This window comes from Phodopus roborovskii, unplaced genomic scaffold (genome assembly GCF_943737965.1).
Source record: "Phodopus roborovskii unplaced genomic scaffold, PHOROB, whole genome shotgun sequence".
NCBI lineage: Eukaryota > Metazoa > Chordata > Mammalia > Rodentia > Cricetidae > Phodopus > Phodopus roborovskii.
Genome location: NW_026125397.1, coordinates 26,285,545 through 26,429,723, shown reverse-complemented (window position 1 = coordinate 26,429,723; position 144,179 = coordinate 26,285,545). Strand labels below are relative to the sequence as shown.

The 144,179-nt window shown below is 41.8% G+C and overlaps 1 protein-coding gene and 1 pseudogene across 1 annotated transcript; one reads left to right on the top strand and one right to left on the bottom strand.

Moving 5' to 3' along the window:
* Window positions 1-13,215: 13,215 nt before the first annotated feature.
* Window positions 13,216-13,554, top strand: LOC127215236 (60S ribosomal protein L37-like; annotated as a pseudogene).
* Window positions 13,555-44,772: 31,218 nt separating this feature from the next.
* Window positions 44,773-125,352, bottom strand: Atg5 (autophagy related 5). Its single transcript, XM_051175594.1, has 7 exons — window positions 125,186-125,352; window positions 121,460-121,587; window positions 116,398-116,476; window positions 109,100-109,262; window positions 83,349-83,443; window positions 60,266-60,383; window positions 44,773-45,510 (listed from the first exon to the last, which is right to left on the bottom strand). The coding sequence occupies exons 1-7, from the start codon at window positions 125,291-125,293 to the stop codon at window positions 45,374-45,376; spliced, it is 828 nt and encodes a 275-aa protein (XP_051031551.1). The 5' UTR covers window positions 125,294-125,352; the 3' UTR covers window positions 44,773-45,373.
* Window positions 125,353-144,179: the final 18,827 nt, after the last annotated feature.

The window sequence follows — 144,179 nt, the reverse complement described above, 5'->3', positions numbered from 1 at the left end:
GAAACATATTTACCCTACATGCTCTCTCTCTCTTTTTAAATTAATTTTTTTTATTTAAATTAAAAACTATCTTATTTTACATACCGATGCTAGTTCCCCTCCCTCAGGAACCCTACTCCCCCCACCATCTCCCCATACCACCTCCCATCCACTCCTCCGAGAGGGTGAGGCCTCCCATCGGGGATCATCAACGTTTGTCACATCATTTGGGGCAGGGCCAAGGCCTTCCCCCATGTATCTGGGCTGAGAGTGTCCCTCCATAGGGAATGGGCTCCAAAAAGCCAGTTCGTGCACTAGAGATAAAAATCCTGGTTCCACTGCCAGAGGCCCCATAGACTGCCGAAGCGACCCCCAACTGACACCCACATCCAGGGGGCCTGGTTCGGTCCTATGCTGGTTCCCCAGCTGTCAGTCTGGTGTTCTTGATCTCCCACATGCTCTGCTCAGCTGTCTCTGCCTTTCCCCAGCCTGGTCTTGACCCCTTTGCTCATCACTCCTCCCTCTCTACACCTGGATTCCAAGAGTTCTGCTCAGTGCTTAGCTGTGAATCTCTGCTTCTGCTCCCATCAGCTACTGGATGAAGGCTCTAGGATGGCATTTAAGGTAGTCGTCAATCTCATTATAGGGGAAGGGAATTTAAGGCAGCCTCTCCACTATTGCTTAGATTCTTAGTTGGGGTCATCCTTGTGGGTTCCTGGGACTTTCCCTAGTGCCAGAGTTCTCGTTAAGCCCATGGTGGCTCCCTCTGTAAAGGTATCTCTTTCCTTGCTCTCCTCTGATCTCCCTGCAACCCTCCTGCTCCCTCTTGTTCTTCTCCCCCCTCTCCTCCCCTCCTCCTCTTTCTCCTACCTCCTCCCTCCCCCCATGCTCCCAATTTACCCAGTGGGGTCCACTACATGCTTCTCTTAAAAAGAATGAAGTGTTGGGTGTAGAGGAACAAGAAGAGGGTGGGAAGTCTTTATCCAGAGGTTCTGCAAACCTATGTCATACAGTTAGCATTGTGGACAGTCAAGGAGGAAAAAAAAAACAACAACAGGCCCAGGCAGAGCCAGAGAGGAAGAAGGTGTGAGGGGATTTGCTGCCCCAGATCTGGCAGGAGGATTACTGACTGCATAGCTTCCTTACTGATGATCCTGTGTACCTTTGTCTCACAGGGTTTGCCAAGGAAGGAAGAGGTAGGTAGCAACTGCTCCAGCCCTCTGAGGAGAAAACGAATGCAAACCACCCAGGGGGCAGGGCAGGCTGGGGGCTTCAGATGCATGAAACCACAGTGTAAAGCCAACAGACCATGGGCAAAGCTTCCAGTGGCCTGCCCCCAACAGCCAGGCCTCAGGGAGGACCTAGGCTGCCTTCCAGCCTTCATAAATGAAATTTAGAATAGCACCTTGTAAGACAATCCGAATCACGCCAGGTGATTCCAAGTGATTAAATGTGACAACAAGATGCGTAAAGGGGGTGGCTCCCAGTTCCCCGTATCACTGAAATGAATCATTTGGAGACTCTGAGTAATTCAGGGCAGGGCCCACACACTCAGGCTGCAGTTTCCTAAAGAGAACTTGGGATCCTTCCCAAATTTCACCAGGCAGTCCTGTAGCTTGGCACAGGTAGAAGTGCTGCTTCACGCCCAGTGGCCACAGGATCTGCCTGCCTTGGCTCAGGAGGCATGTCCCTGTTAAAGGACACAAGAGCCAAATGATGCTTTACAATTATGCCTCTTAAAATGAAAGTAGACTCCCAGGGTTGTAAGGTAGCGATCAAAGGGACAAAAAGACCGTGGGTCAAGTGTCAGGCCATAAACTGCCAAGATGACACATGGTCGGGGCCTGTAGGGCCCCAATGCCAGTGGGACTATTAGCACATTCAGACAGCTGGCACATTCAGGTAGTTGTTTTCAGGCTGGATTTCAAGGAAACCACACAAGGCTGGTCTTTAGGGTAGCATATGCCCTGGTGAATGGCTGCTGGAGATCCATCTAGAAGCTCTCAAATCTTGCAGCGTTGGGGGTCTTGCACAGAGGCCCACCCAGGCAGCATTAGTGACTTCCCATCAAGGGCCAGATTGCTTGGAAGCCACACATATGGTAAACAAACAGGAGAGACATGTGTTCCTCCTGGATCTCCCTACGCACTTCTCTCCCACAGAGGAAATGGTCCATTCCTGAAGTTCAAAGCTTCCCCACAGCTCAGAACCCGGAAGCCAGAAGCTGGGACAACGTGTATCTGCTTACTGCACTCCCAGCTCAGATCAGCCAGCCAGGCACTCCCCAGTCACAGTGAGAAGGAAGTCTGTAGCTGGTAAAGCAGATGCAAGGCCAAAGAGGGCTTCTCCGGAGAGCCTGGCCAAGCTGGCAATTATCGTCTATGACATAGCATACTTTATGGTGATGGTTTCAGTTCTGGTTATTGTCCTCATGATTATGGGGCATCCCCACCCCACAGGATCTACTCTAAAATTTTCAGAGAACTGTTGTTTTTCCTGGACATGCCATTGTTATTATTGCCTTTGTAATGGTTGTGATTACTGAAACTGCTGGTTTTCAAATAGCTCTTTTTATTAGCCATGAGGGGATGCCCATGTGGGACACCAAGGGGTCATGAACACATAAAAGGTCTTGACGACAGGGCCTGGGATACCAGGGTAATGTTCTCCATGCTTTCTAGTAACTTGCCTGGACCAGCTTGGGCACTGTGGACAGTGAGAGCCCAGCCAGCTCAGGTCCAGCTCTGGTCCCAGACTCCAGGCTGGTTGTTCCCATGGGACCTTGCTGCCTTTAGCTTTAGGGTCCTGACTCATGATAGACAGCATGGCCTAGATTGACTATATCCCAAAACGAAGAGTCAACACTGTTAACTGTGACGAGTTCTGATTGGAAGTAAAACCCAGTGAGTCGAGGCAACACAGCCCACCCACCACTGCCTGGCTCTGCAAATCTAAAACCAAATGTACTAAATTTACAGCAGTGCTGAAACTTGGTACTAACGGAACTCTCACGTCACGTGGTAATTGTTTAGCCATAAAAATAAAAACTTTACATTACTTTTAAATTGTAAAAGGTAAGTTTCCTGGTGTGTGTGCTGGGTGTGTGTGGGGGGGGGGAGATGAAGAATCCAACAACGAATAACTTTGCCCCACTCCTCAGAAATAAGTGCAGTTAACAACGTGGTGCCAACCATCCAAGATTGTTCTCTACATGTAAGCTAAGATTTATTTGCTTTTGCTGTTCTTTTGATTTTTTTTTCCCTCTACCTTGCCTTCTTTCTAGTATCCAATCAGTCATCAACTCCCATGAGTATTTCCTTTATGACCATGTCCTTTATGTCCAATCTGACCATGCCCACTTCAGATTCTTAACTGCTTTACACTTAGAATATCAATAGTAAACACTGATGTGAGCCATGGCTGTGGAATACAATGTCTTAGATTCCTAATCTCCTTTTCCCCTTACTTGGGAAGTCACATCAACTTTGAAGTTTAGTTCCTTTATGTGCTCCAAGGGAATTACATTCACTTTTTGAAGTTAATGAAAATCAACACAGAACCAGTCACAGTATGCTCTGAATCATTGCCCATATAAATAGTCTCCTCCAGGTAGCCTTCAAGAACACTTACTTCAGTACTGTCATCTTGTGTCTTTGTCTGTCTTTTTTGTTTTTTAGAGTCAGGGTTTCTCTGTGTAGCCCTGGATATCCTGGAACTCACTCTGTAGACCAGGCTGGCCTTGAACTCCCAGAGATCCACCTGTCTCTGTGCCGGGTGTTATCTTGGGTGTCTTATCCTTACTCTTTCTTAGAACAGAGCTTTTATTCTGATATGTTCTTTCTCAAATTCTCAGAAAGCTCCCTACTTGCTAGTAGGTGCTAAGTCCGCAGTTCTCAGATGAATTCCACCTGACTGGCAGTACTGCCCCCTGTGGGGGAGGATGCTCCCTTAGCTTAGCCATATCTTCTGGAAGCACGCTAACTGGCATCGTTGCTGACCTACGTTCTAAAGCCCAGCATCGCTCTTCTTGTCCACCTTTTATGGGTGTCTCCCTTGGTATGTCTTTTTCTCCTCTGCGCAGGTTTCCTTCTGATCTGTCTGAGTGACCGTGTGTGTTAATTGCCTGTCTTTCCCACTGATACTATCTGAAGATGAGAGCTTTCTCTTGTTCACCAGAGCATCCCTGGAGCTATGACACAACACCCATAAGAGCTCTGTGTCTTGCTCTTGGAGTCGTCTCACACAATGAATGCTTCTTTGGTGATTAAATCCTGACTTTTCAAGTAGGCATTGGCTGGGTGCTCATGGCTCATGTCTTTAATTCCAGCAGTCTCAAGGCAGAGGCAGACAGATTTCTTTGAGTTCGAGGCCAACTTGGCCTCCGGAGTGAGTTTCATGGCAGCTAGGACTACACACAGAGAAACATGTTTTGAAAAACCAACCAGCCAACCAACCAACCAACCAACCAACCAACCAAAGAGTTCAAGCAGGCATTAATTGACAGCTAGGAATTGGGTCTGATCTCAAGTGCTCATCATGCATGACCCTGTCCAACATATAAAATGTGCTCAATAAAATTGGAGCTGTCTAATTACTGCGGCCTTCACTGTAGTATCAGGATGTGGGCAACACCCTGCCTGCAGAGCTGAAAGGCTGTAGGCCACACTTGCACCTGAACAACAGCCTTATTAGAGGCCACTTGCCCTTCCTGCTGACAGTTTCCCTCTGGACACGCCCCACAAGCATTTTCATCCAATCACATGCTGCTTGGTAGTTTGTATAAAATCACAGGTTCTAGAGCCATGATGCACTAGTTATCTGCAGCAATTACATACTGGGTACCACAGCTTCTGAGTTTGGGCCTCAGCATGGAACAAAGGGAATCGGAAGGAGCCTGAGGAAAAGCAGCATGGACCCCAGGATTCTGCAGAACAGAAGCGACAGAGGGAGCTAAGCTGCTTTCCCCAACAGTAACGGGTTTCCAAGGGAGAAGTGACTAAAGAGTGTATCACCTTTTGTGTGTTCAAGTCTTCTCTCTGGCCACTTTCCATTCCCAGATATGGTGTTCTTCTTGAAGGGGTCTGCTGTTAGGTTTTTGTTTTTAGTACTGTGGGGATACGAATTGAACTTAGGGCTTCATGCGTGTTACACAATTGCTCAGTGGCATGTATTCCCAGCCCTGGTGTTGTTTCTTAAGTCCGATTATGTCTGAGATCATATGACATCTATACTGGAGATCATACTATAAAAATATATATCCCTATTCTGTCACCCCAACAAATGTTTTCATTCTGTCATGTTTCTTTCTAATATTTTTGTGTAAATATTTTTCTTTTTTTCCATAATTTTCTATTGATTATTTGTGAATTTCACATCATGTACCCCAATTCCTCTCATTTCACAGTACTTCCATATATATACCCTCCTCAAAAGAAAGTAGAAAAAAAAAATTAAGGTCTTGGTGCGGAAGCTGCAATGTGTCACACAGTGACACATTGCCCAAACAGCTTTTCTTACAAATGTTCCTTGCAGTGAGTAATTGGTTTGGTTCAAGGCCCCTGGCTTCTGCTACACCTTCAATACTGGATCCTCACTGGGACTGAGTCATGGAGATCCTGCAGCTATCATTCGGCAGGACCAGCCCCTTCATGTGCTCTAGCAGCTCATAGATGGGGTAGGTGTTGTGGTGGGCCAGCTCAAAGCCCTGGATCTGGGCCTGGGTGGTACCTGAGTCATCAGCCTGTTAGCTGTACCCATGCCACCAGGGCTACCTCTCACACCCTGCCCAGGCCAAGGGCTGGCTTGCATTCTCCAGCACTGCAGCCAGCAAGGGGCAGAGCCGTCTCTCCTGCATCCACCCCAGCGCAACCCTGTGGTGGCCTGTGGTGGTCTAGCTTTGCCCAGTACTCAGGCACCAACATGGCCTCAGCCAGCGGCCCAGATCAAGGAAGACCACATGGTCTCCGTTGGTGACATGGGTGCTACATAAGGGCCATGGACCCAGACATGGCCCTCGGCAGTAGCACAATCCAGATATCACCATGGCCTCAGGCGGCAGTGCAGGTCTCTCACATCAGGCTGTTCCTCATTGCCTTCACTCCAGTTCGGCCTCTTTCTCTCAAATCTCTTCACCATCCTAGTGGCAGGCCTCTGCACCTTTTGGCTTCCACACCAGCCTGCACCTGAATATTTTTGCAATAATCGTATTTGTTCAAGAAAGGTAAGTTTGCTCCTAAAAATAAAAAATAATAAATATAACTGGGCAGTGGTGCCATATACCTTTAACTCCAGCATTCCAGAGGCAGAGATAGATAGATCTCTGTGAGTTCAAGGCCAGCCTGGTCTACAGCGCTAATTGCAGGATAGCTAGGGCTACACACACACACACACACACACACACACACAAACCCTATCTTGAAAAACAAAAACAAATAACAAATAAATGGCATATAAAATATGCATTTTATAATATGTTCATTTCTTTCAATGCCTGTTATAACTAGATCTTAAAGCAAAACCCAGAGGGATAAAATGTCAAGGCAAAAATGAACTATCTTGATAAAAGATGCCCATTTGGGTGGCATGATGGCACCTGACTGTATCCTAACACTTGAGAGGTGAAGGTAAGAGGGTCCTAAGTTCAAGACCATCTTCAGCTAGCTAGTGAGTTCAAGGCCAGACTGGGATATGAGACCATGTTTCAAAAGAAACAAAAGAAAAGACTGTAGTCATTTCTTTCTTTCTTTCTTTCTTTCTTTCTTTCTTTCTTTCTTTCTTTCTTACAGAAAGATAAAGATGTTTTGTTTATTCCTATTTTTGGAGGATTATTGTCATGGTCCAAGGATTAACTTCCATGGGCTCTCAATCCCAGGATACATAAAGTTATTGCCATTACTTACAGATTCCACATGTGAAAATGTATTTCCTCATTTAAATTGACTTATAATCAATACTTAGGTGTTTGTAGTTGATTACGAGCTCCAAACACATCAAGTACCTCATCTCCATGGACATGAAGGAGGCAGTGTCTGCATTGCTGGCTTAGTTCCCACACTATTTTCCCTGTGAGATGGGTTTTTGCCTCTGTGTGCCTTTCATTAGCGATGTAACTGTTTACAGTGACTCCAAGCACACTGCTGAAGTGTCACCAATGCTCCTCAGAGCAGCAAGGCTGGGGTGTGACCCAGGGAGAAAATGTGTGTCAGAAAGTTTATTCAGGTATGAGTTATAGGGCTCTCGTGTGTGTGTGTGTGTGTGTGTGTGTGTGTGTGTGTGTGTGTGTGTGTGTGTGTGTTTGCTTGTTGGGGGAGGGGTGACTTTCAATCACCTGGAGGCCAGAAGAGGACAATCTCATTTTCCATGTTATTCCCTTGAGATAGGGTGTCTCAACGAACCTGAAGTTTGCCCTCTTGTCCTTTTGGCTACTTTGGCTGGCTAGTGGACTCTCAAATCAGCCTCTCCATCCCCTAGCACTGTGGTTACAGGAATGTGCAGCTATGTTCATCTTTTTTACATTGGTTCCAAGGATCCAGGAAATTTTGTTTGTGTAGCAAGTGCTCTCACCCACTCCACTGAGCCAGTAGGCCCCATCACTGGTTCCTTGCTAAAAAAAATTATCAATATGTATAAAGAAGGAATCTCTACACAAAAATCATACAGGAACATGTTGATGTGTTGATCAGTTGACAAAATGTTATGACGGCAGGTTCCCAGAAACCCACGTTTCCCCTGGTTGGAATGGCTCATTACATACAAACTCAGGCCCCTGACTCTTTACATATAGAACTACTGCGCTGTGGATAATGTGGGACACTGATATAAATACAGTGCCCAAGTTCGTTATTCTAAAGAGAGGACTCCAAGGGTTGTCAGAGTCTCATGGTTTATGGAAAATGCTTGTCGTTGCTTCAAACTCTCCGTCATGAAAAACTGAGACCGGGCTCTAAGATGGACTGTGTCAGCAGGGCCACGACACCAATGGCCATTTTCATCCGTATTGTCCCAGGAGAAGTGAGAAACAAAGCAAGCAAAACCTCCAAGACTAGAGCAGGACTTGGATTCACAGGGCACTCTCCAGCAGCCCAGAGGAGAGGGGTACGGCTCAGAGCCCTGAGTCTAATAGCCTGATTGTCTTCATGGCCACCTTTAATTTAGAAAGTGTAAATGTTAACAACACAACAGCTGCTGCTCATGAATGCTTATTAGGAGTGAGTATATACTCTTACAACCATGGCAAAGGGGAGGGGCACGGCAAGCTCTGATTAGCAGATGAGGAAAACGAGGTGGTGGCTGGGCTCAAATCTACACGATTTCCAGATCCACACAGCTAACCACTAGGCTGACCTTGTGCCTCACAGGTAGGGTAATGACTGGCTGCTACACCCTCCACTCGAGTCCTTTGACTGCCAGAAGCCCCAGTGTGATTCACCGTGAACATCTGCCCTGTACAATGCTCAGAGGCTCATCAGCTAAAGCTCGGCACTGCCTATCTGAGAGACAAACTGTAGTTCTTTGGCTCTTCTCGTAGCTGGGTGAGGTGACAAATTCGAGGAGTTTCTAAAAATAGTTGGCAAATTCTAGGAGTTGCTAAAAATAGTGTTAGGGACCTTAGCTCTGCTAGAGAGGGGTTATTCTGACCTTTTGCCTTGAGGCCCAACCTCCTAAGGGTGACAATTTCACTACTTCACATGACATTTGGTTTCCCTCGCATGTGGCTGGTTAGGATCACACTTACAGGAAGCCAGAGAGAGCCCCTGACCTCCTTCTGGGCTATTTATTGCTTCATACCCTCTTTCTTTTCTCTTCCTCTTTTGACTTCTTGACTTTGTGGGAGTCTCCTTGAGACACCCTGTCTAGTGGCAAGCTTCCTACTTTCTTGGGGAGGTGTGAGAGGGGTTGGCAAAGACAGGTGACAGGGCTTGAGTTTTGCCCACTGTTCTGGCCTCTGCCCTCTGTTTCAGTTCAGAAACAGACAAATTCCAGGTCTTAGTGGTATATGCTGGCTGAAGGGACCATTTAATAACCCTTGTCTCCTTGGTTGTAATCCATAAACACGAGGCAACACACTTACCTTCTTAGGAAGCATCCCAAGCAGTAAACACTCACTCATAGGTGCTTTGAGCCAGCTAGATGAAAGGTTTTCTCTAGAGAAGTGCTCGGTACAAGTGGCATCTCCTCTGCTCTCAGCCTCCCTGCTTGCCACCCGCCACCAAGTCACCCTTCCAGGAGAGGATCGTGTTCACCCTGATGGAGCAGATACAAGACAGGACCAGCTTCCAGGGCTGAGTCCACAGGGCCTACTGTGGACTACCCAGTGCTGTGCTTTCAGCCCATAGAACTTGTAGGTAAGTGTGGCTCTGAGGAGTCAGGAGGTAGAGGCAAAGTCAGTTGAGGATATACAAAGGTACGACAGCCTACAGAGGACTCACACGTGTGTAGGACGCCCTTTTCTCCCAGTGCCTGTACCCATCCTTCCTTCCTTCCTTCCTTCCTTCCTTTCCTTTCCTTTCCTTTCTTCTTCCTTTCTTTTTCTTTTTTTCTTTTTGGTTTTTCAAGACAGGGTTTCTCTGTGTAGCTTTGGAGCCTGTCCTGGAACTTGCTCTGTAGGCCAGGCTGGCCTCGAACTCTCAGAGATCTGCCTGCCTCTGCCTCCCAAGTGCTAGGGCTCCTGCTGGGTTTTCTTCTCTGCATCTAGGATAACCTCCAGCAAGGTATTTCCAGTTAGGTGACATAAAATGTGAGGCAGGGTTACAAGCACCCCAACACCTGTACCTTCCTAGTAGGCTTACCAGAGGTCCCAGGACACTTCACTTCAGTTTGGCTTTCAGACTGCGAGGGCCAATGAGATTAGGGGGAGATGGGGAACACGAGCTTTGGAGCCAAGATGACACCATCTGAACCTGGGCTCTACCGCCTCCTAGCTGTGTGTCCTCAGGCAAGCCTCTTATCCTCTCTGGGTGGGATGAGCAGAGACAGAACCCAAGGCTGTACCTGAGCCCATTTGCCTCGGGTGCCACCCCAACCTAGGCACCATTGCGGACACACACTGAACTCTGGTGTATTCTGAAGCTGCAATTTTTAAACCTGTGGCCACATCACAAACTTACTAATTGAAATAAGGAACACCACAGCTTCTCAGGCCGTGGCAGTAGGCCCAAGTTTGGGTCACGGGAGTACACAGCATGCACCAGAGGCAGGAACACTACCAGGTCTCTTGACTGTGGAGATCTTGGAATGGTTCTGAGGCAGAATCTTGTCACCCATGCCTCCCACTCCCGTGGGAGCCACCCATGCCAGCCACCTCCAAGCTTGCCACCCCACCTTTGGGAGATAGATTAAGTGGAGAGAATCTAAACCTTTAAAGATTATCTTTCAACCTAAGAGGGTTATGTGTTTAGGGAAGAAAAATTCAATACTCAAAGGACATATGTGTATGAGAATGCCCATAGTGAAACCCACTACTTTATGTTATCCTCAAAAACTCAAAGAAAAAAAAGGTTAAGAGAGAGAGAGAGAGAGAGAGAGAGAGAGAGAGAGAGAGAGATGCAATCCTCCATGATTGCAGGCGTGCATTGCATTTAGACGAAGAACAAAGCAGGACATATGTGAAAGAAATCCTCATCCACTGAGCTGATCCATCCACTGGGGGGGGGGGGGGGGCGGAGCTCCATTCTGTCCTGAGATGGGCAGCTGCATGACCATGGCAAGCAAACACTCCATCAGCGAGTGTGTGTGAAGTAATGTAGTTTTCTGATTACTCCTAAGCTGCATTTCAGCTTTTGCAGATTCCAGTTTTGGAAAAGTAGGAAAACACAAAGAATGTAAAACCACCCGGGCCCTCACTAATTACAATTAAAAAAACAAAACAAAACAGTGGGTGGATTGTGGATGGCTGTGAGAAAGATGCCAGGGTAGGGCTGGGGAGCCCATGGCAGTCTCACCGTGTGCTCTGCCTGCCATTCCAGGTGAGCAGTGTGGCCTCTCTGGACTTTGATTTATCGTTTGTGAAGGGGTGAGTCCCAAGAGTAAGTTCTAGAGTTTCTCTGTGTCTCACGTACTATGGAGTGTCAGATTCTGGGATGCCAAGCCCCAAACAAACAAAGTACACTTCTGCATGCCATGCGTTATCCAAGGCTGTGGGTCAGACGGTCCCCAGAGACATGGCATCTCCTAAAAAGTGTCTCCTCTGCTCCCACCTGTGCAGGATGTTTACTAAGTCCTCACACATCCTCTAGAGTTGGCTGCGGACACCAGAGATGTCAGAGAATACTACTTAGCCTGCGTTCACAAGAGCTGAGGTGAACCCTGGCCCTCTTACCACACTGAAAATGCCTTGGAGGCCGTATACAGGCTCATAATGTCCCGGGCCTCAGATTTCCAATCTGTAAAATAGGGGAAAACGATACCTGCTTAGCCAAGTCACTGTGTCAAAGGGACAGACGCCCATGGAAGAAAACAAAACAGCACAGCACGTGAAAGAAAGGCCAACTGAGTGGAAAGTGGGGCTTCACCTCAAGCTCCATCCTGTCCTCAGATGGGCCAGCGGCATAATCACCAAAATCAAGAGCTCACGTAAACACCAGCTAGCTTACTAACCCAGGTGAATGGGAAACAGAGGCAGTTTCAGACCCCGCTTTCGGTAAATGCTGGCCTGACAGCCACAAAGCCGGCAATGCTGTGAGAGCAGGTGGGAGATGAGGAGGGGAGGTTTCCTGGCCCCTGCCCTTCACCTTGGTCACTGACTCAGTGTGAAACAGCGCCTGCAAGGAGGAGGAGAGTTCTCATCCTAGTTCACAAATGAGCCTGTGGCCACAGTGGGGGCAACGAGCTGAGTTCAGGGCAAAGGGTGACTAAACAGCCTCCTCGTCGCTAATAACAATAACACTTGGCATTTATCTAGTTCTTTGTGTTTTCAAAGTGCTTTACAATCATTAATTACTTAACTAGCACTCGCCACCACAACTCTGCCTACAGTGCTGAGCAGACAAAAGAGGCAGGCAGAGCCTGCCTGCTTTGGGGACTCACATAGCTAGAGAAAGTAAGGGCTGGGACTACTTCAGGGACTGCCTCGTCCAAGACAGTTACAGGGTAATGCCCGCAGAAGTGACCATGGGTGCAGACAGGTACACTAAACACATAAGCAGGGACATGATCTGCCCTTGGACAACAGGCTTCCATCTATTGAGAAAGTGTGTGGTGCTTCGTGGGAGACTGAAGATTTCCCTAGAACCGAGTGCGCCAAATCTTACCTAGGACATCGGTACCTAGCACTAATACAGTGGTGGGATGCTTGCCTGCTGTGTACAAAGCCCCAGGTTCAATCCCCAGGGAAGGAAGGAGCTCACAAGGACCTTAGATGAAACCGGACATCCTGACCGTCACAGCCTGGGTAACGTGCAATCTCCTAACTGTCATACTTAGACAGTAGAAAGCAAAGTCATAAGCCCAAAGAGTGACCAGAAGAAAGCACGCATTATCTTTCTTCATGAGCGAGCACAACCTGTCTGAGAGCTCCTCCTCTGTAACTTGTAATTTGGGGCTCGTGTAATGACAGGGTGAACTCCTCTTATTGATCTGCAGACTTCTTAGTAGATTAAATGACAGGCACACAAAGGGGTGATGGACAGAAGTGTGGCAACAGCTTCAGAAAGCTTGCCCTGTAGGAAAGAGGTTCTAATGCAGCCTGTGTTCCAGAACCTCAGAGCCAAGAGCTTTCTTTGGCTGGCTGAAACTTTTCAGCCAGGAGAGGCAGGCGTTACCTTCCATGAGCCTTTGATTTGTCACCCTCCTTGTGGCCTTGGGCTGTTTCTTGTCAGATCTCAGGAACTAAAAGCAAGGTGAAGGTTGGCTTGAGTTTGGCTGGAAGAGTCAGGAATGATAATAATAATTAACACAACCCAACTTCCACTTGCAGTATAAACAGTAATTAATGTACAGCAGCAGCCCAGTGAGGCACCCAAGTTTGGATTATGAGCCTTATTTTGCAGACAGGGAAACTGAGGCCAAGAGGTGAAGAGGCCTTTTTCAAGGCCACACAAGGACTCACTATCACACCTGAAGTTTAAATGAAGGTAGGCTTCTTTGTCTCCTCATCAGAGGCTTCAGTTAAACTTACCCGGTATCAAAGACTTGAATACAACAAAATTATACACATACACATCAAAAAAGATTAAAAAATTATAGTCAAAGTGTGAAATTGTCTCTTCCGGTCTCTTTGGCCTCAGCGGCAGAAACAAGATGAGGAAAGGAACGTCATCCTTTGGAAAGCGTCACAATAAGACAATTGTGCCGCAGCCGCCGCTGTGGCTCCAAGGCCTACCCCCTTCAGAAGTCCCCCTGTGGCAAATGTGGCTGCCCTGCCAAGCGCAAGAGAGAGTATAACTGGAGTGCCAAGGCTAAGAGGCAAAACACTACCGGGACTGGGCGTATGAGGCACCTAAAGATTGTCTATCGAAGATTCAGACATGGATTGTGTGAAGGGACAACACCTAAACCCAAGAGGGCAGCTGTTGCAGCATCCAGCTCATCTTAAGGATTTCAGTCAGTCATAAAATAAATGTTCTGGTTTCTGAAAAAAAAAAAAAAGTGTGAAATTGATCTTCCAATCAGGACCCAGCCACTGCACAGCTTCTAACCCAGGCACAAGTCATAGGCTCGAAGTGTGTTCTCTTTTTCTTTTTAAAGTTTTTTTTTTTTTTTTTTTTCAAGACAGGGCCTCACTGTACAGCTCTGGCTGTCCTGGAACTTGCTCTGTAGAGCAGGCTAGCCTGGAACTTACAGAGATCCTCCTGCCAAGGCAGTTCAGGCATCACCAAGTCCTTGAAAACAGACACATCAGCGTGTCTTTGACATCGAGTCTCTCCATCTCATTGTTCTTGTCAGGGCTCCTGGGAAGCGAGAGCATGACAGCCACCAAGGCTTACTGGACCTTCTCTGGTGGACAGCCCTTCCCTACCTCCATGTAGGGGTGACGCCTCTTCTGCATAGTTTGAAGGTCCACAAGTGACTATGCTTGCCCTGGACCCTACAGACCTCTGAGATCATTTCAATAGGGAAGCTTGCCATGTTTCTCTAGGCACAGGTTGTCAGGCATGGGTGTGGTCCTGACAGACCACCACGTCTCCCAAATCAGGGTGATATTTGCAAAAGAGGAGGGAAAAGATGCAAGGCAGGTGAAAGACCTGGCTGTCCACACCGTAGACAGGGATAGAAAAGTCGCTATTTTACCATATACACTGAAGAATACTCTTCCAAATGCTTTCCGTGTAAGGCTCTGGTTCAGCTCTGAATATTACCAGCAGCTCCAATTTTAAGAACGGAGAAGCAAATGTGGCTCCTCCAGTAGCCCGTGTGTCTCAGATTCCTCAGAATGTTTATGTTGATGACCATGAGGGCCTCATAAGCCACAGACAGGCAAGAGAATGCCAAGCCAGCAGGGCCTCATTGTCAAAGAAAACTGAGAGATGATACACATCTGACTCAGCTCGACTTTACCATCACATTTGTCAAATGCCTTTCAGTATACTTCTGCTCCATTTGGAAGCTTACAAGGAGTACAGAGTTAAAAATAGTGTCCAAGTCCACAATGAAGAGATAGATGAGTGAGCGGGTGAGCACAGTATAGGTAGAAGGATGCTGAGCAGGTGAGTAGCCCAGGTTTGACACCAGTTGGTAAATTAATTTGTCTGAAGGAAGTCCTCTGGGAGCTCAGATTCTCTGTCCCTGCTTGTTCACTGTTAGCAGTGTTCTATGCCACCTGGACATTTGCTCTCCAGTTGTCGAAGGCCAACCTGTCCCCAGTAACCAACCACGAGATAACATCCATCTCTCCCTTTTCCCTCTTTACTTCCAGGAAATCCTCAGAGGGAGGTCTTTGTTTCCCAAAACCATACTCTAGCCTCTCCTAGTTATCATTCCATGAGCAATCTGAACGTGGCTGTCTCCGAGGCCCCTTAAAGCAGGGTAGACATAGGCAGTGATTTGGGAGTATCTCCCCAAGGCTCCAGCACAACATAAGGGGACTGCAGAGCATAAAGAGAAAGTTCAAGCAGATGCCATCTCCCTCACAGGCTGCTGGTCTTTTCCTGGCTACCCCTCACCAGAGCACTGTTTACCACTATGTGGTCAGAATAGACCATCATTGCTGAATGGTTATCTCAGAAATCTGGCCTTATGCATGATGACAAGAAGGAGGCAGTAAGAGAAGGAGGGAGGGAAGGAAGGAAGGAGGTAGGGAAGGAAGGAGGTAGGGAAGGAAGGAGGTAGGGAAAGATGTAGGGAGGAAGAAAAAATAAACTATATCAAAGAGGTTCCTTTATGAACAAAATCATAAATTAACTACCATGGCTAATTTCCCAAGAAACTACCATGGTTTCTTCCCAAGAATTCAAAAATCCAAAGCAGAAACTCAATCACATCAGGATACAGAATCAACTTTTGTAGTAGTAGTAGTAATAATAATAATAATAATAATAATAATAATAATAATAATAATATCTGCTGGCGATCTTGAAAATAGAATTTTTGCCCTACCACTCCAGGATGAAGACAATACAAGCATGCCTGTCAAATTGGAAGGTGACCAAGCATGGGAAGGAAAGCCTCTGTCCTGGAAGACAGAATAAAGACCTCACCATGACCTCAAGGAACCAGCTCAGAGAGAACAAGCTGTGTCTGCTGGAAATAGAGTTAAAACCATTAGCAGCTTGACCCTAGAGAGAGATTGGCTTAGCCTCAGTTTGGGATGGAAAAAAGAGCTCACAGGTTTAACTGACCAGTCAGTATTGAGAACTAAGTGATCCGCCAGTAACAAGTGGCACTCGTCAAGCGATAAGAACCGTGGTCAGGCCAGGCATTGGTGGTGCACCCCTTTAATCCCAGCACTTGGGAGACAGAGCTCTGTGAGTTCAAGGCCAGTCTGGTCTATCTACAGACGGAGCTCCAGGACAGGCTCCAAAGCAATACAGAGAAACCCTGTCAAAAAAAAAAAAGACTCGATAGTGGTACACACCTGAAATTCTAATGCTTGGGACCTGGGACCTGGAGGCTGGTGATCAGGAGTTCAAGGTCTTCTTTGGCTATAGCAAATTCAAAGCTAGTCTGGATTACATGAGACCTTTTCTCAAAAAACATAAAACAACAATAATGAATGTTCTTGACAGAGAACATCCAGGGAAACACTGGAAGGTTGAAGGATATGCAATTGATATCACAAGATCTCGAGGTGTTCAATATGGAACACAGCACCAATAACAGTGGTCTTCAAAAAGTCCAAAAGTCCAGAGTCTGCAAAGCTGGTCAGTGTTACCGGAATGCACAAATATGTAGACTTAGTTCATGATTCCATGTTAAAAACTGGCTTGGCTGAGCTAGTGGTGGTGGCCCATGCTTTTAATCCCAGCACTTGGGAGGCAGAGGCAGGTGGATCGTTGTGAGTTTGAGGCCAACCTGGTCTATAGAGTAAGTTCCAGGACAGCCAGGGCTACACAAAGACACCTTGTCTGGGGGTGGGGGGTAGGGGTGGGGCAAAAACAAAAACGAAAAACCCACAGGACTGGCTTTCACAATGAAAGTGACTACAATTACAAGGAGCTGTTCCTATATCCCACAAGATGTCAAGGATGTCTTGGCCAGAAACCTACTGGCCTGAGAAGTGAAAGGGGGCCCAAAGCCATGTCGATGCCAAGTCCTTTCCTACCACAAGAGAATGAGCCACGGTGGGTGAGCTGGGAGGGGGCACATATCCCAGTCTCTTGTGGGGAAAGCAGGGAACACCACAATAGCCTGGGAATAATGCACCCACATAGCACATACAGGCACAGTGTTTATACCCATGGTATTTAGAGGAGTCTATGAATTGTTTTAAATTACAGAAAGAAATTAGGGTCTATTAAAGTTAATTGAATTTTGATTGAAGAAATAAAGATTCTTGTCCAAGGGCATACTAAACTAATCTTTCTATTGATATTACTACTATGTGTGTGTGGTGGGGGTGGGGGGGGTCTCATACAGACAATATTCCCCAGGGCCTTTGATGTGGTCTTTAACCTCAGCCTGCCTTCTTGCCCTTGGCACCTACAGAGTCCTTTCTGGCTTAGTCTAGCCTCAACTATGTGCTGTGATCTACAGCACCCATTTGATAGACCAGGGGATGATCATTGCCTATTTCAATGGAGAAGCCAGGCCTTTAAATCAGAACTGAGGAAGGAGGCTCAGAAGTGCAAAGCCTGCACAGACCATGAGTGAGTTCAAGGCTAGCCCCAGCAACTTAACAAGGCCCTGTCTCAGAATAAATAATTGAGAGGGGTAGGGGTACAATTTGGGTAAAATACTTGCACAATATGAACAAGGCTTGGTGTGTAACTTCCAGAACCATGAAACAAACAAACAAACAAACAAATCACATTCTTCCTATAGAACAACTAGTGTCAGCAAACAAAAATGAATGAGAACAACAAAAACCAGAAGATATATTTGACCAAATGCATTGCCACGATGTCCTTGTCACCACTGGCAAAGAGGTGTATGATTGCTGGCACTCCTGTGAAGTGTGATCTCAACCAGTGTCTTTCTGGGCTTCACCCCACCCAGAAGCCCACTGTGGACCCTGGCTGGTCTATGTCAGTGGCATTTAGCCCTGATCCACAGACTGCTGTCACTACAGTCAGGAGCCACAATACCATACTCCATGAGCTCAAGATGTTTTCGTTTTGTTGTGTTGAAAACATACAAATATCATGTCTCATCTACAGTGTTGCCCTGAGAATAAACTGATGTGGAGATGACCTTCGGGGAACTAACTGCTGATGATCTTTGGGTGATTAGCAAGGAAAACCAAGAAAGGGACAGGATGCTATGCAAGGGTCTGCTTTCCTACGACCATTTCTTTCATTCAGATATGTAGCCTTCATGGGCTCCTTAATTGTGGTGAAGACTACATTATATTTATCATTTTAACCATGTGTAAGTGTGTAATTGAACGGTATCAAATATACTCACTTTATTGTAGAACTGTAACACTATGCCAGAGTTCCTGCCCCTTAAATAATAACTTCCCTTCTCTTCTACCTACACTATTTTTTCATCAATGTTAATTTGCCTAATCTACATATCTGATGAAAATGGGATCAGACAATATCTGTCTTTTGGTGTATGACTTATTTCACTTAGCATAATGTTTCTAAGAAGGTCTGTCCATGTTGTTATAAGTATTAGAATGTCATTTCTTTTTATACTGGCAACAGCCCATGGGTTATGGCTACCCTACATTTTATTCATCTGTTCATGTACTGGCAGCCATGCTTCTATCTTTTGTCTAGTGCCATAAACCACTGAATACAAATAAGTCCTCTAGGGATAGAATTCCTGGGTCACATGGTGCCTCCATGCCCAGCTTTTGAAGAAAGTGTCAAAAAGTTTGTAATCATGCTTTGATGGAAATGCTGATCTACTGCTGGGATGGTTGACCTGGGAGCAGAGACAAGTAGCTTCCTGATGTTAGGTGAAAGGACATAGAAAACAGAAAATGCTATGCCCCAGGCACTCTCTCCTCACAGTCTGGCAGGGTGCCCCAAACACTCTCCTTGTTGGGTGGTTATCACATGGACAGAAGACAGAAAACCACCTGACAAATAACAGAGCTGCTCACTGCTCTCTGCAGCACCCCAGCACACTGAGCACAGCACAGGCAGCTGGTGTTGTCTACGGTTCATGAGGCAGAATGCTTGCCTGACAGCCTTTGCTTTGTGTTTGGTATAAAATATACAAACAAGTAAAGTGCACATAGATTAAACAATAGTAAAACGAACACCAAAGCCATTGTTCAGCTTAACAGAACCAAGGCAGAATGTTAGCCCTCTCAAAGTTAATTTCTGATCATGTTACCATACAATGTGACTACTCTTCTGGATTTGGCCAATCATTTTTTTTTTCATAGTCGTGTTATAATAGACATGTGTTCCTGTGCATATTATCCACTTTCACATGCTTTGAAAGTTGTCTGGAATGTGTTTTTTTCATGACTTGTTTTTGTTCACACACCACTGTAATTTTGTGACATCTGTAAGTGCAATTCATTTTCATTGCCGTGGGTTGATTTTTTATATGCCTTTAATATGTTTCCTATTCTTCTGAAACCCGGGACACTCTGGTTATTTCCTAAGAGTTCATTCTAATCCTGTGTCCATTCCCCCTCCTCTATAGCAACTGGCCCTAAACTATTTTAATGGTCATTTTTGCAACACAAGAGATTTAGCTTTCAGGTTGTGAGCAAGAGAAGGGCAGGTGCCCTGTTGTCCTGGGATAATAAACACTCTTCTGAGTGTTTCTCCATGCTTAGCAGCCAAGTGTAGACTCCTGATCCTATGCCACTCTGGCAGGAGCCAAGGTACTCTTGTTAAAGACTGTTAAATAGACCCCAAAGGATTAAAATGTCAGCAGGAATCCCATGGGGGAGGGAGGGAAGGGATGAAGGCAGATGCCAGGCTCCCAGTAAGAGACTTCACACAGTTCTGACAACTTGTAAGACCACCTTGCTGAAGAGATTCCAGCCAAAACAATGATGGGTCATTGATGGGTGGGGACCTCACCTTACCAGTACTGCTTAATTATGCACACCTCTAGCCCTCCCATGTGTGTGAGACCTCACAGGCAGCATGGAGCCAAGGATATCTACGAATGTATCCTAACACAAAATTGTAAGCTTATTTAAAACTTTAATGAGTTGGTCTTTTGGTTTTTGTTGTTTTTTTTTTTTTTTTTTTGACAAATGTCAATGTTGTGTCTCAATTTCAAAAGGTTAGACATATCTGATTCATGTCAGTTCCCCAAAGATAGCCTTGAGAGTCACTGGACCCTTTATTTTGCCCTTCTTCCCAATGTTCCTGCCTTTCCCGGGTTTGTCCATATAATAGGTATACTGAGGGCAAGCAGGACTTGTGTCTGCCAGAGTCCAGACTTTCACCCCAATAACTCCAGCAACAATTCCACTCTCTGATCAGAGCTGGCGGGATGGCAGCCCATCTAATTGATGCCAATCAGATTGCTTCTGGTATTTCTTGTCCTACTTGGTCCCACAGCCACCTTGCCCCAAATAAACACACAAAGACTTATATTTATTAACTATTAGCCAATGGCTAGGGCTTCTTATTGGCTAGCTTTGTCTTAATTATTAACCCATTTCTATTAATCTAAGTATTCCCACATGGTCTTACCTTATTGGAGAAGGTTACTCCTTCCTGTTACTCCTTCCATAGCTACCTGGCAACTCTTCTCGGTCTCCCTCTCTCTACCTTTCTCAGAATTCTCATCTCCTAGTCCTGCCTATATTCCTGCCTAGCCTCTATTGGCTAATGGCCAAACAGTGTTTTATTCATCAACCAATAAGAGAAACATATATACAGATGAACACCCCCATCATCAGATACTTTCTCTAAAAATTTAAAACCCTACCCAAAGAGCAGTCTCCTTTTGTTTGTCATTTTATGTCAACTTGACACAAGGTAGAGAGAGTCATTTTCAGACAGGAAACGTCAGTTGAGAAAACGTTCCACCAGATTAGCATGCCTATGGTGCATTGATTACTTTGAAGGTTAAAACCCTTCTTTTTATTTAGACAGAAAAGAGGACATAATGGGAGATGTCATTCTGTAAATATGTTTCTCATATTGGTTAATGAATAAAGCACTGTTGGCCAATAGGAAAGGAAGATAGGAAGACAAGGAGGAAAGAGGAAGTAGTAGGGAGGGTCCAGGTCACTGTTAGCAGCAACCAACCTGGGCTCATGGTCCTAGGTGCTGTAAGAAAGCAGGCTCAGCACGCCATGGGGAAAAGGCCAGTAAGCAGCATTCCTCCATGGTCTTTGCATCGGCTCCTACCTCCAGGTTTGTGACTTGAGGAGCTGCAGTAAGGTAAAATGAGCCCATTTTCCCCTAAATTTTGATCATGGTGTTTATTGCAGCAATAGAAACCATAACTAAGATAACCCTGCCAACATGGGAACCTGGAACCGTGAGTCTGGCATGCCCTCTGCCCTATATCTAGAGGGAAAAATGAGGTCAGGAGAGCTGGTACATGCATGAAGCAGGAGAGTCCAGGCCTTCTGACTGGTCCCTGCAAGCTGACTTCGGAGCTGGTTTCAGCTGTGAGCAGAGCTTCGCTCGTTTGAACTGCTACACTGGTTTAATGTCATCAAGACAAGATGTAGCTCCATTAGTTTTATTTCCTGAATTATTTTGGTCAGTTCTTAGAGATGACAAGTCTTTTAGCCTTTCTGAAAAACAAAACAAAACATTGCAGGACAGTCAGCTTAGCTCCATTATTCTCAGGTGACTGGGAGGGCAACAGTGAATGAATGAATTTTATAAGTGATCTGTGGATCTTGTCTCAGCTCTGATCTTGGGCAATAGCTTCCTCTTCTGTCTTTTACCAGGGCTGTGGTAAGTTGCAAAGGACCTGTTACAAGTGGAGGTGGTTTTTGTTTTTGTTTTAATTTCCTTTTGTTTCCTCTACACTCCTGAATTCCTCTACATTATCCTGAATGAAAAGCTAAAAGTGAAATAAAACAAAATAAATTAAAGAAGGGCAGGTGGCTGGAGGGTGAAGAGTACGAGCTAAAGAATTCCAAGAGTAGCAGAGACACTGTCAATCATGGATAGACACAATGGTAAGCTGCCTTTCTGGAGGCGCTCACAGCGAGCTCAGAGCTTGTAACCACAGCACACAGAGGGAGCCTTCTTAAAAGGAAGCATGCCATGCTTTTTTAAAACATGATTTTGTTAAAATGCATTGTCAATCTGTGTTGCTCCAAAAGGCGTGGGATTTTTTTTTTTTTTTTTTTTTTTTTCCCTAGCCTCTGCCGAAACCAATGACAAATACTCCGTTTTAGAGAGTAGCCATTCTGTTCTGAGGTGTACTTTGAGGTGAGCTGCTCTCTGCCTTCTCTTTCCTTTTCTGCAATGAAAACCACAGTATGGTCACGAAGATGGTGCAGCTCCAGCTTAGAAGCAGGCATGTGCTCTTCTGGCTCAAACCTCAGCACGGCCTCAGACCATCTTTTGTCACGACCCTTTCACATGTAACATTGCACATTTGCTCTTGGAAACCTGTAGGTGGTCACGCCTGAGACCTTGAACTTGGATAACACCAGAGAGATGCTTGGAAGTAGAGAAGACTATGGTGTCTCATTATTCCCGGAACACACTGCTGGTGTGTGTGCTTTGGTTCAAGCTTTTGATGAACAGAAAATGTGGTCTCAACTCAGTTTTATTTCCATGAAACCCTGACACAGCATTCTGGTTTCAAAGGAAGCTGTATAAAGGGACCAAGGGAAACTCCACAACATGGGACCACCTTAAAATCAAGTTTACTGCGTAAATGGGATTAAGCTAGAGTTGTGTTTTAAGAAGAATAAACCAGAAAAAACAAGTCTTTTCTGCATGGTACCCACTTCTATCTGCTCAGCTCTGAAGTCCAGATGCAAGCTGTCACTGAACATCTCTGGAGAGAGCGTGGGAAGTTAAAAGTCAGTGTTTTTGATTAATTACTAATCATCCTCAGCTGTGTTGGCAAATGATAAAAACGAATCATCTGCCTTTAAAGTACCGGGTGGAGGACGTGTGCTCGCCCAGAGCTGAGTGGGGAGGAAGAGCAGCCTGTTGGCCTGGTCTGGCGGTGAACAATAGGTGACATTGTGTGTCTTTTAGCCTATAAAGTCATGACTAGGAAGTGCCAACCATCACTTAGACAGTCAGGCAGGGAGGGAGGCAACAGGAGCCAGTGCCGAAGGAAGAGCCCAAAGGACTGTTCCATGGCAACCAAGGTGGCTACAAGAACCACCCAACTAAGAAACACAGGCTGTATAACGTCTTCTCTGTCCATAGCTGGAAAAGTTGTCTGAACTGAAGACAATGGGCTGTAGTTGAGTGTGTGTTTGTGAAAATACAGGATGAGGCAAAGTCTTATTGGTAAAGAGAGAATAACTGATAAAGAGAGAATAAATAATAAACTCATTTATTATTAATAATAACATTTATTTATTTTTCACTACTCTGGATCAAACCCAGTGTTCAGTCCCAAGCACTTGAAATTAAAACAACAACAAAATCAGGAAATAAGACAAGTGATCCCATGCCATTCTTCCCTGAAGGTCAGCTGGCTGACATTTCTCTCTACCGGAGGCTGTGGAGTTTTTATTTTGTTTTGATTTTTGATACAGGGTTTCTTTATGCAGCCCTGGCTGGCTTGAATCTTGCTCTGTAGACCAGGCTGGCCTTGAATTCACTGAGATCTGCCTGCCTCTGCCTCCTGAGTGCTGGGATGCGCCACCACCACCACCACCACCACCACCACCACCTGGCAGAGGTTGTCTGCACTGAGGTTGACTTAACACCCATTACCTAACGTTAGCCATTCTCAGCTCCGTCAATACCGTGACTCGTCTTTTGGGCACAACAGCACTGAGATGAATGCAGGAAGACTGGACTGAGGTATAGAATGGTGCTGGAAGCTATGGTTTTATGTTTTCATTTTTTGTCCTCTCAGCAAAAGCTACTGTGACAGTTCCCATTCCATCCTCTGTCTACAAAGAAGTCTCCTGAAGTATTTATCTATTCTTTATCAGGAAAAAGTCAGGAGTCAGATATCAATCGGATGAGAACCCGATTGATCAGAGAAGTGGAGAAGCCAACAGTCAATGCCTCTCTCTTCTGTTCCTCAAGCCTAAGGCTGAGATCCTGCTTCTGCCTTACTACTTCCTGTCTCCTATCTGTCTTCAGTCCTCTAAAACCTCTATAGTCAATTTTGGTCAGCTAATGGCTAGCTCCACCCTCTGACTCCAAACAAGCTTGTTGTCAGAATGCGATCAAAACATCGGACAATGGGTTCCTCCTGCTGCCTTCGCTCAATTCACCATGGTTATTCTGTCCACTTTGAGTCTATTCTCCTAGCTCCCAATGTGCCATGGCCCCTCAATGCTTACCAAATCACTCCAAACTTCATGTTGCCTCTCATTCAGGAGACTTCATGCTGTGGACCCAGAATGTATTCCTATGCTAACTCATGCTACCCCTGATACTGTCAGACCCAAAGTCCCTCTAGATCACCCCTCATTCTCTAACTTCTTCCCTGAAGCCAGCCTTTGCCAGCCTTCCAGGAGCACGGGAGCCATCCCTGAAGGATCTGGCTCCATCGCAAAGTGTGGTTTCCTTTCTCTTCATCTTCACCGACATTCTGTTCAAGGTCATCTCCTCTTCCTCCTTTGTGCCTCTGTGAGGTCCTTTATGTTTTGCTCTAACTGCAGGAGAGGAGAAAGCAACAGGTCCAGAAAGGCCAAGGTCATCTCTGTCTCCGTTCAACCCCTGTGCGCTGCTGAGTGACGCCCACATTTAACCAGGAGGACAAGTTCCTCCAATTTGCTAGAAATCTGCAGCCAACCAAGGCCATAGCCTATCACCTGGGAGTCAGGGGCCATGGCAAATATTTTAAACATCAGCTGGATATGGTGATACACGCCTGCAGTCTCGGTACTCAGAAGGCTGAAGTGATAGAATTCCAAGATGGAAGTCACCTGGGCTATACAGTGAGACTCTGTCCAAAGGAAAACTCTGCATGGTTAAATATGTGCCAACATTACCAACAACCCAGTGGCTTAAAACAACACTTTTTATGACTTCTTAGTCCTATGAAGTCCAAACAGCATGGCTTGGCTCTCTCCTCTCTTCGATAAAGCTGTCCAGACTATTTGTCTGGAGGCGTTGGAGAGGAAACCCATTGGTGGGATCCAGGTCTCTGCCTTCCCAGGTCTGAGGTCCTCAGTGTTACCAGGTCAGTCCTATCAGAACAGTATCTGTTTCTTATAGTTATGGTTGCTCAGCTGTCCTATAAAACACAAACCATCACATGGTATGTCCATGGGGGAGACACGGGCTTCGTCTTTGAATTCCGCCTGCCATATGAATTCACTTATCAACTGCAGGCACTGAGCAAGAGTAGCAGATAAGCCGGTCCTGCCCAGGACTAGTGGAAAGGCTACTGCATCCCTCCAGGAGACAGAGACTGCGACTAGAGAAAGCTTGGCGATTCTTATGAAATCAGGAGAGGCCTAGAATTCCTGAAGATGTGTCAATAAGGAGAGGTAGGGAGACAATGAAGACTTGGGGAGTAACTAAAGGAACCAAAGATGAGTGTGGGTGGCAGACTCTCTAGGGAAGATAGGTACCCACAACCCTTGGTTGTGCTGTGTTTCTGATCCCCAGTGTGTGTGTGTGTAAATGTGGCATGGCCAATACCTAGGGGCAGAGGGACCCACCTGTGTGTGGGCATGCTGGGGTGAATGCAGAATGTTCCGGGAGGAATACACAGGCTTTACAGCCCCCAGGAAGGCAGACACTGCTGTGCAGGAAGACTGACACAGGCTAGGATCTTGGCTGTTGAGCAGATGGGGTTAAGACTAATAAGAATGGCAGCTTACAAAGAGTTGCCAGGGATAAAGCAGGATTTATTTGCCCTCAGAGCCCAGAGTCCAGCGCAGCCGTGACCTAGGGGACATCACGTTTGCATTTTGAGCCCAGAGTATTTATGACTGGTCATGTGACTGCCAGCACCCGAGAGAATTAAATTCATGCTCTTCTTTATAATGAATAACTATTTTATTTGTTTTTCAGTACTTTGGATCAAACCCAGTGTTCTGTTCTAAATACTTAAAACAAAAGAAAACAACAAAACGAAACAAAACAAGCAAATAACACAGTGACTCTATGCCACCCTTTCCTGGTTTATGGATCAGAGACCCCCACAGCAGGCTGGACAGCTCAGCCCAGGCAGTGCACAGGAAGTCCCCTTTGCTGCCTGTAACGGCCCTTCTCCCTCCACACTGAGGCTTCTGCTCAGTGGTGACTTGCTGTTGCCGGGATGGGGGGTGGGGGCAAACACCAACGGAATACAGCCTGTTGAGCCCAATCCTGGGTGTCAAGTTTGTCCAAAGACCTCTTCCCAAGCTGGGTTCTGAGCCTGAGGAGATTCAACCAACACTGGGTAGGATTCAAAGAACAATTCTAACTCTTTAAGCTGTAGGGTCTCTTGCTTGACTATTCCTAGCGGATCCAGAAGCTGCTATAGTCACGTTTAAATCACTATTTGTTTCAGACTTTGTTGATTTTTTTGTGAGGCAAAGCCCAACTGTCCACTGTGAAAAATACAAACTGAAACAGCAGCAACACATGAAACTTTATCCCTAAGCCCCGCACACCTGTGCTGTGGTCACCATGGCACGAATCTGCTCCTTACTCCAGACAGGATAGAATGAGTCTATCAAGACTGACACGTCTTAGAAGCTTTGCATTCTTAACAACGGTTCAGAAAGAACCGGGCCGCCTTTTGAGGAGTTGGCAATAGTTTGAATCTAGAAAAACAAACAAACCCCAAAGGTAAAGATTTGATGACAGCTCCCACTACCCAGCGAACACTGGGACGAACCACTTCCAGAAGTGATGGAGCTGGGACTGCTTGACTGTGAACCAGGTCTCAGAGAGCAGTCCCAATGGATCTGCAGATTTTGCTTTAAACTCACGGAAATACACTGCCAGGGACTTTTCCATCATGAGGAGGCAGGTCTTTCTGAGCCATAGCACATCTTATGGTCTGAGGGTGCTCCATGTCTGACAAGTAAGCAGCCCTGGGCTTCTCTATGTGGACCTCCAAAGGCAGCCCACCAAGCGTTAAGACAGTGGGTAGAGCTGCCACATGCACTTACTTCTCATATGATCCCACCCTTCCCAGCTTTCAGAATGACCCTACCATCCATAGGGCTGTGCTGGGAACAATAATTGGCCAAGGACAGGCCTTTAAGTCTACAATCACTCTTTTAAGGTTTCTAGGAGAGGCTTGCCTTGATCTAGAGTCCAGAGTCTCCTTCAAAGCATCCAGGGATCTCTGGGCTCATTTCAGAGATGACTTCCTTATGGTTCTGCACTCAGCCTACAAGTTCCTTCAACGTCTTTCTGGAACTGAGCAGTGGCCGGCCATCCCTTCAACCCTAGGTGGCTGGGACAGTCAGCTTTCCATCAAATAACATATGCCTGAAGTAACTGATTTGCAAAGAGAAAGGTTTATTTTAGCTCACAGTTTTCAAGTTTCAGTCTGTACCCCACTGGCTTTGCTGTTTTTGTGGAAAGAAAGCACATCATGGCATGGCATGCCCAGCAAAGCCGTTCACTCACAGCAGGGAAGTGAGAAGGCAGAAGGAATTGCATCCCAGCATCCTCTTCGAGGACGTGCTCCCAATGAAGCCTTCCCACAAGGCCCTGCTTCTCAGATGCATTCCAGACACTACCACCCAAAAGCACAACTCGGGGACCAATTCTTCAGCACCCCAGGTCTAACGATGGCTAATAGTGGCCCTGTCCACAGTAATCCCTAGCACCTGTCTTTGCCCCTGAATACACTGCCTTTAACCTCTCTTGTGCTCCATCATACCCCTGCTCTGCTAACAGTGCAATCAGACTCCCAAACAAAGGTGCTGTGCAGCCTGAGGCTCTGCCTTGCTCACCTCTTGAGTACTGGTTTAGAGAGAAGAAAATGTCCACTAATTATTAACCACTGAGGGGCTGTGTAGCTTTGGCAAGCTTGGCCATGCCCCATCATCTGTGCAATGAGGCAACAGACTACATAACCTATGGTGCATATAGCTCCAACATCCCATCAGTTCTGATCTTGCCATGCTGCACCCCAGGAGAGCCTCAGGCATGTATCCAGTGAATGTCTATTTGGCAACTAACACATGGCAATTGCACTGTAGACCAGCGGAATGTTGTCCAGGAGAGGCAGCCTCTGCTCCCAAAGACTTTACAGTCTAGTTAGAAAAAATGATGCTACACTTTAAAAAGTAAACACATACACTCCTTATTAAGCAATGTGAGCACCGCGTAACAAGTGAAGGCAAGCACAGGGCCCCTCATCTGTTTCCTGGTTCTCAGGGAACACAGCTCTTTACTGCCTTAAGTCTAGTGTTGTGAAAACAGGTATTTTGTGTGTCCTGTCTGCCTTTCTTGTGAAGACTGTTGCAGGAAGGAAGACAAATTTGGTCTACTACCCCATACTGATTAGAAGAAGCCCCACCAAACACTTTTGGTCATATAATCTAATAAAAAATTTGAGCCTGCATTCACAGCATGCTTCTACTCATTTATAAGCTGCATACATGTGTAATTGTGGCCATATGTAGTAAATATTAGTCACATTTATCAATACTCCTACTACCGATAAAGCTCAGCTTATTTTCTCATAAAATATAGATATAAAGGGCAGTTAAAAGACTTTTTTCTTGCTTTTCAGTGTGTACCCATAGGTCCAGGACAAAGGCCCTAGGAAGTTGAGCTCAGAAAACTTTTGGAACCAGTTAAATGGAACCCGGGATAAATACTCAGTCCAGGCTACATTACACATTCGGTTTTGACATAACACAGCCTCAAGTGGCACACTGGTGAATACCAGTGAAAGTTATGGTTTTATGGAAATAGCTCCTCAAGAATTGGGTTTCTTTTTTAAAACTGCGTTATTCCACAGCAAGGTTTCCATTGTCCTTTCCTTTTTCTTCAGCTCTCATTTACATGTGCACGGAGTCCATAGGCATTAATTACTTTCTCAGCACCAGGACTGAGCTTCATGGGCAACTGCAAGGTATCTGCAGACCTGCAGCCTCTGTCTGTGGCTGCTTTCCTGCAGGTGTCATGGGAGGGTACACCCAAGACAGGTGGCTCTGTTTCCTTACACTGCTGTCACAGAATACCAGATCCGGTACTTGACAGTGAACAGAATGTCTCAGCTCATGGCTCTCGGGACTGGCAAGTTTGAGACTGAGTGAGTGGCAGCTGCAGAGGGCCTTTGTGTCCGGCATCCTAAAGCAGAACAACAAGAACACCCTCTTTTCTGAGAATCCACTCTGCTCTCACAGTCCAACTGCTGTTAATCAGGCTCCACTCCCAACACTGGTACTTAGAGAATGAAGCTTCCCAACACAGTGGGCTGTAACGGCCTGCACCTGAACAAAAAGGGAGAGGATGCTAGATTAGGTGCAGCTCCTCTCTGGGACTTGGACAGATGCCAAGAGACCTGGCTGACTTTTTCCCCTCTGCCAGCCTCTAGCATCTCTGATAGCCCCTGAAAGCAGGCCAGGACAGAGGATGCCTGCAGAGGCTTGTAGGCAGCCGGAGCAATGATCACTTTCACTGTGTTGGCTGGGTGCTGGCTAGAGCAGGCGCCCCAGGCTGCTGCCAAGGGCCAAGGTAGCAAACCAGCAGGAAACAGAGTGCTTGGGCAGAAACTCATCCTCCAAGGCAGGGAGAGGCTTTATTTCCATCCTTGGCCAGAGTTGCAAAGGGACACTGCCACTGGAGTCACCAAATCTGGTTTACATGTAAGATACGCCTTGTGAAACTGAGTCTAAGACAGTTTGGCATGCCTCCCCTCCCCTACTCGAATATTCAGGTTGCTCTAGCTGCTGTGGGTGACTGCTGACCTTTGAAAGGGAGATAGAATGCCTCCATGAAAACTAGCTCTTGTAGACCAGGCTGGCCTTGAACTCACAGAGATCAGCCTGTCTCTGCCTCCCGAGTGCTGGGAGTGAAGGTGTGCGCTACCACCGCCCAAACTCCTAAGAATAGATTTCACAAGCCTGCATTTGTGGGGCTGAGGGAAGAAACAGGAAGAGTTCCTTGCGTGTGACCGGGACTCTGCCACTCATTTGACTTGGGTTTCAGCTGAGTTTTGTAGATTATAAAGATAGGCATATATGTCAGGGCTAGAGAGAAGTCTGCTCTCAGTTGTCAAAGCAGCTCCACATCTTCCCCAAAGGCCATGCTATTCCTTCCAGATCTCCCAGGCCCAACAACTGTGCTTTCACGGGAAGCTGACCTGAGGGTCGTCTGGGGTCGTGCCTGTTTCACACTGCCCAATAGTCCTGCCAGGCACTGTGGGTAATTTCTTTGGCTTCCATCTTCTGCTCTAGCCTTGCCCCTTGGAGTGGGCAGGAAGCAGGATTTAGAGTTGGCAGCTGGTAGTGGTGGAACACTGATTTTGCCCCAGCAGCTCAGGGAAGGAATTCTGGTCACATGGAATCCAGAGTTGGGTGTGTAATGTGGGAGGCGATGAGTTCCAAGTTCCCACACTGTAAGTCATGGTGACACTGTTCAAAATGACTGGTGGGCGGGGGGAAAGTGAAAGAAAAAGAGAGGGAACAGAAACCGATGTGATACACAAGAGGGTCAAGCAAGAGTAAGAGGGAAGGCGTGAAGACAGGCTGAGGGAGGGTGGCCTGGAAGTGAATCAGGGACAGCAGGCAAAAGAGACTGGGTAGGAGGAAGAAGCCAGACTAAAGGGAACATGATGAGGTAGTTATAGGGAGAAGACTTCTGACTGAGAAATGTCCTACTCTAGAGAGGGAGGAGGACAGGTTCACTCTTCAATACATCGCCTTCAGCCTCTGGCTCCAGGGCCCAAAGTCCCTTACCTTAAAGTCTGTCTCTGATTAATGAAGGCTTGATTAAATTCAGAGAGATGATGTAGGGAAGAGTACAGACCCATGTGCTCGGAAAAGCCTTCACAGGGATCCTCTAACAGACTGTGTTCTGCCCATAACCTCAGGAGTGCTGCCAAGCACTGGCTTTTGGTATCAAGAAATTGGCAATCTGTGAGGGAATAAAGGTCCACACAGAGAGTACTGAACAGCCATACTGTTATTTGGACTCCCCAGACAGTGAACACTGTTAAGAAAATATTGATGGAAGATGAAGAGAAAAAAAAAATTAAATGAAGAATGTCTTTCTTCACAATATCACAGAATTTTCTTAAATATGGAGATTAAGGTAAAAAATTTAGTTTTCAAGACAGGGTTGTTACAAGGATGACTCTGAACTTCTGATCCCTCCACATCCCAAAACAGGACTACAGGCATGAGCCACAGCACCCTGTGTTATGTGGCGCTGGGGATGGAACCTAGGGCTTCATGAATGCCAGACAAGCACAACCAACTGAGTTACATCACCAGCCAAGGACAACTGACATTTAAGGAGTACAAACTCTGTGCCAGGTGCTTTCTTAAGTATGTTATATGCATTAATTTGTTCACATAAGCTCTTCTATTATCCTATTAGGCATTTCCTATTAGTTGTATTTTATAGACAAGGGAACCTGAGCACAGAAAGAAATTATATGGGAGTTAGTTCAGGGTTCTATGTTCTGTAATTCTTAAATTTAAAGCATGCTGGGCAGTGGTGGTGGTGGTGGTGGTATCTGTGATGGTGGCCCATGGGTTTAATCGCAGAACTTGGGAGGCAGAAGCAGGCAGATCTCTGTGAGTTCCGGGCTACCTGGGCTATAGAGCAAGTTTCAGGACAGACAGAATACACACAAAGAAACCCTGTTTCGAGAAAGAAAGAAAAGAATCAATGTTTATGGTTGTGCGTGTGTGTGTTTAAAGAGGATCTCATGTAGTAGATGCTGGCCTCAAACTCAGTATGTAGTCAACTTCTTCTGACCTTCTCAAACCAATTGCTAGGATGACAGGGTTTTGTCACCAAGCTTGATTTATGCACTGCTGGGTAATTTAGCTGCAGTCTAAGCCCACTTCTGCTTCTTTGTAAACATTCACTTTTAAACCTGATTACAGAAACACTGCCAGAGATAGGATTCTGCGAGGAGACGGTGATTTACAATGAGAATCTTCACATTGTTATGAAGATGATGCTTTCCCCAGAGAACTAAAGACGTTCTCTTATTCTAGTTCAGCACGCTGAGGCCTTCATATTAAAGAGGGCCATCAAACAAAGAACCCTTCTGACTGCTCATAATAGTCAACGACATTGCTCTCTGATACTCCCTTCCAAACTGAGAAAGCAGTTTGGGGGGGAGGGGAACGGCAAGATTTCTCTTTAAATAAAAAAAGAAAACAACAACAAAAACAAAGGAAGGAAGGAAATAAAAGAAAGAAAAGGTGCCCCCAGCCCTGGCAAGGGCACCCAGGTTCTTGTTCTCAAGGTAGCTTCTTCTACAAAGCTGAGGAGCAAGCTATGGCAGAGATGGGCTGTGAGTCTGGGAGGCAGCAGATGAAGAAATAGATAGCAAATACATCTGTTTTCACATGAGCCTGTTGTTCTCTGTACTAACTGCTATAAAAACAACATGAAACCAGCCACACTTCAGTTTTGGTTCTAGTGACTAAATCAAGGAATGGCATGATGGTGCTGTGTCATTAGAAATGAAACCGGTTCTTAACCAAGAGAACAGGGTCACCATTTTAATAACCCAGGCAACTTCATAGAAAAATCAAAGCTGAAACTCTACCACCCCAGCCCTGAACACCTGCTGCCTAAGGTTGGTTATGAACCAGTGAGCCCTCTTTCTTGTCATGAAGACACCAGATGTGCCCTGACTTGCCTGACGCTGCCAGGGCCAGCCTCCTTATGCTCGTTGTACTGTTGGGTGGAAATGAACCTCACTGCTGGCCTCGACAACTGTATGTGACACTCTAAAAAGAAGCAAAAGTACTTCATACCTGATTTTTATCTTTTCAAATACATAAACTTCATACTTTCACCTTCCATATGTAAGTTTGTTTGTAAACAGGATCTCACAATGTAGCTCTGGTTGAGCTGGAACTCTCTATATAGACCAGGCTGGCCTTGAAACTAAGAGGTTTGGCCTGCTTCTGCCACACAAGTGCTGGGCCAAACATTAATTTTGATACATGAATTTGATCTCCACTGAAGGGTTGCCTTTTCAGATAAGGACTCAATTTGTAGTCCAGGCTGGCCTGGAACTCATGCCAATCCTCCTGCCTCAATCTTCCAAGTGTTAGAATTACAGGCATGAGCCACATTTTTTTTTAGCTAAAAAAAAAAAAACCAAAACAATGGAGATTGAGAAGGTGACTTAGTCAGAAGCAGGCAAAGTTGGGGTTCTGAACAGATTATCTACAACCAGGAGGGTTGGCCAGCAGTATTTGGGAGAGAGAGAGATCTTAAGGTCAAGGCCAGTGTGGTCTACACAGGGAGAACCCAAGAGAAGGAAAGACATCTCAATGATGCCTGTATTGCCTTGTTAACTTGGCCTCTGCCACAGTAATGAAGGTGGTGCTGTAAGCATTCGTAGGTTGCCTCCTCAACTTCTCCCCCCCCCCAGTTGCCACGGAAGCACCCCCCTACTTCCTTTCTTGGGGACCTGTACTGATGCTCAGTCCTGGCCAATGAGGTTTGAGAAAACATTTGCTAGCCCTTCTGAGATAAAGCATCCTCAGTTCTCAGTTGTATTACGAGAAGAGGCAATCTCTCTTTCCTTGATGGCCTAGCAGAGAACTCAAAATCTGTATTCCTTAAACTATTTGTGCCAAGAATGCCGGCCTGTGGACCAAGCTAGCACCCAAAATTGGCAGTGCTCATGAATGGAACAGATGTGGTGCCCAAATCACCTGGGGACTCAAGCAGTAGAGCAATATCAAGTTTTCCGAATACAAGTAAAAGCAATCCCTTAATTTGCTCAGTTTTGAGTAACATCTGCTTGCTGCTTTGGCTTCTCAGTCAGCCTGAAAGCATCCTTCAAAATCTATCATTAGTATGGGGGCACATGCACTCCTACCCTGATCTGGCCTCTTCAGTTTTCTGCCCCACCTCAGCCCTGCTCAGACAAAGGCAATGCTCTTCTGAATCCCACCACAGTGACAAACAGATAACTGCCCTCTGCAAAAGAAACCAGCAAGAGAATGGACAGCCAGCTGCGGGCACTGGGCATCACAGTGACAAGAAAGGACTCTGCCACAGCCCTTTCTTCATGGAAGTCAGGCAGCAGGCCACGTGGAACAAAGATTATCTATCTCCTTACCGGATTCCAGATGCAGCCTTGAATCCCAAGGAGTTTAGGACTCTAATTTATGGGTGGAGAACTCTCCTGGAAGCTCAGACATTTGAGATCATAGTTCATAAGTAATATAGGTCTGAAAAGCTGTGAAGAGAACTGGTTTTTGAGATTTTACTCAATCTCAGTTTCTCTTGAAGATTCTGTTATTTCCACTTCTGGGCAATATGACTGACACAGCAGTTAAAGGAAGCCACCCTCAGCTCCACTGCAAGAAAGCATAAATGAGCGTGAGGAGCTGCATGTGCAGAGCAAGCATCCTTCCCTCAATCTCTGCACAGTCTATCAGCAAGACTTGCTGTCTTCCGAGTATGACTTGATTTCTCTCCCTTTTTACTGGAGCTGTGTAACCTTTTGGGCTGGACATTCAGCTCAGAGGTCAGAGCCTGTGTACGTGCAGCACACAGGCTGGTCCTGCTCCAGACGTGTTCCACCACCGGGTGAGTCCTCACATGACCACCTACTCTGCCTTTTGCTCTCTCCTTCCCTTTTCACACAATACCTAAAATTATCTAAGACATCCATACTTCCCTAGTCAAAACCACCTCATTGGGGCTGGTGAGATGGTTCAGAGGGTAAAGGCTCCAGCCATCAAGTCCAAGAAGAATTTAGTTCCTTGGTTCTACATGGTGACCCAACACACGCGCGCGCACGCGCTCGCACACACACACACACACACACACACACACATACACACACACACACACACACACGTAGTTTGAAAAGAAATAAACCTTCCTTTAAAATGGCTGGATCTCTGTGAGTTCAAGGAAAGCCAAGTCTACATTGACCCAGGACAGCCAGGGCTGACTACAAAACAGAAAGACCCTGTCTCAGAACAGCAATATCAACAAACAACAACTATAAAGACAGTCCAAAGGCTTTCCTTTATTTTTCAACTTAAACACTGTTGTGACCTCCTGGGTCCTTGTGGCCATTGCCTCCCTCCATCTTTGACTTTTCCCTATCCATGTTCCTTTCTTAGAAGCATACAGGCATTTTTTTTTTTTTCAGACCCTCAAGCTGTCAACCCTTTTTATCCTTTCAGAACATTCTATTTAGTCTGACTGCTGCTTAAATGGTAGCTTTCAAACTTCTTTTTGGGCATAATCTCCATTAAAAACAAAACAAAAATGAACTTTATCATCTTTAACTGTAATATATCTGTACATAGAGAGAACAGGCTTTTTATAAGATAATACTTTGGGTATATTTATTCCTTTTGAAAACTTAATTTTTAAAAAAAAATGTTTATATTTTAAATAGTGGTATAAACACAAAATGGAACACAATTTGTCTCTAAAGCAAAAATGAAACTTGCAGGAAAAGTGGATGGACTTAGAATGCGTAACATTAAGTGAGGTCGCCCAGACGAAGAAAAAATGGCGCATTCTTCTTTATATGTGACCCAGGCTATACTGTATTGATGTAAAGAGCTGTGTGGGTAGAGTGGGACATTTAGAAAGGACACCAAAGAAAGGGCAATGCCAGGTGACAAGGGAGGCTGGGATGCGGGTAACAGGACACGTGAGCCTCACAGGAGTGAGACTACTTGTTTTGCTAGTTCCAACTGTTCTAGATTTTTCTTCAGGGTGTTTAAGCCCATAAAAATGTAATTTATAGTGAAAGTGTAAAATCCTAGTGAAACTCCATGCCTTCAGAATGGACATCGTTTAACAGTTTAGAATTCACTGAGGTGCAGACTGGAACTGAGCAAGTGTTTGGTTGGCTATCTTAGCCTAGCTGTGTGATGCTTCCATTTGTGAATTCATTATAATAACGTGACTAAAAATAAACTGTACTGTTTGTGTGTGTATCTGGGCATACTCCAATGTGTGTGTATGTAGGTGGGCGTGGGCAGCTAAGAGGAAAACTGGTGGGGACTCGTTCTCTCTTTCCAACACACAGGTCTCAGGGATCAAACACAACTGGCAGCAAGTCCCTTACCTACTGAGCTACCTTGACAGCCTCAAAAAACAAAACCAAACAACCAACCAAACAAAAATAACCAACAAAACAAAAATAAGCAAGCCTTTTCAATAAAAGGAATCAGGGTTCTTTGGAGAAATACTAGATTTTAGGGCTGAAGCAAACAATACACTTAAATACCATCAAGTAAAACAAACAAACCCCAAACCAAACCCCAAAACAAAACTGTCCACAAACAAAAGTATGGGCCCACCTGGAAAGCTCCCAGTTGCCAACACGAGCAGCAAGACACACAAACCTATCAGACCCCTAGACAAAGCACTAAATATCTGAGTTCAGAGTCATATAAATAAACGGTCTTCTTAATAAATGAATGCAGAAGCCAGATTTTCCTTACAAATGAATTTCAAATGATTTATCTTGATACTGCCCTCAAGGAGGTGGAGTAAATTCTGCCCACCCCACCCTGTCTCCTTGAAAGGAGGAAGTGCTGGCCTGGAGCAGGCTTCTGAGCAACAGAGGTAGTGGAGGCAGAGATAGTACAAAAGTTAACTACCCAGTGGGGACAGCTGGCAGACAGAAGAACCCTGATGCATATGGCAGGTGAGAATGGCACTGCGCTGTAGTGGTCTTTCTTCTAGAACCTCACTGTAACAAGAAAGTAGTGGCAGCCACACTCAAACAGAGAGGCAGTTCACAAGCCTAGTACTGCTCCGTCAGTGAAAACACCAAAAACTAGATACTGTCACACAACAGGAGGATGAAGGAGACAAGAAAAACCTATGCAGACGGGGGAGGGGTCCTCGCTGAGGAGCTACTGGCAGTTGAGGGCTGCTGAAGGAGGGTCACTGTTTGAGGACATGGACACACTCCAGTGCATGGCTCCATACCCAAGTGCACGTGGTCAGCTGGACAATACCAACAACAACAACAATAATAATAAGGAGGACACTAAGTCAGGAGGGAAGTGGGTTAAGTGATCCAGGAGGCCTGGGGGAAGGTGGTAGGGGTGGATATGATTAAAAGATATTGTATATATTTATGAAATTTCCAAAGAATAAAAAATATTAAGGAAAAACAACCACTCCCATGTAATGTGGTGTCTTAGTATTGTAGATCTAAATAAATTAGAATAAAATAATGTGTAAAATACTCGTTAGTTATAGTAAATATATAGCAGTAATTTGTGATGTTGAGAGGTATGGGAACTCCACATACTCATTGTAGTTTTTTTTTTTTTTTTTCCTTCCAAGTTAGGGTTTCTCTGTGTAACAGCTCTGGCTGTTCTGAAACTCGCTCTGTAGACCAGGCTGGCCTTGAACTCACAGACATCCACCTCCCTCTAGAGTGCTGGCATTAAATGCTTGCACCAACACTGTCCTGCCTCAGCGTAGTTTTTAAGTTCTACTTTAGTAAATACTTTTTAAAATAAGTCATAGATTTGGAAATAGCACAGAGTCATTTTTTGTTAAAAAGTATTTCTTCCTAGGCATGGTAGTATATACCTGTACCAGCACTCAAACTGAGGCGAAAAAGTTGCCATGGGTTCAAGATTACTCAGAGTTATATATCCAAGCCAGCCAGGGCTATATAGTGAGACCCTGTCAACAAAACAAGTATTTCCTTGTCAGATGCACATACCTTAAAAACATCCCTTACCTTTACTAATGCATAAGGCAATATGAAGTGTTTTAAGACAATGTCTCAAGAATCTTTGAATCAACTAACAGGAACTCCCACAACCAGTAAGTATTTCACTTGAGGTAAATACTTCATTAAGATCACAAGCTGCTCTTAGGCAGTTTCCTATCCTCTCTTACTCCAGAGCAATATAGATTCACATGCCAAAGACAGTGCTTTGCTTAGTGCTGGGTGGGAAGCTGGAGGAACACAGAAATTCTGAATTACTTAAAGCAAGAGTACCCTGCAACCACAATCCACCTCACTTGAGAGAAAGGGGTACTCAACTTTTCTTACACAGATCTCTCTGTAAGGTGAAGCCAAGTGTGAAATGTATCTTGACGATATTTTAAGGAGGGGGGTGCCTCGCTGGAACCAGGAGGGTGAGATCTAAGGCCAGCATTTGGGTGCATTCAAATGCATAGTCATGCTTCCGTCTGGTTCCCACTGAGGTCATGCTTCCTGGTGAAGACTGCGTGTCATCTTCAGTGACAAAGGCCAATGTGCCTTTTTCTTTTTTTGGTTTTTCAAGACAAGGTTTCTCTGTGTAGTCCTGGCTGTCCTGGAACCAACTCTGAAGACCAGGCTGGCCTCGAACTCTCTCAGAGATCTTCTTGCCTCTGCCTCCGAGTGCTGGGACTAAAGGCATGTGCCACCACTACACGATCCCAATGTGACTTTTTTATACCTTGGGTCTCACTAGTTACAAATGACTGCAGGAATCATTGTTTACATCTTCAATGTGAAACCTGTCCATTCCTTCCTCTCCCCAGACAACTCACTACGCTGTGGGGGTGGTCATTCCTCTTGTTTCCCACTGGTTCTCAAACCTGTGCATATTGTGCTGGGTATCCTGGACACACAAAACTCAGCTCTCTCTCCCATGTGAGACTCAGCTGTAGTCTAAACTCTTTTTTCATCACTAAATCTTATTTCATTTCCTAAATCTGCATAACCTGACAATTTCCAACTCAAAACAGCTCTTAGGAGGGTCCCAAGTATTTATTTGCCAAATCCCAAAGTATGGTCCATTATCACCCTGGGTCCCTGAGAAGTCTGTGATCTTTCCATCCCGCTCCCCGCTTTGCTATACTGCTACCTCAACTTCAATGCAGAAAACTCAGTACCATTCAGTACTGGCCTCCCTTAAGTAAGTATTTATTCATTTAATGAATTTAATGAATATTCTCTCTCTCTCTCTCTCTCTCTCTCTCTCTCTGAGACAGGATTTCTCTGTGTAACTCTACTGCCCTCAAACTTAAGAGCTCTGCCTCCTGAGTGCCACGTAATGAATGTTTCACAGCATCGTTAGGCATTGGTGGACAATACACACAGCTCTAGTCCTCACAGAGCTTTACAGCCCACCAAGGAACAGCTGTGGGGAAACTAACGCAAGTGGGAATGTGCTAGGGGAGGGCAGAAAACCAACTCTAGTTCAGGAAGGCTTCATATAAAGAGCAGAAACGCCTAGGTAACTTCAGATAAACAACATTATGCTGTTTCATAATCACGTGTCTTGAATACCTCACGGACCGCAATAGCACAGGGCGCGTACACTTGAGAGTATGAAACGGTTTCCAACTCACCTCAAGTGGATTCGGCTGTCACCGAGTGAGGAGGGAAGTAGGGGGATCTTGCGAAAGGCTACTGCGGTGGACTGGAGATGCTGCCTGGCTGCTGAGCCTTATGGGACCGGTAGCAGTGAGGGTGCCATAGCTGTGTTGTATTTTCAGGTAGACAGACTCTCCCAGACTTACTGATGGACACAGGGTGGCACAGAAGGGCAAGTGCGGTGCTAACGTTGACTCACACATTTTAGGACCAGAGTGAGGGAGTAGCATTTAAGATGGGGAAGAATGGGACAGGGGGTGGTTTGAGGCAGGGGGAGTCACGAATTCTGCTCCGACACTCCAAGTGGAATTGCTATAATTTGACACAGAGGCCAAGTAGGTGCTGAGTGTTATTTGGAGCTTAGAGGTCAGTGTTGGTGGTAACGATGGCGTAAAATGTTCCAAGATGTGGGTCTGCAAACACAGCTCGGCGGTTAAGAACCTCGGCTGCTCTTATAGAGGCCCCGGATTCAGTTCCTAGCACCCACAGGGTGGCTCCCAGCCACCTCTAACAACAGGGCCTGGGGGGGGGGATCTGACACCATCTGGTGACTGTGGGTTCCCGCATCTTCACAAAAGCCTACACACATACACTTTCTGTTTTATTTTTTGAGGCGGGGGGGGGGTCTCTCTACATCTCCCTGGCTCTCTTGGAACTAACTCACTATGTAGTCCAGGCTATCCTTGAACTTACGGAGCTCTGTTAGCCTCTGCCTCCAGAGTACTGGGATTAAAGGCGTGCATCACCTCACAGAGATCTCCTTGCCCCTGTCTTCCAGGGATTAAACATATAAGCTCCCGTGTCCACACATAGACATAAGAAGAAAAAGTCTTGGGATGACTCCAAGTACCATAAAGGAAGAGGCCCCAAGCTGAATGCTGGGACACCACAATCAAGGTGAGAAGGGAAGGGAAGGAAACTGAGAAGGGGCTAAGAAAAGAAAACCAGCAGGGTGTGGTGACCAGTGAAGAAAGTGAAGAATGACACAAGGCGTGGTCAATCGACAACTGTGCTGAAGTCAGAGTCATCTACCACAGCCCAAAGCTAGTCTGGGCCACTGCCTCTTCTTGCATTTCCTCGCAGTTAAATTCTGTCCGCTGTCTTCTCACAGACACCTGTTCATCCTAGAACATTTGCTACCATTTTTTTCTTCTGCATGTCTAAGTATGTTACACGGATGGCTATAAAATCCAGATTATGCCTAACACATAAGAGCAATTAACATACCACTGCAGCAATGCAATGGCCTTACTTCATATGTGGCTGTTGAGTGTGCTGCCTCTCAGGCCAGGGCAGGAAGAGTTATGATTTCAAGCACCATCTCATGAGACCCTCACTAAGAAAGAAAGAAGATAATACAATTAACCTGTGGGTTTTGCAGGTGCCCGAGGTGGCCTGCTGTTAATTACAGTTACCTGGCATTTTCTGTCTCATTTTTAACTTCTCATGTGTTGCCCTGCCCCCAAGTCATTTGTTTATCTCAAGCTGATTGGTTCTAAATTTCAAAACAGTGTTGGGGAGTTAGAGAAAGGCTCTAGGAAGTCATTTTAAAGGGAAATGTGGTTAAGGGAAATCGGAAAAAGGCTGGTAGCTACCAGACAAAGCTTCCCTAAATCTTCACAACATGAGAGGGAGTAGACATAGATATACAAATCAGTTATCTCTGTAGAAGGGTTAGTTATCAACAGATTAACAGAATGAACACCAGAGCCTGGTACAGACAAAAGCCTCCAGTGCCACAGAACACAGGACAGCCACTGGTACCTCGGGCCAGTCCAGAATTAGAGGTCAAAGGTACCTGCTGCACATGCCAGGGCCTGACAGCCAGTGCTCACACATCTGATGCTTACAATTCCCACTCTCATGCTTACAATTAAGGGGTTTTCTCTATATTATTGAGTACTTGGCAGATACCAGCTATTCAGAATGGGACATACCCAATGAAAGTACGAGCAACTAGAAATAGCTTGAGTTCTCTTTAAGCAGCTAGAGTTGCCTCAAAATTGGAAGGGCTTGGGGGATGGAGGGGTGGGAGGGTGGTAAAAGTCATGCTCCGAACCCTGAGTCAGCTGAACCAATGACTTACTATAGCTTTAACTATAGCTAAACTATAGTTTAACGGCTGCTGGGAGACTGGGGGGGGGGGGCGAAGGTTTTTATTCAAGAGTTAAGGAAATGCCGGATTCAACAACTCTCATTTTCAGAAGGAGAGTCGCAAGCACAGACCAACTGTCTACGAAAAGGTCAGGACTAATGAAGACTTCCAGATGCTGGCTCAGAATAGCAACCTAGGGGCTGCTCAGGGTGAGGTTGAAACAGGTCTGTGCTGTGGTCGACACTGCAGCTGAAATGAATGCAGGCTGACGCAAGGACCTGGTCCATGGTGGTTCCTACTGAGAGCTGATTTGAGTAAGCGTGTCTTCACTGGTGATGCCAACCCCAAATAACTGAATTTTGTACACCGATTTCTAAATGACAAGGTCTGTCCTATTTTTATAGCTGGTAACTCTGACAGGAATACAAGACCTACTTAAAAATGCCGTTAATCATCAATTCTGCTGTTTTGTAGACTGATTTTTTTTTTTTTTTTTTTTTTTTGGCCTTGTGATTAGAGGTAGGAGAAAGCTATGTGCCAAACATTTTTAGGGGTCAGATGATGTTTCATTTCAGAGAACACTGAATATTCCTAAATTCCCAGAATTACTTTTATCTGTATCAGTCTAACATTTCTAAATTTAAATGTTTCAGTATTAAAACCCAAGTATCTAGGATCTAAGCACAGATGGTTTGACTCTGTGATTACAGGGTTAGGCCTATAATACTAGACATTGGTACAATTGCTAGTACTTGAGAAGGATCCTTTTGTCATATGAAGGTACACAGTGAGGAGCTTCCTATAGCTGCTCCCTCATTCAGATGGACAAGTTGAAAATATCCAATAGAAAAAAAAAATGCGTCTGACAAATAGATGGGGTGATATACATACCCATAATCCCAGAGTTGGGAGGTAGAGGCAGGGAAGTTCAAGGGTTCCCTCAGCTACAGTGAGTCAAGGCCAGCCTAGGATATATGAGAACTTGACTCAACACTAAAACACTTGATTCACATACTTGTGAACCTGGTAGCTTTACAATACAGCATACTCAAGAATGTTGCTTTCAGGACTACCTGGCCTGGGGATTCCCACTGCTGCCCAGCTTCAGAGAGCATCCTTACCACATGTGCCAGCCTAAAGACATCAAAGCTCTGACTTTCAGTTTAGTTTATGCTGCCTGCCTGTCACTTCTGCATCAAAAAAGACAACTAGCAATTACAGAGTGCCATCCGATCTCCAATAACGTGAACGAGATGCATGTCTTCCCTCCTTCCTCCCCTGGAGTATTCTCAGGCCAGATGAGTATGTTTAGAAAACACAAAGAGGAACTGAACTCAGAGACAGGTATTGTACACATGGTGATTGTGTACAAGTGAGCCCAAATTGTTCTGACTTTTCTCCAATCACACCCAAGGATTTTACCCTGTTATTTGAATTATGCTGGCCGGGTAACAGGCACCCTAACTTCTCTCAGACCTAAGCATCAACCGTAGGACAAAAAGTGGTCTGCATTCTCTGGCATGAGCCGCATGCACCGGATTTTTAAAAACTGTAAGACAGGTTATCTGAAAGTATACTTTTAAACAAACACGCCACAGAAAATAACCATTAAAAGTTGATGGGCCAGCAAGACGGCTCAGTGGTTAAGGGCACTTGCTGCCAAGACTAACAATGTGAGTTCAATCCCTAAAACCCATAAAGTGGAAGGAGAGATTCAACTCCCGTAAGTTCTCTTCTGACCGCCACACTCATGCTGTGGCATGCATTTGTGCTCCCCTCCTAAATAAAAGAAATTAAAAATAAGAAGAAGATCAACCTAGTCACTCAATGTTAAATCGACATTCTTTTCCACTCAGCTTTACTGATGGGAAAATCATAACATGGCCCAGGGCTACTCCTCCCTCACACTTAGATAGGAACATGTTTTGTGCACCATCACTTATGCTAAATCCCAATAGGTTACTAGGGGTATCTAGATACCACAAGAAATCATAGTTGACTATTAAACCTCATCTATGCTCACAGCTGAGGCCATCTAAGCACAGAGTAACATGATAAAGGGTAAGTGATAACTCACTATGGTCTGGATTCTCTCCCCCCACTCTCAGCCCCCAGAGCAAGTCACTAGTGAGACTTGTGACCCTATTCTCCACTAGCCCTCATTCTTTTCCTGAGAAACTTACAGTCTGAAGATGAGGGAAGTCCTGATATTGCTCAATAAATGATGACAGACATTCCTCTGGCCACTGGACCCTTGGGCCCCTGGTTTTACAGGTGTTTGTCTATGGGGTTCCTGTGGCTTGGTGGTATTTACTTTGTTAATCTGGAAGTGAAGGCCAGGAGCTCTAAAATACCCCGGGAATCTATTCCCCCCCAAGTGTCACCTGTAAAATCACCATGGTTACCTTCTGACTATGCCTCACACAGAGGGCTCTCTGGCATATGACCCTTCTGCTCAGTGATGATCTTGTCAGTCTGTCAAAACACCAAGGGGAAAATCCCCAAACTCAGCAGACGAATAAACACTCGTAATTCGAACAATCATATTTAGACCAATGTCTTGTAAAAATACAAGTCAGTGGATTTTTCCTTATGTAACTCAACCATCACTATTTTTTCCTGCCTTTACTAAAAGGGCACTTTGCTCTGTCAGCCAATTTTCTTCTACTTTTCTGTGACTGGTACCCAATGTTACTTCTTTTACTATTATAATTTCCATTCTGGGATATTCGCTCTTTGATCCACTTTAACTCATTTTGTGGATAAATCTGGTTAATTAGTGAGAAATGGCAAAGGCTGCAGTGGGGGAGGGGAGGTAAAGAGCACTAACAGGGTCTCACTTGAGTCATCACATAATTTCATAAGAAAACATCCATTTTTATTATAGAATCTAAAACCATTATTTTATGATACTGTTTTTTTGCATACTCAGATGGGTTGACATTAAATGTAGACATAGAAGCTAGCTCACAAATCAACTGTAGGAGTCTCCAAGCAGCTGGCCACAGAGTACAGCAAGTTTCCCTTAGAGTGGGAGGGGTTCCAGTAACTTCTGGAGGTTTTGGTAATGATAAGGAAAAGCTACTGCAGTCTAGAGACGGGTCACCTTCAGGAATTAAAGACTGGTTGCCAGGGGACAATGACACAGTAGCCCTAGAGCCAAAAACCAACCAACCAACCCACCCACCCACCCACCAAACAACCCACCAACCAACCAACCAACCAACCAACCCACCCACCCACCAATCCACCCACCAACCAACCAACCAACCCACCAAACAAAAAACAAACCCAAACCAACCAACCAACCCAAAGGAATGGGAGTTTTGTAATATGTAAAATTACCTTAGATGAGTACTTGGCATACTATGATTCAACAGATTTACAATTACCAACAAAACAGCAAAGACGGTTAATATGATTTCTACCTTTAGTGTAGAAGATAGATTTTCAAGTTGCAGTAATAAATTCCATGATAGCTCCTGAGACAAATCACCCTATGCCCTGCCATACCAGTGAGAAATGGAACACAGAATAAAAAAGTATGGGATTCAGGGTGTTCTTGAAAAGTGACAACTGTATGTTATTAAATGGCAAAACATAGTTAGAGGCTTTATTTAAAAATCTCTCACTGTTCATTATCAAAGTTACAAGATTGTTTGCATACCAATAGACTGTAAACAGGAAATTCTCATTAAGGAAAGATGGGTTTACTGTAATTTGATCTTTACAAAAAAAAAAATTACTGCGTTATTGATTACAGAATTTCTCTTTTACTTTCTTAAGTCTAATTCTCTTGAAAATTAACCAGTGCTTCTATTTTCTTGACTAAGGTTCAACCATGGTTACCTTAGGAAATACCCCGCTTATTTGTTAGTCAGAAATACAAACTGTGGCACATGTTTCCGTTTTTTTCCCCTAGAGCAAAGGCTTCAGCTGCATTGTATTTCATGAGAGAAAAAGACCCCAGTGGTCCTGTTGTGTCTCAGCTCAGTTTAATGACGGCAGTGTAGCAAAGCAGTGGTGGTGCCCAATCAGACCTGCCCGGCTGCCCTATCTCTCATGGAATCTTCTTCCTTCTAGGCTTGCAGGTAGCCACGTGTTGCCTCCACCAAACCTGACTGAAGCGAGGGTGACATGCTGAGTCAAGGTGATCCCACCATCCAGTGTGGAGCTGCTTCGTCAATCTGTTGGCTGGGGGACAATGCTAATATGAAGAAAGTTATCTGGGTAGCTCAGATGCTCACTCAGCCACTGCAGAGGGGTTTCCAGCATTGGCTCAATTCCATGAATCATCACTTGGTTCTTTTTTTCTCCATCTGTTCCAAGAAGGAAATCCGAGAGTAATCAATAGAAATGAAAACCACAAAGAAAAGATAATCCATTGCCTTTTCAGATTCATTAGTGAATGAATTAGATTTCAAGCTTGTTTTATTCCTTCAATAGGAAATGAAGACAAAGAGAAAGTTTAAATGTTGCAAAATGTCTCATCCTGAACAGAAACCTGAGGTTGCAATGAATTTTGATAAAAATGCTGTTGCTATATGAAAGTATTTGTTCTTTCTTAATTACTGTGCTTGCCCAAGATTGACGTTAGTGAAACTATCCTGGAGAAAACAGCAGGGTGAACCCACTGACCAAAAGTATTCTAGTACACATTTAAAACCACTGTAGAAGGCTGTTAAAAATGGTAACCTGATGGAGGCAGGCACACACCCTGGGAATCTGAGAGGATGTTTCACAGATGGGAGCTTTGTTGATTATCAGCAACATGCTCAAGTATTGGAAGTAACAGAAGCACAATTAAAACTATTATCATAGAGAACTGGCAGTCTGTCTTAAGTCACCAAACCTAATTTTTGCTAATTCTTTAAAACGGTACTATGGCGCCTGCTGCCGGGCTCAGCAGATGAAAGCATTTACTGGCAAGCCTGTGGTCTGAGTTTGATCCCTGACACCCACAGGGTAGGAGAGACTCTAGTCCCCAGGTTGTCTTCTGACCTCTACGGTACATGGGCAACCACCCCTATACTAAAAACTAATTAAAAGCAAAACAAAACCCCTAATGTAACAAGCACCGGTCCCCAAAACATCCACTTCAGACCAAATAAAAATTACACACACAAAAAAAGAATTCCTTAACAGTGTCTTCAAAATACAACGATAACCACCTCACATCTCTGGAAAAAAAGACAATGGGGCCAAATTCTCTGATGAGACAGGAGCTCTCCCGCTGCTGCTGCTGTCCTTGCTGCTATATTCCAAGTGGGCTTCAGTCCCCACTGTGCTAAGGTACAGGGGGGGCCTGGTGAAGGGGGGAGAGGGAGAGCACAAACAAAGCTTTCCGACATCCCTGTCACAGTTCAGCACAACTCTGGGGGACAGACCACAACCTCGGGATTCCAGAAATTAAAAACTGTCTCTATTGCTTTCATTTCCCTAGCAACCTTATTATTATTATTATTATTATTATTATTATTATTATTATTAAATTTACTTAATGTATGTGTGCCTGAGTGTGAATTTGTGTATGTAGTGAGTGTAGTGCCCATGGCAGCCAGAAGAGGATGCTGGATCTTTTTGACCTAGAGTTGCAGGCAATTGTGAGCTGTCCAACATGGGTGCAGGGATCTGAGTTGGGGTCCTCTAAAGGGAACACTGCTCTCCTAATAGCTGAGTCATCCCTCCAGCCATCTTTGTTGCATCTATATAACCTTTTTACACAGCTGTAACCACAGAGTTAATACAACGGCCACTTTCATGACACTCACTGGTCAGAACCACCAACACACAGAACCCTGAAGACTGTACATCCGCTCTTGGGGAAGACTTTGAAGAATTGGTGTAAGATGGATGAACACTAAAGTTCTCTAGAATGATTCATCTTTCTAAGTTCTAAGTTGCCAAGGTTTTACCATATTAAATCTTTCTTAGAATATCTGAAAACATTTCCAGTATGGTTTCTCTTAATATTCTTATATTTCTTTGAGCTATTTTAATATTCTCAGAATTTCCTCCTACTTAGAACTGAGTCAAAAAACGAAAGCGTGGTGAGAGTAAAAGTTCCTTGTATGTACAGGTTCTCAAGCCAGAGCCATCTTTTTCCGAGACAGCAAAACTAACAAGTCACCCCTCACTTCTCAACACAGTTCCTGAAGCAGCATTTAAATGAGAGGGAGTACACATCAGTGCCTCATCCACCAATGCACACATGCCTGAGAGGAGACCAATCCTGTCACAACAGTCGCACCATGCAAGCCAGAGGACATCAGAACCATTCCAACTCTGTGTCAAATCTGCCCTATCATGCCACCATGGCACTAGGTAGGCAAATACTGGTTCTCTGACTTTCAGGTTGGGGCCATCTTAATTCTTTCTTTGAACTGCACAACCAAAGTTGGATCTCTCATTGAACAACTGAGGATGTGAGATATGACCGAGGATGTGAGTATGACCAGGGACAGTGGCTCATGCCTGTAACCTGAGCACGTGGGGCAGAGTCATGAGGACAGTCTGAGTTCAAAGCCAGCCTAGTCTACAGACTAAGACCCTATTTCAAAACATAGAAAAGGAAAGCAAAATAAGACAAAGATGTGAAACATTTTGCCATCGCATGCATCAATCCAAACACTTCATGGGTATTTATTCTTTTGTTTACTTTCTGACTTCTCTCCAAAAGTAACTGTAAACAGGATTCTTGGGATGGGGCAGGGTTTCCCTAGGGACTATAATCACAGCTCCCACTGTTCACGGATGTACCCAGCAGCTAGCATGGCACTGATGCACTGTGATTACGCAGTGGGGATTTTCAGCCGCGGGTGGGGTGGGCTGGCAATGCACCTTCAGGCCTGGGTCTGATGGCCACTGGGAAGTGTGTGACTGCAGAACTGCCTGAGCTAGTGAGGAAACGGCGAAAAGTAGTCCCCAATAAATGAGTATGTACGTTCTCACCTAAATCTATGCTTCCATAAACAAAAACAACAAAGCATGGCTGGGTAATTTAGCAATTACCTACATGGACAAAAAGAATACCAACAAATTAATTCCTACTTTCCTCTAACAAGAGAAAGGAAGCCCTTGATGAAATTGCTAAACTAAACATGCTTGGTAAACATGTCTGTGTTTCTAAATGAGACTCTAGACTTAATACTTGAAATTGGAAACATCACTCAAAACAGATGACTCAGGACTCCACTGTACACTTCTTACTTGTGATTTTGCCTTTTGTCTGCTGGGTGATACAAGACTAACCCAGGGCCTTGGGCTTGCAAGGCAAGGCTTCTACTAGCAAGCTTTACCTCGGCCTCCACTGGAGTTTCTAAAACAGTACATGGAAGTCTGTTGAGTGCTGTCCCCTGGCTGTGGCCTTCTGGAACTGTGAGCATCTGACATTACTGAAAGATCTGCACAAGACTAGGTCCATTAGCTTTCAATTGTGGAGATGGGGACAGGCTCACAAGCTACATCCCACTCTGAGCATTTATACACAATGCTCCCTCACATCTCACTGGTCACCAAACTAGACTTGGATGTAATCCTTTCTTAAATCTGTCCCTGGTCCTATCTGAGGTGAGAAGAAGACAGCTGCTCCCCCAGAAAAAGTTCACACAATAGAAGCTTAGGTTAGGCAAACATTTAAGACAGTAAGTAAGAGATGTGGTTGTGGTCATTCACTTTTGCAGGGTGTCTCTGATTCTGCCATACCTTCCCATTTGTGATGTGCATTTTCTAACAAATGTACTTTATAGAACTATTGTATGATTAGCAGAATTTAAAATGACATCAAACTATTAGGTAGTCTACTGTCAAACTTCAACAGTTCCAATATTTTTGTCCCTAGCCTGGTGCTTAGTCCAGTCCAGTCTTAAGCTGTGCTGCTCTTGGACGAGTAGCTTTGGAGCCTGTCTTGTAACTCATTCTGTAGATCAGGCTGGCCTCAAACTCACAGAGATCTCCTTGCCTCTGAACCCCTTGTGCTGGGATTAAAGCATGTGCCGCCACCACCCAGCAAGGGGAGCATTTCTAAAGAACAGTTGCAGTTTTGTGGCCAAGTGAAGGTCCAGATACTAGCAAGTGGTGTGGACCTTTTTCTGATGTCCTAAGACAGTGGACAGGCAAGAGGGAAGGTCCACAGCTGCAGCCCGTGGCCAAGTGAAGGTCCAGATACTATCAAGTGGTGTGGACCTTTTTCTGATGTCCTAAGACAGTGGACAGGCAAGAGGGAAGGTCCACAGCTGCAGCCCTTCAAAGGTTCCCGACTCCAACAATGCTGCATGAGGAACCTTCTAAGTCAGGGATCCGAGGGACACTTCCATCTGCAAGAGGGTTTAGACTTTCAGTTTTGAAAAGTATACAGTATTATTTTATAAGCTATCCACACAGTAAAAATCAGTATCTAAAGTGAATAGTGTTGTAATAGTTGTCTTTTAAGGAAAATATATTTATGGTTTGGAGAGACCACATCATGGCTAAGGACTGGTTCTGCTTTTGCAGCAGAGGCCTGTTTTTAAATCCCAGCATGGAGTACATATCACCCCACCATGATTGCACACAAACACACACTAATTAGTTGTCAATAAAAAGGCTTACAGGCTTGAAACAATAGTAACACATGATGCATCTGTAAAAAAATGTTGCCTGCATACAGATACATGTACACCAAATATAAATGCACACAATAGTATAAATCAGTCATAAAGTAGAGAGGCCAATCATGCAGACAAGTGTTATTAACAGACAATGGGAGTTCAGACACTTGAATCCTGGGAATGAACAACCTAATTCCTTTCAGATTTGCTTATACAGGAAGCAAAGGTATGACACAATGTCATAGTTCACATTCTGACAGACCATCAGCAGCAGGAGAGGTCAACAGAAAACAAACACATAAGCTGGGTTCTCTCCACAATGAACCTCTGCAGTAAAGTCTGTTTTAGATGTTCTGTAGAACCAATCCAACTATCGCATTTCCTGAGGAGGCCCAGTTGGTAACGCCGTGAAGCCTGATGTATGACTAAGACATGTCCCTGGTCCTGCTTGCTGCGTAGAACCCAAGGTTGCTTCTCACCTAATTCACGGTCCAGACTGGCAAATCTCTTGTCTACAGAGTCCTAAAAGACCTTTCTTACTAGTCAGTCTTTTACTCTTTTATGACAGAACAGCAAAATCTTTCCTCTAGACATTAGCCATCAACATTTACTAACTTTGTTAGATTTGAGTCTCTAGTTCCTTATCTTATAGAGTGAATAAAGACTCATCTCTAAGGCTTCTTGGATAATTAAATGACGTGTTTAAGAAGAGAGCCCAGCTGGGTGGTTTAAGGGTGTACACACCTTTAATTCCATCACTTTGGAGGCACAGACAGGTGGATCTATGTGAGTAGTTTGAGGCCAGCCTGGTCTACAGACAGAGAATTCCAGGACATCGAAGCCTGTTACACAGCAAAACCCTGTCTTGAAATTAAAAAAAGAAACAGATAGAGAAAATTAGTCTGGAGTGTTGCTCAGGCGGGAGAGACTTCTTACTGTGCACAGAGCCTCTGGCTGGATCCCCAGTGCCAGTAAACTGAAGGGAGCAGCACACACCTTAAATCCCAGCAAGAACAGTTCAAGCCCACACAGAAAAATTCTAGGCCAGGCAGGGCTACAAGGGTGAGCAGAGTCACCGGGAGAGCAGGGAGAAAAAGGAGACTAAGAAAAGGGGAGGCATATGCTGCAAGGATGGTAGTAAGTCAATATTTTGGACACACACACACACACACACACACACACACACACACACACACACACACACACACACACACACACGGAATTAGTTATGTGACCTGTAAGCAAAAGTTTATAAGAGCTTAGCTTCTGATTAATCAGTGGGGGGGGGGGGGTTAGGATGGGGGGGAACAGAACTCCAGGCTTCATATTATATAAACTGACATTCAAAAAAAATTTTTAAAAAAGCCATAAAAATGTCAACATAATATCCAGTGAAGCAACTCACCTTACAGCAAGAAGAGCCCTAACATGTTAGGACTACACTGTTTAAAAGATCTGAAGATTCTTTCTAAGAAGATACAAATAGTCAGGCTTCACTGGCTGGCTTTAACCCCAGCACTCATGGCAGGAGGATCTAAGTTCAAGGCCAGCTAGGTCTACAGAGTAAATTCAGGACAACCAGGGCTACAAAGAGAAACTCAGTCTTGAAAAACACAAAAACAACAGAAAGATAAAAGATAAAAACACTCAACCAAACCAAAACCAAAACAATCCCATTCAAGCTTTTGCTACACTTCCCCCACAACAATGGTGCTTGAGGGATCTGGAGACAGAGTCCTCAGGTCCCAGCCAACTGAAGCAAGGGGTGTAACCAGGGTCTGTAGAACAAGCTTCTAGGGATATCCGTAGTTTCTTTCTAACTGACAAATGCAATGGATTCTTAGTTTCAAAAGGAGGCTAAAGGGAGGGAAGACAACAAACAAACAAACAAACAAACAACCCCCCCCAAAACAAAACAAAACCAAAACCACACAGCCTTTCATGAGAAAATTTCATACCTCCATGTCTGGAGGAATAGAAAGCTAAGATCAAATGGATTAGCTGCAGCTTTTCACGGTTATTTCATGATTCAAGAACAAATTTACTAAGAAACATTTATTAAATGTTATTAAATGTCTAAAGTTTTAAAACCAACAAGGAGGTAAGGTTTTGGAACCACTAACTAGCCTGAACAATTTCACTCTATCTGTTATGGTCAAGAACAAGATGGGGACTGACCTAATGCAGTGGCAGGAGAAAGCACAGGCTGACTTCTGAAGGGCATCTCACACTGCAGGGCTCTGAGCGGCTGCAGTGGTAATAGTAAGGTCAGGTCAAAGGGGGTCAAAGCAAGCCAGGATATGGGCAAAGGAATACATCAAACACGGGTTTTAAAAGGGCAATTAATCTTACCCAGAAATGCTTCCTGAGGAATGAGATCCCCATCTTAAGAGCACACTATATGCTGTAAATGAACACACACACAGGAGCACAGGGGCTTTCATCCCATGATCACAAACAGAAGGAGAGAGAGTGCTCTTTATCAGAGCCACAAGCCTTTTACAGCCCTCCATTAACACCTTCCGGGTCTAGGCTCACTCAGGGCCAGTCTTAAGAAGCCACTTACAGCCGGTGTATGTCTATTACATATATTCCATTTCTAAAATGTTTCTGGGGCCTTGGCTCTTTTGACAGTTCTATCAATTTCTAAACATGTGTACTCTCTTGACTACTGCTTATAGCTATTGTATTTCTTGGTGAGAAGGACATAAACACAACTTTAAATGAAAACCATGTACTTGAGCATAATCATGGAAACTGTAGTTTGCGACTGTTTAGACCACTTAAATAAACCCATTAAGAGCCTCCTGAACATAAATTGAAAAAAATAAGGTGAAAGGTAAATATTAAGCCTTGTTCACCTAAAAGAAAAATAGATACAATTTAAAAAGGGGAGGCCTCAAAAATACTCCCACTAAAAATGCTGTTATTACTGTTTGCGCATTATGTGTTCACGAGTAGAATTTCTTCTCTTACCACTATGGGTTGTAAACTGACATCACCAGGGACCCTCACCTGCTGAGTGACCAAGCAGTTCTGAGCTTTCTTACACGGTGACCAATGGGACAGCTGCACTGTGTGACAAGGCAGGGACACAGAAGCTGCTTTACTGAACGGTGTGCACAGATCACTTCATTTCCTAGTGCCAGTAACGCAGTAAGCGCTGCACGAGCCTACGCCTTCCACTTGTGGGGAAACCAGGTTAACTAACTTAGCTTCCTGAGATTAATATAAAAATAATTAAGGAGGGGGAAATCAGAGGCACCTTTTGTTGGATCGGGCATCATATCATCTTCGTTAATAGAGAACGAAGACAATCATTTTAGTTCTCTGATTTTAGATGAGACATCTATGAATGGACTTGGATCTAAAGAGATTCTGGTTTAGTCAGCAGTGCAGTGTGCTGCACAAAACAGAGGGATGGAGGGAGAGGAAAGCAGTTAAGGCAGAGTGTATGACAAATTAATAAACGATAACTACCAAGTTTAGGCCAAACCTTATCGGTGATTATAGCAGATCTTTGCTCACAAAGACCCAACATTTAAAATGCTTTTTACTTCCCATTGAACATGTTCTTCCATAAGCTATAAATGCAATCAAGAGCAGGGAACAATAAAAGCAAATCCAGCTCCCACTTCTGCATGGGTCACTGTGGTAGTCTTCCTGCATGGCAAGCATTCCATCAGCATCAACTTCTCAGCCTCTTTAACATGTTTTAACAAGTTACATGACAAACAAGCCTGCTACACCATAAGCAGTGGCTGTGGAGATGCTGCAGTTCCTTCCCGACCACAAGCACACTGCAGGCATTTCTACCCCTGTTCAGAACCTGATTCCTCAAAACGTTACTCAACGGCATAGAAGCCTTGCCATAAGTGAGGTGTAATTGGTCTTTATAAATTTCCTATGAGCTTGTTTGTAAAAATATATTAACAAGGGCTGGAGAGGTGGCTCAGAGGTTAAGAGCATTCTGTGCTCTTCCACAGGACCCAGGTCCAATATCCAACACCCACATGACAGCCCATAAGTGTTGGTAATCCCTGTCCCAGGTGATGACTCCCTCAGACACACACACGTGCAAAACACTAATGTACATAAAATACATATACCAATAAAAGAGAAGCTAGGCTTGTTGTAAAATCTTGGAAATATAAGACTACAAAGTCTCACATGGGAAGAAGTTGTCTCATTTACCTTTTACAAGCATACTGTAATAGGAAATATAATTACTGCATAAACTAAGAGACCTGGGCCCCTAGGAGCTATTATAGGTTTAAAGAGAAATCTGGCACTAGGGAAATATCCAGAGATCCACAAGGATGACCCAAACTAAAAACCTAAGCCCTTCCCCCGTAATGAGATTGATGACTACCTTAAATGCTATCCCAGAGCCTTCATCTAGTAGCTGATGGAAGCAGAATCAGATACCCACAACTAAGTACTGAACCAAATTCCTGGAATCCACTTTTAGAGAGGAGGAGGGATGAGCAGGAGAAACCCACAGAAACAGCTGACCTGAACAAGGGGGAGCTCATGGACCCCAGTCTGATAGCTGGGAAACCAGTATATGACTGATCCAGACCCCCTGAACATGGTGTTAGTTAGGAGGACTGGGCAGTCTTTGGGGCCTCTGGTAGTGGAACAGTATTTATCCCTAGTATATGAATGGACTTTGGGAGTCCATTCCACACAGAGGGATGATACTCTCTCAGCGTAGACACCTGGGGGAGTGCCTGGGCCCTGCTCCAAATAATATGACAGACTTTGAAGATTTCCCATGGAAGGCCTCACCCTCCCTGGGGAGCAGAAAGTGAATAGGATGGGGGTTGATGGGACAGGGGAGGAGAGGGTGAGGGAACTGGAATTGACATGTAAAACAATCTTGTTTCAAATTTAAATAATAATAATAAAAAGAAACCCGGGCCCATTAAAAAATTCAATGATTGTCCAATTCAAATAGCAGGAGGGTACAGAGATAATAGTTCACATTCTAATATAATGCAGACAATGACTAGAATTATATCACCACTATCTCATTCTTCAACACTCAGGTTGTGGAGTGGGGGGCAGGGAGAGGAGGAGGGCCTTCTTCAGTTTTGACATGTGGTCACAAATTCAAATGCTAACTCCTCTGGGAGCAGTGGCTGTGGTAACAATGCACATCTAAAAATACCAACAACCAACTTTAATCCTGTCCAGCACCTATAGGACCTGTCTCTGACTGTTTTTGTCACCCACCCCTAGCTGTCGTGTCTGAAGGACACACCGCACACCATATGAAGATTTTACCATACAGAACAAGGAAAAATATGAATTCAAACCAGATTTTATTTTTGTGACTCCTGTGGTTTCTCATAAAGCAAATTAAAAATAAGATAACTGCCAGGCATGATGGCACATACTTTAATTTCAGCATCTGGGAGGCAAAGGCAGTTGAATTCTTGAGTTCCAGTCTAGCATGATCTACACAGAAAGTTCCAGACTACCAGGTTCAATAAATAGTAAATCTCTCTCTCTCTCTCTCTCTCTCTCTCTCTCTCTCTCTCTCTCTCACACACACACACACACACAGTAATTTTGAAGTCAGATCACCTAAATTGAATATTCCAAGTCTCCAGCTTTCACTTCACTGAGTTCCTTAGTAACTCTCCAACATTTCCAAGCTTACTGACAACTTCAGGTATGTATAAAGAAAAGGCAGAGAAACTCAGCAAACAGAATGGGCAGAGCCTTTGACACGACATGTCATGTAAGGCAGCTGGTGAGGTTCCATGGCAGATATTTGCACTGTGTGACCTGATCCCCTTTTCCCTCTCCAAACGCTTCACTTCTGCCCATCTTCATTATGACTCAATTTTTACTCTCTCATCAGAACTGATGAGGGTGATACTCACCGCATCATCAGTCCAGATCACCCCCACATCTTCCTGTCCATTCCAACCGGACCAAAGCTTTCTTCATAGAACACTACTCAATCTTAGAGCAACAAGACAATATATACAATACAAAGAAAATAAGTGATGAGAATTAAAATTTATGACATCACATGGACCCAAGAAGTTAAACCGTTGTCAAGGAAGGATATCAAGGAATTAAATAAGAGCACAGAAGTTGGCAGGAAGTAGAAGGGGAAAACAAGAAAGCTTACTGAACAACTCATCCCTCAGGAGAGAGAGCTACAGGATGCTTGGACGAACCTGCCATGGACTAAGGTCTTTCTTTACACCTGTGCTGTCTAATACCAAATACAAAATCAGGAGAAAATAGCCCAACACAGAGAACTAATCAATGTAATCTTAAAAGAAACTTACAGAAACAAGAATGGAGGTTTGTTATACTATATGCAGCTTACCTGTTTTTGTAATTACATTGGGACAATGGAAAATAAAGTATGAGTCAGTAAAGTTCATAGGTTTTTTTTTTTTATATTCTACTAAATAATAATTAAGCATATGACTTTTGATTCTTAAATATTAAAGTTTAATTTATTCATTTTGTGTCAGAAGATAACTTTTAGGGGTCACTGCTATTGTGTTGATCGCAGGGACTGAACTCATGTTAACAATATGGTGGCAGGTGGCCAGCCACACCAAGCCACCAAGCCGGGCCTGGTTTCTGACATAGACACTGTACTACACTGAAAGAGGAAGATACGTGATTCGGGCCCAGTGCGCAAGTATTCATCTCTGAGTCATTCCATCCACTGAAACCACAGACACCATGTACCTGTGCTCACCTTTGCTTTGTTTCCTGTTCCTTCTATCTTGGCTAATTTCCCTAGCCACTTAGAGAGCAGAAAGGAAAAGAACACAGTAGCTCATCGCGGCACTCCAATGACCCCAAGCTCAGCACATTCTGCTGTCATGATGAACTAAGACTGAATTCCTCCACGGCTGAATCACAGGGAGGAGCATGCAATTGGGGTCACATGGGTTCTGTAAGCACTTTCTCTTTTTATCATGCAATGACAGCTAGATCTTATACACACACACCCAAATTTCAAGTCTTTCACTTTCAGCTTGAGTGCAGGTGTGTCAACATGTCCCACTCTGACGGTGGACAGGTACCCTGAACTGCACACTGCGTTTTCTCCGCTCAGAGACGTGAAACTTCTGAATACACCCACAGAGTTTAAATAATTTTCTCCTAATTATAAATATGAAATGAAAAAAAAACGCAAAGAAATAAATATAAAAAAAAAACAAACCGCAAAGATAAAAGTTTTCCAAAAGAAAGATACAGAGTTAAGGATGTGCCCAATTTCATGGTATGAAATTTAATGCTTTGTATTGACACTACGTATGTCATACCAGTGATGTATGAGTCTTTCCATCAACCAGCACTTGCTGATTTGAGGAAGAGATGCCTGTTAACTCACCCATAGCACCTGAACAGTCTGAAGCAGATCTTCAGGTTAAAGGTTTTTTGTTACTGTTTATTTATTTTATGCATATAGGTGTTTTGCCTGTCTGCACGTTCTATCTGTGCACCGTGTGTACCTTGACTTTGTATCTGTGCACCATGTGTGTGCCTTGACCTTGGAGGTCAGAAGAAGGCATCAGTTATAGACAATTGTGACTCTAACAGTTTCTGCCACCATGTGGGTGCTGGGAACCAAACTCAGGTTTTCTAGAGAGCAGCCAGTGCTGGAACCACTAAGCCACCTCTCCAGCTCCGCTCTGGGTTAAGATATGAGTGGGAAAAGCCTGCCATTCATCACGGCATCTGTCGCAGTCCAAGGCAGACCTGTGAGTTGAAGTGCGAGGAATGTCTTCTTGTGTCTCCCCTCTTCAAACAATAAAGTCACTTTGCATATTCTCTAGCAAAGATCATGCAAGTAGGGCCAGAACTCAGGACAGAACAAAGAAGCTTTGCAAAAACGTTCACCAACGCACTTACTATTCATAGACAAGGCCATGATAATCTTGTATGTATCACTATAGCCTGGGTGGAAGATGGCAAAAGTGAACACAAACATGTTCTGATAAAGGGTGTCAGACTTTCTTGTATTGGCTTGCTGTCTATAGTCACCATTTTAGTGTACTGGACAGTGGGCAGGAAAGCCAAACACAACAAAATAAACACAGATGCAGCTTAGATTCTAAGGTCACACCATGAATTAAGTCAAGAGAAGAATTCAGTGAATTGAGTTAGGAAAAAGCACACATTTCAGAACACTGTCAGATGAAGGTTTTGTTTAAGGACTTTGTATGTGTCTCGTGGGCATGTACCCCATGAGTGTGGGTGCCTGCAGAAGTCAGAAGGGGGCACGGGATGCCCTGGAAATGTAGTCACAGACGATGGAGTACTGGGAACTAAAGAGTAGTCCTCTGGAAAGAGTAGTGCTCTTAACCCTGGGACATCACACTAGTCCTAACAAAATAAAACAACAACACAGAAAATGAAAAGGAAAAAAAAAAAAAAAAAAAAAAAGGCTACTACGGTTAAGTAGAAAAACCTACAAGGTTAGCATAAAGACCAGCAAGTGAAAGCTGATGATCCCTGGAGCCTATAGCAGCAGGGGGAACTGTCTCCTGAAGGTTGTTCTGACAGGACGCGTACTACGTCACTCATGTGAAGTCAAGGTCTCTCTCTCTCCCTCTCTCTCCCCTCTCTCTTCCCCCCCCCCATGCATGCGAGCACGTGCACAAACACACACCAAAATATATAAGTATTTCTCAAATCACAGTAATGGAAGAGTCATAAAAATGGGGGTGTTTCATCAAGGGCATCTGGCTAGTGATATCAAGGGCCTAGAAACAGGAGCTGCACACGGTGCACACCATCTGCAGCCCCTCAGTGTAAACAAAAACAGTGGGTACAGTTGTCAGGGGGGAAATTCAATTCAAGGAAACACAAAGTGAAAGCACTGTGAGATGCCATCACACAACCATCAGGGTCACTATGAAGCATGTCAACGATGTACAGAGACTGGAGCCTTACTATGTCACAGGTGGGACTGTAAATTGGCCAGCACTCTGGAGAAAAATTAAGCTTCCTGTTGGACCCAGTCATTCCATACACCTAGGAATGGACCTAAGAAATAGGAAACCATGTTCCTGAAAAGTTCCATGCCAATGCTCACAGCAGAATTAATCATAAAAGTGAAGTTGGAATAATTCACATGCTTATAGCAGGTAAAGTGGCAGGTCAAATGTGACATCCCATCCACCTAAGTCATATTGTTCACCAATAAAAAGACACTCGCCAAAAATAAAAACAAGCAAACAAACAAACACAACAACAACAACAACAAACGCTAAAAAGGACAGAGGAAAAAGACATTACACTGGGTTGTAATTCCATGTATGGTATGGTTCTGTTTATATGGAATATTTTTTAACCGGCAAATCACAGAGACAGAAAGCAGACCAATGGTTGCTTATGGCTAATAGTCAGGAAAGAGGTCCGTTGTAAGTGTGTAGACGTAAACATGCTGAGGGGACAACGTGTTCTAATTGCAAATCATGACAGCAGGTATACAGCTCTACAGAGTTTATTTTTAAAAAAGCTACTGAGACGTCAAAAAAAAAATTGAATGGAAGGAAGTCTTTAATGAAAGTTAAAATCATAAAACAGTAAAGAGGGAGCGTGTCCAAGAGCATACGGCAGCTTAGTGTTACTTCAAATGTAGTTATCGTAACTACTACGTTTTGGGGTGAGCCCTATACAAAGAATCCAGTAATTTAATGGTCAGGGAACATATCCTAGAGATACAAGGCTTATAGGAGACCATGAGACACGCTGATGTGTAATATGTTGTTCAAGAGCTCAGGTAAGGCAAGTCACACACTAAGACTTCATAAAACACACAGTCTCTAAAACCAATAAATTTCGACCTCTAATTTTGTGTTGTGGTTCGTTACCTGCTTTCTTAACCCTCCCTGGTATGTGTTCAGGGTTCCACCAACCCTACCAGCTCTAATTCTACTTCTTAGTAAAACCACTTCCTTAGGTTCTTTCATAAGAACCCATTGAAGAACTGCTTTCATGATTAGCAATTCCAACCTCCTTCCTACCACGTCTGAAAGGGTAAGGATGCTCAGGGTATTACTGAACATGATCATATGTCATTGAAAATTCCTCTTAAAAACGAGTCAACAATGAGAACTGTAATATATCATAGGGCTGAGACTGCAAGCTACCTAGTTTCTTACCCAATGACTGGGTGAGAAAGGCAGCAGGACACCTGCATACATGTCCACATGCACGCATGCAAATATTTCAATTTCTTAAAGAAATCTGAAGCAAAGTCATTACAGTAGTACTTACAAGCCTCACAGCATGAGAGGCGTATTTTATTTTGCCAAAGACAACTGATTTCTTGTCTTATTTCAAGTGCTATAAAACAGAACATTTCCCTTTAAAAGGTAATAAGAAAATATCTTCCTAAAATGCATCAGTATAGAATATTCACATCACCCCAGCAACCAGAGGTTTAGAAGACAAAAGGGCAGCACCGTCTTGGGGTTGCCAAGTACCTTACCTTCAGGGGTGACTGCGGAAGGACAGACTTCTCTGAGGAGATCTCCAAGTGTATGCAGCTGTCCATCTGCAGCCACAGGACGGAAGAGCTTCTGAATGAAAGGTCGTTCAGTCGTAGTCTATTTGAAAAAAAACAAAACAAAACAAAACAACACAAGCAAGTAAGTCCTTGTTGCTGTTGCTGCTAACTACACACACACACACATACACACAGATCATAAACATGGTCCTGGCTTAAGCATAAATACACACAATAATAAGTATCACTAATGTGATATCACCGGGGAAAAAGGTTAACATAATAAATGCACATAAATCAGATTCGTGCAAAAATATGGAATGTCAGACACTCTTAAAAATCAACTAGCTAGACTTCAAATAGCAAATCCCTCTTCTCCACCAGGGACAAAAGGCAGTGCCAATAACTCTAAAAGTGATACCATAAAGTCACCAATTACAGAAACACACCATGGCTGACTACTGCATTAAAAAAGGAATTGTTTTAAGGGGCGGAGGGATGGCTCAGGAGTTAAGAGCACTGGCTGCTCTTGCAGAGGACCAGGACCGTTCACAGCACCCACAAGGTGGCTCACAACCATGTCACTCCAATTCCAGGGGACTTAACACCTTTTCTGGCATCCATGGGTATCAGACACACATGTGGTGCATATACATACACACTGTCAAAACGCTCACACTTTTTTTTTTTTAATATTTAAAGAGAAGTTTTTTAATGAGTGTATTGTAAGAAAGCTATGGATTAAGGGGAGCAAGACATTTGATAACAATGAATTCAGATCAAGTATCCAAGCTTTGATAGAGATAGGATTTCAGTGCCAGATGTGGGATACTTCCCTGAGAGTTAAAGGTCAACAAGGCCCTAGAGACCACTAAAACAACACAGGCTATTATTGCCAGTGCTCTTGGTTGCCCACCATAGCTACATAGTAATAAGGCCTTACTGCTAAAGACACCACACACTTTGGTTGCAGGACAGAAAGAAATCAATTTGGAACTGACCTGGAAATTCCTCCCTGCTGGCTATCTTTCATAGTGCTGGAAGGTGCTACACAGGCCACTGGGGGAGAAAAACCATCAACAGTATTACCCAGTGGTGGTCCCTGCTTGCAACAATACTGACCTGCCAGACAGTACTCAAGAAATAATGCTGTGACTCTTGGGGGGCAGAGGTAACCAAATGCTTTCTGATTAGACCTGATGCCTACTCTACAGGGAGGAATTCATGCCTGACTGTAACCTGGTCAAGCCCCTGGGCTGGGGAGCCACTGGCTCTCATGGGAACGCACTACTGTTATTTTGTTAAATGGCCATACCCTTGAACTGGTTTCCACATGTTTACATTTATATCTGTGGATAAATGTTGCTCTAAACTGGTCAGAGAAGCTTCTTGCAGTAGCAGTAATGCAGGCTTATAACTGGTCAAAGCACCGAAGAGTAAGCCCTCCCATCCCGACTCTGGGAACATCACAGGGCAGGCGTCGAGGAGGACTGTGAAATGCTGTCCCCTGCAGATGACATGGCTGCCACACTCATGAATTCACTCACAGCTGCTGTGGTCACCCGCTCAAGATCAACCAGTCAATGGTACAACACAGGTGGGGAGGGGCACAGTAGGTCCCACCGGGAGCTGAGGAGCTATTGGCAGTTGCTGGCTGCTGAAGGACGGTCAAGGTAATTCTGCATTCATATGGAACTGTCCAAGAATAAATAAAAATATTCTTCAAAAACAACCACCCTACACAAAAGAACTCAGCTGACTACTGCACTAAAAAGACAACACTCTTCTCAGGAGAGTCCCTGTAAGCGTGATGTGGCACCCTGGGCAATAGACATCCGCTAGCAGCATTCTTATCAAACTTCTGAGGTTTGACAGAGTTGTCAGGATAATCACAACAGGACTTATTCCTAATAGTTGCATATCTGATGCACTCCTAAAAGACCATTTTTCTTTTCCTCAGTGAGTTGAGTACAGAAGCTCTGTAATCAAGTACCCGAGGCCGGCCTGGGACTTAACAGCCTGCTTCCACCTTAACTCATGAGTGCTGGGACTGCAGAAGGCGTGCATCGCCAGCTCAACATCCCTGTCTCTTGTCTGTTGCTAGTGGACTGTGCCAAGTGCAATAGGTAAATTAAGAGAACGGAAAATAATTTTTTTCACCTCAACTGTTAGTCCATTTTATGATGTTAAGTTTTAATTTTAAGCCTTTTCTTATGAAAAAAAAATCACAAAATGTCTAAGAACAAAAATATGCCTAATCTAACAATATGACTTCAAAAGCCAAATCTCTGGGGGGGGGATTGTATATATGCATGCATGCATGTATGTATGTGTGTGTATGTGTGTATACATATATATACATAGGTATATGTATATATACATGTATATATTGGCTTTTAATCAGAGGAAGCTGTTTTTTTGAAACACCTATCATTTAAAAAACTAATAGAAACTAAACGTGAAAAAAACATGTAAATGTAAGCAATTCAGTGATTAATAATGAATGTTAAAAATGGTATGTCAACAATATAGCTGAGACTTTGTAGCCATCATATAAATAAACTGTGCAAAACAAAAGCTTAGAAATAATTCGGTTCCCTTCACTTTTTTATAAAGCCTACAGTTTACTACACACATTAAATAAAAACTATCATATCCAGGTAACTGATTAACTACATACACAAAGACAACAAAGTTAGCGGAGTCCCAGAAGGAAAACGAAAAGGGACAAAGGTAATCACTTAAATTGTCACCATCCACTTAGGGCTGTCTGTCTACCAGGTCACCAAGAGGCTTTTAAGATGTTTCAGTAAAGGAAGTGATGTGAGGAAAGAGGCTTTTCCTCCAGACTAATGGAAAGCAGCATGGGGACAGCCTGGGTAGGAGATGAAATGAGACAGGCCGCAAGCGCTGACTGCATAAAACTAGCCTTGGTGAGACAGCCTGGGGGGGGGGGGGTGTAGAAGGACAGCAACATATTCCCACCTAAGGGAGGCGCGAAGAAATGTACCAGTCGGAGCTGAAGCCAGCAACATCACAGGAAACGCTAGAGGGTTCAGTTCTCACTCATACCTCATCAGCAGTAGAAACGCTAGGTGGCTGAGTGACAATAAAAACACTTAAAAACAACAGGCTAAAGAGGAAAAGCCAAATAATTCCATCATTGAAAAAAATGCCCCATTACTTCTCAGGATAGCTCCTGTTTTCACTCCTCTGGTTACAACAAAGGTAAAACTTCCCACAGTAACATACCTTAACTGAATACCATAAAGTGGTAACCAAGACAACTCTCCAAAGGAAAGTGCTCTTTCTATCCATCACAAATAAAATGCAAAAAAAAAAAAAAAAAAAAAAAAAAAGGCCTACCAAACACAGCCAAGTAGAGTAACCAATACTGTATCAGAGTTGACAGGACAACTCTAGCTTGCTCCAATCAATTTATTAGACCTGTTCTAGTGAATTAGAAAACATACAGACTGTGGAAGAGGCACAGTCACACAAATTAAGATAAAGTCTGAGTTTCAGGCATTTATTAAACAAATGCAACAAAAATGTAAGGCACTGACAAAGAGTGCAGAGTCTGATGAAATAAAGAGTTAGCTGGCAGTTCTGTCATTCATTATAGAGCCATGGATACAATGACCCAAATGTTCTCAAAGTACACACACACACACACACACACACACACACACACACACACACACACACACACACACACACGGACGGCTGTGTAAAGATGAGCCTAAAACATTCCATCCTGCAGAGAAGTCCACACACACACACACACACACACACACACACACACACACACACACACACACACACACGGACGGACGGCTGTGTAAAGATGAGCCTAAAACATTCCATCCTGCAGAGAAGTCCATGTGGGAAGGTAAACCATTCAATATAGCCTCAGGAAGTCCCTGAAACTGACCAGATTCTTGAGCGCCCCCCCCCCACCCCCTGGCCAGGTAAATAGTGAAAGCAGGGAGTACCTCTCTGTGGAAGGAAAACTGAGACACAGAGACTCCCAGACAAGCTGAACTGCAAAGATGACTGAGAGCAGGCAGACCAGCTACCTGAAAAAGGGTTAGATCACCGAGGCGCCTCAAAAGGATATTCTACCACCTGCATGCGGGATGTGCAGTGTGCTCCAGGTTCCAGCTTTTATGAGCTGTCACTCATGATGGGGCAGGCAATGGTGACACAGCTGTCTTTGAATCACTTCTGCTCCTGTAAGTAACCCCTCACCCATATTCCTGCAAATAACCCCAATAAAACCTACTGGTTCTGGAACTCGGACTTTGGTTCTCCATTGGATCCATCTCCCCAGGAAAAGTTTTGCCACATAACAATTATGCTCAGGACAGCAAAAGCTAGACAGTTTTAATTCAAAGATACGAACAGTGTCACCAGGTGGTGGTGGCATATGCCTTTAGTCCCAGCCTGGTCTATAGAGCTGCACAGAGAAACCCTGCCTCGAAAAATCAAAAAAAAAAGGGAGAAGAAAGGAAGGAGAGAAGGAAAAAAAGGAAGGGAGGGAGGAAGGGAAGGTGGGAGGAAGGGAGGAAGGGAGGGAGGAAGGAGAGTGTCTTAGAGAGACTTCTATCAGGCAGAACATTATGACAAGAGGGGCCCGAATTATTAAAGTCTGCACAGAATTTGCTAACAGTACTCCCTCAAAGGTTTAACATCTCCCAGTGACATGAATCACAACTGAACTGGCAATATCTTGTACTACTGTGAGTATAGTATAGCACTGTGGTATAGTGCTCACCTGGCATTCAAGTGCTTGGTTTAAACCCCAGCACCACAAATAAAAGCAAAGGCCAAAATCATCATTTGCTCCAGAAGCCTTAGATGTATATGCCAGGACCCTTGGTTAGGTTGATGACGCTGGCAACTTACATATGTCACCAGCTATTTTACATGCTTTGGCTTTAAGTCCTTTTAAATAGAGGGGTTGAGTAGGGATATTTGTCAATAATATTTACATGATTTAGAAGGATTGCTCTGAAGGAGTAAATACTATCAAGTTATATTATATATATACCCCATAATGTCACAATGAAACTCATTATTTTGTACAATTATTCTGATAAACAAAATGTAACAAAGACTATTTGGGTATGGTGGTGCAAACCTACAATCTCAACACTCAGGAAGCTGAGGCAGGAGGCTCAAAGTTTGAGGCTAGACTAGGCTGGATATTGAGAAAGAATGGGAAATAAGAAAGAAAAGTAAAGGAAAACCCAAACTACACAGACCAGAGGGGGGTTTGTTGTTCAAATATTGCAGAGGATTTCTGTCATGAATTACAGGTATTTACAAGGTTAAGGGGAAACAAAAATCAAGCTATATTGAACTAGAATGGGAATTAGCAATGTCTACAGATTGAAAATGTGATTAGGTACTATATGGTAAGAACTGCATCAGTGACCATGACTACTTTAATTATTTTTACAAAAATTACTTTTATATTACCAACAAAATAAATTTAATTGGAAGGTATTAGAATAACTGTGCTTTAAATAAAAAAAAAAAATCAAAAAACAGGATGATTAGATTAAAACAAATGAAACCAGAACTCCTTACCAACAAGAACAAAAAGAGAACAACAACAACAAAAAACCCTAACAAGTTATGTAAGTTTAAGTTCTAAGGGTGGAAGATGCCCCGGTAGGTATAAAGTAAAGCAGCCATTGCTACACTGAATGTAAATTTTAAAACACATCATTTCAAAAGATGATGAAAGCCAAGGTGAAATATACATGGCTGTCAACTTTCCAATTTAGAATTTTATTACTTTTTTTAAATGAAGAAAAGTGATAAAGGCATTTCAGCATTCACAGGGACCTGGAATACAGTACTTGTTAGAAATTACTGAATAACAAAACCCAGCTAAGGGCCAGAGTGCAGACTGCAGCAGAATAAACAAGTGTGATTGGAATCTCAACATCTAACACAACGTACTGATTCCAAGTGACATCCAACACTGGAAGTCTGCTTCTCAATCTGATAACCTGGGACATGCTATCTATGAATTATTATTATGATAAAGCAATAAGATAGATAACACTTAAAATTTAAAATAATGTATTAGGTAGTAACAAAGGCTAGTTCCTTATGCTCCTGACTTTTAAACAACTATTACATGAAAGGAATAGTAGTTTTTACAGAACCAATTACAGAGAGAATCAAAAGTAATTAATATTCCACCTTCGGTTTCCGTTGATACTTTATTAATTCAAATGAGTGCTCATGGCACAAGGTCACTTGGGATGTGTTGCTAGACTTTCCCAAGAGCAATGTGACAGAGGCTCCAAACGGCCACAGGCACATGTGGTTCAAGATATACTCATGCATGTCAAATTCTGCATCACATTCTTTTCAGAAGCAGGCTCATATTTAAATTAGCTTAAGATACACACAATTACAAGATCCATTAAATAGAAATAAGAGAGCAATTTAAACCAATGCTTAGGTCTTTCCATGAAACAGTCTCTGGTGGGAAACCACCAGGAGGAGCAGAGGGGTTCCTTTATCTATTATGGAGGGAAATGGAGACCTGAAAATAAGCATGTGGAGTGAGTGGTCCTGCTAAAAAAGAGTCTGGAGTCTACTTTCCATACTCCTACCACCACCAAGAAATAATAACTAGGATTTGAAAAGCTGTCACTGTGACAGTCAGGAACACTTAATCTCCAAAGCAGCAGTCTTAATTGAGAGGATGATTACATTTAAAGCATACATTCCAATCTATCCTCACATCTGGCTTAAAGGTTATTTTGTCTCGTTGAAATTATTGTATTTATTATAATTCTGTCTAGACAGTGCCGAATGTATTTTGTCACATAGTAGTTAAAGCAAATATAGATAACAGTTTGTGTCCTCTTTACACCCTTTCACTAAGCAGTATGTGGCACAGGGTAGCACGGTTAACTACTGAGGATTGAATTTGAGCCCACTGATACAAGAGATGGCTGATTGAAAGCATTTTCTTTATTGTGTGTGTATGTGTGGTGTATTTGTGTGTACACACAGGTCAGAGGCTGACATCTAGGGTTTTAAAAATTTTTTTTAATCACCTCACCTTACTTTTTAAAATTTTATTCATTTACTTTTACGTCCTTTTTTTTTTTTTTTTTTTGTCTGCATGCACACAGGCCATGTCTGGTCCCCATGGAGGCCAGAAGAGGGCATTGGATCCCTTGAAACTGGAGTCATGGATGGTTGTGAGTGACTGCAGGTATGCTGGGAACAAACTCAGGTCCTCTGGAAAGGCACCCAAGTCCCTGTTTCAGCTAGCCTGGCTGGCCAGTGACCTCAGAGGTCCTCTGCAGTAGGTAGACAGATGTACACAGCCATGTCCACTTTACATGGGTGCTAGGGATCTGAACTCAGGCTCTCACATTAACGCACCAAGTAATTTCTCAATTGGGCCAGCTCCCTAGCCCCATTTTAATTTTTATATGAATTTTTAGTAGAAGAAGATTCATGTAAAGACAGTATTGATTTTAGAAATAGTTATCTTAATACACTTTTTTAAAGATCTCTTTCCAAAAGAATTCAGTCATACTAAGACAATCACAGTTGAAGTTTAGTTTTACTTAGTAGCTTTAACATTTTTGCTAATTTTATTGAAAGTCACACAAAAAACGTTAGGTGAATACAAAAATAACATAGCTAAAAGCTTACTTATTTTCTTCTGGAAAGTCAAAAGGTGGTTTTGCATGAAGTTTTTATCTTTATGGATATTACCATAAAGTAAATTAGAAACACTTTCAATTTGTACAAATAAAGTAGTGAGAGGAAACGCCTGAGTAAAAGCAGCTGTGACCTCAGAGGGGGGAGTGCTCTGAAGGCCAGGCAACTGTCTTCCCCAGGAGACAGTCGAGTTTAAACCCGGCCAAGAACCCGTGACTCTGCACAGAAACAGAACATCTCCTACGCTCGCCCCTCCGTACATGATCCAATAGTTTTACAATGAATGCTGAAGTTTACCATACGGGGATATTGTTTTTTTTTGATGATGTATATATACTTTTTTTTTTCAATGTATCTCAATGAACTATCAAGAGATTATAAGAAAATTCCTGTTCAAATTTTTGAAGAGGCAAATAAAAGTGATATTTCAGAGATTTGACTGCTGATATAATCTCTAGATCAGCAAGTTTAAAAATAAAGCACCTGACTACTATGAAACATGAGGGAAAAGTAATGAGGTAAAAGCACAAAACTCTTAGAAGAAAACTAAGGAAGATGCCTGTGACCTTGGATCAACAGGCCAGGTCAGATTTTCTTAGCCACGAAAAACCTAAAAGCACGAGAAACAACAAAACTTCACCAAAAACTGACATGTTTGGGCTTCAAAGACACCATCAAGGAAAAGAAAGAAAGAATGAAAAATCCAGAGTAAAAGGTAATTTTTGCAACTCCTACATCTGATAAGATTAGTATTTAGACTATATAAAGAATTCTCAAAACAACGAGAAACAATCTCACTTAAAAATGATCAAAGGGGCTGGCAAGATGGCTCGGCAGCTTGCTGCATAATCCTTATGACAAGAGTTTGCTCCCCAGAACCCACAGACACTAAAGGAGAGAATGGACTCCACAAAGTTTTCTTCTAACCTCCTCACAGCCCCAACACTCTAGTATCCACACACAAAGTAACGATAGTAACTAACTAAAAAGGAACAAAGGCAGCTGGGCACAATGATATTCATCTATAATCTTAGTACTTGGGAAGTAGAGGTGGAGTTCAAGGTCACTCTTCAACTACAAAGCAAGGTTGGGGTTAGAGCCCAGGCCCTAGGACTGAAAGCCTGTCTCTAAACATGCCCCCAACTAACTAACTAACTAACTAACTAACTAACTAACTAACTAACTAACTAACTAAACAAACAAAAGCCAGTAATTTAAAGACATTTCTCATAAGACACTAAGCACATAGAAGATTCTGAGCAGTGTCATTAGTCATCAGAGAAATGCAGATCAAAACCACAATGTGGCCATGGAAGAGTGCGGAGATGAAAATGACAGACACCGCCAACACTGCTTGAACCTTCATTTGTTACAGGTAGGAATGCAGCGAAGATGCTTTGGAAAACACACCAGCAATAGTTTAAAACACTAAACAATTAGCATATAACAATACTCTTTAAATATGACAGCAGAGAAACAAACAAATGATTACCATAAAAACCGTGAGTTATCACTCAGTATTACATTCATAATACATTAGTAATGGCCCGAAGTGGAAACAATCCAAATGTCTATCAGTGGGCAACAGCCATATACTGGACCATACAAACACCCCCGTTGCTCTACTTGAGCAACTGTGATCCACAGAGAGCATGAACCTGGGACATTATGCAAGTGAAAAGATGCCAGACACAAAGACCTACCTGTGTATTATATCACCCTAATTTCTTACTAAGTCCAGAATGGGCAAAATGCACAGACTCAGAAAATAAATTAGTGGTTGTACTAAGTAGGGAGATGAGTGACTCAGGATTTCCTCTTTGGGAGATGAAAACGTGAAATTTTGTAGTTTTGGCAGCTGCATGAATGTGTAATGTTCTGAAAAACTTACTGAACAGTATTCTAAATGAGCAATATGTATGCTACTAGAAATAACTTAAAACAAAACTGTTGACTACTCAGGTGTGGTTAGTACATATAAGAAAGAACAAGACACTGCTCCTTGCCACACACACAAGAGCGCCCCCCGCCCCCTTACTCATATGACTTGATAAAAGTGGTGGTGAATCCTCTTGGGGAAGGTCTTAAGCTTTGTAAATGACCAAGCATGAGTTACTTCAAAATAATTACTATATTAAAAAATAACCAAAGGGGGTAGACAGCCCCCAAACAAAGGTTAGAGTATTATTCTTGTCTTTATTAATTCAGAACACTTTCCCATCCCACCAACAGAGTGAGCAGCATAGCAATTCTGAATGAGAATGGAAGAAGCTTTGACTGTTTGACAAAAGTCATTTGATATTTTATGACCTGATAATTAAAATGCACCTGAAAAGCTTTGAAAGTAAAAGATGTTGTTTGTTTGTTTTTTGGGAAAGGGTTTCTCTGTATAACTCCATGTTGTAGAACTCACTCTAGACCAGACTGGCCTCCAACTCATATAGAGTACTGGGATTAAAGGCATGGACCACCACTGTCTGGCCAAAATGTTACTTTAAGATGAAAGTTTACTGAAATACATGCTTTTAATTAGAATTAATTAATATGAGTGTGCACAGCCACAGATGGCAAAAAAAAAAAAAAAAAAAAAAAAAAAAAAAGCAACAAATTCCCCTGCAGCTACAGTTAGAGATGGTTGTGAGCTGCCCCAATGAGTGCTGGGAACCTAACTCAGATCCTCCCTTTAAGAGCTCTTGACTTCTGAGCCACAGAGCCACATATCTCATACAGCCTGTCTACTTTATTAATAACCTTTCTTCTTTATGAAAGCATTTTTATAAAATCCAGGCACTATGATTTTTTTTTTCTTTTTGGTAAAGACACGGTCTCTGAACTTGAACAACTGAGTTCTGGGGTCATTTCTAGATGGGTGCAGAGGGTGGGATTCACCTCTGTCTCCAGGTGTCCTAACACCCAACAATGCTACTGTTGTTGGGTGCAACACAACAGCAAGCTGATCAAGACTGACAACACACAGAGCCCAACACAGGCCAAGGTTGTCCTTCTGGTACAGAACATCAAACAATCCCATTGGTTGCTCCTCATGCAAAAGCTCCCAGTTTAGCATCCAAGGATAAACAGAAGCAGGTGTTCCTCTGCTGCAATGAAATCTGGAGTCCAGAGCCACCTCCTGGTGCATCATCTACCTGCTGGACTTTGCCTGTCTTTCCTATAGGCCGACATGGTCAACTGCCTCAGGATCTGCTAGTCAGACAGCATTTGCAAGCTATAGCAGGGCTTCAACTTATCCATCTAGGGCATCAGCATCTACCATGTCATTCTCTTCGGGGTGTGTGACACCGCCAAGGGCATGCTCTCAGACTTTAAGAACAGGTACACCACACTGTGGTCAGCTGGTCATGCAGTGGTGACTGCTGCAGCCCAAGTTGTGTCCTAGCCCTCAGACAATGTGAAGAGACACACATGCAATGCTCAGTCTGCATGACCCAGAAGAAAAATGACCCCCATCCTAGTTCACTTTGTCCTGTGGTTCATGGAGATCTTTTATAATACATACACATGTGCAAAGTGCTCCTGGTAACTGCCAATGACTGATTAATCAATCACCCCTTGGAAGAGGAGGAGAGAAGCTCATTCTTAAAATGTTGAACCCTAAGCAGACACTCACACATTCCTGTTTATGATGAAGCACTTGCTCCTCTGTGGTGCTGCTAAAATTGTAATTATGTTCTATGGAAGGCACTCTGTTGGAAAACAATAAACCAGGATCCGGAAGAAGTTTAAAAAAAAAAAAAAAAAAAAAGATAGGCTCTTGCTACGTAGCTCTGGCTTCTTATAATCCTCCTGTCTCAGCCTCCTGAGTACTAGGATTACAGAAATATTCCACCACACCCCAATAAATGACTCATTTTAACTAGTCAGCTCCTTGCCTCATATGTAGAAACTACTCTTTGTAGTACTCATGACAACACCAAAGAGAATTTATAAGCAGTACTGTGAGGCTGAGGCAGTACCGCCAGGACTAACCTAGGACATCGTGACCTTTAAACTGGATTCTGGGAGGATCATGTCTACCAAAGATGGATATAAACTAGGTGTAGTGACGCACACCTTTATTCCCGGTACCGGAGAGGGATAGGCAGATACCTCTTTGAGGCAGGTAGATCTCTCCTGCCAGTTCAAGGCCCAGCCAGGACAGTCCAATGTAGAGAGACCCAGTCTCTACAAACAAAACAAAACAAAACAAAACAAGAAAGACTGATATAACTCTTACATAATTTAATAATAATTTGCCCAAACTAAGAAATGGAGATGATTGTGGTAGTGAGCTGAACAAAATGCATTCTGTAATCAAAGACTTAGTTCCTATGTTATCAAAGACTAGCAACAGAGGATACACTATGGCTTCATGAATAATTACCAGAGTACAGATGAGTTGAAAAGCATGATGTTTTAACTTAAAATATAATGTTTCATTCAAAAAAATTTTGGTTGTCTAGAATTAACTGCAGTTAAGGAAAAAGTGCTCTGAATCACACAAAACATGAATTGTAACTACAGCATTTAACATGAATGTTGTTAGAACATTCCAAACCAATAAGATTAATCCATCATGTATAACACACAGAAGGCATAGGAGTAAAAAAAAAAGTAAAAACTTAAAAATAACAGTGTATTTGAGAAGAAAGTAAATTTGTTAGCTCTTTTCTATTAAGCATTCTTCAAGCAACATAAAAACCAGAGTTCAAACTACATTTTGATGTACAGGTCCTTTGGGAGCTCCTGTGCCTGTTTTATATGAAGCAGCTACAGCTACCACATATTCCAGTGAAGAGCATAGGACCCTGGTCTGACATTGCTTTAAACGTGCACAGTCAGAAATTAGCTGTGGCTTACAGTAACAATTACCTTCATCACAATGAAAAGGTCTTGGTGTAAGCTATGGGAGGCAGTTTTCTTCAGCAACCCACTCCTTTAAAACTTAAACTTCAAGGCTTTCATTAAAATAGGAAATGGTTTACTATTTAGTAAAAACAATCAGATTCATGAAACAGGAGAGGAGGATCCCACAAAGGAGGGAAAACCGGAAAGTTGGAAAAAAGAAAATAGAAAAAAGGAGAGAAAAAAAGACCAGAAGACCAAGAGAAAAACATTAGAAATGGGGTTTTAAGCAAGTAGGATAAATCATTTCCTTTTGTATATGTGAATTAACCAATGAGAGTCTCTTACCTGTGCTTTGAAAAATCCAGGTCAAACATTAAGAATAAGTACCACACGGGATATCCATATTAGCTTTTGATTCCTTTCAAGACAGGGTCTAATACAGCACAGGGATGGCCTCCGTCTCACTATATAGCTGAATATGATCTTGAGTGCCCATGCTGATGCTGCCAGCACAAACTGGACCCAGTGGGTTATAAAACAAGAGGAGGGATGGGAGGGACATGTGCAGGAGTGTGTAAGAGGAGTGATGGGACCAGAGATTGGGTGGGTATGACCAAGGGACACTGTACAAGTGTATGAAACTGTTCAAGAATAAAAATATTTCTAAACTGGTTTAAGTCAACAACTCTGTCATATACTTTGTAAGATACACTGATTTAAAAAAAAAAAAAAAAATCAAAGAAAATAGTTCAGGCTCCAATCAGAAGAAAACAGAAATTGGCTTTTTGCTTTGTCTGGCATTTGAGAGTGTGTGTGCAGGTGGTGCTCGGGCCCTCCTTAACGTGGGCCCTGGGTATGCTAGGCACATGTTCTATCACTGATCTGTACTTCCAGCCTGCCTTGTTCTTTTAAAATCCATTTTCCTTCTCATATTCCTAAATGATTGTCTTATGTTTAACCTACTTGAAAGTATTAGCAAGTAGTTATTTTTAAAGACTGAGTAATTCCACCAAAAGCAACTCTCATATTTGCCCAAAAGAAGGAACCACTCCGAAGAATCAAAGCCTGGTGATTCTGTTCTCAACAGACAGGTGTGTGCTCTGCAGCTATATGAAAATCATTTATGAGAAGAACAGGAAAAATTAGAAGGTAGTTTTCCCTATTGAAACAAGTAAGTGATTAAGCAGATTTCTAACAGCACAGAGCTGTGAGCAGGTTGAACGACTGAGAAACGTCATTTCAGATGTTGACATTATGTATAGTTTTCCTGATGAAGTCCAACAGTGACAAAGAAACCAAGAAACCAACTGGTCAGTAGGGGTGCTCTTGACTATTAAGGTTGAAGAATGAAAACTCTCTACAGTGACTAAGACAGAGTTGCTACTGCTAAGATCATATTAAGGTAGTGGCAATCAGGACCCTGGCCCACCAGATGTAGTCACTGAAACAGTAAAACTGGCCACTTACTACTATTACCAGAGCTTACAATCCACCTTGGAAATATCGAGAATAAATATCCTCATAGGTTTGCTACGTGGACAGCTTACTGTTTTGTGATATTAAATACTACTGGTCAGCTCACCATACACTTCAGTTTCAACAACTGTGACTCTTTAAGCTATCTTACGTTTAATATAAGAATCATCAGCCAATTTTTAAACATGACCAATTCCAGCCTCACTTATTTTTACTGTATCTACTCAAATTCTCAGGAAGGAGAAGTAAAGTTGTCATATTGTTGGAAGAGAAAGAAATACATACCAGTAACTGAATCATGGTGTGTATGCCGTGTGTTTTATTAAAGTAGCAAAAAATACTCTTAAAGACTTTATTATGGTGTGTGCAGATGCAGGTGCACCAGTGTGCTCTGGCATGTGTGTGGTCATAGGACAACAACTCTTAGGAGTCTGTTCTCTCCTTCCACCTCATGTGGGCTCTAGGGATCAAACTCTGGCTGGCTGGCTTACATGGCAAGTGATTTTACTAGCTGAATCACCTCATCTGTTCCCAAACACTGTTTCTAACAACCAAGAGATTCTCAGTGAAACTGTTTAAAGCAGCTCATCCACAGTTCTTTTAACTGAGGCTTTAAGGTTCCTTCACATTATCGTACACACAGGCACAAGCAATAACATTCCTTCTATTCCTAAAATTGATCTTAAAGCAATCACTAAAAATTGCCTAACTGGTAAATACAGAACTTTCTGCAATGAAGAAAAGGCTCCACAATTTTAGCTATGTTTCAATTTCTTCCCATTTTCTGTGACCTTCCTCTATGGAAGAAAATGGATTGAAGGTTGGAAGGCACAGAATGTGAGAGAAACACCTGTGTGTACAAAGTGAATACAATTTCAAATGAGAAGCAATAATGATAAAGTTAAGAAAGCAAAAGAAATGAACTCAACAGCCTATGAAAGAGAACAGACTGAGTGAGGTTCCACTGTCTCCATTCGAAGCCCGGGTTTTCTAATCGCCAGATGCATGAGTGCAGTGAATGTTAATGACCACAGTATCTCTCAGTGACTGTATAAAGAATATGAGACTATAAGGGAATAAACACGTATAGAATGGTCAAAACAGAATCCAGTCCTCAAAAAATAAAAAACAAATGTTAGCAATTTCTGTTATTCATATATATATAATTTGCTTTCCTTAAAAAATGTTCTCATAGGAAGTAGTTTAATTCTAAACCATCTGAGACTATTAAATACATTAAAAACTTGCTGTGTTGGACTGCCCCCTGCAGGCCTTAATTTACCTTCTTATTTTAAGAGGACCATAGAGAATATAAGATTCACATATATTAGAAAACAACATAAAAATCATATTTCATTCACTCTTAATAGTAGGATGCAGTTTTTGGAGTAGTTATCAGGATGCAAAGGAAGATAGCCATTTACTGAATACAGAAAAACTACATACACCTCAGTCTGTAGTATATGGAAAAAGGTAAACTGAAGATCAGTAAACCCAAGTTATGACCTCCTATCTATTAGGTCATCACTTCTGCCATGGCAAAGGTACAATACCCAAGATTCAGAACAGAGAACAAAGAATTAACCTGTATAGAGCACCTCTTTTCGCTATAGAGTGAAAAGATTAAGAAAGATTTGCCAGAGAAGTGATGTTTGAGGTGAGGTTACAGGCACTGTGAGAGGAAGGCCCATTTCTCTGAGAAGTTAACAGGACAAGAAGATAAAACAGCACGGCTTTAAACGATACCATGTGATGTGTGATGTTATCTGGGTAGTGGGTAGTCTATATAATATCAGATTAACAGCAACGTGCTGGCTGGGGATGGTGACACATGCATTTTGTTCCAGAACCAAGGAGGCCGAGTGTTCAAAGGCAACCCTGGCAACAGAGCAGGAAGCTGTCTCAAAAACAGAGCAACAACCCTTCCATCACCCCCCACCCCCCCAGGCTGGAAGGAAGGAAACAGGTAAGAAAATTGAACAAAGTCCTATGAGAACCAGCACAAGCTCTGCAAGGAAGAAAGGACAAGAGTGGAAATGAAAAGATGGTGACTGAAGGCAGGCTGTTCTGGGACATCAGAATGAGCAATTCAAACTACGTGAACAGAACTTATCCCCAAGTACGGAGTCTGGCAACTGTGGGAAAGACACAGAGCACACACAGACTAATGCAATAAGCAATTCATCATATATGCCCCGCTGGCCATGAAATAAAATACAGAAAGCATGACAAAATATTAAAATAGTTGGCAACAAAAAATATGATTTAAGTCACTTCAGCACAAAACTCCCTCGCCCAGTGCACAACTGATAAGATAGGAGGTCTGAATTGGGTCTTACCCCTTATCCACACCAAGCACTCTTAAACATTTATTGTGAACCAGACACATGTAATCTTCGCAGTAACAAAATATTACCAATCCATACTCTATAGATATTGAAGATCCAGAAATGTGACATGAGTGTTCCAAGCCACATGCCCAGCTGGATGCACAGTGCCCCAATCAGAAGCCCCTTTTACATTTTGTTGGTGGCCCAGACGGTCCTGGAACTTGCCATTATTGTCACAGTCCCAAGCCTGAGATTATAGTCATGTGTCGCTGTACCTGGCTTGAAATCTTTCCATTTTAACCACTGTATGGCTACATGCTAGAGTTAACACTTTAAGTTTTTCCAAGACTCTCTACATGGGAGATCATTCTATATGAGATGGACATTTTGTAGGGAAAACAATCATTAATCATTTAATATAGCAAGACTCTTATTCTTAAATAGAATACTCAGTTAAAAATTTTGGATTTTAGAAATAGTTACTAATGCCAGACTGTGGTGGCATGCACCTTTAATCCCAGCACTCAGGAGGCAGAGGTAGATGGATCTCCATGAGTTCAACCAGCCAGCCTGGTTTACAGAGGGAATTCCAGAACAGCCAGAGCCACATAAAGAGACCCTGTCTCAAAAAAACTAAAACACAACAAAACAACAACAACAAAAAAAATTAACAACAGTGGCAGCCAGGCATGCGGATCTCTGTGAGCTTAAGGCCAGTACGCAGCAAGTACGGGCCAGTTAGGACAACACAGTGAGATACTGTCTAAACAAAACAACCCTTCCCTCCATCAAACAACAACAAAGCCCTAGGAAACAACACTTCAGTCCACTCTTCTCTTCAAATTTCTACAAAATCCATTTATCAGGGTTGGGAGGCAGCAGAGGCTCTCTTTGGTAGTGGGTGGCCTTTCATAGGCTCCCCTCCACGAAGCCAGGAGAGACATGGTGATGGTCAGTTTAATTGCCACTTGGGAGACAGGCCTCTGGGCATGTCTGTGGGAGTTCTGTTGGGCACACTAACTGAGGCAGGAGCATCAGCATGTGCTCACCACTCTACTCCTGACCAAGGATGTGCTGTCATTAGCTGCCTTTACTTTCCCACCAGGAAGGACTATACTCTTCAAATGTGGGAGAGATAAGCTTCTCCTTCCCACAGGATGCTTTGTCAGGGTCTTTACACAATAGAAGAAACTAAAGCACTGACAACATTTCTCAACATTAACTTGTTCTAAGCAAACAAGCAAAAGAGCCAAAGGCTTGCAACAACCTGGGGGAACCTTTGTTCCAAGAAGAAATTTTAAGACTTTTGAGTTTCTGTGGTTATGTCTCATGCCAAAAGCTTTACAGTAGACTATGCACATTCTCAGTCTGGACTGTAGCCTTGTCGCTGAAGGAGGAACCAGAATGTGGCTGGAGCTTTCTCAGGAAACTGTTATTTGACTTGTCTGTCCTAGGGTTTATCAGGTCAGACAGAGCATTCACTCAGTGAAAACAACCTTACATACAAAAACATTTATAGAAAAACTTACTGGCAATTTTAAAACAGCAAAACTACTATAAGAGTAAGAGCAAATAAGTTAACAAAAAAAAAATTGAATAGGGAAGTCTAGAAACAAGAAATTGAAAGAGTATGAAAGCCCCAACACATCCAATGGAAATCCAGAACAAACAGACATGGAACAGAAAACTGCACTCACAGAAGCTCTGTGGTGACTCCACATTCCCATCCTGAATATGGATGGACTTGAAGATGTCTTCACATAAAAAGTAAAGCCACGTTGTACATTGCTTGTTCGCACACTTTAGGCATGCAAAACACACACGAGGATACTTGCACAAGCACACCCACAAACACGAAAGACAGGGAGGTGAACTCATTACAGATATTTAAAGAATCTTTTGAAATTGTCAGACGACCGTATAAATTATATCACATACAAGAAAATAAGGAGATAGGAGACAAAGGAGAAACAACACATACTGGACTTGAGAAGACCAGAAACTGGATGTGATAGATAAAGACTTTAAACAGAACTATTTAAATGCAAACAAAGGAATAAAGGAAAACACTGTGAAAATAGAGGAAAGCAGGAAAATGTATTTTACTAAATAGCAGAAATAATGAAGCTAAAGAAATAGAGCTGAGCACACTGTCTCGTGCCTGTAATTACAGCACTTATGAAGAAGAGGTCAATGGCAGCCTGAACTACATACTACATAGTGAGTTCAAGGCCAGCCTAGGCTCTATAAGACTACTCCCAACCCACCAAGCAAATGGAAATGTAAGCCGAATCACAGTTATTTTAACATAAAGTAGAAGGGGCTTGTGGGAAAAGGACAGTTTGAGCTAGGAGAAAACAAACTATAGCACATAAGCACAGTCCAAATGTATTACAAATTATAATATATATTCTTTGGAAATGAGTTAAAACTGAAGTTAAAAAACTAGGTCCCTCTTCTTTTTCTCTAGCTTTTTGGTCTGAAGTACTAACAAAGTACCAACTGACATATAAGACAATAAATAAGAGACCAGGAATAAAATGTATTACCAACATGCAATAACCCTGGAGGAGAAGAATCCTAAAAGGCACTGTTATCATTTGTTAGACATTTCTGTTAGAAACTTCAGAAAATACAGTGATGTCTGAGATCTGGCCCCTCCTCCGTTTAGGAAGCAACAAGCCAGTCCTAGCCAATCCAGTTTCCAATTACAATCATGTTCTCTGAAATCCCTTAACATTCTTAAAGGTTTCAGTGCATTACAAGAGAAGGGAAGTAGATCTGCCTAAGTAACATTGGCAAGCAAACCCCTCAATCAAATTAAAACACTAATGAGGTTTTAATGGTATATTAAAATGACTTTATATTGGAATAGTGGGAGGGGAACAGAGTTCTGGTGATTATGAAACCCTGATAAACTTTGCTTTTATGGCTGATAAAGACAAGCAGAAATCATTTGAACTTCCTTAGAAACTAGGCACTATTTACCAACCTTTCTTTACTGTTTAAAGCTTAAAATAACATTGTTCTATTATTTTTAAGAAGACTCTCAAGCAACCTGCAGAAAAAAGTGATTAAATGATGTTGAAGCATGACTAGTAGCTATTCAGATTATTAGATACCCCCAAAGACTTGCCATTCTTTATTAGATAGAGGAAAATTCTTGATGCAGCAGTAAATCTTTCATTTGCAGCCTTATTCCTTGCCTAATTCATACTCTTGATGTCCATGACAAACAGACTTTCCCAAAAACAACGTCTTTTGCCTACAAGTCCTCCTCATGTCCTTTTGCCTACCCTAAGCCCCCTCCCTGCTCAATTCTGGGATGCATGACTTCCTTAAGGGAGTCTTTTCTGCCCTCCAAGAAGACAGACCCACCCCACCCACTGCCTCTGACTAACAGCACAGGATGGATTTCTCCTCTTCACAGAAATCACACCTGCAGTTTTATACTGAGCTGCACACTTAGCTCATTAGCTTCTTTAACCTTTTTAACAAAAGTTTTGCAGCAGTGTAGTGTAACATCTCCCTGATATAATATAATATAATACTATCCACCTGACTTCCCAGTGCACAGCTCAGTATGGAACATGTCACAAAAGACACATTAGAGTTTTCTTGCTGAATTCCACCGGCAGAGTAACAGTTAGGTATCCCATGCTTCCTGAGAAGACACGGCATCGGCATCCTCACAACACGCCTAACTGCAAAGCATGAACATCGATGTCTGGAGGTTTCAGCGTAAGCTCCCGTGCCCAGAGACTTCATGGCCATTTACAAAGCTTCTTGGTGGGTAACCTCACTACTCACCATCTGTTTATGTGCATGCAATTCTACATAACATTTCGGTTACATGTCGGAAACACCTCTTACCATTAACCTCATTTCTAGAACACTGTCTCACACAAAGCACCTGGAGCTTAGGAACACAGACCTGAAACTCACGCACTGACTACTATGTAAATGTGCAGAAGCATGGTCTGTAACAACGCTAGAGAATTCTGGATGGTCTGACTTTTACCAAAAATTCTGTCTGTAATAAACATCACCACACATGAAAAAGAAACAGCACCTAAACAATTTTCACAGAAGCCCAGGATGTGAAGAAAATCACCAGTCACAGAAGTTCAGATTCTTACTGGCTCATCTGGTTAAGCTGCATTCAAGTTATCTCATTCATTGTGATAATTATGTTATATAAATACGATAAATTTAATTTGGAAACAAAAAAATAAGTTGTTGAGATTTCAGAGCTAGGTGTGGGTGCTAATTCTACACTTCATTTCTACTACCCCAAGGAAGTGACATGAATCTCTTCAGAATGAACTAATATTTTAGTACAAAATTATTCTTCATTTGTTTATTAAACATGGGCTTCTGGGATTTCCTTAGGTAAACTTACTAATGCAAGGTCTTGTGTGTGTGTGTGTGTGTGTGTGTGTGTGTGTTGTATTGTGTGTGTGTTTGTGTGATGTTTAGTTAAATGGTAACTAAAATGCTTCATACATAAAAGCTGCACCTAATAAACAGACTATTAACAGCCACACAGATAAGCAGAAATGGGAAGCCAAAATCTGATGCTACTACTAGAATTAGGAAAAAGAAATGGAGGCCCCATTTCCCTTAGGGAATAAAAGGGAGACTTAAAAATTCAAGGAAGAAATGAGGAAATGAGGCAAGCAAAGACACAGTAAATTAGCAAAAATTATAAATCTAAAATATTGGTATTTACTTACACACCAGACTTCTAAAAGTTTATTCAGACTCAAATCAGAACCAAAATGGAAAGGGAGAAAAGCTTGCTCCTCCCCTGCCCCCACACAGGAAAGGGCCAGCAGGAAGCTGGGCTCTCTCTCTCACAGCCTCCATCTGGCAGCCAGGTCTAGTGGAGTCAGTTCTGAGAACTCTCTAAGTTCCCACTTTCTTTCTGATGACAGAATTTATAAAAACCATTCTCTCAAACCGGGGCAGTAACACACACCTGAAATGCCACTGCATGAAAGCCTGTGAGCTCAGGGTCAGTCTAGTCTACAAAGCAAACTCTGACTCCAAAACAACTCTTCCCTTCTCTCCACACACATACACGCTCCATACGCCTCTCCACACTGAATTCGTCTATACTGTGATACCAAAGCACGGGATCAGAACCTGCACTACTGGGACAACTTTCCCTACGGGAGTATCCAGTGTTCACAACAAGGAAAACTATAGTATTACACAGAAAACAGCCAGAAGCAAACAATTTACATCAGCACTAAGGGGCCCCAAGCTCAAAGCACTGTGGAACCCTTCTCATGGTGAAGTCTTCAGAGACTGTGGATTTATTCATCCAATTATATCCCACAGTAAGGCATTTTGTGAGACGTGAAATACCCGGCAGTAAGTTACTAGAGAGCTCACGGCATATGAAAATGAAAAGAAGAGTTAACAGAATCTACACTCGGGGCATTTTTTTTTTTACACACTGGACTGAAAGCATGAACATAGCACTGTCTTTGTGAAAAACAGGAACCCTAGGAATAACACCTGCGCTGCTACTTCTGGGTACATGTGCTTTCAATTTTTGCTATTCAACCATTTTTCACTGTTTTAGAGACAGGTGCCCTGTTCTCTAAAGTGCTACAGATGCAGCCTCTAACAGCGCAGGAACTAAACCCGAGGCCTCATGTATGACCTTCACCTGTAGACCTCAAGGGACACAGAGTTTGCATTTGCCATATGGCAAGCATGGTGGATTCTGAAAGTACTCTACAGAATCTTGTCTTGACTTGACGTGAGCTTGCTGTGAGTCCGAGCACCAGGCACTTTTGACAACACCAAGGACTGCCCATCTAGGCATATGCTCTTCAGATGCAGTAGCCGACACTGACCATTGCTCCTGGGGGAGGCAGATCTCTGAGCCTTCATCAGTTTATCACCAGCCAACACAAGCCAGGCTTTATGTACACTTCTGTCAGAGGCAGCGCGGTGCCTAAGATCCATTTCGAACAATAAAAAAATCAATAAAAACAAAAAGAAAAGTAGTAGCACTAATTCAACTATGAAAACAATGCTATGTTTGTTTACAGTGTGGTAGGTGTTTGTTCCTTTTCTGTAGGGACATACACATCAGGCAAATAGTTTACCACTCTTCACACCGGTGTAATCCCAGCACCGAGTAGGCTATGGTAGGAGAGCTACAAGTTAAGGCTAGCCAGGCTGCTGTGGGAGACAATGTCTCAAAATCTAGTAAAATAAGACTTTGGGACTTGGGGTACAGTATTTACCTAACATGCACAAAGTTCTGGCTTCCCAGTATAAAACCAAACATGGAGGCTATGGTCCTAGTCCATGGGAGGCAGGGGTAGATGTTCAAAGCCAGCTTCCACTACATAAATTTCAGGTCAGTTTGTGCTCCTTGAGATCCTGTCTCAGCAAAACAAACAAGACTTCAAATGTGCTTCAAGTGTTAACTTAGGGGTTACAAATATAGTTGAAGCAAATGGCTAAATCAGCAAGTACAGTAGATATAACCAGTAGCAACTATGAGTCAGACATTGCAACACAATCTCCAACTCCACTATCAGCAAAAGAAGGTTCTGAAAAACCTGGATGCAAACTCAGATGCTAGTAGGTACCCATATAGACAGAAGAGTTTTAGACATAGTGCTTCAAGACAATGCCCAAAGCTTTTAAAAAGTGATATTTTTCATAATGTTACTTCCTACCTGATATATTCTAAAAGGGATATAACGAAATCCATTTTCTTCAGGTGGATATTCCATGAGTTTCCGGTTGATGGCCCAAAATTGGTCAAATCTGTCTGAAATGATATAAATTCTGTTATTAAGATGAACATCGTTACCAGACTAGCCCAAAGAAGACATGAAAGTCCTAAACATTCTCTCAAATGTTTCTGAAAAGCAATTAGGCATGGTTTACAAACTATTTCTCTTAATGTTAACATAAAGCAAGATATAAAATTACTCTTTCCGTAATAGTATTTCTCTCAAGAGAAACCCTAAACAGGCATGTGACTACTTGTGTTATCAAGAGAAAGACCAGCAGGAGAGAATAACTCTTCATTTAATTTATGCCAATAATCTGTATCAGAACAAATTTGCATAATTTAAATATTACCCATCACTTCTACAGAGAAACCACAGAGCTTCTGAAAGAAATGTGCAACCTGTTGCTGGGGCAAAGTCTGTACAGCACTTGCCTTGAAAGCACGGGAACCAAGTTCAATTTCTTAGAATCTACGTAGAAATGTCAGGTGTGTTGGTTCCTGTTTGTAATTCCAGCAATGTAGAGGAAGGGCGGAACCCCTGGCCAGCCACCTAGCCTAACTGACAGGCTACAGCCAATGAAGTACTTTGTTCTAGGGAGAGGCTTTCCTGACACTGTGAGTGTCCTTTGGGCTCCATGTGCATTCACACAGAAAGAGAGACAGAAATGCCAAGGAGGGATGTAATCCCCCTGGTAGAGCTGGCTTGCCTAACAGGTACAAAGCCCTTGGCTCAAATCACAGAACATGGGAGAGGTGAGTGGAAATAAAATATAGAAGTGCATGTACCAATTGTCAGCTGCAGCTTAATTTGTAATGTTGATTACAATTTAAAAATTTTTCAGGTTGAATTACATTACTAAGTTATAATAATTTGCAGATCATAAAAACTAGTCTCTAAATAAATTTAGAGGTCAGAACATTTATTGTAAATGCAGTCATGCAGTATATGGTCTTTTACAATTATTCTGTGTATATATGCATGCATGTGTACAAGTTTATTCTTGTACCATGTCCAAAAGTTTCATTTATTTTTATGATCAAATAAGCATCTAATTAATGGTAAATAGTTACAAGATTTTGTTAACTGACAAATTTTGGAGCAATTTCTACTTTTGGCTATCATAAATCACATTTACTGGGAGCATCAGTATACACAGTTTGTATGACTATGTTTTTAATTCTCTTGGTGGACCTAAGAATAAAATCCTTGCCTCTTATGGCAAAGCCGTTTAATTGACATTATGGCAATTGAGGAACTACCAAACTGTTTTCCCAAGTAACTGAACCATTTTCCATTTCTACCAGCAATGTTAAGACGTTCTAATCCACACTCGCCACTGCCAGAACTAATCATTTTTGCCCTGTTAATTGATTTTTTTGAGACAGAGTCTCACTATGCAGTCTTGGCTGACCTCAAACGCATAGAGATCCACGTGTCTCTGCTTACCAAGTTCTGGGATTAAAGGTGTGTGTCACCACTGCCTGGCCTTTTTTTTTTTTTTTTTTTTTTTTTTTTTTTTTAATAGTCATCAATGTGGTTTTTATTTGCATTTCTCTAATGGCTAATACTGAGTATCTTTTCATTTGCTTGATGGCCAGTTAGTATCTGGAGATTTCTCTGGAGGAATATCTGAAATTCTTATTTGTTTTAATTTATTATTGTGTGTGATTACAGTCACAAATGCCACATTGCACATGTGATGTCAGAGAACAACTTTTGGGGGTAGGCGCTCTCCCTCTAGCATGGTTCCAGGGATCAAACTCAGGCGTGACAGCACACTTTCACATTTAAAGCACATGGAGGTAGACGCAGGATGATCAAGAGTTCAAGGCCAGCCTCAAAAACAAAGTGTGTTTGAGGGCATCCTAAGCTACTTGAGATCCTGAAACAAAAAGCCTTCCAGCAGAGCTGGGCTTGGTGTCACATAGCTATGATCCAGAGCTTGGGAGGCAAAGGCATGAGGATCACGACAGGTTTCTCGCCATCTTAATCTATATAGCAAGGTCCAGGCCAGCAAGCACTACATACCAAGATCCTATGTCAAGACATGTAAAATAAATCCCCAAAGCAAACTTTATTAAAATAGATTTATGTGTATTCCAACAGGAGAATGAAGGGTAAACATTCAACAAGAAAACAGGCTAATTCTCAACCAGGGAAGACTTGAGATTTAAGTTTAAGATTAAATTTAAGACTTAAGATTTAATTTAACAGGAGATTGGGTAATTGTCTGGAGACATTGCTGGTTGTCAAAACTTGTCTGTGTGCCTAGCAATTAGTGGACAGAAGCCAGGAAAATTGCTACACACTACAATACATAGGACAGCTCTGCCAAACAACTATGTTGACCCAAAAATGCCAAAGGAAGGAAAACAATCACAAGGTACTGAGGGGGATGGGCAAAGTTTCTGGAAAAGACCTCCAAGGCGTAAGTATGTAAACAAAGGAGCACACTCACCCTTGCTCACAATTCACCCTGCAGCACGTGCACTACAGTATGAGCTCAAATCCTTCCCAAGTCTTTACAGTGGCAACAACTTACAGATTTCTCAGCAAAGCGTGCTGAGATTCCAAAGCAAGAGGCTCCTCTGCAGTTTCCAATGCTTATAAGATGGGTCGGTGTCATTGGGTGTAGTAAGGGCATCAAGGGAGAGGTCACTCCCTCACACAACCAGTCATCATTCTTCTTAGGAACACAGAAGGCAGCACTCAGAAAGCTTCCTGCCTATAAAATGGCGGAGGCCCCAAAGTGGGGCACCATAGTGCCTTCTGGCTCCCTTGTGCCCTGTCACCTTCTGCTAATCAGCTACACTCCAAAATACCCTGGCTATATGTGGAAATTCAGCCTGTTAACTAGACTACCCAACTGAGCTGGAACCCCAGTCTCAGGAAAGGGTTCCACACAAACCTTTCCTCTTCCAGCCCTAAGCAGTATATATGTCGTTTTCAAGTAACTAATAGTCGCTTTTTGTAAGTGTTAGAAACCAGGTGTTCCCTCCAGGCTGCCTCCATCGACTCAGCACCAACAGCCACACCTGCTGCCAAATAAGACACATTTCCTTTGTTGCCAGGAGTCATGTATTCTCCCTATGTGCACGCACTATACCCCTTTAAAAGCCCCTCTCCCCCCATCCCTGTTGGTCTCTCTGTCTCTCTCTTGTCCCCACTCAAAGGCAGCCTTTTGCTTCCCCCAAACCCCAATAAGCCCCTTTTGTGTGTGTGACTTAGTGGTGCACCTCGGGCCTGATCTTCCATTGTGAAACCATAACACTGGTGGCGTGTGACTTGGTAGGATATCCCGGTGTCTGTGTGCCCCCCATTGGGTGTTTAAGCCACACTGGGACCCTACCCCTTATCTACAGCCCACCTGCAACAGACTCTCATTTCACCTCATCCAGCAGTGGCAATTTAAGATTCCTAGGCCACTGAGTGTCAGGCACCCCTCTGATATTCTTGGAGGCAGAGTTAGCCCTAGCATGGCCTTCAAGGCTACAGTTGACCCTCTTTGCTGACCCCACTTCTGATCCTTTTGATTTTTAGCTCAGTTTTGCTTTTTTGGCTTCATTAGAAAGTCCTGGTACCAGGCACCAAGTCTCTTTGGGCTCTGACCTCTGTGTAGTGCAGTGCCGATCCACTGGATGGCTTGTTTGGTCCCCGAGTCTTGGGGGATGCACATAACCACAACTCATTTGTTACCCCCTGTAGTGCCAGCTCAGAACCAAGCTGCTGACTTAATTCTAAGGTCTGTACAGATCATTTATTTGTGAACTTGATTCCAAATTCTACAATCGGATTCTTCAGCTGCTATTATAATCTTTTTGAACACTGTGAGGATGTGTCTTTGGCAAGGTGGATGCTGACTGGTTCAGTAAAAAGCTAAGTGGAGGTACATAGCTAGGTAGGAGGCATGGGAGAGAGCCAGACAGAGAAAACTCTGGGAAGAAGGGGCAGCCACCAGTCAGATGGAGAGGAAGCAGCATGGGCAGTACAGAGTAAAGGTAATAAAACCACGAGGCAAAAAGTAGGTTGATAAAAGTGGGTTAATTTAAGTTGTAAGAACTAGCTAGTAACAAGCCTAAACTATAGCTGAACTTTCATAATTAAGAAGTGTCCGTGTGCTTATTTGAGAGCTGGCAGGAGGGACAGAAAAATCAGCCTACAAGCTGCTGATTCTTCAGCTGCTGCTTCCCTCTGACTTGCTGTGCCCCCCACCATGTGGGTACCTACCTGCTTGTCAGCTCCTGGTTGCTCCTCCTAGTTCCTTAATCTTTCCTCCCTTTGCCCTATGCTATGTCTGGCTCCTGGATCCAGCTTCTTTATCCTTGGTGCTCCCACCACCTGGGCAACCTTTTCTCTCGGCTCTGGCCTTCTGGACACCTATGGAATGTACTCTCTCCCTTGTCTTCACTCCCCTGGATACCTCTGGCTCCAGGCTGCAGTCCCACAGCCTCAGCTCTTATCTCCTTCTTGGCACTTATAGGAACACACCCACACAGTTTTCTGCTTTGCAACGTGCTCTCTTCCTCCATGGACTCAGATGTGATTACTACAGTCTGGCCTCAATACAGATCAATGGCCAAAAATTGGCACACTTCACTTCCAAATTCTCATAGCTCACAGAAACTGCACAAAACAAATGATCCCCACATTTCTCCTATCTAAATGCACTCTGCTCTCTCTACACTTCCAAAAGCCTCTGAACTCCAAGGTTCTCCTTCCTACTCTAAAATCATTTATCTCTATGATTTCTCTGCAAAGAACTATGCTATAAAATCTTATTTCAGGATTTATAAGTTGTTCATTGGATATAGTTTAAAATCCACAAAATCTCTAAAGAAAAAATGGCTTTAAACTTATAACAAAAGGCTTACAATTAAAAATTATACACATGGGTGTATATATATGTGATTCAATTCTTGTTTAGGGTGTGTGTGCGTGTGCGTGTGTAACTTGGATTCAACTCTTACTTAAAAAAAAAAAAAAACACCCAAATATTGTGTATAAATGTTTGTTTTCATTTAATTGGACTTTGTTATATAAAATTAAATAAAAAATACTCTATATGCAAAAAAAAAAAAAAAAAAAAAAAAAAAAAAACAAAAACCAAAAAACAGATCAACTATTATTAAACAGCAACCATGTGGCTCTCTTCCATCTTGGCTGATGACCTCATCAGGATGTAAGCAGCCACATGGCTGGTAGCCATCACTGCTAAGGTTAAAGGATACATGCCATGTAACTTAACTTCACATGACCACATAGCATAGAACAATAAAGTGTAAAGCTTCTTAGTCCTGTTTATCCCTGTATTTCTTTTTTAGACCAAGAAAAAAATAAGTCTCCAAAATATTGTGGATCTGCATAGAGTTTTGCATGGTGATAAAAATTTAAGGTTATATTTGTACAACATATTATACTCTGGTTTAAAATACACTCTATATGATAATAAAATTTTAAGGTTATAAAGTCCTACTCGTTAACCAAAAGCTGGTTAAGACACATGCCTAACTACTTATATCTTTGCTGACTGTTCAACATCAAGCTGCTAGAAAATTTAGATAAGTAACAACATGTTTGATAAATAAGGCATATTTGATCATTAAGATGTATAAACTCTTAAGGTCTAAAGTTCAGTTTTATTTGTCTAGCTTTTTAGTCTTTGCTCAGTTTAAGCTTTAGTCATTTGAACACTTAGCAATGTTCTGCAATGGTATACTATAAATGGATCAGTAAAGTTGCCAGTCTCCGTACGGACTATATCTATGACTAAAAGTTTTATTTCGATACTAAAAGAACTTCAATTCAAAAATTGTCCGTTTTTAGGCTAAACCTAACACGGATGAAATAAAGTCCTAGTCTTATGAAAACTACTAACTTGTAAAGTGCTAAGGATAATTAAGACATGCAATTGTACCTTATAGATGGTCAGATGTGTTCAGAACTATACTTGAAGTCATGCTAAGTACTAATGTAGTCAATTACAGGAACAAGCTTTATTTAGTCTCTTGTATATGTTTTCAAAGTTAAGCCTAGAACAAGTAAGTAGAAACAAGTAAAGTTTGTTCAGTTCAGACATATTTAATAGATAGATGGCCCTCAAATTCTTCAGATTATCTGAATATGGCTTTTAAAATATAATGATGATGATAATGATGATAAGCTTTTCGTGACAGAAGTGCCAGCTCCTGGTAGTACCCCTAATCTTTGGCACAGGAGATGATGGGCGCAGAAGAACTTCTCCTGGAGCTTGTTTTAAATGTGACAAAGCAGGACACTGGATAAAACATCACCCTTCACCTTGCTCACCATCAGAACCCTGCCCAGCCTGTGGACAAGCAGGACAAGCAGGACGAGTTGATTGTTCTACTTTTCTTAGACAAAGTAGGCTGGTTCCCCAAGTTCCTATACCACAGGAAAATCTGTTGGATCTTCTGGGCCAGGCAGGTGAATTCTGATGCTGTCCTGGGATATTTGCCCCCAAAGACCATGAAGGAACCTAGGGTGATTATCCAGAAAGTACTTCCTGCTTATTCTGGTGAAGTTTATCTTTCTCAGATCTCTGATGGTATTGACAGGCTAGTGGTAGCTCTTGTCAATTTACCAGCAGCAACCAGAAGCCTTTTCAGTTTTCTTTATATATAAAAGGTCTTACTTTCCTAGATTTACTACTAGGTCTACACACGTAGTAATAGACTACCAAACTCTAAAAAAGAGGTACATTCACAAAACAGATTTCAATGTAAGTTTACTATTTCTTTAAAAGGAACTGGATTTACAATGATTGTTCTCAGTAATCAACCACCTGTGTCTCATGGCAGAAAAAAGGTGTAAAGCTTATTTAAGGTCTGAGGATAGGAAAGCTTAAGTTGTGAGGGTCTAAGAAAATGTTTTATGGTCTAAGAAGGTGTTTTAAGGTGTGTAAATGCAATTTTTAAAGGTATAAGGAAGTGACTTAAGGCATATAAAAATAAGAAATGTTTCAGATCTCTTTCCCTGTCTATGCTATTCTTATATTAAGGCTTCAAAAGTCCAAAGTTCTAATATTAATCAATGTAGTTCTAATGAGCTATAAATCTATCTCTGGTAAGCACTGACTACTATTACCATGGCTACAAGCTCAAGATTTTAAATTTCCTTTGGATGTCGTCTAAGTATAGAGTCAAAAGAGCTTCCCATTGTGCTAAACACATCTGTCTAATCTATACACACCCAGTCTTCTGGGTCTCCAAACTTCTACTGTAACTCAAAGGCGTTACTCTACAGCATTTTCTACAGAAAGGATTGCAGTACAGATTACAAATAGTGGTAATGCTAACATATCTGAAATGTTTGCCTCTTTTTATAAACTTTAAAAAATTCTTGGCTGGTCGTGGTGGCCCACACCTTCCAAGGGAGGCAGAGGTAGGTGGAACTTTGTGAATATAAGGCCAGCCTGGTCTACAGAGCAAGTTCTAGGACAAGGCTCCAAAGATACCCAGGGAAACCCTGTCTTGAAAGAAAAAAAAAAAAAAAATTCTTGCAAGCTTCAGGAAATCTGTCTCTCACAGGTCAGATGGACTCCAGATATGTAATGTCAATGAACAGCCTGTTTCCCCACCTGCCTACTTCACTTATTCCTGAACCTACACCACCTTTCCACTGGTCTCCAGACTTCCCTCTCACAACTACCAAAACCATGGGCCTAAAAGTTTCAAATGCACACCCAGGAAAAAAATTTTCCCTAAACTCTTAAAATATATATATATATATATATATATATATATATATATATATATATACACACACACACACACACACACACACACACACACACACACTCTCTCTCTCTCTCTCTCACACTCACACACACACATCTGCTCTAGTAACCTGCCAGCCCCAGGTGTTCCCTCAAAATCTGGATCCCAGACAGCTGCAAAGTGACTACCCCCAGGTGTCCAGCCTCGGGAACTGTTCCAATTACTGCCTATCTTTTTAGCCCCAGAACCTGGACAGCCAGTGAAACAGCCTACTCTTCCAGGGCAGTCCCAAAGACTTCATGGCCACAGAAAACAGGAAGCAGTCTAAAAAGCATGGCGCCATGATTCCTGCCTCACCATCACCGCTTCTTATTTCCTCACCTTTATAATAAATGAAAGGGAGGAATGTTAGAAGCTAGGTGATCCGGAGCATGCCTTCAGCAACTTGGCGCCAGCAGCCATACCATCACATGCATGAATATACACACAATATAAATGTAACAAAAAATTAAAACACAAAGAATCTGTGTTAATTACATTTAAACATTCTATGGAACTCCAGTGATGAGCCATGCCCATCTGAGAATTCCTAATACCAGGAAAAGCTTAAGTCAGCAGAGAAGTAGAAATGTTGGCAGATGACTGGCAGAACTTTTTTTTTTTTTTTTTTAGGATATCAACTTAAAAAACAAACAAAAACTTTTCCAATTCTTTAAAAAATATTATTAATTATATTATTGTGTGTATGGGTATAGGGGACAAGGTCCATGTTTCAAGGAGCATGCACATGCCTTGAGGCACACTGTTTCATCTTACTTGGGTTCTGGGGACTCAAACTCAGCATGTGTCATCTCCTAGACTTGATATGCAATAAACTTGATATGCAGAAAATATGCAATAAACAAACACAGCTTCTCCAAGATAGACGAGGCATGGTTGCTAACCTATGTATTCCTTGTTCCTCACATGGAAAAACAACAGAGTAGTGTTGACTTACAGGATTTAGCTATTCTTACAACATACACTTTATAGGTAGATGGAGTAACAGGCAAAATACTTTCACTATGCCAGAAACAAAACAAAACAAAAAACTCTTTCACTGCCCAAAGGAAACATGGAAGACAAATTAGAGGGACAAATAGCTACAAAGGTCACTTCAGCTGGCAGAGACACTTGGCAACAAGATAGGAGGAAGACTAACTGCATGCACATCGTATGCATGACAGGATTTAAGAGCAAAGACAAATGAATCTCACTGTGGTGGGATGGAAAAACCACTCTAAATACACTTTAGAGAGAAAAAGAAACAGCTGAAATCATTCCTGATGGAGACTTACCATCCAGGAAACTGCATCTACCAGAACATTCACAGTAGTACTATGAAAGTAGGTGTGGTTTACATAGTGTTTTAACTAAAGACTTTCAAGGTTTATAGTACAAAGCGTATCCAATTATAAACCAATCTGAAGAACAAATAAGTTTTTCATTTGTAATAGGTTGACTATATTTGTAAGGCAAAATGGGGGTGGGAGACACATACAAATAATTGCCCCAAACCGGCTATCAAATAAGTGATTTCTATCATTAAACTCACGTTTTCTCAATCAAGCCTAACTAAGAATCATACCTAACAGGGCAGCTGGGCTGAACAAGGGGTAAGGAGCATTCTCTTTCTCTCAGGCCATCCACCACTACTCACACCCTACTCAGCAGAACCATGCATTCATTAAAACATGACGTACAGAATTTTGGTTCTATTGCATGATATTTAAAGTAACTAGAATACATGTGATAGGGCTCCTCACCAAAATAACTTTCAACCAATTTGAAGAGCTATAAAAATTCACTGTGAATACACAAGCAGGCAGGGGCAGTGGCCACACTCTGGATCAAGGCTAAGGTACCAGGCCAGGAGGAGGCTAATCCTTCAGCCTGCACATAAACACATCTTGGTGACAAGATTGCACCCAAAGGAATTTGTTGTTTGAATAAATTAAAAGAGCCATAAAACCTAGGTCACAGGGAAGGTTGACAAAGACAGCTGATTCACAGGACGATGACAGGAGATCATCTCTCTTTTGCCCTAACAAAATAAGAACTACAGTCTTGGGGAAATGGGCACTAAGAACAGTAGAGTTGACTTTGTTTCTGTGTTTATTATTACCACTTTCATCTCTCTTCTTCCCGACTCAACAGCCTTCTAACTGGTTACTACGTCCCCATGTTTACCCCCAACACACACACTCAGAGTGCTGTTTGTAAATATGAACCAGGAATCCATTTTTCAGGTATTTTCCTAACAGGCTATAAAAATTTAATCATACATAACATGATTAAATATAACAATCCTTTTTGAAAATATAATTTTTTTGTTTGTATGCACATGTGTGTGCATGTTTGTGTGTGTTTTTGCACATGTGTGTGGGCTTGATGTGTGAGAAGCTATGTACATGTGTGTAGGAACCAGAGGACAACTTCAAACATCATTCTTCCTCAGTCACTGTCCACTTTGTTTTGAGACAAGATCTCTCACTGCTGGAGTCAGGGCCTGCCCAGTGCTGGAATTCTAAGCACAAACCACTATGCCTAGGTGTTGACACCAATTGTGGACATCAAACTCAAGTCCTCATTGTTGTGGAATATTACTTTACACTGTGTGAAGATAAGTCACTGTGATTGTTTTAATAAAAAGATAAATGGTCGACAGGTAGGCAGGATTTTGGGGGCAGAGAGAACACAGTGAAGAAGAAAGAATGACATGTAGGCGATAACAAGCCATGAACCCCATGGCAGCACATAATGAACAGAAATGGGTTAATTTAATTTATAAGGGCTAGTTAGAAATAAGCTTAAGCCATTGGCCAAGCTTTCGTAATTAATACAAAGTTTCCATATGGTTATTTTGGAACTGGCAGGTGGGACAGAGAAAGACTCACTACATATGGTACACAATGCCTGAGCATATATTTCTACATAAGACCTGAGAAAGCTTTAAAAGAGGTTTCAAGGAGCTGGAGAAATGGCTCAGTAGTTAAGAACACTAGGTGGTCTTCCAGAGGTCCTGAGTTCAATTCCTAGTAGCCACAAGATGGTTCACAACTATCTGTAATGAGATCTGGTAGTGCTTCTGGTCTGCAGGGATACATGCAGACAGAATACTGTATACATAATAAATGATAATAAATATTAAAAAAAAAAAAGATTGCAAACGCACAAAAAGAGAGCCAAATGTGGCTTCCTAGTCCCATAGTTTCTCATGTGGGCTGTGGTACAGAGACGAGTCTCCCAGCACTGCTTGAGCCACCAAAGCACCACGAACTAAGCTATGTGGCAGTTTAAGGTTTCCCTCACACAGACAGAAAAGATTACGGACATGTAGTAAAACAGATCAAGACAGGGAAACAACTCAAAACCAACAGGTTACAGTGTGTTTTTAAAACGTTCGTAGGCTTCAAAAAGAAAAGAAAATGGGTATAGACAGTTACAGAAAAAATATTTATAGATAACAAGAAAAAGCCTTAAAAAAAAAAAAAAAAAAAAAAAAAAAAAAAAAAAAAGACTAAGCCATGGATGGATGGTAAACACAAAGGGAGTCTGGATCCTTTATGTTATTGTGTTGTCATTGAGTTTTTTTTTTTTTTGATGGCTGGTAAGCAAACAACAGCGGCCAGGAGACATGGGATTGTGAAAAAGACGCTGAAATTAAACCATCCTAGAAACAGTAAGAATGCCTAACTTTAAAATGGAACTCAAATACTGTATAAGTTAGGGGAAGAAGTTATGCCTTTGTTTCCAAAATAAATGAAAGGCTGTGGATTCATTTAAGGTTGACAGAGATCACTTTACTGGGAAAGACCCTCCTCTCCCAAATAATTCCTGGATATAGACATAAAGAAATAAACCTAACAAAATAAAAAAAAAAAAAAAAACAAAAAACAAAAAACAAAAACAAAAACCAAACCAAACCAAACCACAAAACACTTTAAGACAGGTGACATATATTTTACCTGCTCAAACATAAAACAAACAAAAAGGTATCAGAAACCAATGGAAACGAGTAGCCCAGATGATTCAGCCTCTCAGAGTGAGTTTCCTTAGAGTTACACATCTAGAACAGCTTCAAGGCTGTTAACATAGGGCTTTTCAAGACAATGAGACATGTCTGCTCCTGGCAGCACTAATTTAATTTACAGAAGGTAATAGTCAAAACAAGCTATTTGGGCAAGAAAATGTTCTTATTTTGACTGCTAGACAGGCAGGACACAAAGGAAAAAGACTGTTAAACTTTGCCAAGACAATGTGGGACAATCCTTCAAAATTCCTGTTTCACAGAAAAGTACATCAGATATTCTAGGCATGTAGGCTCCAGATGGATGCCCCAGTGTTGAAGAGAGCCCTTCGGGTGACTGTCCAGGCAGCCAGATGTCTGTCATTTCTTAATTTTCTAAGTTGTTTCCACCATACTTCCTGTTTATTCAGGTAATATAATATCCTTCTGGGGACAGTGATGGAATTGAAAACTAGACAGATATAGTATTCCTTAGTTATGATAGAAGACAAATTAGTCCAAAAGTTTGGTTAGATAATGGAGCATTTTCTCTAAATTTGTCAAATACAAATGAATTGGACATTGCAAGTGTAGTTTTTTCCCTGATAATTGTTTCTTATTGTTTATAGTCTTATTATGTTAGCGTTATTTATTTAGACAAAAGGGGAAATGTTGTGGTGGAATATTCCTTTACACTGTATGAAGATATGTCACTGTGATTGGTTTAATAAAAAGCTAAGTGACCAATAGCTAGGCAGGATTTTTCAGGGCAGAGAAAATGCTAGAAGAAGAAAGTGGAGCTGCCAGCCAGACTTGAGTAAGCATGACATGTAGGAGATGAGGTAATAAGCCACGAATCATGTGGCAGCATGTAGTTAGTAGAAATGGGTTAATTTAATTTATAAGAGCTAAAAAAAAAAAAAAAAAACCAGAATAATGTTTTTCAATAAACTTCAAAACTTTAATCAAAAGCTAGCCTACTTTTTCGTCCTGTGTGCTCACACTAAAAAAAAAAATGTGAAAGAATGAGCTCCACCCAGTCACATCTTCCCTTAATCTAAAAGATACCCTTTAAGTTTTCTGAACAGGCTGGAAAGTAGGCTCAGTGGCAAAAGTGTACACTGTTCTATCAGAGAACCTGAATTCTACTCCTAGCACACACCACCTGAATTCTAGGCCCAGGGGATCCAACACCCTTTTCTGCCCTCTGTGGGCACTGATATTCTCATACACATATCCACATACATACCCTCAAATAGAAACATAATTTAAAAAATAAACAAGCCAAGCATGGTGGTGCATGCCTTTAATCCAAGCACTTGGGAGGAAGAAGCAAGCAATCTGTGAGTTTGAAGAAAGGTAGTCTACACAGAGCACCAGGCCCCAGGGCTGCACGGTGAGAGCCTATGTATTAGTAACTTTTCTATTGCTGTGATAAAACACTACAACCAGGAACAATTTATAAAGAGTTTATGGGCTATGGTTCCAGGGCACAAGAGTCCATTATGACAGGAGGTAAAGCAGCAAGCAACAGCAGGAGCTCCATCTTCAAAGGCAAGCATGAAGCAGAGAGAGGGAACAGGAAGTAGGGTGAGGCCATATGCTCTTAAAGTCTGTCACCAGTAACATACTTCCTCCAGCAAGGCTGCAACACCTACATCCCCAAGCAGTGCCACCAATTGGGAACCAAGTATTCAAAGGACATTCTCATTAAAACCATCATCCCTGTGTTTAAATTTATCTATTTACTTGTATGTGCATGTATGTATTTATGTACGTACGTACGTATGTATGTTATGTATGGTTTTTTGAGGCAAGGTTGCCCTAGAGCTCACTCTGCAGACCAGGCTGATCTCAAACTCAGAGATCCACCTGTCTCTGCCTCCTAAGGCATGTTTTAAAGGGCATGTGCCAATACACCTGGCTGATGTATTTCTTTAAGTATATGTTTTTGGGTATGTATGTGAATAAGTGCATGAACCATGGAATTAAAGGCATGGACCATCATGCACAGAAAAAAAAAATTAATAGAGGTTCTTAAGAAGACTTACAGAATGCAGTGTATGACAAAAATGATTATCTGACTGTGTTCCTGTTCAAACCAAAGTGCATCTCATAACCTGATCCCCCACATGTTGAGAAAAATGTTCTTCCTCTTAGACAGAGCTTCACTGTCTGAGATTCAGAGTTCCAGAAACAAACTAAACAACAGAGCAAATCCAGTTCACTCCACTCAGGAAGCAACCTAACTCAGACAAAAACAGAAATCTAAAAGGCAAAAATAACCCATGTTATGATCACTGCAACTTTTTAAAATTGTTTTTATTTCATTTTATGCGTATGGGCATTTTCCTACATGTGTGTCTAGGCATGATGTGCAGGCTGGGTGTCTGCAGAGGCCAGAAGAGTGTGTAGGGTCCCCTAGAACAGGAATTAATAATGGTTGTGAGCCACCATGTGGTGCTGGGAATAAAACTGATCCTTTGGAAGCGCAATCACTACTCTTCACCTGTGAGCCATGTCTATAGCCCTGATAAGTAAATCCTTGCAATGTTTATTATATAAAATATTTTCTCTTTATATGATACCAAATCCTTATATTTCAATAAGGAAACACTGCCTACTGACAAATGTTTCCAAGCAAGGACACACTAGTGGCCAGTGAAGATGCAGAATGAACTGGAACATTTCTCAGTTAGGTCCTCCTTTGGATTACCTAGGAAGTGGTTAAAATCACTAGTGTGGGGACCATCCCTAGAGCAATGGCAGTGCCTGACTTACTGGCAACAGTGTGTTTTCAAAGTTCTCCAGATGACTCCAATATGTAGCAAGAGTTAACAACCTCCAGATGTGATGCAATATGCCTTCACTTTGGAATCAGAGGCTATCTAGGCTGAAATTCCTTGCCCCATCTCTTTAATGGTTAAGTTCATTTCCTCATTTGCCTCATTTGCAAAGTTGGTAACATCTATTTAATCCTTAAAAGGAATCACAAGAAATGCACACAAGAGTATCCAGGCCTGAGACATTACATAGTTTTATTAATTGTAATAATCTTTAGGAAAGTTCTCTTCTATTGGTACTCCACTTAATCTGTTCACGGTAGCTGTATGAGAAATAACCCTTTAAAAAAGGTTCCTAATTTCCAGATACTTCATGCTCTTGCATTCATGAGCACTAAAGAAAGAATAAAGAAATAATAGGGCTCAACAACTTCTCAATCTGTACACTGTGCACTTACTGAAAATTAAGAACAAAAGAACATAAAACAAGCACACAACACGCTTTTCTCCTTCATATACAACTGGAAAGTCCAACTAGTAAAAAATGACAGCTTCTAAAATGTCCCACCCAAACCTATTCCTCAAATGGCAGAGAAAGTTCGGCCAAGTGGTCCTGAACTAGGACACAGCAGATGACTTGATGGTGGAAAACAGTAGCAAACACACCAGTGGCCCCAGAGTGGGAAATCAGGTGGGGGCGGGAGACAAGCAGGTCAGGTAGCATGACTCACAGAGACCTGCCTGTAACTGCAGAGGAGTCCAAAGTCCTCTGGTCAACAGGCAATTGTGTAAGCATGTGTGCATGCCCATGCGTGCGCGCACACATGCGCACTCTCACTTAAAAACTGACTCAGTAAATCCTTTATTTAGATTTACTTATTCAGTGTGGAAAGATGTTTTGTGTTACATGTATCTATGTACATCACACACATGCTTAGGTGTTCATGGAGGTCAGAAGAGGACATCAAATCTCCTGGGATTAGAGTTACAGAGGGTTGTACAGAACCACTGTAGGTGCTGGAAACTGAACCCAGGTCCTCTGCAAGAGCAACAAGTGCTCTAAAGCACTGAGATCTCTCTGTAGCCTCCTATTCAGTAAATCTTAACAATTGATATACATAATAAACCCTAAAAGGCAGGATATTTTAATCAGAACTTCTAAGAATCCTAATTGTAAAAATTAGGCTAATAAAATCTCAAACAAATCTATTACTTTCCATATTATTCACTTCCAATTCAAATATCAGAATCTCACAGTATTTCTCTTAAGCACAGCCCATAAAAATAAACAGTAAACTATAGGCAGGAATGACACTCTTTCCTGCATTTCAACTCTCTTTTGTTCTGTTCTTTACTGAAGATAGACAAATTATTTCTTATGTTTCATAGAGTATGTGAAAGATGAGATTATAAGGAACTTAACACATTACATAAAAACCAACGTTAAAATGCATGAAAGTAAATGTAGGCGAGAACGACTGTAGAGCAAGATCTAAGGAATTATCAGTAAAAAACAAGAGAGTAAGAATTGTCATAAAATCCTCAAGGTTTGAACCTGACAATATGATTAAAATTTAGAATTAGAACTGCAGAAATTTACTTCAATTCAGCAGAGGGTAGGATATTTTGACATCTTAAAGATGACAAAGAAATGAGCTAAATGAAAAGAGCCCAAGAATGTACTCAGTCTGGATCCCAGAGGACCGTATTGGGGAAGATAACCACCAGGGTTCACTCAGGTCCAGATCTGACATAGACACTGCAGAAAGGATTACAGACAAGAGACAGAAGGCTCGATTTGCTTTTTAATTTGTAGTATGGAGACTGTAACCTTTGAAGTTATTATGCATATAATTAGTAGTAGGAGCTGCAGGAAATTAAAAAAAACCCACAAAATTAGTATACAATGGACTGTTGCATCTCAGATTCACAAATTTGTTTATTCTTTTATAATTTTATAATCAGTCATTTGTAGCATTCAGAAACCTGACAATTCTTTGAGATAGCCATAGATAGCTTTATAATACTTACATATGATTCATACATAAAAAAGGTTTGTGAATTTTCAGTTGCTTTTAAAGTAATAAAGGAGAAAAGTGATTCAATGAGAAACAAGAAACTGGGTTCACTTCTTTAGTTTAATATGTAGACTTCAGAAATCAGAATTCACTGTCACCATAGCCATTTATCAAGAGTCACAAAGGCTGAAGTGAAATGAAAATAAAGACACGGGTTGAGGACGGGGGCAGGAGCTTGTGAAATTCTTAGAACAAATCTGTACGACACCTAGAAATAGGTGTCTTGGTCTGGGTTTTCATTGCTGTGAAAAGACACCATGACCACAGCAATCCTTATAAAGAAAACATTTAATTGTGGTGTCTCGCTTACAATTCAGAGATTCAGTCCATTATCGTCATGGCAGGGAGCATGGTGGCATGCAGGCCGTCCTGGTGCTCGAACTTCAAGTTCTATATCTTGCAAGCAACAGGAAGTCAACTGACTGTCACAATTAGGGAAGTTGGAACAAAAGAGGCCTCAAAGTGCACCCCCACAGTGACACAGTTCCTCCTCCAAGAGGCCACACCTCCTAATAGTGCCACTCCCTTTGGGGACCATTTCCTTTCAAAACACTACAATAGGTAACACATTAAATAGCATAAATGGTTAAATACCGAGGAAAAATGTGTATCTGACCATGTAGATCCCAGAGATAATAATGGATGGAGCAGAAGTCAGTAAATTTGAGAGGAAAGCAAATGTTAGAATATACAGAACTGGGAAGCTAGAGAGACAGCTCAGTGGACACAGCACTTGCTGAGCGCAGATCCTCAGAACCCATGTAAAGTACTCCCAGCTCTCCATATGGGAGTGGGAGGGGGGAGTGGGGCAAGCAGGAGGCTGAGACAGGAGAAGGCCAGAGCTCACTGGCCTGCTAGAGTGCTGGACATTCAGCTAGCCTATTGGACACAGCAGTAACAAGAGAGATTTCTCTCAAGGTGGAGGGTGAAGAGTGACAATTCTGTTGTGACTGTGACAACACTCAGTTGTCCTCTGACCTCACAGAAGCCATGGTAGGGTGCACACTCTAAGAGTAATCATTAATGCTAAGGACATAGCTCAGTGGTAGAGCTATACCCCTTGCCTATATATACACTTGCCTGGCATGCCCTGGGTTCAATCCCCAGTACCACCCAAAACAAACGAAACAACAGCAGCAGCAGCAACAACAAAACAAATATATGTAAGCAGAATTGATCTTAATGCAACTTGCCATTTAATAGTGATATGAACAAGTATAAAATCATATCTCAAACTAGTATGATTAAGTTTAAAGTAAGAAAGTTACAAGCTTGAATTTTTCTAAGTACCTGTTAAATGCCTGTTTATATACCAAATTCCTCTGGTTTAAAAAATTCAAAGCCCAAGGTGGTGGTTTCACCTTTAATCACAGACCCAGAAAACTGGTAGAGGAGGGTGAGAAGCTCCAGGCCAACTCAGGTAGCTTAAAAAGGACCCCATCTCTTTAAAAAAAAAAAAAAAAAAGGGAAACATTAAACTCACTAAACTAAAATGCAGAAGAACACAGCTCCAGAAGTAAGTCAAATGGACCATTGCTAACAATTGCACGCACACACAGATTCAAGTGCTGAGCTACTGAAATAGACAAAAAAGCTAATAACTGCGATGGGCCAAACCTTGTATCTCTTCTGTGACAGCAGAGATAGTTCAGAGAGGCACTCAAGTACACAGCAAAGGACACAGCGTGGGGCCCCCAGCATCTCAAAAGTGCTCCCTGCTATAGTACCCATTTAATTTACATTTCAATACACTCACTCACTTGAAATTAAGTTAAACAATATATGTCTATGTACGCAGAGATGCCTATGGCATACTTTTCTGAAGAAAAAAAAAAGGGAGGGACTGCGCATAAATCCGAATAGCAGTAAGTAATGACTACAAGAATGAGAATCACTTTTGTTTGTAAGCCTGAGGTGGTGGAGCAAGACAGTAATCCGACCACTAGGGAGATTCTGAAAGAATCATGAGTTTGAGATCATTTGAGCTAAATAGTGAGATCCTGTGAGAGAGAGGAGAGAGGGGAGAGAGGGAGGGAGCAAAGGGGAAAGAGGGGGAGAAACAGGGAGGAAGAGGGAGGGAGGGAGGAGAGACAGAGCTTGAGCTAGGCATGATGGCACAAGCCTATCATCCCAGAACTCAGGAGGCAGGAATGTCACCAAAAGTTCAGGGTTAGCTGGGCCACACAGTGAGCTTTAGGCCAGTCTAGGGTATAACTGGAGATAGCAAAACCCTGTGTCAGGTAGAAGAGAGAAGAGGGAAAGAGAAGGGAGGGCTGCAAAGGGAAGGGACAAAACAAAAACATGTATTCTTGATGAGAGATGTCATTCTGTATATGTTTCTCATACTGGTTAATAATAAAGCACTGTTGGCCAATAGGAAAGGAAGATAGGAGGGACTAGGAGACAAGGAGGAAATAGGAAGTAGGAAGGAGGGGACAGGAGAGAGCAGTATGCGGCAGCCGGCTCCCAGTAAGAAGAACACGTGGACACACATAGATTAACACAAATGGGTTAATAACTAAGGCAGAGCTAGCCGATAAGAAACTAGTACCTGGCCAACAGTATAATATCTAATACAGAGTCTCAGTGTGTTATTTGGGGCTGGCTTGGTGGCGGAACAAGAGCAGGCGGCGGGTGGAAAAACCGTACTTGTTACATATTCTGATTTCCTTTCTACATAATGGATCAACCTACATATTCATAGGAAAATGCTTCATGAACCTTCCCTAAGTCACTGAAATTAAAGACACCCCCAATCTTAGAACTTACAAAACTTTTAAGACTTTTATGCAAACCAAATGTAAGATAAATATATAATAATATGAAATTGCATTTCAAAGGGATTATAACAAAAACCAAACCTTTATATTTCCATGAAATGTATCTTTAGTAGTAATCAGAATATCAGTCTAAATACACACATCAACTAGAGATAACCTCTAAGATGAACAGACTTCCAATATCAAGATGCCTTCTGGCAAACTTACTGTCTCAGTGTTAAATCTATGATGCTTGTATTCTATGATCCAAATATTGCATGTATTTATTCATTTACATTTTGTGAGCATTCTTTCTTCAGAAGCCTAGCAAACTTCTTTCCATTAAAACACAAGTGTGTTAACTTTTAAAATCATCCTTTCTGCATGTATGCATGTTCATATGCATGTGCAACCAAATGTACATCCGTGTACAGAAGAGTATCTTCTTAATCACCCTCCATTTTACTTACTGAGGTAGGGTATCTCAAAGAGCCTAGAACCCTCCACTGATTTAGTTAGTTTAGGTAGCAACTTGAAGATAGAGACAGGGCTCAACAGTGAAGATTGTTCACTGCTCTTCTGGAGGACCAGAGTTCAAATGAAGAACCAGAATTCAATTTCTGGTACCCACTGATGCTTATAATTCCAGCTCCAGGCCATCTGGTGCCCTCTTCTGGGCTCTGTAGGAATCCCTAATAAGGTGCACAAACCCATATACAACACTCACCAATACACAAATCAAAAGCAAAATAAATCTTTAAACAAACAAACAACCATGGACCACAGTGCAGGCTCAGTGAGTAAGAGTACTTGCTGCTCTTCTGAAAGGGGGCATGAGTTCCTTGGTTCCCAGAAAGCACATCAGGCCACTCACCAACTGGACCCCAGAGTATCCAGTATCATTGGCCTCCAAGGGCACCTGCACTCATGACATGTACGGACATATACACACATGTAATAAAAAATAAATACTAAAAATCAAAGAACTGAAATGTAGGATTATAAAATCAGTAGCAGAAGTTTTATGAACTAAACAATGGGGAGGGCTTAAGATGAGCAAACACTTGTCTAAAAGCTGAGTTCATTTCATTGCCTGGCAGGCTTGTCTTCCCTCTCCAGCAAAGACCATTTGGAAAGAAAAAGTAATTACTAGAAAACAACATAGCCAAAGTAATGTAGCCCCCCTTTCACTAGGGTCTTAAGGAGTTGACTCTTATAACTTGTGTGCTGTATGAAAGTGCAGGTATGTGTACTCAACAGTTCCCCTAGCCCCTCTGATGCCTAGACCTCAACCTTTATCATTCTAATTCCATTACAACCATCTTGGTCTTATTAACTTCACATCTTATTTATTTAAAAAGGCCTTTCTCTGCTTCATCCAGGCAGTCCTCAAATCGATGGAGGGGGAAAAAAAAAATCAGTCACTAGAATCCTGCCTTTGCATCTATAAGGGAACTCAAGAGAGAACGTGATCTGACTGACTCACTGGTAAAAGATGAACTACATAACAGAAATGAACAGACCCAGTCCAGTTTGCAGGCCCATAAAAACAGTAAGATGAAAACATAAAACATCTGTCTCGAGCACGTAAGCCTTTAATATACCACCTTTATATCAGCAGCCTCTATTTTTATTTCATGTGCACTGTGTGAGGGTGTCAGAGTCTTTTGGAACTGGAGTTACAGACAGTGAACTGCCATGTGGGTGCTGGGAATTGAACCTGAGTCCTCTGAAGAGCAGCCAGTGCTCTTAACTTCTGAGCCATTTTCCCAGCCCTGTCTATTTCCTCTTAACACCAGTTTTATGTTAAAAATGGCAAACTGAGACCGAGTGTGTTAGTATATAGATATAATCCCACATTCAGGAGACTGAGGCAGAAAGATCCCAAGTTGAAGACAGACCATATTGCAACCCTGTCTTAAAAAGGGAGAAACAGTAGAGGTGTGTGTGTGTGTGTGTGTGTGTGTGTGTGTGTGTGTGTGTGTGGTGTGTTAAACAGCACACTATAAATTAATTAAAAAGTCTAACACTTTATAAGTAATGGAAATTTTAATCATATTTAAAAATCAGTCAAATCTTATTTTTATGTAAGTGTATGGAACTTCATATCATTTTCTTTTTTAAAAGTGTTGACAGTCTGAGTGTGGTAATGCACACCTACAATCCCATCACCTGGGAGCTGACGCAGGGGTATTAAAAGGTTGTCTAGCCTGAATTACATGAAACTTTGCCTCAAGAACCAAAGTAGATAAAGAAGTAGCTATACTCAGGGAAGACTTGTTAAAAGCTGAGCCTTGTATTATTCTTGTTATCTTTTAATAACTTCCTCAAATCTCCCACATAATGTGGCATTGAACAGAAAACCTCTCATGGACTGACAACTGCTTCATAATATGCTATTTCATTAAAATGCTACTTTCTTCTCTGTTTGTGACCATTAGCTCTATTTTGGAAAGGTAGCACATCCTTGTATCTAAAATGAAAGTCTATTAAAAAAAAAAAAAAAAAAAACTGAAAGGCACATTATGCCTTAAATGAGTTTTCTTGGTTTCATAAGCTTTTCTTATTTCTCCTTCAGAGGGCTTCAAAATTAAAATTAGCATTTGAAAGTATTCAAAAATCGTTGCAACTTGTGCTTAGCTTTGGTGCTCTCCAGGTGCAGCTCTGAATGGAACAAACAGACCATTTACTTTGTCGGAATCTGGAAAAATTTACAACCACATTGACAAAAAGGTGACAAGTCTATGACTTCACAAGTAATCAGGATCTTGTCTTTGGGTCAAACAACAACAACAACAATAGCAGCAGCAACAAAACCCTTAAATATAAAAATATAAAGACTATTATACTATTTATGAAACACCTTACTATCGCTTCCTGATCATGTGAGAAAAAGAGTAAATCAAAACTCAGTATTTTTACACTCTAAGACCACACTGTTTTGGGGCTTAAAAATATAAGATATACGCAAACCACAGGTATGATGTAGTACAATATAGAAAACATGCCAGTGCAGTAACACTAAAGGATAAAAATGTATCTAAATGGCAGTGCCCCAGAACATGGCAGAGTCATAACCCTGCCTGGCTGTCTTGTCCCCAGGTGCTGGAGGATCACACCTTCTGACACAGTGGCAAAACAAGTTAGGTACTCAATGTTAACTCTACAAATAGGAGACTTCACACAACTACAAATACATGAGAAGTTAATCAGTCAGAAAAAGAGAAAAACAGTATTCTAGACAGAAAGGATAATGAGGCATGCACCTTCACCAACATGCTGTAGTTAACTTTAAGCGTTTTGTTGTGCAATTTACAGCTACATGTGTGTGCATCCTGACATTCACATGAATGGCAGAGGATAATTACGGGAGTTGGTTCTCTCCTTCCTCTACACGGGAGCTAGGGAATGAGCTCTGGTTGTAGAGTTCTTGGCAATGGACTGAGACATCTTGCCAGCTCTATTGCTCTACTCCACAATTTACTCTGTGTGTGTGTGTGTGTGTGTGTGTGTGAGAGAGAGAGAGAGAGAGTGGGTAGTGATGGTGGTATTGAAACAAAACCTCATCTACTCCAATCTAGTTTGAAAGTTGGCTATGTAGCTAGGATGGCCCTGAATTCCTGGTCCTCCTGTATCCATCCACAAGTTCTGAGATGACATGAAGTCAACTTTTTCTTAAATATCTTCTCCTATATGGGCCCCAGCATCTTTATTTGTGACAGGGTCTCTTGCTGATGGCCTCCACCTCTAAGTGCTGGGTTTATCCAAATGTGGTACCACAACTGAGCAGGCAGTGTGGTTTCTTTAGGTTATAAATTCATTTTAATTATTTGGTAACATTTTTTGAAGGGAAAAAAGTGTGGTGTTTTCCAAGTTTTAAAAAATTTCAGATGTAAACTATGGAACAATTCCATGTCATCCAGATTTAAGTGTAAATTTAACAGAAGAATGAGAAACGTGATTATCATATACATCATAAAATATGTGCCTTACAGTCTGCATAAAGTTCAGTAAATACCAAACAGCCACACTCTTGACTGGGCAACAGTGCAGTGTCCCTGAGAAAGAACTTATACTGGGTGTCTTCTTGGCCAAGGGTAAACACGAAGATGCAATACATGCGACTGTCATAATGGCTCATGTGCATTGGAAAAGTGACACGTGGCTCAAAATAAGTAATTTTAATAAGAGGGAAGGCTGGCATGGCACCTGCACCTGTAATTTGGGCATTTAGGAAGTAGAAACAGGAAGGCCATGAGCTTAAGGCTGACCTGGGTTATATAGCGAGATTCAATCTTGGATGGGGGTAGGGTATGATGGCATTATTCTATGATTTGTCTAACTTTCTCATCAAAACATTGGAGATTTTACTATTTCTTATACAGCAAAACTAAAAGGAATTTAAAACACAAATGCAAATTTTTAGGACAGTGAGAATCTGTCTCAAGAAAAGAAGGGAGGGAGGGAAGGAGGAAAAGAGGGAGGAAGGGAAGAAGGGAGGGAGGAAAAAACAAAAGAAAAACTGTTAAGGAGATGGCTCTGGTATAATAGTTGCTGTGTAAGAATGAATATCTGAGTTCTGATCCCACAAAAAAACCAGGGGTGGTTACGTGTGCCTACAACTCCATTGCTAAGGACACAAAGTACAGGCAGGCAGCTTCCAGGACTTGCTAGTCAGCCAGTGTGACTAAATTGGAGAACTCTAAATTCCGTGAGGCCCTATCTAAGCAAGTGCGGTGAAAAGCAATAGAGAACCACAGCCAGCCTACACAGAAACATGAGCAGGCAAGCAGTCACCCCCCCCCCCAACACAATTTAATTTATTTGTAAAATATAACAAAGTTATAAGAAACCATCTTTGCTATATCTACCTAACCAAAATATTTGCTTAATGAGCATGAACATTCATATTTGCATTTTTCTTTCCTGCATCTCCTCCGAGAGTTGCTTTCCTATGAACACCAAGAGCCTCACTTAACCTGGGATCTTGTCTGCTATGTCCACTTCTGTTAATGAGTTCACCTGCACATGGTTTTTCCTGCTGTATGTCAACAGTCCTCATTGTTTTCTGTTTAGAGCAACATCACTGCTACACTTTCAGTCTCTGAACACGCAGGAAGCTACAGCACCACACGCCTTGCTGTTTGTGTCGAGAATGGTAAATGCATAGTGATTAATGGATACACACTAAGATGGAACGCTGTCCACACTAAAATGTTAGCAGTAGAGGCTAGAGGGATGCTTCAAATACCCAAGCTCATCCCCAGCACCCACAACTCCGTTCCCAGCAGTTCACAACTGCTGATAACTTCAGCTCCTGGAATCTGACGCCCTCCTTTGGCCTCCACAAACACATATGTGGCATGCGAATTCAGGTACACATGTGGCATGTGTATACATATACATACATACATACATACATACACACACACAAACACTTTTTTAAAAACTAGCAATAAAATTCTATTCTACTTAATTGTTTATGGTAATATGCCACAGTAGCTGCAATTTGAGCAACTAAATGAAGAACTGGATATTACTTAGCCATGCAAAACGGACCACAAAAAGCCAGACCTCTAAAATCACATTTCTGTGTGCATTAGAAGGCAAGCAATGCATGAAAGAGTAAGAAGCCACAGATCTCCAAGAGTCAGGAATGCACGTGTACTCATTTCCCATCAGGAGGGTCTGCTCTCTCCTCTTGCCTCAATGGCCCTCTTCCTCCCCTCTCCCTTTCCTCCTGTACCCCAGGCTGGCTTAGAACTTGCCGTGCAGCTGATGACCTCCAGTTTCTGATCCCCTTGCCTCCACCCCCTACGCCGGCTGGCACTGATGATAAAAGCAGTGCTTCTGAGTGCTGGGCAAGCACTTTGATGACCAGGCTAGGTCCTTAGGAGGAGTGTCTATATCACAGCAAGGCGAGAGAGCACTCATGCACATAAACTACTACTGTGAGAAGGAAGAGGCAGGAGCAGCATCCCTCGACTGAGGAGAGAACCATCAAGACACATGCAGTTCCCAACTACGATCAGAAAGGGCTACGCCTAAGGAATGAGGACCACACTCTTTCTTCAGAAGAGGAACTTAAGGCTTAGGCTGTCTCAAATCATGAGCTAAGTGATCGGCTTGTGAGAGGATCCAGGAACACAGCAGTACTGGCAAGCTGGAATGGAAGACATGTGCCTGGAGGACAGAGCTAGTTTACACTGCTCATGCGTGAGCTGCTCACAGGGTATGGTTTGTGCTACTGCCCACAGCACTTAGAAGTCAGGCTGTGTAGTTACCATTCTGCAGTCCCATCCAGAGCTGCTTGTGGTCTTTCTTCTGCATCTCATTGATGACTTGACTTTTGTGCTTTAGAGCATCAGCTTCTTTCATACATGACATAAAATGAGCTTCGACTGCATCCTTGGAGGGACAGTGTAGAAGGTCCTTTTCTGGAAAACTCTATCAGAGGGAAACACAAAAAACAAGTATGCAGATAAAAATTAGCTTCTAAAGAGAACTTCCCACATTTGCTAATGTTCCCAGCACACCGTATTTTATTGTTGCAGTAACTACAAATACTTTTTAAAAATTAACTTAAAAGCTTTACCAGTTTGACACAATCTGTACATTCCCATTCCTCTACACCTACCTTCAAACAAAGGCCCACCTGGAGCTGGCCGGGAATCAAAGCATGGGAGACCTGGCCCCATCCCTCATCTGCCACATGAGAGCATGGGCTGAGGAAAGATGCCCTCCCCCCATCAGTGTTTGAGGTGGGTGGGAGAGCAGGCCCTACTCCTCACCTGGGAAGCACAGTAGAGCCAATCCCATTTGTGATGTGGGTGAGCCAGCCCCAAAGCTGTGAGCATGCGAGAGCTGTCCTCATTGCTCATCTGCTATGTGGCAACACGGGCAGGGGGAGAGATTCTGCCCCTCCACCTATCAACCCCGAGGCAGATGTAAGAACTGGCCTGATGTAAGAACTGGACAGCTGGAGAGCTGTCCCTCATCAGCTGCAGCACGTAGGAGAGTGGCCCCTAATGCCACACGTGGGCGACACAGTATAGCTGGCTTTGAAGGTGTAGATGTGAGAGAAAAAGAAAGCAGGAGAACTGGCCTTGCTCCTTGCTCACTGCTGCAAGGGATGGATGAGCCAGGGCAGTGCAGGAGAGCTCACCCTGGTGGTGAGGACAAGGGAAAGCAGTGGGCTGACCAACTGTGCCACTGCCCAGGCCCAGAACCAGGGTTATGACTTGGCCCACCCCAACCCCCACCCCATCTATGATCTGCTGGAGCACATGAAAGGGCCGGTCCTGCTGACCCAAAACTGTAGGACCACCACAACACAGGGCAACAAGAGGGTATCAAGGGGGAGGCCCAGTGCGGGTCCAACACTGATAATATAGGAGAAACCAGAGGCCTCAAACCAGACCAAGTAACTCTTTGCAATGAATACTTACAAATAAAGATGCATGAAGGAAGGAAGGAAGGAAGGAAGGAAGGAAGGAAGGAAGGAAGGAAGGAAGGAAGGAAAAAAAGAGGTCCACCTCAATCTAGGGAGCTTCTGAAATCCTCCACGACCTCCATGATAAGTAAGAACTCAGGAAAAGGGAAGGGGCAGCAATGTAAAACAGAGAGCTTTGCAGCCAGAGCAGCTGAGTGAAGTGACAGATCCCTCCTCACAGCTCCATGCCTCCCACCTGCGAATGTTTATCTCGTTCACACCTACCCAAGTGAGTTTCCAAACTTCACAATGAAATTACAAAAGATCCTTGATTCATTCCATTTTAATTTTTCCTAGTATGCATTAGCCATTGTGTGTGTACACAAGCTTATCTTTCTGATCTAAACAAATTCTCAAGCCAGAAGCATGACAAACTAAACTTTACTTCACTTTTACAGGAGTACTCTGAAAATTTCCCTTTATGTATCAGTTTGCTTGGAGGTGTCTTTTTTGTCATTTTGCATACACACTCCCCACCACATTCTAAAGACCAAACCCAGGACTTTCTGTGTTCTATCACTGAGCTAAATCTTGGGATCTCCCACTAGAAATTGTAACTGTTATTTAATTACAGTATTCACCAACTGCCAGGAATGTATCTAGATGTGTTAGAAGTAAACTTAATAGCATTAAATCATAGCATTACTTTACTAGGGGGAAAAAACTGAGCCCATTAGAAATACCACAAAACTGATGGTATTTTATTAGAAATACAAAAAATAAGCAAATCTAAAAAATACATTCTCTAAAATACATTTCCAACTCATATGTAAAGAATCAAATATCTGATTAAATATGAGCTCTTGCTGTTTTATCACCAACTCACCTCTAAAATGAAAAATAGAAAGTCATAGTTTGTAAATTTACTTTAATAAAAAAAAAACCTAAAAAAAAAATTGTTTCCCAAGATTACTTTGGTGCACACACACAAAAGGTTGGGAAAGGAGGGCATTTTCCCCCAAATATTTCTTCTAATGTATTATTTTTCAAGAAAAGAAAGAACGTATTAGGAAAAACAATCCCGTGCCTGTTACATTCCCAGATTCAGGGGGTAATGGCAAGAGGGACACAAATTTGAGGTCAGCATGGGTTATAAAGACTCATAGCCCACCTCCTTCTGTGCCCTCCCTACTCATAATCCCAAAGCTGACAGACGTTTAAATGCCAAAATGGTAGAACATGCCACAGAATTCATTATTTGAAGACAGGAATCAAAGTCATGTGCAGTTCAGCCAAAACTATAAAACCCTGTCTTAAAATACAAAAGAAAAAAATTAACAAACCAATGCTAAATAAGTGTACCAGATACCAAATAACGTTTAACATTTCCCAATTTTATTAAAATTGTATTTCTACCAAAGTGTAGCCTACAACAAGCTTAGCTACAACCAAATGACCAGTCCTCTCTGCTACAATCCATAGGGCATTTATTTCTCTTCCTGTCTCCTAGGTACCTTTGCTTGTTTCCCCCTTGCATACTGTTTCACACATTCTTCCCACTGAAAACACTATCCAAAGCTACGCACTAGCCACTTTCTCAGCTTCTCTTTGGCTTCAACTCTCAAGATGCATCCCGGCACGTCCACAGCAAAGCCTTTTCATTCTTATCAATTCCCAGCCATCAGTTAACCATGCTGGCTAGTCAGAAAACACTTTTCAACTGGCTGCTGTAAGCACTCACCAAAGCATAACAGTGATTGTTCTTGAATCACACACAAGTTTCTGCTATCAACACTTCCCATTTCCATCCTTCTCTGCCTCATTTACTTTTTCAAAGCTATTCTTAAATATTGGTGTGGTCTGTGTAAAATATGTAACCTAGGACCCTTTTCTTTTTCATTCCATGTTCTTGCCTTGAATAAGATTACACATTTCCATACCACTTAGGAACTAAAGATTGTCGATGTTTCCTGCCAGGGTCTTTCTTAGAACCTTCAGAACCACAAATATCTAGTAAGTGTCCTAGAGGTAAAAGCAATGCAACAAATCCAAAAATAAACTAATGCCACCACCAACCCCTCTGACTTTTCCAGAGCAAACCTAGTCCGATACTTTACATCCTAAATAGATCTGGAATTTCCCAGCTTTCAACACCCAAGGCTAAGAACTACTCACAGTTCTGAAAAACCTTACAACAGCACCCACGCAGTGTGTTCTGTTATTGTGATAAAACACTCTGACCAAACAAACTTATAAAGGAAGAAAGGACTTACCTGCTTACAATTCTAGGTAATAATCCATCTATGAGGAAAGCCAGAATAGAAATTCAAGCAAGATCTTGACGTTGGAACCATGGAGGAATGATGCTGGCTAGCTCACTAGCTGGGAGGCTTATCCTCAGCCAGCTTTCTTAAGCAGTTGAGGACTCACTGCCCAACTTATGGTGCTAGTTAACAATCAAGGCAATCCCCAACATACTTGCGCACAGTCCTTTCTGATCTGGGCAATCCTTCAATTGAGACTCTAGGCTGTGTCAAATTGATACGTTAAGCTACCAAGGACTCATGCCTATAACTTTACACCCTTGATGTTTTTGCATTTGGAGTGACAGTGACCTTCCAAACACTAAGACCTAACCTTCTCCCTCAACTTTTTCTCCTTTCAGGACATAATCAAACCATCAAGATTCTAAATTACCTCAGGGTCTGCTTACTTACCAACCCGAACCCCCCACCCTCTTCCCTGCACACACAACCTCACTGCTTCTTCAAGTACTTGAGTAGCTCCAGTCTCCCAACATTTCTTTCAGCAACACCCTCTCATTTCTGTCTTCACTTCACCTGTTAGAGCACTCTTTACCTAGAACACTCGCCTAACTACTTATACATCTGGCCAAAGAATGCTCAACTTCAGGTTCAGCTTCTATGGCATACCATCCAGGAAAACTTTCCCTTACTCCCAAGCCAAGGTTAAGCTCACACTGGCCCTACAATGGATTCTGTAGTAGTAACACTGGCCATAACAATGGCTGTTAACACATTCACATGTATGAAGTCCACAAAGCAGAGGTAATGATCTCAACTATCAGTAACTCTTTCTTAAATAAGCCAAATTGCTGAGATGCGGTTCACACAAAATGAAACATAGGAAGTTTTAGTTAGATAAATTTTGACTTTGAACAACTACCAACCAAACAAGATAGAGAACATTACAACACATAAACAACCACATCCCTTCATTCCTCACCAAAAGTTAACCACAATCATTACCACCACTCTCATTCTCCACCAATTTAGTGTCCTGGGCAGCAGACTCTCTTATTGCTACCTCTACCAATCACTGATATGATCTGTTGCAGTTTCACCCATAATAAAATCTCACATAAAATAGTGAAACATTGACTTGAGATTTACTCATGTGACTTCACACATCAGTAACTGACTCCTTTTGTTACTTAGCTGTAGTGAATGTATATGTCATAATGTGTTTAATCCCGAAAACCTGTTGCTAATGCCATTATTTCTAACCTTTACCTGGTTAATAAAGCCATTGTAAACAGTAATATGCAAGGGACCAAGTGGACACCTTTTCAACTTTCTAAATACACAGCTACAAACAGCAATTAATGTCATCTAAAAGCTGGCTAACTGTTTTCTTGAAGTGACATTCAGTTTCAAACTCTGATCAGCAACATTTCACAGTTCTGGGTACTCAGTGTCAAACTTTTTATCAGTCCTTTTCTTTTTAGTCATTCTAGTGAGTGTAAAGTAATATCTTTCTTTGGTTTTCATTTACATTTCCCTGATGACTAAACATGGTAGACACCTTTTCATGTATTTATTGGTAATTTCATATGCTCTGCAAACTTTCTGTTCAAATCTTTTGCATTTGTTCCAAAGCAACTGACACATGAGCTAAGAGTTTGAACATAATGTGAATTCTGTGTGTTCTTATACAAATATTGTCCGCAAGAAGCAGCAGGTGCACACCAGTCTATATCAGCTAAACAGATCTGAGTAGAATGCAGAAAGTCTGAAGCCTCCACACTGGAAATACTTGACGTTAGCAGGCACAGTCTCAAACAGCAGCCACTACAACTTCTGATTCCAAATAACCTTTCTGCAGCTTCACAGCTATGTGTCATCTGTCCCCACAAGCAAACTTTTAGTCTTTTTCAATTTGAAATGCCATCCTTACTGCATCCATTTACATACCTCTTAGCCAGTTGTCCCTGTAAAACTGTGCTGTGAGATTATGGCATTCCTATCTTGTTATATCATCAAAACTTTTGAACTTGTCCCTACAAGTCCTGAGGTTTTTAACTACTTAATCTTAAAAAGCTGTGTTTTTGTTTTTGCTTTGTTTTAAGGAAAACATGTTGGATTACAGCAGAACTGCTTATATGAATGGAAGGGTCAGACATCCTTGTCTTCTTCCTGACTCAGATCTATCATGTAGGTGTATGGAGAGATGGCTCAGGTGTTAATTAAGACCACTTGCTGCTCTTGTAGCCTAACCAGGTTAGGTTCCCAGCACCCAACAGGCAGCTCACAACCACCTATAAGTCTAGTTACAAAACATAAGACACCTCTTCTGGCCTCCAGGGGTAATAGGCACACATATGGTACACATACATTCATTCAGGCAAAATATTCATACACATAAAATAAAATAAATCTAGCCATTTAAAAAAATATCAGTTAGGATGATTTTTGCTATGCCCTCGGTCAAACAGAGTAAATTCTCTTTTATCCTTAAGCTTGCAAAGGGTTTTGATTTCACTGGTTATTGAACTCTGTCTTTTTTTTTTTTTTTTTCCTGTATCTATTGATTTTGTTGTATGGCTTTTCTATTTTATTTTTCCAATGTAATAAATTATACTGATTGATGACTGAGTTTTGAGATAAACTAAGCATAGTTTGTATTGTGCTTTTTCTAAGTACTGCTGGGTTCAAATTGCTAATTTTTTATTGAAGACATTTACATCCATGTTCACAAAAGATACTGATCTGCAATTTACTTTCAATTTCTTTAATCTTATTAGGATCAGTTATTCAGGTTCTAAAGCAGGCTGGGAAATGTCTTCAGTGTCCGAGTGTGTTTGTGTCTTTCAGGCATAAATCTCAAACTCCAGAACAGTATTGGGCGAGCATACAGCAGGATCTCAGTATTTACTGAGTTAATAGTTCTATTTTAACTTAGAATTCACACACACACACACACAAATTAAACAACCTAGGTGCCTAGGTGCACCACTAAAGCTTTTCTTTCAGTCGCTGAACAAACCACGGGGGCACGCAGATGCCATGGCGGGAAGAAGGATGGCAGAGGCCTCGGCAGCAGGGACTGTAGATGTATGTAGAAACATGGCTGCAATGACTGTGAAACTGATGAGAGCTACTGAGGTGGCCATGGAGCCAACATAAAACTTACTAGAACATAATGGATGGGAAGGAAACAAAAAGCAACAGCAAAAACCTGTGATGGCTGTGAAAGCTGGTGCCATGTGTGCCAAATTATTATACCATGTTCAGCAGCCCAGGAGTGAAAGTGTTAAGAGGCTCAGCAAATCTTTGGACTTCTGTCAAAGGAGCTATGGAACTTCTCAACAGTACTAGGTTTCTAATCTCTACTCTCGTGCCGCATCTCACCTGGGAATTTAATTTTTATATTATCTCAGAAACGTAACTCTACATATTATATATAGGTTATATATAACAAGCTCTATAACCTGTTGTAAATCTAAAACATGGTTTACTCAACTCTAAAAAGGAAAAGATGTTCACATATTAAATTTGGAAGACACTGAAGAACATCTCAGGGCCAACAGAACAGCAGAGGGAAGCTAGGGAGTCAATGCCTGTCCTGGAGGGAGCTATTTGCCAGACATAGGAGCGCAGGCTTGCACCTGCAGCACTAAGCAGGCTAGCCTGCACCTGCAGCACTAAGCTGGCTAGCCTACACCTCCAGCACTAAGCCAGCTAAGCAGGAGAACCTAGACCACAAAGTTCCTTTACCAGCATGGGCTACAGAGTGAGACCATGTCTTAAAAACAAACAAAATAGGAGAAACAATAAAAAATTATTTGCATAAAAATATACTATTAAGAACCACAAATGAAGCAAACAGGAATTGCTATTTAAACTATACCTTGAAATGTACTGTGATGTTCCAAGGAAGAGCTGAACTTGATGCAAGAAGATCAAATAGTAAACCAATTGGATAATGCCTAAAAATGAAAGGTATATCTTAAAGAGAGAAAAAGAAAAATACATAAATTTATAACTAAAACCCCAAACAAATTTCCAGCACATTTTACCAACCACTGTCATAGGCTTAACTGGTTAATCACAGAAAAGTAACTTTACACAGCCTTGCCTGGGTTATTACATGTGCTCTACCCGGCAGCCAGCTGCTTTCCTTCTAAACTTTACGTTTCCCACAGGAGCCTCATATACCCAAGGGATTCTCATCAGTGCTTTGGTGTAGTGTTAGTTATCATCTGGTATTGATAAGAGGAAGCTATTCTTTGTAAGTTAATTTAAACACTAAAATATCTTCTTTGTTTATGAGAGGAACCCATTGTGTACCTCTGGCTGACCTACTACCATCTTAACCAGACTGGCCTAAACACATAGCAAAATCAATCCTTCTACTTCTACCTCCCAAATGCTGGGATTATAGATTGCACAATTACGTCTGGCTTTTTATAGCAACTGTTTCATTCTGTTTTTGAGATTGTATCTCATGTAGCCCAGACTGACCTTGAACTCCTGGTTCAGGTGCCTCAAGAGCTGTGTTGCTAAAGACAGTTTCTGTTTTATCTTTTTCTTTTTAAAACTAAAACAACTTTCTTTTTCTCTTTCTTTCTGAGACAGGGTTTCTTTGTAGCTTTGGATGCTGTCCTGGAACTCATTCAGTAGATGAGGCTGGCCTGGAGTTCACAGAGATCCACCTGTCTCTACCTCCCAAATGCTGGAATTAAAGGCATGCACCACCACTGGTGGGTTAAGTAAATAAACTTATAGTTATTTAGTTTTATGTTGTATGGTTATTTTATCTTCAAGTATATCTGTGGACCATATGTATGTAGTATCCTCAGAGGTCAGAACAAAGTATCAGATCACCTAGGACTGGATTATAAACAGTTGTGAGCCACTGTGTGGGTGCAGGGGATCAAACATGAGTTCTCTAGAATAGTAACCAGTGCTCTTAATCAATAAGTCATCTCTCCAGTCCCTGCTTATTATTTTCAAGATTTATACATTTCTAAGTATAAAGATACATACCTAATCATCATGCAAATCCCGTTTTATGATTATTTCACTTAGTATTACATGTGTCTATAAATATCCAACCTTTTAACTATGAAACCATGTTAATACCGAATGAGAATATCCTTTACAAAAAGCATCAAAACCTCTAGGCATGGTTGCACATGTCTATAATCCCAGCATTCAGGAAGGAGAGGTAGGATCCAGAATTCAATGGTCAACCTCAGCAATACAGCAAGTTTGACAGTAGCCTGAGCTATGAGAAACCCTGCGTATGTGTGTATACACACACACACACACACACATATATATGATAATACACACACACACACACAAACACACACATATATATATTATAAATAAATAAAAAGAAAGAAAAGGCTGGAGAGGTGGTTCAAGCAAGCTGTCTACTTAATCCAACCTCCTGATTGTAAATTAAGGAGAACAGACTTCCAAAAAGTCATCCTCTGTCCTGCACAAGCAATCTATTGAATATTCCCTACAGACCACACACACACACACACACACACACACACACACACACACACACACACACGAAAATAATTTAAAAAATAAAACAAAAAAGGGTGATCTATTACTGGAGTTCTACTGCCCAGGTCATTTCATGGAAATAAATCTTCTTACTCAGAAACTGACCAAACTGAAGATTCACAAGTTATTTTTCATTGAGTAAAACAAGGGCAACTCCAACTGCAAACCCAAGTAATTGAATGCACTTGCCTAATTACAAAAGCCTGAGTCTGATGTGCAGTACTACCCTTGCCCCTGAAAAAGCCTTTCATAAAATAGTGAAAAAGCCTTTCATAAAATAGTTTTTAAAATCCACAACCTTACAAAAAATGAATAGAAAAGACAAAAACCACGAAAATGACTGGAGATAAGAGAATAATCTACAAAGTATTTACAGACTCAAGAGCATCCCACATTCTAAAGAAAACTATACAAGTCTGCACTGGGCATCTTGCTGGAGAATGTGCTCAGTCATTGTACTCCATCTAAGTTTAAGATCGGCATTATTTCCTTTGCTTTTTAATTCTGAAGTCAATTTTAACTTTCTACTTCTATAGTTCACTCTGAAAATAATTACACAACATTTAAAAATCCCAAATACCAAAATGCCAAAACAAAATACCTTTCTTAGTTGTGTACTCAAAGGTCAAAGTTCTAATTTCTAATTCATTTTCTTTCCTCTCTCTACCATCTTTTTCTGCAGTGGTAGGGAATCAAACCCAGGGTCTTAATAGGCTAGGCAAGAATTCTACCAACCAAGAAACACAGCCACATTTTAACCATTAATAGGGTTTACTGCAAAAGAAGTCTTAAACTGTTACAGTGTGAAAGTACCAAATAAAAATGATGAATACGTAAGCTGCAAGAATAAGAAACTTCACTCTGTAAGATGCAGTGTTAGAGCACCCTCTACTGTCCAGTCAAATCATTCCAAAAAGTCTAAAGATTTTGAGGTGAACCAACACTTCTGTTTCTCAGATAATTTTTAAGAGTTAGCAACACAATGCACTAGGGCTGCCAATGGGTCCCATTACAAAGCACTTGTAGCCTACAAGAGACCGTGTCTTAGAAGCTATCTGTGCATCAATAACACTTTTTCTTTTGGAGACAGGGTTTCACCACAGAGTTCTGGCTGTCCTGGAACTCACCATGTTAACTAAGTCCTTAAACTCAACAGAGACCCACCTTCCTTTGCCTCCGGAGGGCTGGGATTAAAGATGTTACTGCATGCTTGGCTTGTATTGTTAACAATTGGGAATTCAGTGTGTTAACTACTTTCCTTAAATAGCTTTTTATTATAATTTGGGCAAATTAAGATAAGCAACTAGGAAATTAGAGAACAGAATAGGGGAAAATGTTAAGTAGAATATCAGCAGTTAGGGCACAAAAAGCCATAATCTGTAGCTCTCAATGCCCAGGTCCTCCAGAGCATTCTGGAGCATACCTGTTATCCAAAAAGCTGAGAGGCCACAGGAGGAAACAGCCATGATTTGACACAGCCCAGAATACAGAGTGAGCCTCCACTGGCCTGTGCTATAGAGAAAGCTCCTATTTGGAGGCAAAGCAAACAGACAAACAAAAAAACCAAAAAACAAACAAACAAACAAAAAACCCTTCCAGAGAGCTAAGAATGGAAGTGAAGAGCAATTGCCCAGAAAGTCCAAGACTAGAATGTTTAACCCCCCAATGATGGGTGGGGCTTTCTCAAGGGATACATGCCAGATGTAGGAAGATGGTATATTTAAGCCAAATCATGCTTCTTCAGTAAAGAAACTGATTCAAACATTAACGAAGTCATATTTAGAAGACATATCTTATTAACATACTAACCTTATAAGCTAAATCGTAGAAGTTCTCTCCTTCCAAGTTGTCCCCAGATTTAAGTCATCTGTACAATAAGGTTGTTTATAGCTAAGAAGTTCCCTGTTATTTCCTGTCTCTTTTATCTTCTCCTCAAAAATTATTTATCTACCTATTTGTGTATTTAATGCATGAGTGTTCTATCTGCACGTACAATTTTATGCCAGAAGAGGGCATCACAGCCCACTATAGGTGGTTTTGAGCCACCATGAAGTTGTTGGGAATTAAACTCAGCTGGAAGAACAGCCAATGCTCTTAACAGCTGAGCCATCTCTCCAGCCCCCTAACTCTCTTTCCAAGCCTCTTCATTTTAATATTCCTAGACTGAGAACAAGTATTTTAACCTACTTGTATTTTTTTTTTTCAAATTCCATTTAGTCATCTTCTGTCTGTAATCAACTACACACACACAGGAGTATTTGAATACAGGACCCAGGCTATCTTGACCTATTACATAGCCTTTGGCTCATAGCTTCTCTACTTTAAAAACTTTGGAAGCACAATAAATAAAACTCTCATAACAGAAAATACCAAAATCTTAAAAATAGCATAACAGCCAGGGTGTGGAACTGGAGAGATGGCTCAGCAGTATAAAGCACTTGTTGCTCTTGCAGAAGACCCAGGTCCAATTCCCAGCATCCACAAGGAGGCTCACAACCATCTGTAACTCTAGTTCCATGGGATCCAATGCCCTGTTCTGATCTCTGGACACCAGGCATACACATAGTACACAAATACATGCAGGCAAAACACTCATACACATTAATAAAGTACATCTATAAAAATGAACAAAACAAAGCTGATCTGGCAGAGAACCTAATTTCAGTTGCCAGCACCTCTAACTCTTGCTTCAGGGCATCTGATGCCTCCATAGGCACTGCACTTATATACACACACATACACCCCACACACATATAATTAACAAAAGAAAATACATCAATCTATCACCCAATCACCCATGCATACAAGCAGAAGGCAGAATCTTTCTCCTTTCTATGATGGTGTATATGAGAAATGTCACCCAAACCTCAGCACTTGAATACTGGGTCCCTAGCTAAAGGTAGTTTGGAAAGACAGATTTTTTTTCCAGGGGTTGGGGGAGTGGTGGTTGGGGACATGGACAGGGTCTCATGTATATCAGGCCAAACTCATTACATAGTCACAGATGACCAACTTCTGATCCTCTGGCCTCTACCTTTGAGTGCTGGAATTACATACAGGTGTGCTTCATCATGCCCAGTTTCTGAAGTGTTAGAGACTAAATCCAAGGCTTGGAAGCTACACTAGTCATATCTTTCCTATTTTGTTTTGTTTGAGAGAGGGTCCTGCTCTTTGGCCTTGGCTTTACTGGTATTTGATAGATTGACCAGGGCATCCTCAAACTGTAATCTCCTGCTTCAGCCTCTGAATGCGGTGATGACAGGTGTGTGCTACCATGCTTGACTTCATTTCTTTCTTTGTAGAACTTTTTACAACTGTTCCTGGGCTGTACACCGTTTTAAAGCCAGCACATATTTGCTGTTTAACATGAAGAAAAATTCACTCACCATTTCAAGGGTGTGCCTTCGTACTCAAACCATATTTCACTGACGTCTTCTTGTCTCATAGCCTTCTGAAAGTGCTTTTTCACTTTATCAGTTACCAACGTCAGATAACTGACTCTTGGTAAAAGCAACTGAAATGAAAAATGTTAAAGCCACATTTACTTACTCATTATTGTTTCAAAACTAAGATATATTAAGTAAACCTATTAATTTTAAGGGAAACAGTTGTGTTCTTTGCATTGTTTTGATTACCTCAACCTCGAGCCATCTGCTTTGTATAGAAAATTAAAAGCTAGAGTTTAAAATAGTGAATATTTCTAACTGGTTATAACTTCTGAGTAGAGTTTAGGGCACATATGCTTATAACTAACACAAATCTACAATTTTCTTTACCATTTTATAGAATACATGTCATACTAATTAAGATATTAAGTAATTCTATCAAATTTATCTTAAATATTAAATGATTAACACAAGTATTATCACCTTTTTACACAGAACTTAATTTTAATATATTAAAACATATTTATAATACTTTAATAATATAGTTAATAAATGACAAAGATACACTAGACTCTTTCAAAAATTATAAAGCCAATACAGGTGGTACACAGGAGGATATAAGAAATCAAAAAAGTATGGTAAATTAAGCATTTTTAAAAATTTGTGTGATGGTTGGCTTTAACTGTCAACTCAATAAAATCTAGAACCGCTTGGCAGGAGCATCTCGATGTAGAACCGTCTACACAGAGTTTGCCTGTGGGTAAGGTTATGGATGATTTTCGCCTTGACTTTGTGAACCAGTGTGGGAAAACACAGCCCACCGTGGGAGACACCATTCCCTGGGTTTAGGCTCTGGACTGTCTAAGTGTGGGTAAGGTGAAATGAGCAGTGAGCATGCACTTATTTCTGTCTGTCTTGACTGTAGATAAGGTGTAAGTAGATGCTTCAACTTCCTAATGCCTTGACTTCCCAACAACAGTACACTGTAACGTGGAATTAAATAATTCTAAATTATATATTTAAAAACAAACCTTTCTTCCCTAAGTTTATTGCAAATTATTTATTTAAAAACAAACCTTTCTTCCCTAAGTTTATTTCACCAAAAGAAAATTAAAATTTTGGCCAGAACCAAGTGTACACCTTTAGTTCCAGCACTCAGGAGGCAGAGGCAGGAGATCTCTTTGAGTTGAAAGGCAGTCTGATGTTTCACAATGAGATCTGGTGTGGGGGGTTCAGGCCTACCACTTGGGAGGTGAAGGAAAAGGGACCAGGAGGCTTCATGAAATCATCACCCTCTGCTACACAGCATGCTCTAGGCCAACAGGATTTTTTCCAAGGAGTGGAGAACAGCTCAGTGGTTAAGAGTGCTTTATTGCTCTTGCAGAAGACCTGGGTTTGGTTCCTGACACCCACATGTTGGCACACAACTGCCTGTAACTAAAGCTTCTGGGTATAAGACATAATTTCCCAACCTCCAAGGCTTCCTGCACATACGTGGCACACATATATACACTTAGGCACACAAAATAAAATGAAATAAAAATTTAGAAAAATTAGAAAAAGCAATTCCAGCACCAGTCATAGTAATGAAGAAAATATATATATATACACATACATATATATATATGTATGTATATATATATATACATATATATATATGTGTATGTGTGTGTATATATATATATATATATATATATATATATATATATATCTTTATTCCTAGCACTTGTGAGGCCAAAGTAAAACATTACAAATTCAACCACACAGTCACTAACTCTTTGTTTTATTTGTATTTATGTGTGCGTGGTGTGTCATCCATGCACAGGTGTCAAGGGGCTGGAAGACAATGTAGGACCCCTGGGAGCTGGAGTCACGGGTGGTTGTGACCTATCTGATGTATGTTAGAAATAGAAGTGAGGTCCTCTTGAAAGCCGCAAGCCGCAAACTGACCCATCTTACCAACACACTGACTGATTTGTGTGTGTGTCTGTGTGTGTGTACATGTGTGGGCATGCATGTATGTCTGCAATGTATGTCTTTGTGATGTCTGTGATGTGTATGTGTGGTCGGTGGTATGTGTGTGTGTCTGTGGTATGTATGTGTGTGTGTAGTCACCCATTCTTCTGCCATTGTTAACTTTATTAGAAACAGCTATAAAACAACTCACTTTGTCTCTGGGGGCTACAGGTTAATATCATTTAATTGACATAAACATAAGTGTGGATAAAGAAAAGCACCGTAAAACCAGAAGAAACTTGAAATTTGTCTTTAAAACAAAAAATTCAGGGTGGATGTGGTAGCACATGCTTTTAATCTCAGAATTCAGGAGACTGAGGTAGGGTGTGTGTGTGTGTATGTATGTATGTTCCACTAAATGTTAAGAAGATATTATAACACTCTGCTTCACTCTAAGCCCCAATATTTTATTAAATATGCCAGGTCATTCTATATTATGTTCATACATTAGGTCATATATAACATTAGATCAATGAACAAATGCAATTTATTTGTGTATGTGCATTCCTAAGTTCATGTAATTATAAACATATTTTACTAATTAGTTGCTTGGAACCATCTAAATACTTTTAAAAAATACAATATGTGGTTGAGAGCTGAGGACCTGGGTTTGGTTCCCAGCTCTTACATGAGAGATCGCAAGTGTCTGTCTCTAAGTACAGTCCCAGAAGGTTAAGACGCCCTCGGTGGCTCCCTCACATACCACAATCATATAGTATGCCTGAGGGAGAACACCCATACATATAAATAAAAGCTAAAAAAAAATCCAACCTGAACCTATTATTAAAAATAGCTTCCTACTAAATCACAGCACATAACTTCTGAGTCTACTGCTGTGTATGTGTTAGGTACTGACACCCTAAGCTTGTGCTCTATCATGGAAGCAGCCATAGCCTGACTCCACTCTAGTAATACAGACGAGTACACATACACAAAGGAATGTGTATCAGTCTGACCACGTGCTATGGGTAGCATGATTAGAGAGGGTTTATTAAAAGATTGGTTATTATTGTAATTATGTGCATATATCTATGTCTATGTTTGTGCAGGTACCAGTGAAAGGCTAGAATTATAGGAGTTGTGGCTGCCAATATGGGTCCTCTTGCAAGAGGAGCAGTGCACTTAGCTGCTCAGCTGTCTCTCCAGCCCCTATTTATTTATTCATGGTATGTCTGGATATGTGCACATACATGCACAGGTGGAAACCAATGGTCAATGTCAAATACCTTCTTCCATCATTCTTCACCTTGTTTTTTAAGATTTATTTTATGTGCATGAGTGCTTTGCCTGCATGTATGTATGTTCAGCACAAGAACACCAATGTCCAAGGCCAGAGGCAGGTGTCAGAGCCCCTAGAACCCAAGTTACAAATGGTTGTGAGCCATCATGTGGGTAATAAGAACAGAACCAGGGTCATCTGCAAGAACATCAAGTGTTCTAAAGCACTGAGCCATCTTTCCAGCCACACTCTACCTTAATGAAACACTGATTTGGGTAGCCTGGCTGGCCGGCAAGCCCTACGGACTACCTGTATCTACCTCCCCAGAACCGACAACGAAGTTTCTAGGTGGGTCCTGGAGAGTCAGACTCAAGCCTCACACTTGCCTGCTACGCATCTGACCACTTTGCCCACAGCATGGAACAGTTGCTTATAAAATGCTGGCTGAGTGACAGCCTTCAGGGCTCATTTGCAACAACCAATATACTTACATAGTATGGCTCTGCTTCCCTCTCGGTTATCTCATCCTGATACAGGGTGAAGCAAGTTGGAATTCGTCCAAACCACACGTCTCGAAGCACATCTTTGTCATCTGTCATTCTTCCAGTGGGTAAAGCAGTACATATATGCTAAGTTCTGTCTTCAACCAAAGCCAAAACTGGAGATAAGATAAATAGCATTAGTCAGATTCCTACAAGAATTAATGAACAGATTTTATAGGCAGAAAATGAACTCCAAAAAACTTCACCTAAAGAAAAGGCGGGGTGGGGTGGTACACCTTTAATTCCAGCAATCAGGAGGGAGAGGCAGGCAGATTTCTCTGCACATGAGGCCTGCCTGGTCTCCAAAACAGAAAGAACTAAAGGATAAACTAAAGGATAAAGGTAGTATATGCCTCTAATATCTACACTAGAGAGGCTCAGAAGAACAGAAACAAGCTTGAGCTATTCAATAAGATACAATCTGAATGTGTGCCCGCACACACGTGTGTACGAATGTGTGTCTGTAATACTACACATTCAAGCAATATGTAATGAGAGCCACATCAAGATAGAAAGTATACTTCTGATACCCTTTCAAGCCCTTTAGTCTTATCATTCACCTGAAGGACAGCCCTGTCCTTACGCCCTATGATCATAATCCAATTTCAAAAGATCACTAACACAATTAATTGCACGTGCCCCATCCAATGTATTTGACTTCATAATGTTATTTGTTAGGGGCTGCAGATGAGCTCAGTTGGCGGTGTGCAGCAATCAAGAACTGGGGGTGGTCGTGCAGAGATGGCTCAGCAGTTCAGAATACCTACTGCTCTTCCAGAAAACCTGAGCTCACTTTCATTTCTCGGCATACTCTACCATACAAGTATTTTATTTGCACCCTCATTTTTATTGCTGTTTAATTTACTAGAGCAAGAAATTGAAATCAACCTCACTGCCCACCAACACATGAGTGGATAGTGAAAATCTGGTAAATACAAAGTAGAATGTTCAGCTCTAAACAAAAATGAAATAAAAAAATTTGCTGGAAGAAGAATGGACTTTGAATATAATATTAAGAAAGGCCATACAATCTTAGAAAGAAAACAAAAATGCATGCTCTCTCTCATATGCAGAATGTAGTGTGTGTGTGTGTGTGTGTGTGTGTGTGTGTGTGTGTGTGTGTGTACACATAATATACAAAAGAGAGCAGGGTAAGGTAACATTAAAAGGATGAAGAAGGAATGAGTGCAGGCAATGAACAACACACATTCACAAAGATAGGAAGTCATCTTTTTTTTTTTTTTTTTTTAGTTCTATGTTAGGGATTATTTATGGTTTTGGTGGTACGCAAGTATATAAAATAGTGAAAATATAAAACCCAAACTAAAGCTGTAAAGATTCCATTTTAAATGGTTACTTTACATTAAAAGTACAGATGTTATTGAATTGGGAGAATTGTCTTGGGAGAATTTACTTACAACACTTTAAGCAAACTGAAGCCGGTGGTGGTGGCACATGCCTTTAATCTGAACAGTTGGGAGGCAGAGGCAGGTAGACTCCTGAGTTTGAGTTCAGCCTCATCTACAGAGTGAGTTCCAAAACTCACTGTTTTGAAAACCCCCCAAAAAGAAAGCAAACCGAGAGAGCCAGGAGGAACAAGGCAGCAAGCAGCATTGCTCATGTTCTCTGCTTCAGTTCCTCCTCCAGGTTCCTGCCCTCACTTCCTCCACCCGATCAACTGTTACCTGGAAAGAAATGATGAAGTAAACCCTTTCTCCTCCAAGTTGCCTTTGCTCACCATGTTTGATCACAACAACAGGAGTCTAACTAAGACACATGAGCAGGCACATTGAAAACTGGAAGCAATGGTTTGAATAACCTTGATACATCTCATCAACTGACAGCTATGCCTCTTGCTCAAGAGAAAACAGTTAAGTTCCTTAACTAACAGATTTTGAGAACACTTCATTACAGTTTTAGGGCTTTTCTCTTATTTGGTTCATTTGTCTTTTCTAGCACTAGGGTGAAGGCAATTACTCTACCATTGCACTACATAGCTAGCTCGTTTTATTTTTTAATTAAATGTTCAAGATCACTATGAGCCAGGCCTCATGAAGGAGGACTATAATTATAGCCACTCAAGAGCCTGAGGCAGAAGAGTCATTAAGTTCAAGGCCAACCTGTGTAACTTAGTGAAACAGAATACAGTTCTGTGATACAGTGCTTGCCCAGCATACAGATACCCCATATAAAGTAGTGAGCAGTGGTTACTGATACATCCAATCAGCTACAACTCTTACTCAAGAGAAAACAAAAGAGTTCCTTTATTAGCAGATCTATGTTCAACCCTAGTTAGTTCCACAAATAACAATTCAAGGCACATACAATAGTCTTGCCTTAAATTCACAAACACTAACTTCCAGACCTTGGATTCAAACCCCATTACCCCACACAGAGTCACTATCAATATAGCCACACTGGATGACAACTTTCCTCTCGGAAAGGTAGAAAACAGCTGACAACAAATGAACCTTTAAAAGGCACAAGGTCTTGCTGGGAAGGCTCTTTGCCTTCCCTAGAAATAAAGACCAGATTAGTAGGAGTCCAGATGATCACCATAAGCCAAAAGTCATGCCCGGATGTGACTTCTCTCCCTATTTGACTGTCAGAACAAGTCATCACCTTGCTCTTTGCATGTCATTCTCTTCCACTGTCTTCCTGTATCAGAACAAAAGAATGGCCAACACTCTCCTCTGAATGCCTGAGTCCCTGCTCAAAAGAGACAGAAGGACAGACTTGGAGAAATGGAACCCACCTCAAAACTCAACTTCAGGCATGAGTCTCTCTTGTTTTGGTGATTTTGTTTTGTTTGAAGAAAGGGTCTCACTATGTAGCCCAGGCTGCCTCGAACTCAACAGAGGTCCACCAACTTCTGCCTCTAGAGAGCTAGGATTAAAGGCAGGTACCACCATGCCCAGAGAAGCATGGGCTTTAACACCCTGTGATCCAGCCATATTTATGAACATTCTACAATAGGCACACAAACCAACAAATAAATTATAAGTTCATATCCTATTTATAATTCTTCCTTTTTGTTCTTCATTTCTGAGACAGGGTTTTAAACTGCAGCCCAGATGAAGCTCCAACTCTCAATCTCCCTGAAGACTCCCCATTGCTGGCCACTTCTGACTGTTCAATATATACTTCAGGGGAAGAAACCAAGTGAGCCAAGGAAGGTCAGGTAAGTAGAACATGGTATTGACAAACATCCATTTTATAAACCATACTGCCTAACTGATTATATAAGCAAAGCTACTTATTATTTCAAAAGGTACATTCAAGATTAATAAATGTTCATCTAGGAGCTGTGGCAAGGTTCGGTGGTTAAGAGTACTGCCTCTCTTCCAGAGGACCCAGGTTCAATTCCAGCACCCATATCAGGCAGACCAGAACTATCTGCAACTGCAGCTCCAAGAGATCTGACACCTCTGTCCGCCATAGACACTGGACACAGGTACACATACCCACATGCAGACATACACATAATTAATAACAGTAAACTGGAGAAGGTCCACCTATATTGAATTCTGTCTCTGGTCTAATAAATATACTTAAATGGTATAAGCAAAATTGGTGACGTCACTTTCTATTGACCATTAGTTAACATGTCTTGTCTTCTCACCTGTGAAATGGAAAACAGCACTACCACATTAGCCATAAACAAATTAGTATATACAGGACACACTTGTTATTTCAGCACATGGGAAATGAGGAGGACAAGTTCCAAGCCAGTCTGGGCTACATTAAAAAAACTGTATCTCAAAAGCAGAGGGTAAGGGGGCAGTTGGAACTAGGGATGTGGCTAAGTGGCGAGATACCTGATTAGTATTTATGAGGTTCTGGGTTCAAACTCCAACACACACACACACACACACACACACACACACACAGCTTTAAGAACTAAGAACAATCAAAATCATTACAGAAACAAATAGCAATTATATCAATAAAGAAAAGTAACTTTCAAAAACTGCATCAAACACTGCTAAAATTATATTCAATTTAGTTGAGCTAACAATGGCTCAGCAGTTAGGAGCATATATCCCTCTTCTAGAAGACTTAAGTAGCATCTATAACCCCAGTGCTGCAGGGATGGAGACATCTCAGTGAGATCACCTCAAAAGACAAGGGAGAGAGGTTAGCAATCTCTAACCTCCACACACTCATGTCCTCACACACATATGTACATGGAAACATACACACCACACGATCACACAAGAAATAAGTACACACACAATAAATATACTTGGGACTTGAAAGGATGGGCAAAGAGTAGATCTGGAGGAAGAAAACTCAAACCTCTTCAACTATAGTGGGTTCTGTCCCTTCACAAATAATTTAAGTTGAAAATATCATAAATAAATCTGGGTGTGGTAGTGAATACCTATAATCCCAGTACTTGGGAGGTGAAGGCAGGTCTTGGAATTCACAGGTGGCTTTGGCTATCTAACAAGTTCAAGGTCAGTCTGAGCTACACGAAAACCTGTCTCAAAAACCCCAAAGAAAATAATATTAAGTTAAAAGTGTATTTAATATCTAATGTATTCATGTCACCACTAGGAAACATGGTAAATGCAGATGAGGCTGTTTATCCTTGTGGACCTGCATGACCTACTGCAGCTGACAGATACAAGAAAGAACATTTTAACACATATGGCTAGCTGACTTGAAAGTCAGTATTCCATACTACAAGTATGGGGTGCAGCTTAACAGTTGAGTGCTTTTCTAGCATGGATTAGGCTCTGGGTTCAATACCTAGCCCTGAACAAAAAGGGAAGGGGAAATCACTTTCTTTGTCAGAAACAGTGACGTACAATAAGTCCACTTCTTCTGAGGTTGATGAGGCAGAAAGATCTCAAATTTGAGGTCAACCCAGGTTACTGTGTTGGCTGGTTTTTGTCAACTTGACACAAACCTAGACATATCTGAGAAGAACGAATCTTAATTTTGAGAATGTCTCCCTAAGACTGGCCTATGGGCAAGCCAACAGGACATTTTCTTGATTAATGACTGATGTTGAAGGCCCATTCTACTTAGGGCAGGCAGTGCCACTCCTGGGCAGATGCATCTGAGTGATCTAAGAAAGCAGGCTGAGCAAACAGCCAGGGAACACCATTCCTCCAAGGCCTCTGCTTCAGTTCCTGACTCCAGGTTCCTGCCCCGACTTCCCTTCAAGACAGAACATGGTCTCAGGACACATGGCTGAAATAACCCTTTCCTCCTTAAGTTGCTTTGGTCATAGTGTTTTATCACAGCAATAGGATGAAGCTAAATGTACCCTACAAACAAGAGTATGAGACCAGCCTAGACTACATGGCAAGACCCTATTTCAAAAAGACAAAAAAGACAAAAAAAAAAAAAAAAAAAAAAAAAAAAAACTTCAGGTAGTTGCTAACTGTGCCTTGATTCTGCTCATCACACACTTAACACAAATCTAAAGCTGCCTCTGATGAGTGACATTAGGGACTGTATATCTTCCAAATACAAGAAAAACACAACAATAAAGGTGAGTTTGCAGAAACAACAGGTGTCAACATTTTAGTAAACTTAATGCTTAGTAGACTTAATGCTGGGAGGGCTTCGGTATCATATATGTTCCCATCCCAGGTACTTCAAAAGCTCCAATCTCCTTTTCCTGTGGAATGAAATTAATACTCGAGTCACAAAGTTGTTCCAGGGGGAAAAGCCTAAAAGGTATTTGATATAGTAACAGACATGTGGCAAATACTAGGAAATGCAAGCAAGCCTTTTACTGTTAAATCTATGTAAACTCATGAAGCACATCCCATAAAAAGCAGTGAGGGTATCAATTCCATCCAGCCCTAGGGAACTTGTGAGGTTTGATAAAGGTGAAATGGAACAAGAATCTCAGAGCTGGGTATGGAAGGCACACCTGGAAGTAAAGATTTTAACTGGGAGGCAATTTAGCAACCAAAGCATGAAGATATGAGTGCTGGACCTAGAATATTTGTACTGGGCTGGTAGGAGACAGACATATACTTTCCCAAAGAAAAATAACCATGGGGAAAACATGAACAAGGAATAAGAAATAAGGGCAGGGAGCATTTGAATACTGACAGTAGGCAATACATGAGTTTAAACCCATTAGTTGTAAGGCTAAACAAACTCCCTCTCTCTGAATCTCCCATCTGTAAAATGAAAGCAACTTCAGTATTCACAGGGCACAGATACAAGTGCTTAGTTTAGCATGTTTAACAACGCTATGATCAGTTTGTACCTAATATGTGCTTTCTTCATGCTCCTATGGACACCCTGCTGAACACACCTTCTTTGAGCTAAGAAATCTAGGGCAATTTCTAATCTTTATAAGACAAAAATGAAATCTTGTCTACCTTCTTATCCCCAATTAGCATAATTAGCACATAAGAAATTTCTCAAATTTTGTTAAATGAGGAGGGAAACGAACACACTGACCTAGCTACTTAAGACGCTCTTCTAGTAGGTTGTGGCAGTGCAGGTCTTTAATCCTGGTGCTTGGAAGGAAGAGGCAGCCAGACCTCTGTTTGGTAGAAGCCAGCCTGGTCTACAAAGTGAGAGTTTCAATAAAACCAAAATAGGAAAAAGAAACTCTTCTACCTATGTGCTTCTCTGAATCACCACCTGCCAAAACTGAATCAAAGGCCTAAACCATCAAAGTTCATCGTTAAGGGAAAGTCTCTAAGTCTACTAGCCTTGCTTTTTGGCTTCAGTAGTTCTGCTCCTAGCTAACTGATCTTGTTAATTAAGTATGTCAATCCAGGGAAAGGTTTTTGTGCTTAAAAGCTCACCCTGAGAAAGGCTCAGGGATTTGGGGGATCTCAAACACCCAGTGTAGTCAACAGCTGGCTAATGGGGACTTTCTTTTGGCTTAAACCCATTGTCAAGCAGTCTTCTCTGGTGAATATGCCACAAGAGTGCTTACTAGAGCAGGATATAAAAGGACTTGGTTTTCATTTCCAAGGATGAAAAGAAAGACAGTAACAGACAGTGGCTAGTCGCACCTGAAATTTACAAACAGCTTCAAACATGAGTCTCAGGTAATACCTAGTGCGTCTAAATTCCTCCAATCCACTTTCCTGTATCACTCACTCACACCTTCCTTTCCTATCACTCAGCCATATCTTCCCCATCAAAGTTCCAACTGTCCTTCCACTTCCTCGGCTCAGAGCCACGGTTTCTACTTTAAACTCTGGAGTTCAGTCATTTTAAGCAGGAGATTTGCTGAACTGGCCCACCCTGGGGTGTAGAGAGCAGACATCTCATCTCTCTTATCTGTGCCACTCTCCCTCAAGGAAAAATGGCCTCAGGGCATCTTTCAAAGGGCTTTAAATACCAGGTATACTTCTTAAAACTTCCCTTTATATCTTCAGCTCAGACTTGTGAACTTGTTTCATAAGTATTTTAACACACAATGGCATTAACATGTGCACAACTAAAAATGACCTCAGACCTTCCTCCTCCCGAACAGTCTCCTCCATAACAGTAAGTAGCAACTCCATTCTTCTGTTGCTCTGCCCATACACCTTACAAGCATCCCTAACCATTCTAAATACTCTAGTTGAGAAGCAAACCTATAATCTAATCATTCCCAACCACACCAGACCCAAGCCATTCTACTTTTATTTCTGCAGTCAACAAGGCAATCAGATCATTTCAAAACTCAACTTGGATCAATTTTCCCTGGACTCAAATTCACCTCATTAAAAGTAAAAAAGAGAGCCAGGTGATATTGGCAAAACACCTTTAATCCCAGAGCGTGGGAGGCAGACAAGTGAATCTCTGAGTTCAAGACTAGCCTGGTCTATAGAGCAAGTCCCAGAATAGCCAGGGGTACACAGAGAAACCCTGTTCAAGAAAGGTGGAGGAAATTAGAATGTTTAATCCCAGCCCCCAGAAGGCAGTATCACATGGATCTCTGTGAGTTCAAGTCAAGCCTGATCAAGAGTGAGAGTTCCAAGCCAGTCAGGACTATAGATAAGGCCTGTCTTAAAAAATGAAAGAAGAAAAGAGCAGAAGAGAGGAGGGGAGAGGAGGCAAGGGGAGGGAAGGAGAGAGGAAGGGATTGAAGAGATGGCTTGCTAGTTAAGAGCACTGGTGCCCTTGCAGAAGAACTGGGTCTGGGTTCTAGCCCCACATGGTGGCTCACAACTTTGGTAATTCCAGTCATATAGGATTCCTCGGTGGGTACTAGGCATAAATATGATGGGTAGACATTCATACAGGCAAAACACCCAAACACATTAAAAACAAACAAAGAAACAACCAAGGCAGGGAAGCCTTTACAAAGTCCCTAAGGACCTTGCCTCACCTCACTGAAGCACTCCTTCGATCTGCCCATTCTTTTCCAGCACAACTAGAGGCTGTGCCCTATGGCCTTTCCCTGTGGTGCCTTCAGCACTCTTAGCTTTACTCAATTATCTTTCTATGCCCACCATTAAGACCTCGTGTGCACACCATCAACCACACCTACAAATTCCATTTCATTGGGTTTTCCTTCCCTTGGAACTTTCCATTACCTGGCATATACTTTTTCCCCCCTGAACCACGAGCTCACTGTGCCACCCCCCTCACTGTGTAGACCAGATTAGCATGAGGTCTCTGTGTGTGTATATGTGTGTGTGTGTGTGTCCTCTTCTTTAAGACAGGGTCTCCCTCTGTAGCCCAGGCTGGCCTCCAACCCAAGGCAACCTTCCTACCTCAGCTTCCCAAGCATAACAAAAATAGGCTTGGGCCACCATAGTAGGTTTTGTTTTGTTTTCTAGTTAGTTTAGAATGCAGGGCCTTGAGCATGACCTTGTTTGGGGACTTATAAGGGTTGTATCTGTACATTTGACAGTTGCAAGCTCTCCGGGATGGCAATAAACTCACTGAATAACCAAGGCTTGTCTTCAACTCCTGATTCTCCTGCCTCCACCTCCCAGGTGCTGGAATTAAAGGTGTGGGCTCAAAGTACATTTAAACTTAGCGTAACATTCTCACCTCTCACAACTACTACATAAGGCCAACATCCTTGTTCTCAAGTTCAATTCAAACAATAAGTCTAATGAAATCAGAATATTTCCATCAGACCAAAGTACTCAGTATCAATGACCCAAGAGACTTATCGGGTGAGTTTTATAAGGCTTTGGATAGTTAACTGCTGTTTGATAAGTCCTGGGGTTCTAATTAGTGAAGACATGCTATGCTTCCACAGGAAAATGCTATTTGCTTTGGGGGAAAAAAATCTACAAGCCTCTCAGCTTCTTAGGTTGCTCAAGTCTGAGTATGCTTTCAGAGCAAGTCAAAGGAAGTAAATAAATAAATGATAGTGTTCTACTAACAGCAATTCCTTTGTTAGCGTTAAGCACTATTATTAAATTAAGACTAAAAGAATGGCATTGAAGATAAACAGCCTAGAGTAAATTCTACGTTTGGATATGCACCGAAATAATTACGATTTAAATACCTCTCAGGCAAAATGCAAGTTCTTAACTCGAGCTTGAGGCTCGATGTTACATTTCCTATCTCTGTAAGGAACTGACATTCTTCAAAAGCGAAGGCAAGGCTGATCCAGGGGCTGTGGGGCAGTGTCTAGTCAACCCCACTGCCGCCCATCGTCACCGCCTCCCCCGCCATCGCCCCGGTGCGGGTGCGCTCCTTCTGCCGGCCGCTTGCCCGCAGCCCTGGCCCCGCCACCCTCCGCCACACAGACGCACAGGAGCCCTACCTGAAGTGCCCGCTCTGCTCCGGCTTCCACAGGGGAAGCCGCTCGGTCGCGCTCAGCCTGCCTGACTCACTCCGCTCTGCAGGGACACAGAAGCAGAAGTCCCAGGGCCCGCGCAGCCGCAGAGCGCGGCCGCCCGCCGGGGTCAGAGCCCAGCCCTGCGCGCACTTCCGCCCTCCGAACCAAAGCGACCCGCAGCGCCTGGAGCCCACCGCCAATCCAGTGGCCCTCGGCGCCTGGAGATGACGTCACGCGCGCGTGGCCTGCGCCCCGCCCTCCGAGTTCGGCCCAACCCCAGTTAAGCCTGAGCCGCTTCTGAGCACGCGCAGACGCAGTCAGAGCCTGAGTTCGGAAAACCGGGAAATAAGGGCGTCCAGAGTCGTTGGCTTTGGTGATAAGAGCATTTTCCTCTTCATCACGAAACAGTATTATAAAAACGTTACTTCAAAGAATGATTGGGCCGGTTTTGTTGGTTTAGAGACAGGACGGGTTTCACACGGTGGCTGCAGTGTGTCTTAGGCTTCTCAGCCTCTCAAGTGCTTACCACACCTGGCTTCCAAGGTAAATCACATGTATTTGTTCAGTAGATCCTTTTCTCTCTTATCGAACCACAGTAGGCATTAGTGGCTGTATTTAACTCGAGTGAACACTACTTCTTAGAGCACCCACCCTACTCTCCTTGTTTAGAAAATAAACAATAAACATCCCCAAAGAGTACTTAAGCTGGCTCCATACAAAAGTCTTACTAAGAATTTAGAGGTTTTCTTTTTTTCCTTTTTTTTTTTTTTTTTTTTTCCATCCTAGGGGTCTAGGGTTAACACCCTTCTTTTGTGATGTTCCCACATCTTAGAGATGATGTCCCTTTTATGGCTGAGCCTTATAATGAGTCTCTGCAATAACCACTGTCCAGTGCAAAAAGAAGGTTCTTTAACATAATCTGGCATCAGCAGTGATTGTGGACATAAGCATAGTTATTTAGAAAAAAAAATACGATGTACACATTATGACCATTTCACAAAACAAGAGCAGTAGCTTCCTTACCTGGACCTATGACCTACCCAGTCATGGAATTTTGTCTAGGTATACATTACCAGGTGTGTGCTCCGTTCTGCGGAGAGTACCTCAAGACTAACCAGAAAGCAGTTAGGTTTCCTCCACGACACAGACTTGTCACTGTTACACCAGTAGTGTTGCAGGCAGGGTCCACAGTTGGTTGTGGTTGTTCACAATTCTGTTTCCATCTTCCAATACTATGAAAACCCCCAGCAGAAAGGAAACTTTCAGCCCACTCCTGGCATGATTTCTCCATGTCTTGTGACCAAAGCATCTTATGTTTTTAACTCCAAAGGCATTCTGTGTGTTTCAAGGTCAGCCAATAGCAGTGGCAGTTTGCTGTGTTGCTTTGCAGGACTCAGAGGCCTCTCTGGCCAACAACTCAAAGGAATGTTTCTCATTCTTGGCACTAGGACGTCCACTCAATAACATATGAATTCTGGGAGCAGTTTACCCATGCAGGGGAGAGTACTGTTTTGCTTGTTTGTTTGATGAAATAAACCAGAAAATGTCAGCATGTGTCATGTGTATAAAAGGTAAAAATCAGGCTGGGCTAATAAGCATCTTCTCACTGCTTGTTAAACTGTTTGACACACCCCCATGATCTCAGCTAGTCACTGAGTATTGAATTTAATCTTGTGGGGATTTCTGTTTTGAGTAGGTGGAGTGGATGAGAATTGTGACTTTCCAACTTTGGACTGTTATTCTTACAAAGAAACGTGATACTTTTTCCAGAAATATAGAATGTTTACTAAGGAGTCTCATAAAAACAAACAAACAAACAAACAAACAAAACCCTGCATTTTTACTCAAGATGATCTCTGGTGAGATGTTTAATACCTTCAGTTAGAATTTAATTTTTATTACTTATTTAATTCTACAGAAAAATCACACTATTATTCAGCGTGTTCCCTACAAATTTTCTAACCAGTCTGAGACATTTTCAATGGTACTGAAGAAATATTTCTTAATTCTCCTTCAGTGACTTTTGACTTACTTGTTAAGTACTTCAGACTTGTGATTCTGTTCTGCACTTTGAATTAGAAATTAAGATGCTTATACTTGTTACAAATAGCATTTATTTTATGCACAGATTATAAAATAAATCAAGATTTGGCAACATATAAAGTATTCCTAACATTAAGATAGTGAATCCTGAACTTTCTAGTTTTAAAATTATCCAGATACACACTAAAAAGGAGATTTTGATGCCACTGTTTTATATATGCATTCAGTGTCTAGTATAGATCTAAGAATTACAAAACAGTAAAATGAACTAGAAATCTTCAAAAGCTCTATAAATAACTAGACGGGGGAAAATGAATGAGTTCAACAAAGGCCATTTGAAAACAAATACAGTGAAGAAGAAGATAGAACACAAAAGTCATTACACAAATAAGAGTCAAAGTTGAGCTTTGTAAATTTCCACAAGCAACTTAAAATGCTAGTTTGTACTAGCTATGGCTGCAATCTTCAAAACACAAATATATAATTAGGTAGCTATCTAGATTAATCACTAACTACTTTTTTTAAAAGTATTATTTACATAACTGTAGAATTAATTTTATTTTATTGAAATTAGATTTTTTTCATACAATACATCTTCTTTATAGTTTCCTTCCCTCCATTCTTCCTACTTCCCACCTCCTCTGCCCTCCAGATTCACTCCCTCTATGCTTCTAAGAGGTAACAATCAAACATAACAAAAAATATAATAAGATGAACCAGAGCATAGCATATGTTGGACAGGGAAGCCCAACAGGAGGAAAGGAGTTCCAAGAATGCTTTTTGGTAAGATGACTGTTTTTACTATGATAATCCCACTTATTCATGGGCCTTGGAGATATTTCTATCTTCTAATATTTTCTCCAACTGAAGTTCTTGACATGCAGGCCTTTCACTTGCTTGGTTAGAGTTAATGTGTTACAGCTCCAGAAGGAAAGATATCCTGACCTGCCAGGAAGTGAGGCCATACCTGTAAGTGTTACAACTCTGGAGGGAAAGGAGATAGGTATTTTTGGTACCCTGATAGTAGGTTTCTCTACTGATGCAGTAAGCCAAATCGATGTGAAGTAAAAGGTAAAGGTTTTAATCTGAGCAAAGCACTCTCGAGTGACTCTTGGGAAAGGGAGCAAGAGAGAAATCACATGGTCATTCTAAAGGGATGGTTTCAATACCCTGTAGGGGTGTGGGGTACATGCCTAAAGGTGGTTTTGTGCTATGGTAAGCTTTTGAGCAGGGTCTTTTGTAGTGATATCTTGCTTGTATAAATAAAGCTTCTCTGAAGGTCAGAGAAAGGAGCATCACGGGCAAGCCCAAAATCATGTGGAAATACATAAATTAATAGATATGGGTTGGTTAATAATTAAGAGAGAGCTAATGAAAAAGAAGCTTAGCCATTGGTCAGTTTATAATTAATATAAGCCTCTGTATGTTTACTTGGGACTAAATGGCTGTGGAATCAGGCGGAACAGAAACTACCGCCATCAGTCTTAATCTGCCACCAACTTGGAACTGGGCATTTGATGGTTTCTCTGAGAGGGCAGGGTTTGGGGCAAGAGGGGTGGGGTGAGCTGTAGATGCAGGGCAACGACAAGTCTTCCACAAACTGGGTGGAACTAACTCTAGCTCTACATGCTAAAAATTAAACTATTTAAAATCATAAATTAAAACATGAAGACTAAATGGAGTATTGGCGAAAGAAACTTTTCTAAGGAGCTTAGAGACAGTACTGCAAGGGAAACATGAAAGACATGTATAAAGTACAAAAAAGCAAAGATTAGACCTTGTGCCTTTTACATAATGAACTAACTAGAAAACCCCTAACTAAGAGAACTTTACCTAGAAACCCAAAAACCAAACAAGCAATTACCTAAAAGCAATTTAATGAATGAACCTGTCTATGTAGCAAAGTAGTGGGAAGACTTGTAGGTAGAGATGAAGAGCTTGGTGATAGCTGGTTACCCAGCAAAGAATTCCAGTTCAACATTAAGGTTACCTCAAGAAATTATAATCTAGATGTAAGGTTAAAATATAGCCTAAAGAGGGACAGCTCTTTACGAATAGAAACAACCTCCAATAGTGAATACGACATAAAACAATAAACCATAGTTGACCTAAAAGCAGCCACCAATAATAAAGAAATCATTCAAGCTCAATGCCTAAAATATTACTAATATCTAAAACTATATACATTTCCTATTATCACATTGGATTAATCTATTTCTGTATAGATGAAATACAGCCTGAGTAACAAGAATTATATTCTCCACACACAAGCCTATAACAACCCAGATGACCATCGTTAGTTGTTAGTTAACATATATGCAAGTACACTAACCCCTGTAAAAAATATTTTCTACATAATGTTAATTCAACACAGGTGTGCTTAAGGAAAAATTAAAAGGAATAAAAAGAACTAGGCAAACATGAATCCTGCCTGTTTAACAAAAACATCACCTCTAGTATTCCAAGTATTAGAGGAAATGCCTGCCCAGTGACTGAGTTAAACAGCCACAATATCCTGACCATGCAAAGGTAGGGCAATCACTTGTTCCTTAATTAGGGACAAGGATTCAGCTGTCTCTTATTTTTAATCAGTGAAATTGACCTTTCTGTGAAGACCCTATGGAGCTTTAATCTCATAGTTTAGTTTTTCCTTATAAATCACCTAGTGGCAATAAAATATAAAACATATCTTTTTTATATTTTATTCAGACCGGAGTAATCCAGGTCAGTTTCTATCTATTAGTGATTTCTCCCAGTCTGAAAGGACAAGAGAAATGGGGCTCCCTTCACACGGGTACCCCAAACTAATTAATGAAATGATCTCGATATAGTATGTTCATACAAAACTGCCCTAGACCAAGGGTTTATTAGGGTGGCAGAGCCCGGGGAGATTGCATAAGACTTAAAACCTTGTTTTCAGAGGTTCAAATCCCATCCCTAATAGTGCATCTAGTCAACATCTTTATACTCAGAGTCCCTATTTTAATTGCTATGGCTTTCCTAACACTAGTTGAATGGAAAGTCGTAGGCTGCATACAACAGTGAAAAGGACCTAAAATTTCAGGACCATATGAAATTCTTCAACCACTTGATTTATTAAAGAACCACTGCATCCTGTTCATTATTGCTCCAATACTATCACTCACCCTAGCATTCAGCCTATGAATCCAACTCCCCATGCCCCACACACTAATTAATATAAACATAAGCATACTATTTATTTTAGCCATTTGAAGCCTATGAGTCTATTCAATACTATGATCCGGGTGAGCATCTAACTCAAAGTACTCCATATTTGGAGCCTTAGGAGCAGTAGCACAATCTCATATGAAGTAACCATAGAAATTAACCTGCTTTCAGTCCTATAAATGGCTCATTTTCACTTCAATTTCTCATTACCACAGAAGAACCAATATGACTCTTATTGACATCATGACCATTAGCCATAATATGATTTATTTCAACCCTTGCCAAAACCAGCTGAGCCCCATTCGATTTAATGGAAGGGGAATCAGAACTAGTTTCAGGCTTCAACTTAGAGTATGCTGCAGGAATGTTCACACTATTTTTCATAGCTGAATATATTAATATTATTCTAACAAATGCCCTACAAACTATTGTATTCTTGGGGACACTACACGATCCGTATGACCCAGAAATTTATACTATCAACTTCATAATCAAAACACTAGTCCTAACCTGTCTATTCCTATGAATCTGTGCATCCTACCCTCGATTTTGCCACAATCAGTACATCGTCTATGAAAAAAATTTCCTATTCCTAACACTAGCCCTATGTACATGACATATTTCAATTCCAATTTTTATAGCAAACATACTGCCTTATACCTAGAAATGTCTGACAAAAGAGTTACTTTGATAGATTAAATAATAGATGTTTAAATCCTCTTATTTCTAGAATGATAGGAAATATACCTATAGCTTAGAATTCAAAATTCTACGTACTACCTATGTACTACATCCTAATTAGTAGAGTCAGCTAATTAAGCTTTTGGGCTTATATCTTGAAAATGTTGGTTTAAAACCTTCCTGTATGAATTAATCCCATTACTCTACTTATAATTTATTTCACTATCTTTTCAGGCCCAATAGTCACTATGTTCAGGACAAACTTCTTTCTTATATGAATTTATCTAGAGATAAATCTATTAGCTATAATATCCCTCATATCTAACAAGAATAACCCACTATCTACAGAAGCAGCAACAAAATATTTTATTACCCAAGCCCCAGCTTCCATAATTTTCCTGCTGTCCACCCTAAACTACAAACAACTAAGAACATGAGCAATTCAACAACAAACCAATAACCTAATTACCACATTAATATTTATCTCATTAGCAATTAAATGGACTATCACCATTCCACTCTTCATTACCAGAAGTAACTCAAGGTATCCCACTAAATATAGTCTTACTCCTACTCACATGACAAAAACTAGCTCCAATCACAATTCTTTTTCAAGTCCATGAACTCACTAACCCCAATCTACTAAGCACATCAGCCTCTATCTTGGTTTTAATTGGTGCATGAAGTGGTCTCAACCAAACACAAACCTGAAAGATTGTGTCCTAGTCATCTATTGCCCACATAGGGTGAATAATCTCCATCTTACCCTACAATGCGTCATTCATAATCAGCCTTATTGTCTACATCCTATTAACACTAGCTATATTCTCAATTCTGTACCCACACTCTTTTACCTCAGTTAAAACAATGTCACTCCTATGAAATGAAACACCCATCATACTCCCCTCAATATCCCTACTCCTACTTTCCACAGGAGGACTACCACCACTAACAGGGTTCCTATCCAAATGACTTATCATTACAGAACTATTAAAAAATAACAACCACATTCTAGCCATACTAATAGCAATTACAGCCCTAATCAATCTATTCTCATATACACACCTAATCTATTCCACCTCACTAACATTCTCAACAAACAACTCAAAAATATTCTCCCACCAAGTATAAGAAAGTACCCTGCGTTACCATCTATAGCTGTCTTTAGCACACTCATACTTGCCCTTTAAGAAATTTAGAATAAACAGTCCCAGAGCCTTTAAATCCCTTAGTACATACACAAGTTTAACTTCTGCTTAAGGACTACAAGTGTGCATATTATATCTAATGAGTGCAAATCAATTGCTTTAATTAAGCTAAATCCTCTGCTACACTGATAGGATTTAAACCTATGAAACTTTAGTTAACAGCTAAACACCCAACTACGGGCTTCAATCTACTTCTCCCCCCTATCAGAAGGGATGGGAGAAGCCTTAGTAGAATATGTTATCTACACTTTCGAATTTGCAATTTGATGTGATTATTACCTTAAGACTTGGTAAAAAAAAAAAAAAAAAAAAAAAAAAAAAAAAGAGGGCTATAACCTCTCTCCTTAGATTTAGTTTAATGTTCTACTTGGCCATTTTACCTATGTTCATTAACTGCTAACTCTTCTCAACCAATCACAAAGATATTGGAACACTATATCTTATATTCAGGGCCTGAGCAGAGATAGTAGACACAGCCCTAAGCATCCTTATTCAAGTGGAACTAGGCCAACCCAGAGCTCTACTAGGCAATGATCAGATCTACAATGTAATTGTAACAGTCCATGCATTTATTATAATTTTCTTTATGCTTATGTCAATAATAATTGGCAGGTTTGACAATTGACTAATGCCCCTAATAATTGGGGCCTCTAACATGGCATTCCCTCGAATAAATAACATAAGCTTCTGACTATTAACCCCATAAGTTTTACTCCTACTGGCATCATCTGTAGTAGAAGCCAGAGCAGGAACAGGGTGAATAGTATACCTCCACTAGCTGGTAATCTAGCATACGTCTGAGCATCTGTGGATCTCACAATCTTTTCCTGTCACTTAGCTGGTGTGACCTCAATTCTAGGATCAATTAATTTTATTACCACAATTATTAATATAAAACCACCAGCCATAACACAATACCAAACACCATTATTTGTTTGATCAGTATTAGCCACAGGAATTACCATGCTTCTAACAGATTGTAATCTTAATACAACTTTCTTTGACCCTGCCGGAGGAGGAGACCCAATCTTTTGTCAACATTTATTTTGATTCTTTGGCCACTCTGAAGTCTATATTTGAGTTCTTCCAGGCTTCAGAATTATTTCACATATTGTTAGTTATTACTCAGAAAAAAAGGACCATTCAGATATATAGGGATAGTATGAGCAAAAATATTCATTGGATTTCTTGGATTCATTGTATGAGCCTACCATATATTCACAGTAGGACTGTGTACCCGAGCTTACTTTACATCCACCACTTTAATTATTGCAGTCCCAACCGGAGTCAAAGTATTTAGCTGACTGGCAACAATCCACAGAGGTAATATCAAATGATCCCCTGCTATGCTATGAGCCTTAGGCTTTATTTTCCTATTTACAGTAGGAGGATTAACAGGAATTGTACTATCGAACTCATCTTTAGACATTGTTTTACACAACACTTATTATGTAGTAAACCATTTTCACTATGTTCTATCTATGGGGGCTGTATTTGCAATTACAGCAGGATTAGTCCTTTGATTTCCACTATTTCCAGGCTACACCCTTGATGACACGTGAGCTAAATCCCACTTTACCATTATATTCATAGGGGTAAACTTAACCTTTTTCCCTCAGCACTTCATAGGCCTCTCAGGCATGCCACCATGTTACTCTGACTATCCTGATTCCTACACTACATGAATACTGTATCCTCAATAGGATCTTTTACCTCACTAACCGCTATACTTGTAATAATTTTCATAATTTGAGAAGCCTTCTCCTCCAAAAGAGAAGTTTTTACAGTAGAATACACATCAACAAATCTGGAATGACTTCACGGATGCCCTCCACCATACCACACATTGGAAGAACCAATTTTCATTAAAGTAAAATAAGAAAGGAAGGATTTGAACCCCCTAAAATTGTTTTCAAGCCAACTCCATAACCTCTGTGTCTTTCTCAATGAGATATTAGTAAATTTATTACATAACTGTCAAAGTTAAATTATAGATTAACCTCTATATATCTTATATTAACCTCTATATCTTATATGGCTTACCCTTCTCAACTATTATGCAGCTTACAAGATGAAGAGTTCATAAACTTTCATGACCACA

Coding starts and splice junctions, on each gene's coding strand:
- Atg5 (XM_051175594.1), bottom strand. CDS start 125,293: ATGACAGATGACAAAGATGTGCTTCGAGACGTGTGGTTTGGACGAATT. Junction 121,588..125,185: donor GGGAAGCAGAGCCATACTAT/GTAAGTATATTG, acceptor TTTTCATTTCAG/TTGCTTTTACCAAGAGTCAG. Junction 116,477..121,459: donor GAAGGCACACCCTTGAAATG/GTGAGTGAATTT, acceptor TTTCATTTTTAG/GCATTATCCAATTGGTTTAC.